This window comes from Centroberyx affinis, unplaced genomic scaffold (genome assembly GCF_046629955.1).
Source record: "Centroberyx affinis isolate AG114_WGS23_722 - 3 ecotype Tasmania unplaced genomic scaffold, CSIRO-AGI_Caff_v1 ptg000472l_1, whole genome shotgun sequence".
Lineage (NCBI taxonomy): Eukaryota > Metazoa > Chordata > Actinopteri > Beryciformes > Berycidae > Centroberyx > Centroberyx affinis.
The window spans coordinates 362,816-487,960 of NW_027279130.1; the positions used below are offsets into that span (position 1 = coordinate 362,816).

A 125,145-nucleotide genomic window follows, 5' to 3' on the forward strand; every position below is an offset into this window, starting at 1 on the left:
TTTTCCACACCGACAAGACGGAGCGGGAGGAGGAGGAGGAGGAGGAGACAGCGCGCATGCGTACTGTGGACCAGGTTATGAGTTGACAGCATATGGTTTTGACTGCTGACACCGACAACAGATAGGCTGCTTTGACTCTGCATGCGATAAATAATGAAATAAACGAATACCCGCTGTCACAGCATGTCGTTATGTGCGGCATCGCATCAGCGCATTTTCACACAGGTTGGCGCATATGAAGAATTCATCCGCACAATTCATCCTGTCAGTATTCCCAGATTAGCCTATTTATTGGCTTTGGTCACGAACAGGCCATCTACATCCATTTGTATTGCACACACCTGCAGCCATTATTTGTAATCTGTGATTTGGAGTTGAATTTAAAAATTGGGTACCAATCATCATCATGCAGCAAATATAGAATAGAATAGAATAGAATAGAATAGGCTACTTTATTATTCCACAGGGAAATTTGTTTGGCAATAGGCATTGGCATACACATACTATATATGTGCAAAAGGTCAGTACATGGACATACAAGACATGACATAGTCCTTATATCCACCATATGAAGGAAAAGCAATTATATTTTCAGATAAGCATCACTTATACTATATATGCCAGTCTACATATAGGCGTAGACAGTACACATCTCTCTAAAAATGAGATAAACTGGATAAAAAAAATTCATAAAATCATATACCCACATACAGTATATACCCCTCCATATATACCCATAGCCTATAGTAAAAATGTTATACAATTTACAATTCACAATATAGTTATAGTCAGTGATGTAGTGGTAAATAAAAAGGTTGGTAAATGCTGATCTCCAGTCATTGATAACCATAAGGCAAACATTATAAACAAAAATCAGTTATATTTCCCTATCCTCTTATATCCTAAATCAGTTCGATTCTACTTACTATAATAACTAGGCTACACTATGAATTTATCTCATAAGGATTTATGTCATGCGGAAAAACTGGAAAACTTACTATTATTACTATTTCTGACCCATCCTTTTGGGTAACATCCCTATTTGCACTGAGTCTATCTATCTATCTATGGACACAAATACATCAAGGTTCATTAATGAATGCTTAAGTGCTAAGTAAGTACCTACTTATTAACTCTGCTTGTTTCATTATCAGCTGATATATAACTTAAGTGTTAATCAATATGTGGTTCCCACTAGTAGTTCCTCATTAACTCTGCTGCATTCATGACTAACCCACATGCTTCCAAATGCCTTGTTAAGGAACAAAGAGAGAACTGAAACAATATGCTGATAATAAAAATATGCAGTTTGAAGCTTTTATAAAACAAATTAGACACTTAGATTTGTGGACACTTTGATTTTTTTCTACCCAAATATCCCATCAAGTACAGTGTCAATTGTTATTTGGGTCCTGATTAATACATAAAGAAAAGTCTGTGATGGTGAGGTATCACTCACTCAGTGGTTCTCAATGTGGGTCCGGGGACTACCAGGGGGTCCTTGAGGAGCTTCCAGGGGGTCCCAGCAAATTGATGAATTGTTAAACTTCAGCATTATTTCATTTACAAGAAGTTAACACAATTAGAGAATGTAGAAGAATGACTGTTTTGATCACAGTTTCACTGTTATCTCTCTACCTACAATACAGATAGTCATGGGATTCTGGACAAAATCATATCTAATAATGAAAATATTCTCAGATTTGGGTCCGAGAGACGAAATCTCATCAAATGGGAGTCCGTGACCCTAATGTGTGCTAAATTAGGGGTATGATATGAAAAAGATTGAGAATCACTGCACAAACTACTAATTTATACCATATTGGTTACAGTTAGGGTGGAATGATTGTTTACTTTGAGTGTTTTAACGATTAATACTTCACTATTACTGAGAGTAAAAGATTACTGTATTGGTCAGTTTACACAAGGTGTGCAGAACTTGTCTTTCTGCATACCCCTTCAACACACACACACACACACACATACGCATATAGAGGTCAAAGGTCAGGGTTCAGTGCTTTCTTAAAGATCACTTTAAAGAGCACTATATGTGTACTGAACAGTGTCATAAAGAGGATTCACCCTGTAGCAGCCAATAATGTAATAACTACCGTTAATGTAATAACTGCCAATACCGTAATCATTTTTCAGTTCTGAATGTAATAAAAGTCGATAATGTAATAACTGGCCAATAATGTAATACATTTTCTGAACCAATAACGTAATAACTTTTTGCACATAACGTAATAAGTTATTACATTATTGGCTGGTTATTACGTTATTAGCTGAGTTAAAAAAAAAAAAAATCATGAAAATGTAATAACTGGAGCCGATAATGTAATAATATACTTCTATCACTTTATTTAAGTTTTATTTATTGGCTATAAAGTGTCACACTTACCCTTACTGTTGCCTCTTTCAAATAGCTGCTCAAAAACCTGACCCCACACACACACACCCACCGTGTGTGTGTGTGTGTGTGTGTGTTTGCGTTCTTGCCAATGTATGAATGAATCTTTTGAATGAATGAATTTTTTTTATTTACTTAGGTGGCCCATCCCACATGGGATTACAAGAAACCGATAAAATAAACAAAATGTCAGTTTGCAATATTACAGCTGTACGCAATACTCAATTCATTACAGTAAGCACATTAAGTGCATTCCGGTTCTGAATGAATGAATGAATGAATGAATGAAATTTTATTTTGGTGTCATGCCAAATTAATGGCCCATCCTACATGAGATTACATGACACAGTGTTTTGCAAACCAAAAAAATTGCCATATAGGGCAAGGCTCAGATGGAGAGGGAGCCCTGGGTGACCCAGTCACCAGCCCCCCACCCCCTCACCCCCAGCACAAACCCCAGTCTATTTTCTTCGACTGTACCAACAAAGCGCCCAGTTTCAACATGAAGAGGTAATATACCTGATCTATGAACAAAAATATAAACGCAACACTACACAAATATAAACTGCAGTGGCCTTTTATTGTGACCAGCCCAAGGCACACCTGTGCAATAATCATGCTGTTTAATCAGCATCTTGATATGCCACACCTGTCAGGTGGATGGATTATCTTGGCAAAGGAGAAGTGCTCACTAACATGGATTTAAACAAATTTGTGAACAAAATTTGAGAGAAATAAGCCTTTTGTGTGCATAGAAAAAGTCTTAGATCTTTTATTTCAACTCGTAAAAAATGGGAGCAAAAACAAATGTGTTGCATTTATATTTTTGTTCAGTAGAAGGAATTTAGGAATCATCCTACATGTGAAGGGGTCGATAACAGAGCAATGAGATACTTTCTTGGAGTACACAAATTTGCACCAACCAATGCCACTGCTGGGGACATGGGGTGGGAGACATGTGAATTACGTTGGAAGGCAGGTGTGATGGTTATGGAGCAGACTGTTAAACATGGAGGAGAGCCGGTTAGCCAGGAGACTATTTCAGTTTTTTTTGGCTATGGAAGATCCTGAAAAATTTAGTTGGGTTTTCCTCTCTGGGAACCTCTTTACACGCTCCTCAATGCAGACCAGTAGCTATTGGACGCTTGATGAGCGTGTTTGGAGACTTTCTCTTTAGTTTTATTTTTTTTCTAGTTAATTTCTATAGTTTGGACCAGGTGGCGTGGCGGCTAGTGAACGCGGTTCGTTGATCAGCTGGTGGTTGGTACGAATAGGCGCCGTTCGCGTCCCGCTGAAGCCAAGCTGCCAGCCGCTCCAAAGGTGCGGTCTGGCGGTTAGCGATGGCGGTTCATTGAAGAGCCGGTGGTGGGTACCAAGAGACTTGGTTCAAGAGACGCAAACCTGCCACCCAGTCCAAATTAGCAAAATTAACAAAAAAAAAAAAAATTAACAAAAAACCCCCCCAGCGTTGTAGCCTTGTCAAAGTCCACAGTAAGAGCTTTACCAGGGGCTCCAGGGAATGCGGTGGGTGCCGCTGCTGCAGCAGTACTTTTAAGCCGCGTGGTTTTAGTCAGTAGTGGCAAACACTGCTGCTGCTGCTGCTACTACAGCTGCTGCAGCATTAGCATTTAAAATATCTCTCATTACATTATGACCTGTCAAAATGCTAATTTAAGATATCTTTTTTTATATTATGACTAGTCAAAATGCTAATTTAAGATATCGTTTATTACATTATAACTAGTCAAAATGCTAATTTAAGATATCTTTTTTTACATTATGACTAGTCAAAATGCTAGAGGTATCAAACACAAGGCAGATGTCCAATAGACAGAGAAGGGAATACAGCTCATCTCTAGTGGCTGGGATGGCTGATCCTCCAAAAAAATTCCAAGGCACACTTCTTCGCTGAAAAAGTTAAAAAGCCTTTATTGTATGGGCTGCGCCAACGCATTTCAACTACACAGTCTTCATCAGGGCATATAGAGCCAAGTAGAAGGGCTTGCTTATATAGAGCTACCTAGTGATAACAAAATTGGCACCAGGTGAGCCACAGCTCAATCAGCAGCAGAAAAGTGGGTGGATATTCACTGACACTCATCTGTTAAAAAGTATAAAGCAAATAGAGTTGTAGTTCACAAAAAACATCTCACAACCGTTATTCAAAATATCTGAAAAATCCTTAGGGAAAATTCCATCTAAACTGGAGAAAATTCTTTATAATACACTCTAAACTTTCAAAATTTGAATAGGCGCCTAACCAAAACACAATGTTTATTACAGATTTATTACTAGAAAAACTTGACACACAGTTCTGAGCTGCATCTCAAATTAATCTTCAACCCTGGTCCTTCAGAGCTTGTGTCGAAGACTTAGTTCTCACCAACCGATTAATGTACCACAAACAAATAAATAGTCATAATTCCTAGTGTGTGTGTGTGAGTGTGTGTGAGTGTGTGTGTGTGTGTGTGTGTGTGTGTGTGTGTGTGTGTGTGTGTGGTCAGGTTTTTGAGCAGCTATTTGAAAGAGGCAACAGTAAGGATAAGTGTCATGGAAGTGTGACACTTTATAGCCAATAAATAAAACTTAAATAAAGTGATATAAGTATATTATTACATTATCAGCTCCAGTTATTACATTTTCATGATTTAAAAAAAAAAAATTTTATTAACCCAGCCAATAATGTAATAACTTATTACATTATGCACAAAAAGTTATTACGTTATTGGTTCAGAAAATGTATTACATTCTTGGCCAGTTATTAAATTATCGACTTTTATTACATTAAGAACGGAAAAATTATTACGTTATTGGCAGTTATTACATTAATGGTAGTTATTACATTATTGGCTGCTACACACCCTCTCTTTGATTTTTTTAACGCACATTTTTCACATTGAATTTGGTCAGATGTTTTCTTTGTAGGCTGTAGTATTTGATAGAGGAAGTTTGCTTCCCTGGTTCACCTCTATGGAATTTATTTCAGTGACAGTGAGGAAGTGATAAACTAAGCATAACATCAGATAGCCTTGGTTGTCAAAATTTCAGTAATAATAATGATGATAATAATGATAATAATAAGTTGTATTTGTATAGCGCTTTTCAAGGTATTCAAAGATGCTTCCCAAGATAGAAAAAGAAAGAAAAAGAAAAAAGAAAGATAAAATGATGCATAGCAATATAGAAACAACAATAAGAACCATGAGGTCAAAAAAAAAAAACAAATGAAAAAATATTTCGGTAACACTTTCTATGAAGCCAGTGTCTATAATACATTATAATCATACCTGTAACACATTATAATGCCATCATAATGCATTATAAGTGTAGTTATAATCATGCTTAGACAGTGATGTTTTATAACATTATTAATGCATTACTTACAATCTGTTATAAAGTTTTTTCATTAGCACTTAAATGAAAAAGATTTATAACAGATTATAAGTAATGTTATAAAACATTATAACTGTCTATGCATGATTATAACTATACTTATGTGTTATAAGTATGATTATAATGTATTATAGACACGGGCTTAAAGGATGCTGTATATTCATCATATTCTAGTTAATCAGTTTAGGATAGTTCTTTGTGAGCACAGTCATGGATACAGTTAATGAAGCATTATATTAATATGCTAATACATTTAATCTGAATCACCTTGATCAGTTTTACTATAAATATGCCTTTTGATTGATTACATATGTATTGTAGAATTGATTAATGCTACACTGGTTGTCTATGGGACGTCTTTAACCTGAATTCTAATGAGACATTTTCATTGGATTTCACACAAGTATGCAAGAATATGTTTATTATTTTTTATTATTTCAGTGACCCATGATGGTCTAAATGCTGTTTCACCCTCATAAGAATAACAGTCTGGGAAACTTGTAATTTTTTGGCATGAAAATGGTCAAACTTACAAATAATATCAGCTATCATCAGTTTCAACACAAACAGCAGCAGCACCAGCTGTCAAAAAACATATGGCTGAACCCTAATTAATATTATTCAACCGTCAATGTTTCAGTGTTGTGATTTGACACAAGCTGTTATCACACAGCCTGTAGTGTCACATCTCAGATTTGACACATTAGCCGATTGCCAAAGTTCCTCTCCCACTAGTATATCTGACTGTGTGACTGCTGGCCTGGTAAACGGACACCAGCCTGCATAGCAAGTCAGTGTGTCTGAATAGGACTCTTGTTACTGGCTGGAACCATGGCTAATGCTGCCTTCAGGGTCCCGTAATAAGCTGCTGCTTCTGAAACCTCAAGTCATAAAGACGACTTGTTGCACGTTCAAGTTCTTTTGGTCAAAAATTGACAAAATTTCATTTTTCAGTGGCTGTTATTTTATTTTAGAAATTAAGCTGTGTAGAGCTACTTTGTGCTGCAGCAGCAGAATGAAAAGGGGATGATGCACTTGAGGCATGTAATTAATGTTTTAATGAACTGGTGAATAGTTGTATAAAAATGTGTGATAACTAGAAGTTGAACAAAGAGTGAACACAGAAAGACGCAATAATACAAATTGTTTCTATAGAATGCCAAACAATAACATAAAATAATAAAATACATCACTTTTACCATCAGGTGTTGACACAGTTTACATGCTCTTCGCTCCCTAAATTTCACATAGTAACTTGAGTTTCATAGAAAATTCACAATTTCTCAGTCATATTTAACACTTTGCTGTAGAGCTACCCCAGGCATAATGGGGGCTCCAAGCAGAATTTGATTTTGCATAATGTAGCCTATACATATGCAAAATAAAAAAAAAAATAATACAATAAAATAAATAAAATCACCCAAATCAATCATCAATATTGAGGTAATGCAGATGTATTGACTGCAAAGAAAGCTTAAAAAACAAATCACTTGAACTAAAAATAAAACCAAATCTTGCTTTCTTCACCTCTCAGTCCTGGTATTTCCGACAACACTTGAAGGCAGCATTAACCTCAGCCCCAGCAGAGACCGACCTGAGCCGCGCATGCGCCCTGGCAGCGGAGCCCCCATGCACCACCAAGGCTTCAATAGGCTAATTAAGACATAGCGAAGATGCGGAAAAGTGCGGAGAAATGCGCGTGAACCTACCGCAACCGACCAAAACGGAAGATTTAATAGCTAACGGCACCGGTTAGTGTTGTTGGCAGAGTGGTTAAACCGGTGCATGTTGTTGTTTTCTCCCGCTGAGACTCCAGAGAGGCTGCCGAGAAACTCCTGGAGCTGTCCAAGGTAGGAGGCACTCTCCCCGGCTGTCCTTCAGCTCTTTACCGGCTGGGTTTCAACAACACGCCGGTTGTAGAGCCCCGTCACAACTAGGAAATACAGCAATGCACCACAGCCAGCACTTAGCCCCAACGTTACAGCCTATCACACACAGTGTAGAGGTAAAGAAAGAGGTAGGCAAACTATTGAACGTCGTCCAGTTGGTGGCAAACAACCACCAATAGAAACCAAAACATTAGCATTCATTGTTGCTTTTCCCCCCTATCCTCATATAACTTACGTCAGTCTGGTACTACTTACTTTGCATACTAGAAATTTACCTCCTAACGATGATTTCAGGCTAAAAAGATGGTCAACTTTATTCCACAAATTTAATAAAGTGGGTAAACTCAGTCTAGATGGGTTTACCCTCGACTGCAACCCTGGTTATACAGTCAATAAACAGACAACATTCAAAAAGTTGTTTGTCCAGTTGGAAGTTTGTTGTAGGCAGTTGGTTGTCATGATGCAAGTCACAGTGAATGTGAATAAACTGAATGTACTACTGGTTTAGGTAGGTGTTTTTGGAATTTTTTAACATGCAAATGGTCAAATTTAAAGATGTTGTTATTGGTGGCTTTAAAGTTTTTTAATTGGTAGCCTATGTGGCACAGTTTACCTGCCTTCAGTTAGTTGTTGAATGGATTCAACCAATCAAAAGTGGGAGCCCCGCTTTGGTACTTAACTTCGAGTGCAAGGGAGATGCTTTAATTTTTGATATTGTGGAGAGATGAAACTGGAGTGGAAACATTGTTGACAAGTTTTTCCGTGAGCTTTTCCTTCTTCTCTTGTGTTGGGAGCTTGCTGACAACTCTCTGAAGCGGAAGCTCTCCTCCTACGGGGACGGAAAGGATAGGAGTGCAGTTCCGGCCTGGGTTCTGGTTACATATACTGCCAAGTGGAGGTTGGTTAGGTCTGCGTGTCCCTGTTTGGATCGAATCATCCAGAGTGAAAATCCGAATCAAATGTCGGTTTGTTACTAATGATGTGTAGGCTATGTTTTGTAGTATAATATTTTGTTTTTGACGACATGGCTCGAGTTTGAGTCCTGTTTCCCTCTAAGCCAGGTGGATTAGTGACTCTAAATTGCCCATAGGAATGAATGTGAGTGTCTGTCTATCTGTGTTAGCCTTGTGATGAACTAGCAAGCTGTCCAGGGTCTTCTTAGGTACACTCGCCCGTCTCCACAGGGAGGTCAGAGGTCAGGGTCAGCCAAAGATCATTGACCCCCTGGAGCTGGTAGCGATTCAGTGTCTTCCTACCTCAAAGACACAGCCATGGGGTAGACGCTTTGGGTCATGGAGGATCAAACCTGGAATCTTTTGGTTACAGGATGGCCTTTGTCTTTGGAGACTGCTCCATTGGTCAACTTACTCTATGAAGTGATGAAAACAGAGACACCAAAATCATCCATATGTCCCTGGTAGATTGTTGGCTGTGGTGCTCCATGCTAACATGTAAGCTCATCCCATGTTGAATAATAGTATGCCGCTAGCATTAGCCTATGTTAAAATGAGAAAATGAGAACTTGGAGCAGCTCTAAAGCTAAATGGTCAGTAATTTTAAATGATAAGCAGCCAAGTCTGGCAGTAGGAGATTGGTAAAATCTAGGGCTGCAACTAACGATTATTTTCATTGTCGATTAATCTGTCGATTATTTTCTCGATTACTCGATTAGTTGTTTGGTCTATAAAATGTCAGAAAATGGTGAAAAATGTGGATCAGTGTTTCCCAAAGCCCAAGATGACGTCCTCAAATGTCTTGTTTTGTCCACAACCCAAAGATATTCAGTTTACTGTCATAGAGGAGGAAAGAAACCAGAAAATATTCACATTTAAGAAGCTGGAATCAGAGAATTTTGACTTATTTTTCTTAAAAAATTACTCAAACCGATTAATCGATTATCAAAATAGTTGGCGATTAATTTAATAGTTGACAATTAATCGATTAATTGTTGCAGCTCTAGTAAAATCTACAGGAAATATGATAGGAAATCAATTTGTTTTGAACTAGCAGGGACTACTTTCCATAGGAAGTGAAGGTGGTAGAAGTAGTTTGTCGGCAATATCACAGATTTACAAAAAACTACTTGTGTTAGCCTGGAGCACAGGACCCAATGATGTACAAGGGAAATATGGATGACTTTGATGTTCATATTCCCATAACTTGCATGGTAAGTTGACCAACGGGCCAGCCTCCCAAAACTTGGTGTAGCCTATTCCTTTAAGCAGGCTTTTAATAATCGGCTCCTGTTCGGCCCACGGGCGTACAGTAGCACGCAACTTAACACCACCTCCCTGTATTCCTCCTTACTTTAACTGAAGGGGAGTTCTTCCCCTGCTGAGCTACAGGAGCTGATGCTGCATTGTGTGTTCCCGGCCCCCTGCAGTGCTGCTTCGCCCGTGTCCTCAATATAATGAAGGAGAAACAACGGCAGCACATCCCGGAGATAATAAGAGAGAGAGAAAGAGAGTGTTGAAACCTTGCCAACTCTTTACAGTCTGATATATCTGCTAGCAGATGTGGTGGGTTGGTGGTTGAATGAATGGATTCCACCAGTGTGAGAGCAGAAGCTAAATCACAGTGGATTAGGGTTAGGCCGATATGGGTTCTTTAAGCCCTACACCGATACCAACGTATTTGGAGTGAAGCTGCCGATAGCTGATATTCAGTAGCTTTACATTTTACCATTTTAATGCTGAAAATAAATGGAAGCAGTTATTGTTTCCCCTCAAATGTATTTCTTGGCAGGGTGGAAAAGCCTCAGGAAGATCATTTAGACCACCGTGTGACACTAAAACCCCTATAAGAATAAGAATAAGATCGGTCTAACCCTCATAGACCTTTAGTTAAACAGTAGAGATTGTACTTTGAACTGAAACTGTGGTAAAAGCTGGCAGTGGACCTGCTAAGACAGGAACAAGTTAAGTCTAATTTACAGTCTTGCATCTCTGCCAGTCTTTCATCATAGTGCTCCGGGTCATACAGAATATGTACTTTAGAAATTATGGCATCATGAAGTCCAAGATCTCAAAATAATGTAGAATAGAGAAAAATGTGAAACAGATTCAGTACAGTCCCACAGTGATGGTTGTGGGTGTTTGCAGCTGAGTTGTGATAATAATACAATAATACAATTTTTACTTCCTTTTATTTAGTAGATAGTGCTCAATAAAGAACAGGCATGATTGCCTGATGTGCTCTACATCAGTGATTCTCAACCTTTTCCATATCAAGCACCCCTAATTTAGTCCACATTAGAGCCACGGACCCCCCAATTTGATTCGATTTTGTCTCTGACCCAAATCTTAGAATAATTTTACTATTAGATATGATTTTGTCAAGAATTTCATGACTACCTCTATTGCAGGTAGAGAAATAACAGTGAATCTATGATCAAAACAGTCATTCTTCTACATTCTCTAATTGTGTTAACTTCTTGTAAATGAAGTAACAGAGTTTAAGTTTAACACCTCATCATTTTGCTGGGGACCCCCTGGAACCCCCTCAAGGACCCCTGGTGGTCCCCGTACCCCACGTTGAGAACCACTGCTCTACATCATGATGTAGCCTAGTTTGATAGTGTAAAAATAAGGAGGCTTTGCAGTAGCATCACAAATCGCCCACCAACCATGGCTGGTGCTATCATGGAGGTCCACTGGAGAATTGGTGTAATAATGTCTAAATATATACCAGTCAGGCTTGAAAGAGAGAGATATTTGAAAAAGATTGTTGCAGCGTGGGTGCAGATCCATTCAGTAGCTGAGATTTGTTTCCAAATTTAGGTGACTGTGACACAGTAAAGTGTCTTGTTTTTAACCCTCTTCTTCAATGCACTACAGTTGTAGCTTTAAAAGAATCAGCTTAGTTGTCCTGAAGAATTGTTTTATAGCTTTGTTAGCAGCAAACTAGCCAGCAAGCTAATCATTTAGCAAAGTAACCAATGTTAATGTTAACATGCAACTACTAGCCACTAATGCCAGCTTCTACTAGATACATTAGCTAGTGTGCAAATCAGATTTGTTTACGAGACAGTGATAGCTAGCTAACAAGCTGACATTATCTAAACACAAATTCATCAGTGGTGAAATGATCAGTTCCCAGTCAAAAACAGCACAGAACTCCAACTCCAACTCAACTTTATTTATATAGCACTTTTCATACATGCATGCAGCCCAAAGTGCTTCACATAGCAAAATTGCAACAATAAAACATTAAAATGTAAAAAAAACCCCAAAACAAACAATAAATAAGAGTCAATTAAATACAATAAAATAAACACCAGGGATAACAGTAAAAAACAATGATTAGAACTTAAAAACTAAGGCTATAACCCTACCCTAAAAGCCAGATTAAAAAGATAGGTCTTTAATTTCCTTTTAAAAATACAGAGAGAGCTTGCCATTCTAATATCCAGAGGCAGTGAGTTCCACAGTTTAGGGGCATGAAAACAGAAGGCGCTCTCACCGGTGCTTTTATGGGACACATAAGGAACATTTAAAAGAAAAGCGGTGGAGGACCTTAGTGATCCGGCTGGAACATAAAATGAAAGAACATCTCTGATGTAGGGAGGAGCAAGGTCATTTAAAGCTTTATAAACAAGTAGAAGAACTTTAAAATCAATTCTAAAAGATACAGGTAGCCAGTGCAGTGTCTTAAGCAGTGGGGTAATGTGATCCATTTTCTTTGTCTTGGTTAAATGATAATTGTTATAATCAGAGCATGATATAATAAACATAATGTGCTAAAAATGTAGGGGGGTTGAACAGCCTGCTTTATGCAACTGTATAGTTATTGACTTGTATTAAATTGAATATAATTTCCTGATGTTTGGCAGATGATTATTCTTGGAAAGATTTATCTATGCATCTAATGGGCTTATAATCTGTTTGTAATGTGCCGCAATGCTCTTCAAGTAAAGTGTTTCCATAAATCTTATTATCTGAGGCTGGACTGGACTGGTCAGAAATGAGCAGTAATGAATATTTGTCTGAGTGTCATTCTTGTTTTGAAATCTGGTCTGCGTGTTCTAGATGCAACACAGGTCCATGTACAACAGCTCTTATGGAAAAGGGCCAATGACTTAACCAGCTGCTTTTTGTCACATGGTACGTTGTCAGGCTGTCCTCTGAGGGTTTTACATTGGCAGCGTTTGAGTAAATACAAATGAATACCAGCAAAATCTTGTGGCTGTTTGAGTTAAGGCTAAACAAGAGGTTTCTCAATGCCAAGATGAGAACAAAACCCTAACCCACGTCAATAACATCCGCCGTCGCATAATTACGTAGCCTGGTGTAAGTGCGGTCGGATTCTCTTAGCACCGCGGTTGTCTTTTCCTAAGCCCTTATGAATTCTCCTTCACATCTTTCCTTGACCTCATGACGTTTTCCAACGAGGTCAAGGAAAAGCGGTTAGGAATAGGAGTTAGGACGTATTTTTTTGACTATTCGACCGCAGCCCTGGTCCTCAGGAGTCAGAGCCTTGTTGGCTTTCTACTCTACCTGTTAGTTAATTACATTCACCTGCTGTAATCGGGGGCTGAATGAAGCCTGTGACACCAGGTGAATGTAATCAACTAACGGGTAAAATAGAAACCCAGGCTCCTGAAGTCTACGATTGAGAACCACTGCTATTCATAGTATTCTGTTACATTCACCACACGGCCATCTTGGTAGGAAAGTAACAGACGATTGTAATAAATTAACAGGTGATTACAATCAAATGACAAACACAGCCAATGAGCTGTGTGTATTGTAAGGCACCATATTGGTAGGAAATGCATGCGACATCATGGGAATACTATGAATAGACCATAAAATCCACATTATACTAATAGATCAGGGTTCTTCATTTCCAGTCCTCGTGGGCTGGTGTTTTTGGCATACCTGGTCTCAGGTCGCAGGTCTCAGGTCTCAGGTCTCAGGTCACAGACCAGCTATGGCCTATACTACAGACTGCACTATGGACTATGAACTTCTACACTATAGAGTAGACTATAGACTATATAGACTAAACCATAGGCATATTATAGACTGTGCTATACACTATAGCCCACTATACTATAGACTGTACTGTTTGGATGCGATGCCTCGTTCTCACAATGAATCTTGGGGCTTCCCATTCGTTGTCATCAGCCAAGTCACCAGCCAGTGCATTTCCGGCTGCATCGGCCTCAAACTTTATCTGTTATCAGTTTCCCATCCTTGGCATTGTTTTCTTTTGGAATTGTACTCCATCCGTTAGATATTAATGTCAAACATATTGAGAAAGACCCAAGGCCAAATCAGAAAAGACAGAGTATGCCAACATTTTTGTTTAGGGATTTTCAGCTACCCCATCTCTTCCACCCCTCCTTGGCATACACACACACACACACACTGGATATGGATGAAGGTGTGAAAGCCCAAGACACAATCCAAATTGTTATTCTCTCCTTGATATCTGTTCTCTGGGAAAGCAGACAGATGGAATCTGAGCAGAATGCATAATAACCTCTTCTTATGTGACCTTCCTTGCCTACCTTCAATACATGAGCAGTACAGATTAGTATTTGATACCTGGGCCTACCCTTAACCACAGCACGTTGTATTGTGTAGCGTAGGGTAGCACTGAGATCAGCGTAGAGCGAGCAAAACAACAGAGTCAGATCACGTAGTGAGGCTGTTATGTGACCCTGAACCTGCCCTATGAAACAAAAGGCAGTATAACAAAACTCTGTCTAGTAATCCATGAAAACCCTCAAGAGAGAAAGTTAGGGGTTGGATAAATGTTTCGGCTCTTAAACTGAAGGACCGACAGCAATGGTGGAGTGTTTTCCCAAAATGAGTTGTCCTCCAAGGATGATTCCTGTGTTTTTCATGTGATTGATGGTTCTTTTGCTTTAGAGCAGGTGGATGGGTGGTTGGTGTTTTGCTTAGGGTAACCGAAAGGTCCGGGGTTCGATCCTTCATGACCTGTCGGAGTGTCTTTGATCAACATTCAAGGTGTTCTGTAGCTGACCGTGACCTATGCCATTCATTAATGGAGTTTTGTACCAACATTCAGTATCTTTAAATTTGACTGATTTGTCTGTATTCCTCTATGGGAAACTTACATGACAATTTTCTCTGAAGACTGTTTGCTGACCTTCTCATTGCTTAAACCGGGGCTTCTCAAACATTTTCATTTCACGGACCCCCCCCCCCAAGAGTCACACAGACCACAGACCCTCATTTGATCAGACTTATTCCCAGGGACCCATATGTGAAGATTTTAGTTGTTCTTGATTTAGTAACTTAGTATTGAGTTGTAGAACTGTCTACACTGTACATAGAGAGATACTAGTGTTAAGAGGGAAACTTGGGGTCATCCTTATACATTCTCTAATGTGAAATTGAACCATTCCTCATTGTGCTGGGGACCCCCCCTACCTTAAGGACCGCAGGAGGTCCCTAGACTTCACTTTGAGTACAACTGGCTTAAACGATAAGGCACGATAGCCATTTTAAGTGACGGGATATAGCTGTTGACCTTAAGCCGGTGTTGTATCCCTAAGCGATCGTCAGGCACGCCTGTACGCAGATCTCACCCCCAAGACGGGTTACAAAGCCACAAAGTCTTGCGGCTTTTGAAAGGCTTGCAGAAGTCGGGTTCCCATATGGAGGCGGATAGATGTTTAAAACATGAGACGCTGTTTGACAAGAGTAACATATTCACAGATTCTCCCGGAATAGGCTGAATCTCAATGATTTGCCGTGGCGCTGTGTAATGAGAGCCGGCAGACTCTGCTGCTCAGCTTGATAAAGGTCGCCAGAGTTCAAGCTGAGGATACACGCAGCGCTTGTCTGTAGATATGTGTGTATTTGTGTGCGTGTGCTTGTATTTGTGTGTGTGAGTGTGGTACATTTAAGACCTTTAAAAGTATTAAAACGTCTTAAATACATATTGTTAGAGGTCTGTTTCCATTTTTCCGCTATGTAATGAAAATTTTCTTTCTCATTAAGGATAGCCTAATTATTGTACTATTTTTAAATTCAGAATTCAACATTTAAATTTCCCTATACATTTCCTGGTGTCCTTTCGCTTACAGTACGATTTAATATTTTTGGAACTTTCATAAGCGCTGCAAATAGGCAGTTCTAAGCAGCATTAAATTTGGCTTTCTAAAGCAGATACCCATTCTCCATTCTATCAGCCATTGCAGTGCTTTTGTTATCTTACATGCTGCTGGTTTGATGTTGTCGCTTACCATATATTCAATTTACTTCAAACATATTTTTACAGTATGTGGTGCCCCATAATTATGAGACAAACTAAATTAAACTAAAATCTAAATTTTCCCACATTGGCACATCAGGCCTGCTATCTGATATCTATTAATGACACCCAGTGGGTATAGAGGAGACTGCAGTGCATAATCTACAGTACATTCTGTCAAGGCCGGTTTGTATCACAGAGAGGACTGAGCTATTAGGGATGCGATTTGACATTATCATTTGATGTCCTGCAGTGTTGCACAGTCCAATCAATGTCTGTGAGCTTCAACAAGTGACAATCTGCGGTGTGCAGTAGACCAATATATCAGGATGGTATTGGACTTTTAATAAATATCAGGTACCGTCATGTCGTTCACCTCCAATATGATGAAGATGATGAAGAACAGACTATAAAACCTGCAATTAAGTTTGACTTTCTTTGCACATTTTATGTAGGCTATTCAGTGTTCAGTATTGCTTTTTGTAAATTAGTAGCCTAATTCATTTAAAGGCAGTCATGTATGCCTATCATTGAGTTTCCCTACAATTGAATAGGTGAGATGGGTCACCCTGACAAGAATACAAATCTGGGGGGAACACTGAATACTATGCTGAATACGTTTTGGCATGAAAACAGAAAAATGTAGAGATATTGAATTTTGGCATCAAATATTGGCAGCTATATTGGTAGCTTAAATACAAAGATACTGGTATCTATATCATCCTTCAAAACCTATATCAGTCTAACCTTTGAGCGCATTAATAGTGTACAATCTCAAGCTGCTTCACAGTCAGTGAATGGGAGACTGATTTTGTGGATGCTCAGATGGTTTGTTGGGTTAACCTCTCTGAACCAGTAAATGTCCCCCAAGCCCCAGAGAATACCCCTAGGTAATCTACCCAGTCACCTTTACCATCTCTCACAGTTCACTGTCTATGGAGCCGCTCCAGATTTTGCATCATCATGACATCACCGGTTCCAATTTTAAGTTCTCTGGTCTCTCGCTTTGGGAGAGAGTTGTTTGCTTTTGATTGGATTGTCCTTAGACCAAAGGGATAAAATTGATTTTCTATGAATTCTCTTAAATTAAATGCTATTCCCCTTAAAGACACAGTAAGGGTGTTATATAACCTCCCCTGGTGCTTGCATACTCCAAAAATTGTATTTTGTCTCCATCTAGTGGCTTTAGTTTAGAGTCAAATTGATCAGATATCTGTGCCATATACTGTAAACCAGGGGTTTCCAACCGTACGCCATGGAGTGCCAAGAGTCTGCAGGTTTTTATTCCAACCAACTGACTACACCAGGTTCACTGATTAGTTATTCCTCTCTGGTTGAAGGTGTGCACATCATTGAAATCAGCTGCTGTAGTGTTTGGTTGGACTGGGTCACAATGGCACATGGTTGAGCACCAGAGCTGTAAACTTTCTGGCTTAACCCCAATCTAATTTAGCTTGTCCGTTCCTTCTCCTTTGCAGTTAATGCTACCAAGAAGAGCGAGCAAACATGCCTCCGAAACGGCTCAGTCGCAAAGATCGACGGAAACTCTACATCGCGCTGGCAGGGGAGGTAAGATGTCAGACAGTTGTCCTGGTTGTACAAGTGTTGTGACCATTTATTTGTTGCATAGTCATTTTACTATAGGATGGGTTTTATTATGGTGCCTGTGAATTCACTTCAATTAAGTGCTATTCCCCTTAAAGACCAGCTAAACCCTGTGGGTACAGTATAAAGCCACTTGATGCTTTCATAGTCCAAAAATTGTATTCTGTCACCATCTAGTGGCTACAGTTCACAGTCAAATTGATCAGATATCTCTGCCATATACTTTAAACCAGGGATTCAGTCACATTCACATTCAGTTAAATTTAACAAATGACACTGTATGCAGTGTAATTGGCTTTTGAATGTTTTGAAAAACACTTTAGAAGTTATTCTTGCGCCTCTGATGCTTTTACCATTTACAGATGCTTTTAAAAAGTTGCTTTTTTCATGTGACCATTCATCAGGGATAGGGACTGGAGTTTGGAACTTGCCTCCGTGTCACTCTTAAGTCACATACAAATTGATTTCACTCTCAACTTGAACTTTACGTACTTACTACTACTCTACTCTAATTACTACTGAAGACTCAACTCACACTCGACTTAGTGACTCACGAACGTCTGAAAGAATGGCATTGTTTCACTGTATGGAAAGATTTAAGTGATTATTTTTCGGTTTTTAGGTGTCACTCTGATGCATGGACTAACACAACAGCAGTATGGCATCAGCTGCAGTGCCTTTTGTAATGACACTTGGCTACAAATGGCTGGATCGACAATGTCAAACATTATCAGACACCTGAGAACACACAGGTCTGACGATAGGTCAGTGTTAGCACAATAACTTTGTTATTGTAGGCAGTGTTTACATGTGTCATCACTGATTGAGAGCTAGCTGAGTAAGAGCACTTTGACTATGCACCAGAGAATTCTTCAGAAATGACTATGTTGTGGTTTAAGCAGACCAAAGACTTGAGACATGACTGGGACTTGCATTAAGTGACGTGTGACAATCTCTGCCATTTCTATTGCTTGGTAACTTTTTGTTACTTTATCAAATGTAAGGAGACATGTATAAGCCAACCTACAGTGAACTCTATATACTTCAAATGAATGGTTAGTGTACTGATGGAAGCAGGGCAACCAGGTTGACCTCTCCTCTCTGTAGCAGTCAGTGTGTTGATCTCTTAATGGACACATTTCAGTCAGTTACTAGAGTACACACAACTATACTGTGTGACCTCATCTATTGCCAGATTAAGCTTTGTTAAAAAAAGTACTATTTTGAAAACAAAGGTATAAAGGTAGATAGGAACTTAAATACTTCAGTGTGAGTTTGATTTTAGGAATCATTTTGTAATGCCAGTTGAAATGCTAACCCTTTCAAAAATTTGTTTTGTTAGAGGGATTTTTAAGTCAAGCAGTTTCAAGTGATATTTTGCTTTAGTGGAATATGTTCATATGTTCTATAGGAGTTCATGAATGGTCAAGCACTGTAGAAAGCAGCAGCTAGTCTTAGAAATTGCAGTTCCAACACATCTAAAACCAAGGCAACATCGATTCAGGCAACATCATTTCATTCCATGTTCCAAATTCCAAAGTAGGTTTGCCTACTTCTCTAAGTATTGACATAGCGAGCTGGGGGAAATAAACCCGAATGTTGGCGGTGACAGCAGCAGATCCTCAGGACGGCTAATGTTGAAGCTAGACTGCTCCTCAACTTCAACTGAAAAGTATAAAATGTTCCAGCAAAAGTGAAACGCTGCTTCCATTGAACTGTGACTCATACTTTGTGTTGTTTCTTTGGGAATGTTACAGTGCTCTTTATGAAGTGTATGCATTGCACTTTATAAGAACTTTATGAAAATGCGAAAAAAAAATCGTCCTTTTAGGCCCCCCCCCGCCCCCCGCTTTGTGTCGCTTCCTGCTTTTAAACACATCTCATTATTAATGCATAGTACCCAAGACATGAACTTGTCAGTAACTAGGAAAAGGCTGAGTTAGACAGCAGGAACAGGAGAGAGAGAGAGAGAAAGTCAGAGACAGAAAAGTATAGGAACTGAGACTGAAAGGCCATAGAACAAGTAGCAAAGTCACAGTGAATTGAATCAAACTGTGGTGGCGTCTCGTCTATTAACTGGATCCAGGCTGTGCAAATCAGCACTCCATTATCTCCACAGCACTCTGCAAAGGACGTCATCGCCCTAATTGTCCATAATTGTCGGCTGAAAATCCAAAAGTCAGTCTTATAGCCTTGTGAGAGGTGTTAACATCGCTCCCTTTCAGTATGGAAGCAGTGCTTTAACTGCAGCATGTAAATGTCCATGCAGCTAGATGGCTATTGGAATTGATTAGAGCCCACTTTGAACTGCTTTTCCAATGACGTAAATCCATTACATAGAGTGCAGTGTTAACTGTGTGCTAATCAATACCAGTCTGCCATGAGGAACATGGGTGGAGAGGACATTTGTGTAAAGCAAATAAGGAATTTTTTGAGCAAAGCTCAAAGACTAGCTAGTATTTCATTACTAGGGTTTGACCGATATATCAGTACCGATATTTTTGGGGTGAAGTTGATATTTTGTGCTGATATTTGGTGCTTTGGTGGTATTCAACTACTTTGACCATTTTCACGCTAAAAAAAGTCAAAGAATTACATGTCAGGGTGGAAAAGCCTCTGAAACCAACATGGGGCACTAAAACTGAGGATACCATGCAATGAGAATACAATTATATTACATATTATACTATTATACTTTCTTCCTTCCCTCCCTGCTTGCTTTCTTCCTTCCTTCCTTCATCCTTTTCCTCCTTCCTTGCTTCTTTCCTTCTTTCTTCCTCCCTTCCTTCCTTCATTCATTCCTTGGTGTCTGGCTTGCCTCCGTCCTCCCTTCCTTCCTTGCCCTTTGCTTTCTTCCTTCCTTCCCTCCTTGCTTTCTTTCTCCCTTCCTTCCTTTCCTCCTTGCTGCTTTCTTTCTACCTTCCTTGCCCTTTCCTTCCTTCCTTGCTTTCTTCCTTCCATCCTGTCTTCTTTCCATCCCTCCTTCGTTCTTTTATTCCTTCATAACTACCTCGGCCTCGCCTTGTATCAGAATGGCGTTCAGAATGAGTGTAGTCTTTGAGGTTTCCACCGAGCCAGACGGCTGCTTGTTTGGATGCACAGATCTGTCTGAGTAGGTGGACTGTACAGTGTAGAGACACTAGGGACTCGAGAGAGAGAAAACAGTGTGGGCGCATTATCCTGCATCTATACTTGGTCTACCCTGTGTTACAAATGAGCTGGATATACTCTAGAAAGTTCTTGGTTGAATGTTAAACAGCAGAACAACGTGGATTCTGGGAAAACAAAACTCGCAAACCATTCTTTGCTCCTTACGGATGGTTGAGCAGATGGTATACTGTGAACATGGTATCTGTGGGTTTTTAAAATGTCTAGTATTAAAATGCCTTAAATCCAGTTTAAAGTGATGTTGAACCTCGGTAGTACCTTGGGTTGTGTAGCTTCCCGGTCATGATATAACCCCAAAATCAGTGATTCTCTGTTATCTGTTGCTCCGGTAGAGGAGATTGGGGGAATTGTGTTTTTTTTCTCTCTCCATTCACTGCCATTATATGGAGGAACAAGTCTCAAAATCCCACTTCTAGCACAGAAACGAATGCAAACAAAGCAGATTCTGCCAATACATAAAAAAACTATGTGCTTATGTTAACTTATGTTATTAAACGTTTCAGTTTGAACATGTCTAACACTGAAATCCAGTCAGAGGAAACGTATGCTGACTAAATCGGTATCAGTATCGTCCTTCAAAAAAACATATCGGTCTAACCTTAATATAAACACCTCAGTTTATCCAATTTAGCATGACGTTCCTTTGTGATAGAAAAGTGTTGATTAATTCACTCCAATCCTAATAAAGCAGAGTGAATCATAACAAGCAAGTACATTACGGTACACTTTTATTTTCTCTCCCTAATGAAGAACCAACCACCCCCTCCTGCTCTCCTCTTGCTTTCTCTCTCCATCCTCTTGATCTCTGTCTTTATCCTTCTCTCTGTCTCTCTCTTTCCTTTCTTTCTCTCTCTACTCGCTCATCCATCCGCGGAGAGATGGATAGTTTTTAACTAGAATGACGCAGCTGTTTAGAAAACCGCCGCATCAAGGAGAGGGAGCATCATTTTTATGTATTAGCAAGCTGGCTGACCTATCTGTCTTTCACACACACACGCACACACACACACACACACAGGCCATCCATCGGCAGTCATCATCATTCAGTGCATGTCATTTGTAAACTAATTTGATGCTTCTACTGGGATTATATATGACCAACAGAGGGCTTGAGGGGAAATAATTTTGTTGGTCAATGTCTGTCATTTGTTATCACAGACAGTCTTGGCCTTGTCACAAGTCTGACAAAAGAGTATTTGGAATACAGATTGGATTCCCAGTTGGAATTAAAAAGGATTTCTGCTCCCTCATATTCATTTCACAGATACTTGTATATGTTTATGCAGTGTGTATGTTGTTTAGAGGTCTTTTTAAATGAGTGATGTAAGGGCAGTGGGACTGTTGTGGTTCAGGGATTCACCACTGGAGGGTGCAGCCTTTACACTGAGCTGAGGGTTGAAGGCAGGAATAGAATGGAGGAGAAGGATACCTAGGCTCAGTTCACTCACCTTTTTGTTTGTTAAATACTGTTTAGCTGCCTTTTTTTTTTTTTTTTTTTTTTTTTTAGCTCATACAAACCTGTAGTATAGTGTACTATAATACTATACTACAATACTATACAATCTATCATAACAATAAAGTGAAGTATACTATTAGGCTACATGCTATATTATATTATACTATAATATGCTATTTTATGCAATATACTTTTATACGATACTATATTACTTACTGCACAATTCTGTACTGAACTATACATTATATTATACTACACAGTACTGCAGTATACTATACTATACTATACTATATACTATACTGCACAATTCTATACTGAACTTATACTACATTATATTATACTACACAGTACTGCACTATACTATACTGCACTATACTATACTATACTATACTATACCGAACTAAAGTATACTAGTTTGTTCTGAACTATGGTATACTATACTACATATTATGCACAGTACTGCACTATACTATACTATATTATACTATACTATACTATACTAGCCTATACTATTCTGAACTATACTACATTATATTGTACTACACATCTATCCATCTATCTATCTATCTATCTATCTATACAATTCAATTTGATTTATTGGCATGAAAGTTGTTGCCAAAGATCAACAAGAAAAACAATGTTGCCAAAGCATGAAGGTACAGAGTGTGTGTGTGTGTGTGTGGGCGTGTGTGTGTGTGTGTGCGCATATGTGTGTGTGCGTGTGTGATTGTGTGTGTGCTGGGTTAGCACTCCATCATATAATGACTATCAATAGTCATAACAGTTCAACAATAAAAAATACATTCAATAAAACAAGAATTAAAAACACAACACGTTGGTCAACTTGTGTGTGTGTGTGTGCATGTGTGTGTGTGTGCGCACGTGCGCACATGTGTATGTGCGTATGTGTTGGTCACTCACTGTTCCTCAGGTTGTGGCAGGTTAACACATATTGTGCAGTCAGATCTGCTGTGTTTCCTTCTCCCAGGACAATTCCTAGTCTGGACTTGTCATCCAGCACTTTGGGAGCTGAGTTTGTTAAAGAACATTTCTCTTGCTGGTTTGAATTTTTCACATTTTAGGAGGAAGTGCATCTCTGTCTCGACCTTATCTATCTATCTATCTATCTATCTATCTATCTATCTATCTATCTATCTATCTATCTATCTATCTATCTATCTATCTGTCTATCTATCTGTCTATCTATCTATCTATCTGTCTGTCTGTCTGTCTCACTCTTTATGTCTTTATATATGTACATTTATAAAGAGAGAGGGAGAGATAGACAGAGTGAGAGAGAGTTTATCTTGGTTGTCTCGCCTTTTGGAGTTCACTGGGTGGGGGTGACAAGGTGATTAATCTTCATTTCTGTATAAATCATGTATGCACAGCCAATTCTCCCCAAAACCACCTCAGTGTTTCTTTGTACTTTCCATTTCACACCTTAAGCAGCTCTCGAACATCATTTGGATGCAGCTCTCATTCAGCAACAGATTTCTCGCAAAGGAAATATATCCCAAAATACGAACTGAAAAGTCTTCACTTGTGTGACTGGAGTATAGCGAGTGGCAGGCACGCTTTGACTTTGACGTCCCCCTCCCCCCTCCCCCTCCCCCCTCCCAGCTCATTTCCTGTGGGGGTTGTTGGATCTAGTGAATGTGAAACTGTACAGATTGACTTAGTTATTAACAAATGGCTCTGTTTTTCCCTGAGCGGAGCGAGGAATCAATTAGTTTGGATTAGAAAGCGGATGCTTTGATCACAGGATAGAGGCCAGAACATGTGTAGGCCTGCTGCCACCTTCTCTCTAGGAAATACATAGAGCAGACAGCCTACAGATGCGTGTCGTCTCATTAGCTCGGGTGTAATGTTGAGATCTAATAGAGATGTTGGAATACGTCAAGCAGACGTTAAGTTGCTGCCGAGGGGTACACCGATATATGAGCTTGCTGATATGTCAGGCCGATATTGGCCTTTCATTAAAAATCAGACATCAGGGGCTCAGTCCTTCCCGCAGTGACCCGGGTTCAACTCCAGCCTGCGGTCATTTGCTGCATGTCCTCCCCTCTCTCTCTCCCATACCTTCCTGTCTATCCCTCACACTGTCTCTAATAAAAAAAGTTCAGATATCAGATGTCGTCCACTTCTGATATGACATTGGGTCTGTACAGACTTGTTGTATGTTGTTAGCCTGGCAAGCCAGTTGATTACACTACTAGACCTGCCTGGCTTCCTCTGCCTGAGTGCCATTTCAAAACAATCAGAACTAGAAAATGTGCTCAGTAGAGCACAGACCCCCGCCATGTCTGACAACACCCCGCAAGGAAGTTATGCACTTTTTGGTGATATGCCACATCTACCACCATGCCCCCTTTTGGCCAATCAACATGAAAACGTAATCATTTCTCCCTCGGCTCATAACCGACCTTCATACCAAGTTTTGTGCAAGTCCGCGCCCAACTTTTTGAGAGTCCTGCTAACAGACAGACGGACGGACAAACACACAGGTGCAGGTGAAAACATTACAATGCATCATATGACATAGGCACAGTCAGCAACCAGGATACCAGGCTACTGAAAACAACGTCCGAGAGTCATTATTAACACCAAGCTGCATGGCAGTGATACCCAATTTTGCGGATTTGGTCCACCATGACTGCAACCAAGGGAGACACAATAATGAGTATTTGGTTCTGCCTCATGTTTTTTACTTCCCCGCCAACGGAGCTGTCCGACAGATCAAACTTTTGCCGAATCTGGTAGAAAGAAGAGTGAAAACACCGATAAAAAACTATGCCTTCAGTGTAGTTATTTGTTCTTTTAATGCATTTATGCCCTCAAATTCTTATAACAGAGGATAAGGCTTCATCAAGACAGCCAACACTACCATACACCATCACCGCCACTGTTTCTCTCATTCAACAAAGGAACCAAATTTGAAGCGACGCATTCGGTTTTAGGTACTGAAGATTTTCCAATTGTAGTCAGATAAAACTCCGTCTTCCGGGTCCTATGCGAGCAGATAAGTTTCTGGTTTGGAAACATGGATATTGGTATTGATTGACTAATCTGCCAGACGGACAAAGTGCACCGATCCCAATCAGAAAAGTCTGAGCTGCAGTCAAGATCGAAGCAAGGACTGTGGGCATCTAAGCCTGAACTGTTTATTTCAGAAAGTGCAGCGGGATAAGCCATACAGTCATCTTTTTCTTTCTTTTATAAGTGACATGTGTGAAGAGCAATCTCCGTTGTCAAATGAATACCTTGTAACTCTAATAATAGTGTTTCGTTTCTTTTTAAATGCCGTTAAACCTTTATGTGGTCCATTATTGTTCCATGAGCAAGTCCTCCAGGACCCACGAAACCCAAGCAGAACCCAGTGTATGATCTCACACAGCGGTCACTCTGGGCATTGATCTGTTTTTCTCAGTTTCTGAAAAACTGTCCTTTTTTTGAAGTGTGAGATTTTCATCCCAACAACTGCAATGCGTTGTTGACCTATAGCAACTTCTGTCGCAGGGGAGATTGTGGCACACACTGAGATGTCGCAGAACTTTTTTTTAGCCATCTTTGGAGGTACGGTCCAGCAAAATCTCCCAAACCTGAGCCATTTGACTGTAAGTGATCCTTATTGGGTGCAAAAAGCAGTGTGGATTTGAGAGGCGACATGGCGGGGGGGAGATAAACAGCAAGGCAGAGGAGGGGCCTAGCGAGCCTGAAGGCTTTATTTGGATGTTTCATTAATTGAAACACTAACAACCCTGGGGAGAGTCTTGATCTACTTTGTAATTATCTGCTCATCAGTCACCAGGAAAGAACATCCTCGAGAGAGAGAGAGAGAGAGAGAGAGAGAGAGGGAGAGGGAGAGGAGAGAGAGAGAGAGAGAGAGAGAGAGAGAGAGAGAGAGGGAGAGGGAGAGGGAGAGGGAGAGGGAGAGGGAGAGGGAGAGGGAGAGGGAAAAACCTGGTGTGCCCTACACCAACACTAATGTACATGCATGAACAGGCGTGGATTCACACACACACACACACACACACATTTGACCTCATTTCCCTTTGAGACTCGCCCGTGCAGTCAGAGTAGTTGGAGGTATGACTAAAGGAGATCGCCATTCATGAATCTAGTGTGCTCCACAATCACTTTAAAGGGATCCACCCAGTTTCAGGGAGATTGTACATTTGGTCAGCTGACCTGTATAGTGATGAGAACACAGACACCAAAATCATCTGTGTGTCCCCAGTAGATAATTGATCCCGGTGCTCCATGCGAACACCGCTAACACATACACTATGTTGAGTGATAGCAGGCCTCTGGGATTACCCAAATTTAGAAAACGGACCTTTTAGAAATAAAAAGTTGCTTGTGGTTTTTATTACACGGCCTGTAGATTCGTACATTTTTAAAATGGAATACCATTAACTCAGTGTAGCCGATGCAGCCAGCTTTATCTTTGGAACTATTTCTGGTGAGCAGCCATGTATTCATCTCCTGCACAGGGATTTTTTTTTTTTTTTGTTGTGCACCGTCTCCTGGGGAAAGTTGTTAGAATATTTTATTTTTGTATCATATTTTGTGTAAGTTCTCATTTTCTCACTTTTATGATAATGCTAGTGACCTACTATCATTCGACACAGTGTATGGTAAAGTGTTAGCATGGAGCCAACGACGATATTGATCGAACCCTAGATTAGTATACCAGTGAAAAAAAGAGAATCTTAATTCAGTCAATGCATTTTTATCCAAATTGATATATACAGTATGATGTCATATAGCCGCCACTGTACTACTGCATTAATGCAACCTTTGCATAGATTTGATGACCAAAATGTGTGCACATAACTGGTTTTGGGTGAAAACGTCCAAAATGTCAAATTTTCAGGAGTCTTGTTTTCAGCTTTACCACCATGTATTTTTGAGTTTATCCCATGCGTACTGAAACGGTTTCATAAGACCAAGGGTTATAGAATTTTGTCAACCCATAGACGAGCATCGAATCCTTCAACTTAAGTGAAAACTTGAAAAAAGTCACCAAAATTGCAGTTACAAATTTTTCACAGGACAAGAGCGATATCCTGGAATAGTCTCAGGAACTAGCATATAACGTAATATTTTGTTTATAACACATTTATGGAATCTGACCGAGAGCTTCATAACTGTTACATGGTACATTCGTGAATACTGATTCAGTCTTTATGTCAGCTGTCATCAGTTGTTAATGTACAGCAATTCTTGGAATGGTCTATTTATTGAGTAAAATGTTCACAATAAAAGTCCTGGTATTTGCCATTTTTATCTTAAAAACATACCTTGTGTTTAGCTTTGAAAATTTGTATTGTGACGTTTTTGAGACACTGTATTGTACACTTCTTCTTGTTAACACCTTTCCACGTGCTTCTCATTCTCTTGGACTTGTGCTTACAATCTAAATTCAACTGATTAATAAACTGCCGCATTGGTTCAACCAATCAATAAAGTGACACACTTTTCCACTGCTATTTCACAAATGAAGTATTACGTTAACATTTGATGTAAGACTGACTCAGTATTCTGTATGTCACGTAGCTGTAATGAAGCTCTTACTCAGGCATTTTGAATGTGTTATAACTTAGGGAAGTTCATGTAATAGTTTAGTTCAGTTTAGTTTAGTTTTTTTTTTATTTCTGTGTCATGCCAAACATCTGGCCCATCCCACATGGGATTACAGGACACCACCATTTTACAAAACATACATCTTCCGGTGATACATATAAGAGCAAAAAAATAAAAAATAAAATAAGTTACCACATTATAAAGTACTACTATATTCTTTCAAATAACATATTTGAAATGATAGGTTTCAAATGAACAATACACTGAAAAGAACTGCTACAAACTTACAGTTTATCTTAGGGCTGGGCGATAATTTGATATTATCGTTATCGTCTTTCAGTGGAATCATATCGTGATGATATGAAGATATAATATCGTGACACACATTTCTGCTGTCTACATTGATGATGACAAGCAAAGTTTACTTAAAAACTCTCACAATATGAGGTATGGTAGGAATATTATTTGAAAATTTCAGTTTTGTTTGACATCACACCTAACATCACCATTCAGTTCAATGAGATGAACATTAATTTGATTATTTAACGTGATTTTGCATACATAAACCATGTCGTGATATATATTGATATCGAGAAAAATTCTCATGATTATCATGGTATTGATTTCAACCATATCGCCCAGCCCTAGTTTATCTTGATAAAGAGCTTTTTTTCTCATCTCCCAGGCTTTCTCCAGGTAACTAGCTAATCTAAATGTTTCATAAGCGAACAGCCAACTCAATCTTTGTGCATCATCCATATTTACAAAATCAATATCTGTTTTTATCTTACTAAAAGCATTGCGCAGTTCCCAGTAAAAAGGGCAATACAAAACAAAGTCGAACTCCTTTTCTATATCAGTCAAACAGCACATTGAACAAATTTATAAGTGTTACATTGAACAAAGTAATAAGTGTTATCACATGACACAGTGAGGAAATTTCAAAACTCTATTCATAATGGTCCACATCTCCAGTGTAGGTATAAGCAACAACACTGATGCCCTCATTCAAAATGTAAAAAGAGACCATAGCTCTGCTGGAAATGCAGTGCTGGTTGCCTTTCTCCCAAACTGCCCCAGCCTTCGATCTCTCCTTCCCCCCCATGCCTGCCACAATTGTTTTCATTCAAGAATACGGGGCCTGCAGGAACCGCCTTCACATCAGGCGGGTCACAAGAAAGACACTGCATGAATTTCTTATGAAGTGTGACATGCCAGATAAGCCTCAGCTGCTTGAAGCATGCTACTTTGAAGTTTTCTCCTCCACCGCTCTGCCTTTTTTTTTTAATAAGAGCTGTTTATTCACACGTGATGATGAAATCAAATCTCATGCGCTACACTTAACTCGCCCGCGGAAATCGGAAAGCCGTACATTTTGGCCCGTATTTGTGATAATCAACATTTACTTTGCTAATCCCAGTCATGTTCCTCTCGTGGGTTGTTGCTCGATTCTGTGTGAAAACCTCTCAGTGTTAATTTGTGCGGACCAAGGGAGAGATTGATATGCATTTCAAAGTGATGGGTGTGCCTGTTAGCTAAGGTATTTTTGCATGCCTAGTTCTGTGATGTATTTACTGTATCTGGGTCGCAGTGCTGCCTTTGGCATAATGGTGTAATAAAACACAATGTAAGCATTTCTCATATCTCAGCCACAACAGGCCTATTTATAGAGTCTCAGTCAACATGATGTGATGTTGCCTTGGTAGAATATCAGTTCATTTTCAGTGGCTTAATGTCATTTGAATGTGTCACAAGGGGAAATTTAGGGGTGGAAACAGTGGCAGTACTTTTACAAATTTTACTTTTTTAGCCCCTACGTGTAGAATATGTATCTCAATATATCATTCTCAGATTAACTTTGATAGCATAGTATAATGGCTGTAGGAAAATGAGCCCCTCGTGGTGAAAATTGGTCTATTATATGTGTTGCTTTCTATGTTCACTCTGTGTGTCCTGAGGTATAAGTAGCATGAAATGTGCTTTGCTAGCTCAATCTAGTTGTAACTAAAATACTGCCAGCAAAAATAATAATTTTATAATTTTGTCACACATCGATTAGCCACCACTGTTACGGCCTCGCCAACTAGGGTTGTCGTGGTGGGCGGTGTTACCGGTGGCATACGGTCTTGGAGTCCACACCGGTGTTATTAGCCCCACACCGGGAATACTGTTATTTTGTATTTTGTAAAATAAAAGCACATATTCAGAGCTTCCATGTTCAAGTTAGGCTACTAAATGATAAATGGACATACTAAAAACATACTGATCATTAATATCTGATCACTAATATGACAGATTCAGATGAATAGGATTAATTAATTGTCCTTACCTAGTGACAGCAATGTGTCCAGTACAATCCAATGGGAGCCTAAAGAAGGGCAATATGCCAGAATCTGCACTGCACTCACATTAAGTGTTGAGCAGTGTTATAAATCTCTGATTAAAAACTGTTACGTTTACAAATGCCGTTAATACAGTTTGGAGAGGAATTTTAAGTTTCACTTTCATTGTAGTGACAGTGACTTTGCTAGCGCTTAGATCCCCTAGTGGCAACAGGCGGTATAACCGGTATGGCCGGTGTTGAGGAGGGAAACAACACCGGTGTCAAAATGGCACCACTGTGACAACTCACCTCTACAAAATTCTCTACAAAAAACCCTCAAAGTTACAAGTCACAAAAAAAATGAAGAAGACAAGGCCCAGCCAAACAGAGCAAAACACAGAGAAATTTTGATTCACATGACAAAGCAGTGAAAATGTAAATGTTTTAATTGCATGATCAAGCAATTTGTTACGCTCCATATCAAATTACACAGACTTCTAAGACAGCGTAATTTTATTAGCATTGGGCAAACATTGGGCAACTGTTACGCAAAAAACTGTGTTGCTAGCTCAATCTAGTTGTAACTAAAAAATGATCCACCGCAGTTGTTTGACTGGCTGATCGACACACCCTTAGGCATGTCCTACTTTTATATTATGTGGCATATAAAGGAGAAAAACTATACCTACCATGTTGAAGCTTTTGTACCTGAGTACTGTACGTTTGCATGATGTTAATGCTATTGAGGGGTGATATCATTACCCGGTACAACTATGGTATACCATATACTATAGTTAAACTATAGTTTACCATGCTAATTTCTTATTGTTAATTAATACATTGGTGATCTTAACACTGGTAGTTCCAGTCTTAGCTCACAGGGAATAAATGGGCCTTTGTTGTTTACCGTGTAGACACACTGTTAGTAGCAAATGTTCCAGTTAGTAGTGTCAGTGATCAAAATCTTGCTTTGGTCTGAGTTTAACTACTTATTGCAAACTGTCTGTGACTGCATACAGGTGTGTGACTGTGCTTTCATTTTCCCTTCCAATCTATCCGTCAGTTTCCTAGCCTTTTCATGTTGTAATATCGCCACTTTGCAGTGGGACACCTGTATTCACCAGACAACAAAGCTCATTAGTTGCTCCCCGGGGAGGCGACAGAACACTCCTCTGCTCCTTAAGGGGAGAATATGACAAAGAAAATATGCCCGGGGCTCTGCCATACTTTGATATCTAATTTACTGTGGCAGCTTTTTATCAGCCCAGATAGTTTCTTTTTTTGGGCAGTCAGAGGAAGCTACTAGTACCGGTATCCTGAGATGCTAGATGCAAAGTTGCCTCCCTGCTGCTTTCATGCAGGATTCATGAAAAGCCAGCAGAATGTCAGATCCTTTGTTGTATTCCTTTGTTTTTTTTGTTTTGTTTTTTCACCTTGGATTATATTTTTTCTTCCAAAACTTCAACTGAAATTTGGCTCCTGCTTGGTTTTGAAAGTGATTTACTTTGGCTTTTTAACCTAGACTTAACCTGGCAAGTCAGCATGCTTCCTATTTACAATGATGGCTGGGAGTGCATTGTGAGGCATCATAAAGACACTATAAGCATGTTATGAACCACTGTGTTATTAGATTGCTCAGCTGTATAGTTGGCGGTATTTAACCTTCAGAGTTGTTGTATATTGTGTGCATCATTGCATATTCTATCCATATGGTCTGATGATGATAATAATCGTAATGCGCTTATCATATTCCTTATGAGCAACACTTCAAGTAAAGTGTTTCCCCTAAAGATTGGAATGAAAATGTTAATAAACCTTTTCTTTTGTTGGCTTAAGTAGATTCATATTATGAATTTGATATATATTATGATGTGAGAATTTGACTTCCACCACACAGTTGTGAAACACTACAAATCAAGATCCATTTCGTCATCATTTACGGATTTAGAGCAACTGATCCTCAAAATTGACTACTACTAACACGTTATTTTGCATATCTCCTTGAGAAACGTCCACTAAGTGTAACTCTTAGGTCTGTTTGTCCAGAGGAGTCAGGCCGTTTGTCATCTCGTTCAAGGACAGTTTGACGGGGACGGACAGCGGCCATCATTGTGATTGAATATGTGATCTTTTGGTTTCGAGACAGTCTCCGTAACCGCCGGGCCGCCCTGTCCTTAGAGATGTGACCTCATCCTCATTATCCCAACGTGCTGTCATAAAAAGTCGTGAAATTAGCACAAACAGACTTACGCGCTGTGGACACGAATTGTGTGAAAATTACGAAAGCTAACCCTAACCCACGAAATTGGATTCTATGACAATAACACAGATTGGAATCTGTCCCGATAACACAAATTGGACTCTGTGGACACGCCATTTTTGGCTAAAAGTTAGCTAACGGTTAAGTTTGGGCAAGTAAAACAACTTGGTTAAGGTTAGAGGAAGGCTTTGGTCATCATTAAATAAGAAAAACTTTCGCTAAAAACTAAAATTTGACTCACAGTAGAAATTTCCCTGATACAGGCTGGGAATTGAACCCCGGTTGTCAGGGCAAACTCATCTGCCCATCCAGCACCCCGACCACAACACCTTTACTTTTCCATCGCACTACTTCAATGTGACACTACTTCCATTATAGTCGTGCCTCCTTCGCATAAGTGTTCCGTGCTGGGAGCATGGAATTTTATCACTTTACGTGCCACCAACACGTAATTTGGTGTTAACAAGTCATGTTCATTTCACGTATTTGTGTGAGATCCGGTTGCATCATCCCTTCAGTTCCATCAAACCCCCTGTCCATAGATGAGTACTGTCTATAGATGGTGCCGTTGCACCAAAACATCAGGTTTAATGAAATGGCAGCTGCCATTTCAGGTTTAGACTTGAAACAGATGTTAACAGTGAGGGTAGAGAGTAGGGTTAGACCAATATATCAGTTGGCCAATGTATCAATGTATCTTTTACTAGTTATGGGTCCACCTCAAATATGATGGAGGTACAGCTACAGAAAAACAGTCTGGAAAACCTGACATGATATTGTATGTATTTTGCACATTTGATTTATTCATTTATTTAACCAACATATCTTTTTCTGTAAACTCTTCATTTAAAGGTAGTAATGTATCCCAGAGTTTCCCCTACCATCGAATGGGTGCAGCGGGTCACCCTGCTATTAAGAGCTGTTGACCTAAATGATTTTCATAAGTCTGGGTTTCAGTGGAGAGTTTTAGTGTCCCATGATGGTCTACATGCTGTTTCGGAGGCTTTCCCACCCTGACAAGAATACAATTCTGGGATGAAACACTGAATACTTGTCTTTTTTTTTTTTTGGCATGAAAATGGAAAATATAAAGATTCAATACAAAAATATCAGTGTCGGCCTTCAAAAACCCGTTTCGGTTGTCACCTATAATTCAAACAGCTGGATCTATGAGGGTGCGAGGGTGGGGAGAGAGAGGGAGACAAAAAAAATAGCAGGATGTCACAAGCTTTTACAATACGTCCCTTTGCTGGAATTACCCTCCAATCATCTGATTTGACCCTGCCTATTAAAAGCTTGATTTAGTGTGTGTGCGCCCTTAGCTGTGCCTCAGCAGTAGAAACATGAACATGTCACTCCGTATAGGCTGAACAGGACAGTGACAGATGGAGCTATAGGTCTTCAGAGGCCTCAACTGTGTTAACACAGTCACTGCTGCTCACATGTACTGCTTTCTAATTGGTTGGAATTGGAGCCTCCCTTCTGCATGATTGGACTTGTGTGTGTGTGTGTGTGTGTATGAGTCACACATGGCACACTCACTGCATGTATCTTTTTTAATTTGTACATGTATGTATGAACTTGCCTATGTGTCTATTATTATAATTATTAAAATAAGAACATACAATAATATACACATACTTAAAATACATAATACATAAAAAATAAAATATATATAGCCATTACCTCATTTCATTATTTCATTTTGGGTGGGAAATTATTAACACTTTACTTTTAAGTGTTGCTCATAAGATTATAAGGCATCATAATCATATCAGAAGAACATTATGCGGACATTATAATTATAATTAGATATAATTGGCAATGAGAGAATCCTGCTGATAATATAATAACACAATCATACTTGATTCATAATGTATGCATGCTATAATGAAACATATTCTGATTTTATTATAATTTAAGAATAGCATGCTTGAATAACACGCTTATGATGTCATTAAGATGTTCTTTTTTTACTTGTGCCTGGATCCAGCAGCCTATAGATTTGACCTAGTTGTTATTAAAATGGATAGTGAGTTCATTCAGCAATAGACAAACCCAGTCAGCGGTGACAGAGTGACACACTAATGGCAGCCATTACTCAGGAGCTGTCACAGTGCACCCCACCTGACTCCATACACCCCTCTCCATCTCCATCTCTGTCCGTCTCTCTCCACCCGTCTCTCTTTCTCTCTCTCCTGACAGCCTTCACTTACGGATTTCAACGTGTCCGTAAATGAAATGGATGCGTTTCCGGTTATGCAAGAGAGAGAGAGAGAGAGAGAGACAGTATGGAGTAGGAAATAAGATGAAACTTTAATGATCCATGTATAAATAAGAATAGAGCCAGTGGGGGGTATTGAACACAACGCCACTGACAGTTCCAACACGTCAAGAACATTTTTTAAGTGGAAATGTATGAATAGGTACAGCATTATGAGGGTTTGCAAAATAACAGCAGTAGAACATGCTGAGAAGAAAGCAATGTAAGTATGTACAATTTCAAAATATACCAAACAAATGAAGATGAAAAGTATATGTAGCATAGAATAAGTAAGTCCCTAGCAACTGCTGGGCTGTTCTGGTGTATGATTAATTTAATAGGTTTTTACTTATTCTTACAGCAGACATAGTTTAGCTAATGCACTTAGGTAGGGGGAAAAGCTACACAGAACACTTGAAATCAGTGGGAGCAAAATGAGATTGCAAAGGAAAAAGGACAACATTTTTTATATTGTACTGTAATTTATTGGCATTATTTGGCAGAGCAGTGTTCATGCATACACACATTATAGATTATGTTTATGACATGTAATATTGTTTGCAAGTAGACTAGAAGTAAGAAGTTGGTGTCTTTTTAGATTAAAGATGATGATGATTTGAGACAAAAAGTAAACTTGTTACGTTAAAATGTCAGCATTGTTGGCAGTATCGATCTAGAACTACGCAAAACAAAGAATGACGAGCATGCCTAATGGCAGAATTGACACTTTTGACACTAGAAGTAAAAAAAAAACACTTGCTGGGTCAACTTTTCTCTGCATTAGCTAATGCTAACAAGCTGCATTAAAATGATTCAAACAGAGAGTACAAGCTCTTGACTTGACATGGACAGTACTAAACATTGAACAAAAAGTTCGGAAATTTGTGTTTGGTAGATTATTTCTCTGTTGTAACAATGCTTCTTGGCAATACATTTTATACCGTTGGAAAGCCTGTTTATTTCCCTTTTAAATGGTGCTTCATTTGTAAGGAACATGCATTTGTGGGATGAGCAGTACAGCTGAGTATGTGGGTTGCGCTCATGTAAAATTTGCCAGATCTTCTCTGCCAATGCCAAACAGCTTATTCTGCTGTTGCTATTGACTCTTGTTTGGTGTTGTTTGGTGGATTGGATGATTGAAGTCTATCAGTAACAAGGAAGAAACAAGACATATTAGCAATTTTACAATTTATTCATTTAACAAACAGTCAGGAGCCTCAGTAGCGTGTGGAAGAACCATACACAGCCACAACAGCCTGGCACCTCCTCCTCATGCTGGTCACCAGCCTGGTCACACACTGCTGTGGGATGGCATTCCACTCCTCAACCAGGATTTGTCGCAAGTCAGCCGACGTGGTTGTGTCGGTCACTCTAGCACGAACAGCACGCCCAAGCTGATCCCATAAGTGTTCAATTAGGTTGAGGTCAGGACTGTTGGCAGGCCATTCCATTCTCTCTACTCCCAAATTCTGGAGGTAGTCTCTGATAAACCCCGCTCTGTGGGGGCGAGCGTTGTCATCTTGGAGGATGGAGTTCGGTCCCAGACTGTGGAGATATGGGATCGCCACCGGTTGCGGAATCCCATCTCGATATCTCTCTGCATTGAGATCGCCTCCAATGATGACAAGCCTCGTTTTTCCAGTGATGGAGATGCCGCCCCACACCATCACACTGCCTCCACCAAAAGGTGTTACTCTATCGGTGCAGCGATCAGCATAGCGTTCTCCCCGTCTTCTCCACACTTTGACCCTACGATCCAACTTCCGTAGGCAGAATCTGGACTCATCGCTGAACATAACGTTCCTCCACATGTTCATATTCCAGTGCAGGTGTTGCCGACACCAGCGCAAACGGGCCTGACGGTGAAGGGCAGTCATGGCAGGCCTCCTGGCAGCCCCATGAGCCCGGAGATCGGCTGCGTGCAGTCTGTTCCGGATCGTCTGGGCCGAGAGCCGTGTGCCATATCGTCCTGCAAACCTTGACTGCAAATCTGTAGAAGACAGCCTACGGTTCCTAAGTGCTGAAAGGGTGAGGAACCGGTCTTCTTGGGGTGTCGTCTTCTTGGGACGCCCACTTCGCGGTCTGTCTCTGACATCCCCCGTTTCATGGAACTTGGCCTTCAGTTTGGAGATGGTACTATGGCTCACTCCAAATAATGCCGCAACTTGCTTTTGTGGAACACCAGCTTGAAGTTGCCCTATCGCACAGGCCTTATCGAGATCAAACAAACGTGGCATGCCGATTCTTGGAGCAGACACCAATTGACCACTGTAGCAGGGCCCATGCTCACAGGTGCTGCCAATCAGGTGCCAATCAGGTACCTGATTGTCAGCACCTGGGGGTACCGGAAGCTCAAAACAAGAGTCAATAGCAACAGCAGAATAAGCTGTTTGGCATTGGCAGAGAAGATTTGGCAAATTTTTCATGAGCGCAACCCACATACTCAGCTGTGCTGCTCATCCCACAAATGCATGTTCCTTACAAATGGGGCACCATTTAAAAGGGAAATGAACAGGCTTTCCAACGGTATAAAATGTATTGCCAAGAAGCATTGTTACAACAGAGAAATAATCTACCAAACATAAATTTCCGAACTTTTTGTTCGATGTTTATTTAAAAACGTGGAAACGGCAAATCACTGTTTATACATATCAGCATTATTGGCAATATCGATTTAATCAAAATACACAAACAGAACCACCATACTTTTTCCTGCTGCAGCGACCCACCATACTAAGTGTTAACTAGCATGATTATCTATCACACTCAGTTTTTTATTTGTTCCCCACCAAAGGGGGGGGACTATGGATCGGTCTCCGTCCGTTAGTTTGTTCATTAGTTAGTCACACTGTAATATTGACTTTGTGCCGCTAGGGGGTGGCATTGACAATGAATGGGGACTCAGTGGTAAAGCAAGTCATACAGTTAAAGTTATACAATGTGGGGGACAATGAATGGGGACTCAGTGGTAAAGCAGGTCATACAGTTAAAGTTATCATACAATGTGGGGGACAATGAATGGGGACTCAGTGGTAAAGCAGGTCATACAGTTAAAGTTATCATAGGTAACATAATAGTCTACACACGCTACACACTTGGAGACATCAGACTGGGTTGATGTGTTGAAGTGAGAGTCAATGGAGAATTTTTGGGCAAACCTCTAACCACAAGACACTGTAGTTATTGTACAGTTGTTGGACTGTTGTACTGTTATTGCACTCATCACTGCACTACCACTGTGCCTCAGTGTTGACTACTTACATTACCACCTACCTACTCTGCAATACCATATCACTTATCATTTAGCATTTATATTATTCATAACACTCATGCTCCTGGTGTTGTATGTTATATTGTATATTGTGTTATAAATTGTATTGTAGTGTACATTGTGTAATGTACGGATTGTATTTATTGCGTATTGTAGTTGTTATATTTTGTACTGTATTGAATAAAAACAGGACAATTACAGTTACTACATTTCAAGATATAACTTGTAAGCCTAATTCTGAGGAGAGTAGGCGACAGAAATATATGGTCAATCTGTCCTTTCATTGTCCCATACAAAAATGCTTATACAATTTCACTCATATTTCAAGTTCACTCAGCAATCACTGACTGACCCAAGGGTGGAACTACATCACTGGTGCGGGACAACATGTTTACTGTTTGCTTGTTTCTCTATACTTTTCAAACCATTCCATCAGAGATGCTAACCGACATGGACAATATCATATGACGAATCCCATGTATATGTCACTTACTATTTGTTATAAATGGAGGCATTGTTTGGCATATTGATTTAGTAATCAAACAGAGCAAGCAACCATACTTCTAGTATCTACTTCTACTTCCTTCCTACTGAAAGGCAATTAGATGTAGGGCGACATTGTCAGGTTCTTGGGCAAACACAATAATGTTAGCTTCTGTTTATGTGAAGCAAAATTGGCAGGTGAAGTATCTCTCTTCAAATATCTCCAAATGCAATGTGACTTCGAAGGCAAAGAACAAACGCCACAAATGTAACTTGTGGGTCTTCTAATGCAGAATCTAACAAAAACACAACTTTGACAAGTGTTGCAGTCAAAGATATCTAGTAACAAATAGTACCAAAAAGAAAGAAGCATTGGCACACTTATTTTCTGTAGGCTGCACACTCAAAATATTACACCTGGGGGTATTGTATGGTGCTGGGCCTACTGCACATGATGCAATGTGTTGTATTCACAATACAATACATATAATAATACGTAAAGACATATAATACATACATATGTGCAGAATGTGTTTAGGTGTATAACTAGCTGTTCACCTTATGAGTAACTCCAGTACACTACAGGAAAGTGACAATGTGCAAGGCTGCATGTGCCTTGTGGTCTGTTCTCATTGTCAGAACATGGAAACTAGTGAGAAAGAGAGAGTCTCGATTCAAGTCAGTCACAGGTTTTTTTTTGTTTTGTTTTTTTGTTTTTGTTATCCCAATCGATAAATGTGACGCCATGCAGCCTCTGCTCATTCACTTTCACTTGTTGACGTCATCTGTCTGTCTGATGTCTGATGAAATTTAGAACGGAGCGCTCCGCTCTCTCCGAGTGACGCGCATAGACGTGGACGTTTGATTTCTGATGACTTGGAAACGGGATGACAGTGATACCAGATGCTGCTGACGCCTACACTCTCTCTCTCTCTCTCTCTCTCTCTCTCTCTCTCTCTCTCTCTCTCTCTCTCACTCTTTCTGTGTAGCATGGCAATGCATGTGTCTCGGTTCTATGTCCATAATTAGCTGCACTTCAATAGTGTTACACATACAAACTGTAACACATACAATCTCTCTCTCTCTCTCTCTCTCTCTCTTTCTCTTTCTCTCTCTCTCACACACACACACACCCCTCTCTCTCTATTTTCTCTCCATTTCTGAATGGATGAAGCAATGCATGTCTCTTTATTGTCCCTTAGCTATACTTCAAATCTCTCTCTCTCTCTCTCACACACACACACTCTCACACAGTCTCTCACCCCCCCCACCCTCTCTCTTTCTCACACACACACACACACACACAGAGGGAGGGAGCAGTCAAGCCTCCCCGTCTCCTATACGCTTACACACCCTCACATACCCTGCTAATCTCTCTCCCTCCCTCCCTCTCTCTCTCTCTCGCTCGCTCTCTTTCTCAACATACACACACACACACACACACTCTAGAGTCGCGGCAGCAGCGAGCAGAGGAAGCGAGGGGCGAGCGAGCCTTTCCAGCCGCGGAGAGAGCAAAAAAAAAAAAACCCACCCTCCAGACCGCGGCTCCCTCGCGCACCGCCGAGCCGTCATGCGCCGGTCACCGGGAGTCGGTGCCGTCAGGGAGGAGGAGGAGGCTGGCTAGGAGGGAAGAGAGAGGAGAGAGAGAGAGAGAGAAAGGTTTTTTTTTTTTTGCGTGGTTGAATTAAATGTCTCTCGCTCTCCATCTCCATCATGCTGTACTTCCAGCTGGTGATCATGGCCGGGACCGTCATGCTGGCGTATTACTTCGAGTACACCGACACGTTCACGGTGCACCTCCAGGGCTTCTTCTGCTACGACACCGCCTACACCAAGCCCTACCTGGGACCGGAGGACCGGAGCGCCGTCCCGCCCGTCCTGCTGTACGCCGTGGTGGCCGGGCTGCCCACGCTGCTGGTGAGTCGAAACCCCCCCCCCCCACTGACAGCTCGGCTCAGCTGCTAGATACCGCCTTCCCCCCTGCATCTGATTCCATGCATTAATACCAGCAAAACTTCTCCAAAAACCTGTTTGTGCAAATAGACTCAGTTGCTAAGATGTTGTTACTATCTGGTCAATTGTGCGATCAATTAGCCTATCAGATGTAGGAACTGACAAGATGCTATTATTTGCTTGATGTGATCAATTATTAGACCTATATCATCGAACTAGCTTCATATTCCTATTTGGTTGATGTGATGAATTTTTAGATGTAGGAACTGCCTGAGATATTAGTATTTGATCAATTTGATTAATTATTACCTCTATGTTGTTATTTGGTCAATGTGGTCAATTATTAGTCCTAGGTCACCAAACTACATATATATTATTATTTGGTCAGTATGATCAAAAAAGCGATTTGGCTGTATTTGACCCCGGAGCATAGCACAAGAAAGTGTTCCTGTACCTGAAACGCGTATTTATGATTATTATATTTCCACAGTGTGGTTAGACATCCAATAAGGACTGGCAGAATATTAGAATCTGGTCAGGGTGATCAATTATTAGACGTAGGTCACCAGCGTATCAGCTTTAAGGGAACATCTGTCCTGAATTTGGGGTTTCTTAGGCGAAGGTGTGGCATAACCTCTGCATCTAATGTCATTTGCAACCAAAACGTACCAAAACTACCTTAAATAAATCAACTGCATTTCTTCAAAGTGGACCAATGACTGATGACTGAGCAGATAATTATGATTTGGTCAATGTGGTAAATCATTAGATATATTCCCTCTAAGCAAACTGTCAGCTTCGAAGGAACATTGGTGATTTTCTGTATGGCTTCCAAGTAGATTCCTGCTGATTTTTGCTTGATCCTTCCCCTCCGTTCTCATGCTAAAAACTACCAGATCCAACTTGAACTTGGGTACAGCGAGTGCCAAACCAGGCACCCAGCCTGACGCCCACGGAGCGAACGAAGCTTGTGCGACGGCTTCACTTATGTTTCACTGTTCTTTCATTAGCTCTGCCAATTACCGGCTGATTGGGGGAATGAACTTATAAAATGCAGCCGACAGTGCGCCTTGAATGTTAAGTGCAGGGATTGTTGCTGCGGTTGCCGGACTTCAGCTGACACTGCAAGCCGAGCGGTTACACACACACTTCTCTGGCAACATTTCAGGATATAGAACTGTCTATTCACCTGTTTCAATATGCGCATATATTAGGCTATGTACAGTATGTGTGTAATTGAACACAGCCCAAGCGTCCTGGCACGTCCGACAGGCGGCGGTCTCAAAGCAGCAATATTACATTTAACCAGATTTAGCAGCATAAGTTGCTCTCTATCTCCTCTGCTGCCGCGGGAGTTGCTCTTTGATGGCGGCCTTCATTACATGGCATAGCACTTTTTGATGTAATTAAGTCGGGGATGTTCTCATTCAAGCTGCCAACGCCTGCTGCATGCGCTGTAGCAGTGTGGAGCTTCAGTGTCAGGCAGGCATAGATTTGGACAGAACAGAGCGTGAGAGATTAAAGGACAACAGGATAGAAGAGACGGCGTGTTCACCTTCATTCATGTATTCTTCAGTCAGAATAGTGTAGGACTACTACTTTTCAACTTGTAGACCGAAATGATATTTGTCTAATTCCCTTACCGACACTGGCTGTTGCATTGATCAGCTATAGTGGCCAACTGCATTAAAGGGGTAATCTGCAAGATCCTGTTTTGTATTTTTTGGTAAAATGTTGTCTCCATGTTTGCTTGCAGTGGTGTTTCTGCACTGCACTTCCCAGAGATCACCTGTCAATCAAGCGGTGTGACGTCTTAATGAAGTTTGAGTGTCTGTAGGTGGCGCTCTTTTCTTTTATCTGTTCAGCCATGGCGGCTATCACTGCTCATGCGAACTACCTAGTCCTTCTTTAGCTTATTCCAACAAACGCATCACTTCTTGTGCGCCAGAGGATTTTTCCCAGGAAAGTCCTACCAGACACCGGGTGTTCAGCACAGCAGATGTAAAAGCTTTCATGCGCTGGCTCTAGGTCACATCACTATTATGTTATATCAGTCAGCCTTAGAGTGAAGCAAGATGCACATTTATTCATATGAAAATGTTGCATTAAGGTGCTGTGAGAAGGATTTAATCCTCAGGGCATGACATCAAGTCAACCTGCTGCTGGCTCAGCGCATAATTTGATGGCACAAATAGTTTGGTTCTAAAGTTATGTCACACAGTAATAAACACCATATGTTGCTTAATCATGCATACTAAGCTCTTACTGTAATAGGAATGTATCTTGTTGCTGTATTTGCTATAGTTATTCATTCCAGGTGAGGGATTTAGTCTTTTTCAGCAACACCCTGCTCGACAGCTCAGACAGCTCCCTCATAATTACTGCTGCTAGTCAAACTTGACAGTTGAAGAACTGAGGAATATTATATTAAATTGAATTTACACAGTACAACCCCCAGTGCAAGCAAAGCAGTAGCTGCTAGATGTTGGAATTACCGGAATTACACAGTAAAATGCAGTAATGGCTTAAAATATTCAGACTTCGAGGAGAGAATCCAACACAGGCAATGCAAACAAACCCCAACACAATAAGACAAGCCTATGTGTATCTGCCTCTCTCCAATTAGACAACGAGCAGTGCCTGCACACACACACACACGATAGCATCTACCCACTCAGCACAGCTGTCACAACGTAGTACCTGATACAGAGGATAAAGAAGTCAGTTATGGATGAGAAGCTAAGCTACAACATGGACCCATTTTCTTTGCACCGCAGCTTTTCCAGCCTGTAAGTTTGCACGCCGTTTTTTTTTCTTCAAAATGGAGCGCGGCGGGCCTGTCAAGCCCGACGAGACCTCACATCCGCTTCTGCAGAAATCGAATCCAACCACCCAGCAAAGCAAAGTTACTCCCAACTACGCATCTGCGGATTTCGCCAACTTTCCCACCGACTTTACTCTCAGCACGGATCATACATTTTTTTTTTTTTCCCCAGCGTCTTTTCAAACTTTTTTTCTCGACACGATCCCCCCCCCCCCCCTTCAGTAGTCGGCGTACGAGCGTTCGCCTTCCCGAATCCGCACGCAGATGAGGGACGCGCGTGATTGGCAGCTCGAAAAATAATAGAATATTCTCTCTAGCCAATAGCGGTCCCAGCTGGGGTCAGAGGAGGAGGAGGAGGAGGTTAGCGGCGCTTCGGGGGCGCGACATGAAAGGCGCTGACACGTCCTGTAGATCGGGAAAGGGAAATCCAGCCGACTCGTTAGAAGTCGCTTGTCAGGAATCCCGGCGGAGCGCGGCGGATTAAATGTTTGCGGTTAAAAGTCGTGCCAATCAGTCTTGCGTGTAAGCGGAGTCAACTTGAACGGATGTTTTTTTTTTTTTTTTCTTCTCCAAGAGAGAATACGACACCTTTGATGTTTATCAGAGATCTGCTCGACGGCGTTTTAGGAAGTGATTTTTTTTCCCCCCCTGATGGACTCAAACAGAGAATGTGTCTCTACAGCTGTATTCACACAGGACTGATATTACCTCGGGACGGGAGAGTTGTTGGTTATTCTAATCCCGTGTGATTTGTAAAGTAAAACTTCTGGCGCCGATTACCTCCCGTACGTTGATGAAGACAGAGGTCCTCCTCATAACCTGTGTGAATTTAACTCTTGGTCATTTCAGCCATAGTTTGTTTTTTGGCCGTTTTCTTCTTCTAGATCAGTGGTTCTCAACGTGGGGTCCGGGGAGCCCCAGGGGTCCTTGAGGGAGTTCCAGGGGGTCCCCAGCAAATTGATGAATTGTTAAACTTCAGCATTTCATTTGCAAGAAGTTAGAGAATGTAGAAGAATGACTGTTTTGATCATAGTTTCACTATTATCTCTCTACCTACATTACAGATAGTCATGGAATTCTGGACAAAATCATATCTAACAGTAAAAATATTCTCAGATTTGGGTCCGAGAGACAAAATCTCATCAAAAAGGGGTCCGTGGCTCTAATGTGGACTAAACTAGGGGTCCTTGAGATGTGTGATTTCTGTCTTCTGGAGGCAGTAGTGGAGGTTTTGATACACAAAAAATGCACGTTTTGCTTTGCTAAAGTTGGAACTGACGAACTGTAAAATCTTGACCTTATTAAAGTGTATCCAGGACACTGGCGATTGCAGGATGCGTTCCATGAAATGCAGTGGTTGGGGGGGTAATTCATTAATTACATGAGTTCCCCACATAACACTGGTCCTGTGTGAATAGGACTTAGCTTGGATATTACAGGTCTAGTCAACAATTTTGATATCGCCGTGATATTTCATCCCTACCCTGATTTTGATTGACGGCCAAATCTGAGCGCTGAGAAGGGCAAGGAGTAAAACCGAGTGCAAAATCACATAACCGAGCAGCGGCACACCCACATGCTACAGCCCTCTCCGACGGAAATCCACAGGCGACCAGTAGACTTTCTGAACAAATCAGCGGGGGCCGCGCAAATGCCGAGGCGCAAAGAAAGAAAGGCATGACCCGCTCTCTGTGGAAAGACGCACCTCCGATTGCTGTAGCAGTCACACACATTGTCACGCACACTGTCACCAAAGTCAACAAGCCTTTTAGATGTAATGAAATGGTCAAAACCTGCAACTTTCTTTTGGTTTCCACATATATCTGATAAACACGAGTCAGACTTATTTCTGAATACAGATTTTTACAGGAAGATGAGTGCATGTTTTCAGGTCAAATTGTCTCTGGGCCATTGTGGTCCTGTTTAGACATACTGCATGTAATATTGCCATGGTAGCCAATGACACTAGACATTATAAACTGAACATGGTAGGGTACCAATTGGAAAATAAGCCTAGACTAAACCAACCATGGACCAACTAATGACAACATTTAAGATGAATTGTGTTGGAGACAGACGTCTTCATTTCTGGAAATTAGAATGTCATAGAGAGATAGATAGATAGATAGATAGATAACTATTTTGATCCCAGGAGGGAAATCGAATTGTCATAGCAGCCAAGATACATTAAAACAGATAAGAACACAAGAGGCTATGATGACTAAGACGAAGAGTGACTAAATGAATAAAGATATAAATACTTGACTGCTAGTGAGGTTCATAAATAAGATGCAGCAGTGTATACCATAAAAGTACATATTAATAGTGCATAATAAACGTGTATATTAAAAGATGAATGAAGTCCAAAGTAGTAGCAGCAGATATTTTTCAGGTGTGCAAAGTGCAAAATGGTTTAAAATAACAAAGGTTAGTCCACAGACAGATGGATAGACAGATAGATTTACATAAGAACAAAATTCCATAACTAAGATAAAACACTGCAGGAGATTAATTGCTACAGTGCTTGCCTTCGGTTAGTGATGTAGAAGACAGTGTGGTGCCCTTGTAGAGTATTTCAACTCCGCTCTATGAAGGAAATCAACTGACAAATATTGAACTCTGTCACAGCAGATTTGCCACCGCTGTTCTCAGTGAGGTATTTCCCTTCTGTAGTGTGTCTCTATCGCATGTACCTTGAAATGCTGGGTCCATTTGATTGTTTGGTGGTGTATTCTTTTTATTCCTGTGGCTCCGATGGAGTTTGATAGCAGAAAATAATGAATCCATCTAAAACATCAGCGGTAAACGTCAGGTTCTGGCGTCAGTCCCTCAGAATCAAAGAGCGAGGGCTTCTTTCTAGAGCCGCCATTTTGCACCAACGTTCAAAAATCATACAGGGAGAAATCCAACTGTAGAAGAGGAGAGAGACCAATTTCTCCACCCACAGGAGCAGGAGAGAGACCAGAATGCAATGCAGCATCAAGACAATGTTGAGTTTTGAATAAGACACACTCAACCCGACATTCTGGGAAATCTAGGAAGTCACTTGCTGAAGCAGAAGGAGACGAGGCAGGTTGAAGCAAAGTGGGTACACCAAAACTTCATCACAAAATAACTCCCGGAATACAACTGAACATCAGAGATCGATGATATACAACAGTGCATAAAAGAGTATCTGAGGGTGGGATTTTCCTTTTTAAATGGAGATGTACCAGCAGATAGCTGTCAGTCTGGCTGTAACACGCTGACTCCTTATCGACGAAAACACCAGAGATAAGCACAACAGTTCTCGCTGCGAAGCACAAAGGAACAGCAATGTATGACTGTGTGCAATTGCTCTACAGTGCAATTAAAGACACTGAACTAACCGAACTGGCACAGTGTACTTTACAGCATAATGAGGTTTAGTTTGCTGAATTGATCTTAAAGTGTTTGAGATGAATATTTGTTGAGTAAATAGGCACATTCATACAGCATGTAATACTCCTTGTGCTGAAAAACGACGCACTGTTACTGCTGATAATAATATCGCTCACTTGATTACAGGGAAGGTGGCATGAAATATCTCTGATTTATTTACTGCCAATGGATTATGTGTACTTAATGGGATTTCTAGTGTATCCACACGAGGAGCTCATCGCAGCGTATGCGATAGTAGAAACCAATAGTGGAAAGAATGAGTGTAAGACCCGCAGACTGAAGAGGCACAGGGTCGGCCTCATGAAAAAAAAAAAAAGAATATGAAAGAGATGAGATCTGTGTCCCTCAGCACAGCTAGGGTTTGTTGCTCTTCTGTGCCGTGCCTTGCAACTGGCACAATTGTGTCAAATGCCTTGATGAATTTTACCATTTCATCAGAGATTTCAAAACAGAGGTCTCCATAGGATGGTAACATGAATATTGCAACCTGGGAAATATGGAAAACGATCATTTCCTAAGAGTAGCTGTAGATTATAGAACATATTATAGAAGATTTCTTCAGTAATGATCGTTTCTCAAGCGTGGCTGTAGATTATAGAACATATTATAGATTGTCTCAGCAGTGGTTGCCAAATGAGAATACAACAACTGTAGCCTAGGGGCCAAGAAAATGCAATTTGAATATCATCATAAACAACATTGTTAGGGGAATCAATTCTGTAATGCAATGGCAAGTCTAAGCCTTACTGCGTTACTCCTTTAATTCTACGATCAGATTCCAGTATTTTATACACGTCATTTAGTGCAGTGGTTCTCAACGTGGGGTCCGGGGACCACCAGGGGTCCTTGAGGGGGTTCCAGGGGGTCCCCATGCAAAATTGATGAATTGTTAAACTTCAATATTATTTCATTTACAAGAAGTTAACACAATTGGAGAATGTAGAAGAATGACTGTTTTGGTCATAATTTTACTGTTATCTCTCTACCTACAATACAGTTAGTCATGGAATTCTGGACAAAATCATATCTGACAAGAAAGGTATACTCAGATTTGTGTCCAAGAGACAAAATCAAAACAAATGGGGGTCCGTGGCTCTAATGTGTGCTAAATTAGGGGTCCTTGATATGAAAAAGGTTGAGAATCACTGATTTAGTGTCTAGCAGTGACATGACTTAGACCACCAATCCCGGAGACTGAAGCCAAACTCTGTGGCTGATCTAACATGGCACATTTGAAATAAAAAAAAAATATCATAATTTAGGAATATTAGGCATTCTTGTTATGACCTCCCATCTGCCCGGAGGTACAGTTTGTGGTCAAGTCCCCGACCCCTCAGTTTCAGACGACATTATTAATGTATGACCTCGCGTATGCAAATCCCCCCTCCCCCCCCCATATCTCTGATTGCCACTGTAATTAGCATTCCAGTCCACACATTGGCTTTAGGGGCTTCTGAAATATTACTGCATGATGCTGCACTTAAAAAAGTCATGAGAGGAAGAGTGGGAGGGAGGGAGAGGAAGGCAGAACGAGAGAGAGAGAGAGAGAGAGCGAGAGCGAGACAGAGAGTAAGAGAGCCGGCGGCTTAGCTGCGAGCCAAGAGAGACGCGCAACACTCTAACCTCCGCAGGATAATAACTCAGTAAAGGATTATCGTGCTCATTTGCAACAGTCCAGTGAACCTCTCTGAAGAATCCAGGCATGGATCTCAATATGGAGCGGCAGATAGTGGGGAAAATGGTAATTCACTTTGCCTCACATGACAGGTCGGGGCGCTTCGGTCCGTGAAACATGGACGACATGACTTTTTTTGAGGCAAGCGTCCAATGCTGCAGCAGAGTTTGGAAGCGGCACCACTGACAAATCAGTGTGGAGAGCACAGTGGGTTTTGAGGACCATAAACATAAGGCCACATAGGGCATTTTTTGGAACTATCGGACTCTATCTAGGCGGAGCTCCTGGACGAGATGATAAAGCTCTCGGTGCTCCGTTCTATCCAGGAGGATGTCATGTACCCACATCCTCTGCTCATCCTCTTCTTTAAAGAGTAACTAAACTCCAAACCCAAATCTTTGGTGAAGCCTGACGCCTAATGGTGAAAAGTAGGGTACTGCACTGCTCATCTGTTATTGGCTGGTCTTTGTGCCAGGTGATGTCACCACCTGTTGTACTCTATGGAAGGTGACATCACCTGGCACAAACACCAGCCAATAGCAGACGGCCAGTGCAGTACCCTACTTTTCACCATTAGGTGTCAGGCTTCACTAAAGATTTGGGTGGGGTTTAGTTACTTTTTAAAGACCCAATATGTAACTTTTCTGCATTAAAATGTCTAAAAACGACTAGACCTATGTTATATATTTTGTTGAGTTGCGTACTTACATTATCACAAATGTTTCCAACAATTTTCAAACCTAGAGAAACCCGTAATTTTAATCAAGGTAACGGTCCGTTTCATTTGGTCGCCTGTCAATGGCGTCAAATCCCCTTTACAAGATGATGATCATCTTGTGCGCATGTAAATTGTTGTCAAATTTACGTGGCATCGCAACAAGAACGATGTACCACTCCTTCTCCCATTTGACTTCAATGCTCTCTCTGTTACCAGCGACATTCACAGACCAAAAAAAAAAAAGCCTCCGATCTGATCGCAGAGGACAAAAGGAGAGCAGGAGTATTTCATTTTCACCCACTGCCGCTTGAAACCTCTGGCCTGAGCGGTCCAAAGGCTGTGATACATCTTCTTCTGAGCAGGCTTCTGAAAGAACTGTCACAGCTATTTGCAAAATTAACCATCAGCCTTGTCCACAGATGTCGTCCATTTATCACCGCCTTTGGACTGCTGAGGCCGGAGGTTTGATTCATGCCTCCGCAGCTGAAAACGACACACTCCGCTCTCCCTCTGTCCTCTCGCTCCCTTTGGATCGGCGTGGCTGAAAGGCCTCGTCTATTGTTCGCTGACAGACACTGCCTCGGCATCCCTTTCAAACCTGTTGCCGCCGCAAGCCCAATTAACTTGTAGATGGAGACATATCGAGACATAGCCCTTTATTGTCAAAACCTTGAGGTGGAAAGGAGGCATGCACACTGACCAAGGAAAGCCTTGCCCAAATATTGGTCCAATGTCAATGCCTTTTTGTTCCCGTTGGCTGCACTCTGCCTCGCCGCGCTGATGAAGACAGACGAGCGGCTTGACATCGACGACTATGAAGTCAAATGAGCGCGAGAGGGAGGAAGAAAGGCGACGAACGGGAGAGAGAGAGAGAGAGAGAGAGAGAGAGAGAGTAACAGAAATTGAACGAGAGAAAGAGAGAGGAGCGAAAGAGCTCGGCCCTTACCGGAAGAATAGTTGAGTAAATAAGCAGCACCAGTCATCCTGGCACTGTCATCTTGACTTAGCCGGCAGGGAACTGCTCTGCACCGAGGGAGACGGAGAGAGAGAGGGAGAGACAGAGAGGGCAGGAAGGTAGTTAAGGGACTAAACAAGCAGCACATTGTCACTGTGGCCCTGTCAGTTTGTATTATTGCCGATGAGAAAGTGGGACAAATGGCCTGTGGCTGTTACAGTGTTGCTAAGGCTTTTGGGAAATCAGCCGGCCCTTTGGCCAGTTCTTGCCATTCTCAATGATATAAGTTGCAATAAGTTGCCGCTTGTAAAATAACAGTGCATGACCAACACTAGTATGCTATAATAGTGCAAGTGCTATAATAATGATAAACTGTATTTATATAGCAGCTATCTAAAAGCAGAGTTTGCACAGTGCTTAACGAGAAGGCAGAAAAACAGGAATAGTAAAATACACGAGAGAAAATAGCTTGAAAGAAGAATATATAAATATGTAAAATGAATGGGAAAAAGGAATACTGACCTATACATTAATTTTAGTTAAATTCTAACTGTACACCAAAATAAAATGCTTGTAACGGTCACCAGAAATCACCCTACCACACTCTGGCAGAGTGGAAAGTCACAACCTGGGAGTACGCTGTTGCAACATAATGCTCGTAATGTCCTGTTATTACAGGGACACAACACAAACAAGGCGGTAGTAAATATGTTGTCTCCCAGAAATGGTGCAGTCCCCCTCTGGGCCAATCAGTAACAAATATGTCACCTTTGTTTGACCTATAATTGTAGCGCCTCCCCTCGGGCCAAACGGTGTAATTTTGAAAAATCGGTGCGATGCATCATAGCATAAACAAAGGAACGAACCGATGCAGACTGATCCATACCCCCCCCCGCCCCGCCCCGCCCCGCCCCTCTCTCTCTCTCTCTCTCTCCCTCTCTCTCTCTCTCCCATAAAAGTGTCGAGAAGTGAATGGGCCGCTGAGCCGAGCAGCTGGCTGGACGCTAGCGGGCCATCAGTGTTGCTTGGCGAGCGGTGTCACACCACCTCGTCATGGCAACGCGGCTTCGTCACGGCGGTGCCAGGACACATTCGGTTGCCACGCCGAACATTCATCGGTCGCTGCCGAGCGCCAGCAACCCTTTTGTGTGTGTGTGTGCGTGTGTGTGCGCGCGCCATCAACCTCCATCTGCTTCGGAGCATGGCCTATTACTGTATGTCATCCAGTATCTCGGTGTGCGAGGGTTCTGCCCGGCCAGTGAGGTCTAGTGCAGTGATTCTCAACCGTCTTCATATCAAGGACCCTTACTTTAGTCCACATTAGAGCCACGGACCCCCATTTGAGATGAGATTTTGTATCTCGTACCTAAATCGGAGAATATTTGTATTGCTACATATGACTTTGTCCAGAATACCAAGACTCTCTGTACTGTAGAGAGGTAACAGAGAAACTATGATCAAAACAGTCATTCTTCTACATTCTCTAACTGAGTTAACTTCTTATAAATGAAATAATGCTGAAGTTTAACAATTCATCAATTTTTCTGGGGACCCCCTGGAACTCCCTCATGGACCCCTGGTGGTCCTCCGACCCCATGTTTGAGAACCACTGGTCTAGTGTGTTTGCCCTCTCATGGTGTTCAAAAGAAAGAGACCTAGAAAGATCAGGTTCAGGTGTAATTGCGTATCTACGGTCTTGTTTATACCTGGCATTAGCATGCATCTCATGTCCACACTGTCTAGTTATGGATTATAATTTTACCTGCCAGTAACGAGCATCTCCACCGAGGTCAAATTGCTCTTTCTCTTGCAGAGCGCAGCTTGCTGTGCACATCACTTCCACTCCAAATCTATACTTCCATTAGAAAGATGCCAAGTGTTGGGGAAATCGCATTATTTTATGCACTTACTTTTCAAAACGCAGGATGAAGTTGTCATCGTCAACTGAGGAAACAGCTGAGGAGAAGGCAGTTTTGTACAGCGGCTGTCATTACTATAAAGTTTGTCAGACTGAATTGTCAGCAGACACTTGATTTCGCTCGTTTCCCGCGCATGAGTATGCCGACTATTCATTTTGATGAGTTCCCATTCAAAACTCCTTGCTAGTTTTAAAGCTGTTCTAGGCAAGATTTTTATGTAAGAATACACCCGTCTTATCGGCTTAAATCACAAAGCGGGGCTGCAACAGAGAAGAGCCTCTCATCATCAGCATCAATTGCAATGTCGTAGATTCACCCTATTTGCCCAAATGAAATTATGGTTTTGGGTATGGTCAGTGGCGGGAAATCTTCTCCACACAGGGAATGATGAATCGAAACAAGTGAAAAGAGTGAGACACAAGCTGTCTCCTCAACAGCAGTGAGTCTCTGTCCAGAGAAAGCTGGACCCACCAACGTTAGATCTTTTTCCTCTCTGGTCTCTTTGGTATCTTTTGGTATGAAGCAGCACAGACCGGCCGGGTTGGTAAATGTCACATGTAACATTTGTGACATGTCCAAATGTGACAACATGAGTGTGCTGTGTGTTTTTTACTGACATCACCTTACAGGTTTTCTAGCTTTGATGCCCTTAAAAAGACTGAGGGACAGTCAGAATCAATCACCGTTTGTCGTGAGTCTAGACTGAGGAACGGTCAGTTTCAATCACCTTTAGTCGCAAGTCTAGACTGAGGGGCAGTCAGAGGTTCTCGAGCCTAGGTACTCAATTCTGGTCCTCGAGGCTCGAGGGAGGAACAAAAACCTGCAGGACCGGAATTGAGTACTTTGGCTCTAGAGGATTTCGGGCTCATGTCCAATAGGGAACTAAGAGGGAACGAGTGTAGCTAGGGGCCTAGTCATGACTGAGCCATAATTTATAACCAGAGATGGTAAAATCTGGGGTTATATATCTCTTCATTTGGCACCAGTTGAAATCCTAGCTGCTGTTTTCTGAACAAGCTGGAAACATGAGAGACTTTTGACTGAAGGATGAATAGAAGGAGCTGCAGTGGTTTTAACACCGGAAGGGCCAAGCCGCCATCAACTGACTGGTGAATTTCAATTGACACTTTGTTGGCCCTCTTAGACTCTCCATTGACCTTTCTAGTTAAACCAGCTGAGATAAAACAATATGAAACACCTAGGATACATGTTAACGCTAATTGTACAAGGGATCAGAGTGTCTTCCACTCAGTAACTTCCGAAAGCAAAAATGTATGCCCATCTGGCCGAGAGCTTCACCCACTGGAGGGCGTTGCTCTTGAACGGAGATTGCTCAATTGCCAAAAAGAGTTCTACTGTGAGTGTTTTCATTGTAGTGAAAGTTTTACATATTTAACCATGACCAAAACCATACCCTGACCTTAACCAAATTGTTTTAGTTGTCTAACTTTAAAGGAATAGTTCACCCAAAAATGAAAATTCTGCCATCATCTACTCACCCACATGCCAAATGAAACACAGGTGAAATTTGTTAGTCCATATAACACACAGGGAGGTTTCCAGCACAACTTGGTAGCAGCCTTCTCCAAAACAACTGAAGTCAATGGGGACCTGTTCTTTAGAGTTCCAAAACAAAAACAGCCAAACAATCACACTGTGAATAGAAAGACCTATACACCATTATTTGTTGCAAATCAATCAGCTGTAGTTAAGATTTGCACTAAATGATGGTGTAAATATACTGTAGGTCTTTTTGGAACTCTGAAGAACTGGTCCCCACTGACTTCAGTTGTTTTGGAGAAGGCTGCTATGGAGTTGTGCTGGAAACCTCCCTGTGTGTTATATGGACAAACTTCACCTGTGTTTCAACTGGCATGAGGGGGAGGAGATGATGACAGAATTTTCATTTTTGGGTGAACTATTCCTTTAACCAAAGTTTTAGTTGCTTAAACCTAACCAAAGTTGTTTACTTCCCTAAACTTAACCGTTAGCTAGATGAAAAGGCGAAAATGGCATGTCCAGTTTGTGCTGTTGTCACATAATCGAATTTGCGGTGGAGGAACAAAGTGTCGACATCATTTGTGAACACAACATGCACGCGTTTCAGAGTTTGTGCTCATTTCACCAGATTTGATGAGACTGCGTCGATCAGTATGGGCGGGTTGTGTCCGGCCAACTAGCTCTACTATTAGCCTGTTTGCTTTCTCATGGAGTCTGACTTTTATGGATTTGTTGCCAGGCTACCAAGCAGAACATAAATCCATTCATTTACCATTAGCAGAGGAGAGAATGGTGGAGCCGGAGGAGCAGAAAGCCATAAATAGAGTGTAATAATGTCACTGGAAGCAGTTAGATACAAGCCCCATCGCCATTCAGACAAGACTGCAACCTCAATGGAATCTTTTTATGTGCTCTACCTGTAGTTCCTCTTTCTTTCTTTCTTTCTTTCAGCCCTTCCCTCATCCCTCCTTTATGTTCCTTTTGAAAAGTCTCTAACCTGGCATAATAGGGTCGGTGACAGCAGTGGGGGACGACTGTCTCAAAGAAGGGAGAAGCAAAAGCCGTATTTGAGTTGTCACAAGAGTGGCATTTGACATTTTCCTTTTCCTTGTAGGATGTCCTCTACTGGCCGCAGACATCTAAAAAGGGAAATGCGGGAAAAAGGAATAGACTACAATACAAAAACATTCAATACAAATAGTAGTAATGTAATCCACTGGAGTACTCAAACTTTGTTGGCCTTTTTTGTTGTCATTGTTGTTCCTTTCTGCAGACTGAGAGTGTGTCACTCTACAGTTTGCCATCAATTCTCTCAGGCCCCAAAATCCTAATTCCAAAAGTCCATATAATATTTAATTAAAGTACTCATTCTTATTTGCAGACATGAACTGTGTTACTGTAGTCTACAAGCAGTATCAATCTTTGTTCCAAGTATTTGTAATTTGTCATTACTATTTTTAGTAACTGCAATGGACCATTGCTTTGCTATTAGATTACTGTAATCAAGTGCACATGTAATCTGTTAGTCTCCAACCCTGTAAATGAGGTTAAATCCTACCAGAGGAACAGGGTAGATGTATCATTACTGACTGGAACCAGACTTTGTGTTGCTGTGGAGTTCTGCTGCATTCAGCAGCCACAAACACTTTAACACCAGCAGCCTCTAGAGACTCTGTTCCTCACCCATCCTTCAGCCAGAGTTATACGACATAGATCATAAACCGATGATGCCGTAAAGGGAGGGAGAGAGCACTTTGGTGATGGGGTGTTGACTCTTGGAGAGAAGAGCTACATGAGTTTGATCTCAATCTCTGGGTTTTTTCCTTCCAATTAACTGCTCGGTGGTTCATCTTTTACTGCAATATGGCCTGCGAATGAAATCCACATTTCTTCTTTGCTTTGACCTTCTGAATGCAGCCCAGTAAAGTGTAATGTTTGCTCCTGAAGGCAATCTTAAATGGTCTTCAACCCCCATTTCTGTACAAAACCCACCAAACTGGTCATGCTACCCCGTAAGCCTCTTTAAAACCCTGGGAAAAGTGTCTATCTATAGCAGAAGGCTCTCTGTGTACTGAGACCCATTAAGATGTAATCAGCAGAGCAATGGAGGCTATCAGTGCCCTAAATATGATAGACTATGTGTCATTATGCAGTGTGTTTTGAGTGTCTGAAATGGATGCTTAACAATAATCTGTGCCTAATCCCCCCTTTCACACATCACTCTTGACCCCCTTCTATTGATTGCTCTTGTGAGGAAACCTAAATACAGAATCATCTGCAAAAATTAGGATTTTTTGGTTTTAAATGTCATTTTATTACATTAAAGCTTTGTTTGTTTTAGTTAAATTAAAGGATAAGGCCAGTGTTTTTTAATGCATTGCTTACCGTCAACAAATCCTATGAAAATAACAAAATCAGCAATGATTTTGTTTTGCCAACAAGTCTCGTCCATGTAGCCGGTGCCCAATGCAGCCATGTCCCAGCAGCCATAGAACTCCATTATATTAAAAAAAACGATTAAAAACACGTCAAAGAGCCATGCTGCATATTTCATCATCACGATGCACCGGGCCAGCCGACTTTTTCCTCAAACAACTTAATAAGCCGGCTGTAAAGACATTTGCGATCTCAGGAAAGTAGTTCCGTAGCACCGAAAATAGTCCCCGGCGTAATGAAGAATTTGTTCCCATTTGAATTTGATTTGGTAATAACTACTGACTTTAACGCCTGACTTTTTGCAGCGATTTTTAGCTTACAATTGGAGCTAATTACTTCCGGGTTGAAGGCTAAAAACGGTACATGGGAAGTCAGACAGTAACGGGAGTAGAACAAACGCATTGTTGATTTTCTTATTTTCATAGGATTTGTTGACGGTAAGCAATGCATTAAAAAACACCGGCCTTATCCTTTAAGTATAAAATGATGCCATGGAGTTTTCCCAAGAAAGGACACAAATTTGTTTACGTTCTAATTGTAATTTTGACCCAAAAATACGGTTGTGTGTGTTATTGTTGCTTGAACCACAAGCCACTTACCTCATAAAATAGCTGCAAAGTTAGTTTTATGAATCTTTCAAAAGGACATTGTTCACATCCTTTTTCTGACTTATTTCCCTTTTCACTTTTTCCAATGTATCATCTACCGAGATTGTCTCATACACAGTCCCTCCTTTTGTACCAAGCCCAATTGTGCATAAGCACACCCTTATGATAATCCACCTCTTTTGCTGTAAAAATGTTTTCATCATGCTGAGAAAAAACACATTTTCCCCCCAACAGGCTGTTCAAATCCTGTCATTATCCCTCTGTATTTGCATGACCCATAGAAAACATTCACAGCCAGCAGTCAGCCAACGGTCAAAGGATTACACAGGCGGGTCGCATGAGGCTAATCCATACCCTGATCACTGTTGTTTTTAATGCAGTAAAACATAGACCATGGCATTTAATCTGCTGCTGCTAATGCCATTGGCCATGGTAATGGGATAGAGCACAGACTGATCTCGCAAAGTACAATGAATTCATTTTTTACAGACTGTTTTTCCATGGTATTTCCACTTTGTGAGATAGGAGACGGTGGAAAGAGAGAGAGATAGGGAGGGCTTACATGCAAAAAAAGGTCACCGGCAAGAATCCATGACATTATAAATACCTTCGACCTTTGAGCCGCTAAGATGCTTCAGACATGATTTCCTTTTGAAGCACAAACTAGTTTTAGAGGCTCGTAGCAACTGATAATGTTGGATGATGAAAAAACTTGTCAAAATGTAATAAAACCTAAAACCAGATTATATTATACCTTCTTCAGACTGAAATTGTAATAATTAAAAAAGTTGCATCCCTTGTAATGTAGTAATGGCTGGAATAGCTGTAATAATGTTTTACAATGTAATGGGTTAGGGTTACATCATATTATATTTTGACAAGTTATTACATCATCAGTTGCTACAAGACTGATGCTGTTTTACATTTTGTAATGCTCAAATTTTGTTGATGTCAAGTTAAAACCTTGTAATTCCAGTTTTGGTGATTTTCATGTTTTACCTTCAGCATTTGGTATCAAACAGATAAAATCCCAGAGCCGTTTTAGTCAAAGTGCATTGATTGTAGCCAGCCAAGACACAGGTAGTAAAACTTGAGTGCACCCAAATGATGCAAGCCTTAGGTATTCATCAACAACCTTCCTCTCTTCCTCTGCCTCTGCTTTATCGCCCCATTAGCCACGCTTCCACTTTCTAGCCCGGGAAGCTCTTTTTAGAAGCGCGAGGAGTCGAGCGCGGAGGCCGGCTCGGCCCGGACCAGACCAGTGGTGTCTGTAACCTAGATTCCGAGGCCTCGTGGGCTCCGGCGAGGCCCGGGGGCCTCTTATCCGGGCCCTTCCTCTGAAAAAAAAAGAGGAGGCGGGAAAAGATCGATGTGGAGCGGCAGGAGAGAGGGAGGGAGGAGGCGGGAGATTTCCATGCGCTTGTGTGTGGCCTCAATCCTCCGCCTTCCCCTGTTCTAGTACTCTCTCTCTCTCACACGTTTTTTTTTCTCTCTCTTCCCCATTCCAGCTGTAGCCTAACTCACCTGTCCTCGTAGTCTCTATTAGGATCAGGCTGATATATGGCTTTGCTGATACATGGGGTCGATACTGGCTGTCGGCCAGTCAGTGAGCTTCCTCCCTGACCCCAGCTAGTGAATATTGTGATTATTTTTATATCAGATGTCCGACCACATAAATCATTCCGGCGTGGTGTGAATTTTTAGGCATGAACATTGTCAAATTTAAAGATATCCGCTATCAGTTGCTTCAATGACAAAAATCCCAGTATCCGCCCTCAAAGACCCATATCGGTTTAACCCTAATGTTTACTATAAATTGACCTCATGCAGGTGGGTAAACTTTTAGGTTTTTAGGTTTCAAGTGGAGAGTTTTAGTGTCCTATAATGGTCTCCATGCTGTCTCCGAGGCTTTTAGAATAGACTTCTGGGTGAAACATTGAATCCTTGGAAATTTCGGGGCATGAAATTGCTCAAATTGAAAGGCATTTGCACAAAATATTAGCAGGTTGAATCCAAAAAAAAAAAAAAAAACCCATCTCGGTCTCGGCCTTCAAAACCCATTTCAAGCTATCTCTAATCTCCTTGTCTTCCTCCCTCCTCTCCTCCTCTCCTCCTCCTCCTCCACCTGCCCCCCTCCCTCCCCCCCTCTCCGCTAGTCAACTTGAATAAATCACCACGAGCAGCACGAGCGCACCTGAGCGCAGGGCAATGCTTCTGCTAAGGCTTCCTCCTCAGGCCTCAGTGGGCTTATCCTGACCGCAAACACACACACACACACACACACACACACTCTTGGGCATGCTCCTCTGGTGTATGCACTGACAGAACTCGGCGCGTCCGGGTGTCCGGCCAGGCGGAAAACGCTAGACTGTAAGACCGGGGACGAGGTCAGGAGGTCGTCGGGCGCAAGTCCCGGCTGAGGGGGTAGGGGGGCGTGGGGGGGGGGGGGGACCTGCGGACCCTGCGAGTTAAAGATTAATCCCTCCGTTCGCTCCGGGCCGCAGCGCTGGAAAGCACAAGTCCTTACCGAGAACACAATGAGCTTTACCCAGCAGCGCCAGTCCAACCCTCCAGCCTGGCCTCCTCCCTCTGAAACAGCCCCATGCGGCTCTCTCTCTCTCTCTCTCTCTCTCTCCCCTGCAGAGAGCTGTTAGAAAATGGCCCGCTGACACAACAACCGCGGGGTGAGGTGGGGGGGGTGGTTGTTATCGACTCCACTATACCGTACAGGTCTTTATTTCCAGAGGTTTGGTAAATCTGCCTCCACCGTACCTGCAATCCGCCGTTTAAAAAAAAATACAGTTGTTTTTGCCACTCGGCCGGTTTCCATTGGCAACTGCAAATCAGATTCTAATTCTGGCTCGACACCTGAGTAAATGTTAACGGTTTCAGGTGGGGATGGGAGCGCTTTCCTTTACAGATATAGCCACTTAACACTCCACCGTCTCGCCAAGGGAATTGAGATGCTTTCTTCCACTAGTCATATATTACTTTGCTTCTGTATATATACAGTGCTGTGCTAAAGACTTAGGCACCCTAGATTTTTTTTTATAGACATTTCTTAGAAGTCTTAGATGTTTATTTGTTTTCTGCATTAGTGTGTCAGTAGACTGCTGTTTATTGTACATTTTTTGATATTCAGAAACTTTTCATTTCATTCGTTTTGAAAGCATCTTCGCTTTATGGATATCTTTGACATATGCCTAAGACTTTTGCACAGTACTGTATGTGTATATATTCTGCAGGCTCTGGTTCAATCTGATTTAAAGGGATACTGGAACACTAATGATTGATTGATTACATATTTATTGTAAAATTGATCAATACTACACCGATTGTCTATGGGAAGCTGAACCTGAACTGACTCTGATACATTTTGATCGCATTCAACACAAGCATGCATGATTATTATGTGCTATTATTACTATCATGCTGGATTTCAATAGAGAGTTTTAGTGTCCCATGATGGGCTAAATGCTTTTCCATCCTGTCTAGAATAAAATTCTGGGGGAAACACTGAATTTTGCATTTTTTTTGGCATTTAAATGGTCAAATTTAATGATATCAGCTCAAAATATCGGCAAACCCATATCGGTCAAACCCTAACGCTCATATGATTAATTTGCTGTCTGTCAAAAAAAACACACGTTGCTCCTTTTATTTGAAGTGCTGATGAGGTCGCATCTATCATAATGAATCTTCCTCTCTCGAAAAATTTAATATGGAGACAGTCTGTGCAGGTTTGTTTCCCTGCAAAAGCACAACACACACACACACACACACACACACACACCCTCCCGCACACTACCACATTCTCACTTCATTTCATTTCCCTAACTTGTTATTCAAAGAGTCGCCTATGTTGTTTTTATAAACTTCTCCTTGTCGAGTCTTAGATGTTGTTTGTGTCGGTGTTTGTTATCTCAATTTTCCCCCGCAATCTCTTCTGGAGTGAGACATTTTCATCATCTCCTCAGTGTTGAACTAAACTATACTTATGTATTAAATATAATGCAGCCAACAATTCCAATGTTTCAAGAACTCGTTAAGTAGAAATGAATGGAAAAATGTGACTCACATCATTATAAGGTTAAAGCAATTACAACAACCCGTACTGAGACAAAGAAAAATGAATTAAAATATGTACAATATGGAAATATACTAAAAAAAAATGAAATGTATGCAGTATCCAGTAAGTGAGAAATTATAAAAAATATCAAGATATATGCAATTGATCACAAATGAGAAAGATAATGAGAATATGGAGAAAACAAATATGTGAATTTATGTCTTATATGCATATTATGCAAATTATGTGTGTATAGTATTCACATTCAGAGGTCTACAGAGGGCCGTACATATGCACAGAAAGCACCATAGTTACACATTAAGGCTTTTATGTAATTGGATTTCGCCCATTGCGCTCCTGTTTAGCCTTTATTTTGTTTTCCTCTTATATAACCTTGCACTAATTCAAGTCTGGCATAAGAAAACGTTATATAAATGAAGACGTTATTATTAAGTTTTATCATTTGACCCCGGCAAGGGAAGCAAAAAAGCCCAGCAGACAGTCCGCCATGATGATAGCCTGGGGAAGATGTCGAGGGAATGAACTCAGACCTTTTTCATTATTATTTGTTGATTCAAAGTTTTTTTTTTTTTTTTTTTTGCCCCCGCCGCCTCAGTCTCGCCCTATTTCAGCAGAGTGCAGAATAAAGACGGGAAAACAAAGCGGCTTTATTTTGTCTTTCCCGTCAGTTTATAGGGTTTCATTTAGTTTGAAATAAGGTTGTCTGCGAGGTGCAGGAGCTGTGAATATTGAACCGTTTTTCTCAGCATGCGGTGCAATCCCCATTTCCTCTAGATGTGATGCATCACGCAGTCGGAGTAAGTCAGCATACCAGGGTTCCCTGTGGTTATGGAATTCCTTGAAAATCAAACTAATCAAGCATTAGTTGTGTTTGGAAACCAGACCATTCACCCCTTTAGAAAAACAACATTAAAGAGTAACTAAACCTCAAACCCAAATTTGTGGTGAAACCTGAGATCTAATGGTGAAAAGTAGGGTACTGAAATGGCCATCTTCTATTGGCTGGTCTTTGGTGCCAGGTGATGTCACTCTATAGAGTACAACAGGTGGTGACATCAGCTGGCACCAGAGATCAGGAAAAAACATTTTAGTGCTCCAACTTAGTTATGAAAAGTCATGGAATTTCACCTAGGGGCCATGGTACAAACCCTTGTGTCGTTTATATCTTATGCACTTAAGCTACATCCCCTCCTGCAAGGCTATTTCAGAGGCTGAGTTGTGTATATCATTACTGACAACTGCTAAGGGCCTTGATACATTGCCCAGGTTTCAGTCGCTGGCTAGGTTGACATTCACACACACAGCAGTGTTGGGGAAACACCGCTGTGAACAGTTTAGTTCGACAAGCTACAGTTCGTTCACACTGGAAGAAGCTGAACTACAGCACAGTTTCCCTCTAGAGAAATATCGTGTTGTTAACCAAAGTTACTTAGGAAGTAAAACATGATGTGCATCTGCAATGTCATATAATGCAAAATCACATGACTGCACAAAATGCCACTGATTAGGTAACAAAAATTGTCCTTCATTACAAAATAGAATTTTGTGTCTGCCAGAAACTAGAGTCTAAACCAAACTGCGCTATCTGGCTTCATCAATGTTAATTTTCTGTTGGATGTAATGTCCCTCACTCCTACACTTACACCCAGTCTGGACCTAAACCCAATCCAAACCGCATCTGAATGACACAACCTTGACAATTAAAGGAGAAAATAAAAAAAGTAAACTCGTTTTTCCTCAACTTCAAACCCTTTTAAGACCTTTTAGGTTAAGATCAGCCAGGCTCTTCTCTCCTGCTCTGTCTACCAGCGATTCCAGTGTCTCCGGTCCATTTGTCGGCCATCTGTCTGACCAAAGCCATTCATTTGCACGGTTAAATATTCTCTCGTGTTTAGCTTTAACGTTTCGTGGCAGATTACAAGCGGCGGCCCCGGCCAAAAGCCACCGGCAAATCCTTACTGTTTTTCACGGTCTGGAGAAAACCAGTGTGATTGCGGTTGCATTTTCCTCTCCGCTGAACCCTCCTTATTACCATATTCACAGAGAAAAAAAAAAAAAAAAAGAAAGAAATAAAAAAGTAATACTGAAATAAATACACAAATAAATAACTGAACAGGTCAAATAAATGAGATATGAATAATTCAATCTGCATTTTGATCAATTATTTAACATGTACTGTGCAGGCTCAGAGTTCATGGGGGGGGGGGGGCGGGGGGGGAGGGAGGGAAGTTGTTTCGAGGGAGACTTGAATGATGCAACCAGCCCATTTTGGAAAAATGATGTTCAAAATCAATAAAGATATGTGATACAAAAAAAACAAAACATGTACTGTGCAGATATGCGGAGAAGGCCGCTTCAATCAATAATTTATTTCGTTTCTCGCACATTTTCACCTGTTCTCCTAAAAGTTCATCAACCACCATCTCTAATATCTAGAGGGATAAATAGTGTTATCATTTTGACAACCAAGAATTTTAATTGCCTTTTAGCCCTTAAAGAGTACCACCATTTGTTTTCATCGGAAGCTTCAAAGTGACACTTGCTCACTTTTTTCAATTTGGCACACAAACGCCTCGCTTCATGTAACGACGGATCCGCGGTCTAAGACGATAATTCACGTCTAAATATCGCGCGCTGTCATAATCCCGATGACAGCGGACGTGCGGGACGCCGATGCGGGGCAAGAGCCGCGGCTTGACTGCTGGTGGCCGCCGTCCCAGCGCTAAACCGTTCGCCCTCGGGGTCCAGATAAGTCGGTGCGCCGCAGTTGGCCCGCCGACGGGCCTTTTGGCAACCGAGCGGGCTTTTGATCTCGGAGCCGCCGGCGCCTTGTTAAAGCGGCTGTATGTCGGCAGGCTCGGGGGTCGCCGGTGGCCGCGGTCCGATGGAGAACAGGAGCCGGTGTAATGTGGTTGGCGAGCTGTGGTGCTGCTGGCAGGAAAGTATGTTAGCTGTCACTTATTGACAGTGCGCCGATATTGGTAACACACACACACACACACTACACATAACTTGCTAATACAGACTGATACAAACTAGGGTTCAAACTGTGTCCTAAACTGCAGGGAGTTAGCGCTCCGTCCAGAGGAAGCTGCACTCAACAACATTAGATCTTTATCCTCTCTTGTCTCTTTGGTTTCCTATGGTATAAAGCAGTGATTCTCAACCTTTTTCATATCAAGAACCCCTAATTTAGTCCGTATTAGGGCGACAAACTCCCATTTGATGAGGTTTTGTCTCTCAAGACCCAAATCTGAGAATATTTTTATTGTCAGATATGATTTTGTCCAGAATTCCATGACTATCTGTATTGTAGGTAGAGAGATAACAGAGAAACTATGATCAAAATAGACATTCTTCTACATTCTCTAATTGTGTTCACTTCTTGTAAATGAAATAATGCTGAAGTTTAACAATTCATCAGTTTGCTGGGGACCCCCTGCAACCCCCTCAAGGACCCCTGGTGGTCCCCGGACCCCACGTTGAGACCCACTGCTCTCCCTGACCTAACCCTAACCCTTTGCTATAAAACACCTTGCACCCTGCTAGTATTTAAGTCAGTCACTACTTGGCATCTAACCAGTGTCATTACTAAAATGAAGTCATCCTCCAACTAGACTTTCTTCCAACTCACTTCTTTAAAGAAATATTTCATTCACTTTTAAATCCGCTACAGTTCGACCACTTGTCAGAAAGCCATCTCTTGATTCGTCCGTTTTAAATAATTTCCGCCCAATATCTAAACTTCCCTTCCTGGCTAAGGTCCTGGAAAAAATAGTCGCTGGTCAGCTCATCGATCATATGAGTGGCAACGGGCTCTTTGATAAATTTCAGGTCATGTCAGGTTTTAGGGCGGGTCATAGCACTGAGTCAGCACTTCTTAGAGTCCTCAATGATATTCTTTTAGCAGCTGACAATGGCCTAACATCTGTTTTATTGCTTTTAGATCTTGCTGCAGCTTTTGATACAGTTGACCATGTGATTTTAACTGAACGTCTTAAGCATTGGGTTGGCTTATCAGGTGCAGTTTTAGATTGGTTTTGTTCCTATCTTTCTAATAGGAAATTCTGTGTGGCCATTGGTAACTTTAAATCCTCCTCCTCCCAATTTTCCTATGGAGTGCCTCAAGGCTCAGTCCTTGGTCCTTTATTATTCTCCATTTATATGTTACGGCTAGGTCAAATCTTTCATAAGTACAACATCAGTTTCCATTTTTATGCGGACGTCTCCCAGATCTATTTCTCGTTTGACTCCAACAACACAACACAACTGGTCAAAATACAATCCTGTCTTACAGATGTTAAAAACTGGCTCTCTCAAAACCTTCTTCAGCTAAACTCAGATAAATCAGAAGCCATTATCATAGGTCCTGACCCCTCCAGAGCATTTCTCCTCTCACTTAGGTTCTCTATCCTGTTGCATCAAACCCCAGTGCAGAAATCTGGGTGTTATCTTTGATAGCAAACTTAACTTTGACCAGCAGGTGAAGTCAGTCGTTAAATTGTGCTTTCTGCAACTTCGCAACTATCTCGAAAATTAGAACTTTTTTATCTGCTAAGAATCTAGAAACTGTTATCCACGCATTCATTTCATCCCACTTAGACTATTGTATTCCTGTCTCTCTCAATACAACCTCTCCAAACTCCAACTAGTTCAAAATGCTGCAGCAAGACTACTCACAAATTCCAATAGAAGAGTCCACATAACGCCTATTTTAGCATCTCTACACTGGTTACCTCTGCGTTTTAGAATTGATTTTAAAATTTTAATGATTACTTTTAAAGCACGTTTGGGGTTGGCCCCGGATTATATCTCTGATTTACTAACCCCTTACGAGCCTAAATGCAGCCTGAGATCCTCCGGCAGAGGTCTGTTAGTAATCCCTAGGTCAAGGCTAAAAACCAGAGGAGACCGAGCCTTTGGAATCACGGCCCCACAACTCTGGAATGCCCTGCGGGAGGAGATCAGGCAGGCTAGCTCTGTTTCTTCTTTCAAATCTCTCTCAAAAACACACTTTTTCAGAATTTTATTTTATTTGTTTTATTGTGTTTTTGTAATCCATACCTCGCTTTTCATGATTACTGTATCAATTCTACTTTTTATCTGGTAATTTCCCTTGTTTTTATGTCTTTGTAAAGCACTTTGTAACTTCTTTTTGAAAAGTGCTATATAAATAAATCATACTTACTTCTCCAAAACAACTGAAGTCAGTGGGGACCAGTTCTTCAGAGTTCCAAAAAGACCTACAGTATATTTACACCATAATTCAGTGCAAATCTAACTACAGCTGATTGATTTGCAACAAATAATGGTGTATAGATCTTTCTATTCACAGTGTGATTGTTTGGCTGTTTTTGTTTTGGAACTCTAAAGAACAGGTCCCCATTGACTTCAGTTGTTTTGGAGAAGGCTGCTACCAAGTTGTGCTGGCAGCCTCCCTGTGTGTTATATGGACAAATTTCACCTGTGTTTCATTTGGCATGAGGGTGAGTAGATGATGACAGAATTTTCATTTTTGGGTGAACTATTCCTTTAAAGTTAGACAACTAAAACAATTTGGTTAAGGTCAGGGTATGGTTTTGGTCATGGCTATTCCTTTAATGTCTTCCCATAGACAAACAGTGTAGTATGAATCAATTCTACAATAAACATGTAATCAATCAAACTTCATCGTGTCAGAGGTGGATGACACTGACTGAACCAGATCTGTTTTTTTCAACGAAAAGCCAACATCAGCCTCATAAATCGGTCTAACCCTAGCGCACACACACACACACACACACACCTGCATACACACACCTGGCCGTCTCGTCTCGCGCTAATGTGAACCGACTTCCTCTCTCCAATATGTTCCCATGTACGCCACAGCTGCGGCGGTACAGATGGCGCCCGCAGAGAAAACAATTAGACAAGCTCCGGGCCGTGTGACAGACTGACAGTATAGAAAATGGCTTTCGCCCGCGACGCCAACTCCGATTCTCACAGATCAACAGTCACCTCGGCTCATCTGCATTCTCTTTTCCCCTTCTCCCCTCTCTCTGTCTTTCTCTCTTCCCCCCCTCCCCCCCCTCGCAGATCACGGTGACGGAGACGGTGCTGTTCTTGGTCCAGTACACGTCCAAAGAGTTTGACCGGTCGGAGAAGACGGTGGCCACCGGGGACTGCTGTTACCTCAACCCGCTGGTTCGCAGGACCTTCCGCTTCCTAGGTAGGTCATGGGTATAAGGGGGGTTGTGGGGGGGGACATGGACCCTCTCAATATTAGGTGAAGAATGAACTGTCACCCCCAAAAGCAAAACAGAGCCCTTCCCTACTTCTTTAAATCTCCTTTTATTGCCTTTAAGGGCATTTTGCCAACAAATTAGACTGCCGTATTTCATATTTTCATTAATATTTGCCCTTCAGATCAGGGGTTGAGTTTAGCACTGTCTTGCTATATTTCACACTGACCAATAATTCTCCTCGCTCTCTTTCATACCTGCACACTTTTCTTGTGTAAATGTGTATCTTTTGGTTCAATCTTGCTGATGAATCGAGGGGAAAGCAGAGTTTCATTTTGGCTGCCACCATGCCCATAGAATGTCAGTGTGATTTGCTGGCTCCAGTTAGATCCAGAGCGTGTCCCTCCTCCCTCCCCCCTCCCCCAAAGTTCAAATGAAACCTACGCCGATGCTTTTAGTAAGCCTGGACCCATGTAAACACCACACTCTGATTATATTTAAATGATTGTGCTCTTGGAGTGAGCATGATGGCAAGAACATATGTGGAGCACGATTTTGTTCACATTACCAGACAAGAGTTAGGGCATGTGCATCGCTCATGGTGTGATATGGAGGCTGGAGGGAAGTGTAGTCTGTGCTGGGCTAGACCAGTACGGCCTACAAGCACCATAATGGTGACATTTTTAGATGAGTGCCATAAAAACTAATGGAGGGGTGATTTGTGAGAACAACCGAACAAGTTTGTGTCCGCTGGAAAAGCACTGAAGGCTTCGGACTACTGAGCTTCTGATTCCCTCACTTAGTTGTCGTACTTATTATGGAGAGTGTGGAATAATGTAAGCAGCTGAATTGGACGATTACCTCACTCGCAGTGTTGACAATAGTGGCATTATTGTGCGCATGTAAACATAATTGATGGAGTGAGTCTGGGAGAAAATTATTCAGAGAAATGAAATTGTTCCTATAAATTTTGCCATGTTGCTCAGAAATATGCAGATTGAACACTTATTAAGACCTTTGCAATGCTGCCTGGCACTGAATTTAAGAGGAATTTAACAACCAAAATAAAGAAACAAAACTGGCATTATTCGCCTATTTCTGATTGAACATAGCTAATGAAAGTCCAGAAACTATAAATGGGCAGAATGAGAAAGACACCTGGAAATTAATAGCTAAGGGACATGAAGTCCAATTATGTTAAGTAAAGCAGATAAGATGCAAATTATACCACTAACCCTGTTGTGGATTAATCTAAGAGTGGACAAAGAAACCTGCCATTGCATGGTGAAAAAAATAAAGGCCTCTAATAACTGGATTTCAGATACTTAAATGCTTTCTAAAGCCTTAAATTTAGGTAATTTATTTTAAGATTTTTTCAGACTTTTGAAGACCCTTGAATACCCCGTCAAAGCAAGATACTTTTATTCAGGTATTACTTTTTTCCTCTTATTTATTCGGGATTAATTGCTCTGCCGACATTTGCAACACGAGGATTTGTTTGCCAATTTCATACCTGAATGTCCTTGGCTGTCTTTTATTCTTACTTTAATTTCTTGTCTCACTCACGGCATTAATGTCAAACACACATTTACGCCCAAACGCACACGGATACAGATACACACCCCCTCCATACACACCAAAAGAAACTGATACACACAAACACACACTCACACAGTCATGCATGCCTGCAGATACACCCATAAATGGCAAAAGACGCCAATAAACTCTGGCTGATTCGAGCACACTCGCACACCCTCGCACACCCTCGCACGTGCACGCACAATCTGTCAAACACGCACTTTGCAGTTAAATGTTCGCCTCTCCTCCTCCTCTCTCTCACGCTTAAGTGAGAGGACGAGATAAGGCTGCAGAAGAGGATTATTACCTAGATCCCTGAGGGGGAATCCACTTGGCGGCCCGGCTTTACCCTCGCATTTACACATCCCGCATGCCATTCACCCTGCTCGTTAACGTTAACAGGCCTCCCGTTCCAAGCCAAAGCTCCGCTCATCCCTACGCACCTCGTCTGAATTGGTTATCAGGCATAATACTGTAGTCCAGTGCTGGGGTGACTGTCTTGGTGTTAATTGGTGTGATCTCAAAGTGCGCTTTGCAATTACTTTTTTTGTTATAATCGTCTTTCGGAGGATAAATGGCTTCAACTATTGTGTTTTCTTTGTATTTGCTCAGCAGCGACGGATCGCCACAGCAGGAATACCACCACCGTCACTGCTCGAGGAAATATTCATTAAATTAAAGAAATATAATATGCTAATTTAGTCCGGTTTCCTCCTGGAACACAAACAGGAACGGGTTCATTCCGAGACAGCGGTTTCTACCGCATGCTCTGGATGAAAGGAGGCAAATGTCCTATGATTTTTATTGGGAGGGAGAGGCTGAAGAGGGCCTTTGCCCTTTAACGAAATGCTTACTGCTCACTGATGCGAGCTGCAGAGGAGGTGAGGCGTTTGCTTCTCTTTACCAACATCAGCTAATGGGTCTGCGGTGTGCTGTCGCTGCTTCTTTACAGCAGCATTACCAGCAGCAGTTCTCCTAAACGTACAACTGCTATTCAACACAGACGATCTGGAAATCACATTACATGGGTTCGCGTCTGTATATTGCAGCACATTTGCATCGTGGCTGTTGATAATGTGTTATGGCAGTGTTGCTGGCACAGTGGGCGACCACAGCCGAATGCGTACCGCGGAAACACCGCTGCACGGAGACGGGTGAGTCGGGTCTCTCGCTACCGCTGAGCTCCCTGCACCGTCGCTAGCCTGCCTCTCCCTGAGCCTTTTGGCCCTCCTGAGTTGTTTTGAGTTATATGTGGAGGGATTTGTTGCGTGAGGGATCAGAGGGCATTAGTCTAAAGGTTTTAGAGCTCGAGGATACAGTGGCTCGACTGTCCGGCCGGGCTCACGCTGCACCTGCTGGCAAAGCAGCAGTGGAGCTGCGTGCCTCCCTTGTTCAAGTAGCCGGATTGATAGAGAGAGCCTGTGATGCGAATGTCTGTCCAGAAATTCACTGTGGATGTGTCGTTTCCTCTGTGCCACTCTCTGAAAGCTGCGGAGAGTTACAGGTGCAATAAGTACGATTTTTACTGCCCCAAAGCACTAAATGACCATAATACTGTATATCTGCAGGGGTTAATAGGGTTGTTAATCAATACCAATGACTCAACGATTACGTTTCCAGGTGCTGAGATTGCTGGCTTTTAAAAGTCGCTTTCTGGTCTTTACACTGTTTTGGAACAAAACACCCCACCCATTGGATTGCCCCTCTGCCAAGTCACCATCCAATGCGTGCAGAAGTTTAGTTATTAAAGTTTTTATTTATTTAAATATACACAAACAGACAGTATTATTACCTTTAGTTATAAAACATCCAAAGGCCCATGGTAAATGCACATATTTAGAACAACCAAAATAAACACTTAGCAATTATAGCAATACAACCAGATCATCATTGCTGAGACATCACATGATTGTCTCAGCAATGCTATGAACGAAAAAGCGGTCTCATGACCTCTTAAAGTTCTCATCTTCATCTGCGTCCAGAAGTTTATGAAACCAGAAGTTTACTTACCAACCGAGGATGTATCAGATGGTGGATTGGCCGACAAGAATGGATGGGAAGCCACAAGATTCGTTGCGAGATTGACGCATATCAAGCACACCGTCCATCTCAAACTATAAGGATGCTTCTTTGAGCTCGCCAAGAAAACATGGGAAGAACATTTTCCACAAGGCCACACTTGTTGACTTGACATGCTTGGATTTGATATTCCTTAATGCCTAGTGTCTGAGCTGCAGGTTGATGGTGAGGAAGCACGTCGTAGAGATACCGCGTATAGCTGCAGGCTGCGGCACCTCATGTTTATTCAAATTAACTCTTACGGTAGCTAGCTTGTCATGTACAATGCGAGCATACCTTACAACAGGGCTATTCAACCATGTCCCATGGGGGGTGAGTGTATGCAGGTTTTCATTCCAACCACAGACTGCACCAGGTGATTTCACTGATTAGTTCTTCCTCACTGGTTCAAGGTGTGCTAATCAGTGAAATCAGCTGCTGTAGTCTAGAGGTCTACACGGGTCTACCCGGACCCTAGGATCCAAGACCCGACCCGGGACCCGTACGGGTTCGGGTCCACGTTTTATTATGGTCAATCGGGTCCGGGTCGGGTCCCATTCTATTACCGCGGGTCCCGGGTCTGTTTATCATTATGTGTAATACCCGAGTGGATCCGAGAAGACCCGTGATCAGCGCCGATCACGTGACGAGACGAGAAACGCACGGAAGCGCTGTGTAACTTGCGTGATGATTAGGCTGACCTAGGATCAGATTACAAGAGCGAAACTAAGGTGAAAAAAACGTTGAGCGGATTCCATTATGGAGTCTCACTGTCATCTACTGGACAAACTGTAGAACGGCACAACTTGGCAAGTCGGAAACTTGATCTCCTTTTATTAGGCTACCATATGTTGTATCCGACATGATAAACGTTTTTAGCAGCAGAACGGCATTTAGCAATTTTAATTACCGGGTTTGTCGGGTCCATAAAACGGACGGGTCTCGGGTCTCTCTCTTCTCGGACATGCACCGGGTCGGGTCTGTAATATCTCGGGCAAAAAAGGGGTCGGTATATATATATTTTTAAAAATGATCAGGTCCAATCAGATCTCGGAACGAATTTCCCGGGTCCATTAGTGTTCGGGTCCATCATTTTGGACCCGTGAAGACCTCTACTGTAGTCTTTGGTTGGAACGAAAACCTGCAGACTCTTGGCCCTCCATGGCACACGGTTTAATAGCCCTGCCTTACAGTGTATGTGCTTTCTCATGAGTAGATGATCAACATCAGCGAGAAGCTCTTTCTCTCTCACCCATAATGCATTGCCTTTAGGTCTGCTGTGTCCCACAGCTATCACGCAGAAGCCGAATTCTTTCAGCATAGCTGCTCCCAGATTCTCTCTTTTGTATTTTTCTTTTCTTCTGTGGCTCGCTTTGATAATGTCAGCGTGTGCCAGTGTTCACACGAGCATGTGCATGCATGGATGTGCGTAGTTATGTGTAGGTGCTCACGTGTGTGTGTGTGTCTGAGTGTGTGTACTCATGTGCATCAGTATGTATGCTTGCACATGCTTGTTGCCAGCGTTTGCATCTGCTGGAGAGCAACACAACATCACGTGAGCCCGGCCGTCTCACAGCACCACAGCCCACCCTTTTCACTTCTGCTTAGCATTGCTTTGCATAATGACTCACAGGGCCGTGCTGTTTGGGAAAGATTAAATTTAGAACACAGCCGAGGGTCGTGGCGCTCGCACACACTCAACTTCACCAATGTGTCTTTACCCTCCTGCATTTTAAGACTCTGCCTCTCTCCTCCCTTGCGTTGTTGAACTTTGATTTGGGAGGCTTGCAAGTTCATCCACAGCCTCTTCCGTCAGTGGCAGTACGCAGACGAGTCCACATAACATAAATTTAACACAATTTAAGTTTAAAGCACACTATCACTCTTGTCAAAAACCCTCTTTCGTCAAGACCTGCTCCTCAGGGGAAAAATAAAATCATCTTATCCTCACATCCTCACAAATAGAAGGTTTCACTCTCAAGCCTTCAGAAAGCTAGAGAATTTGATTAGATTTTTCCATTACCATGTTATTGTATTTTAGCCTGCGATTATTCTATCTGGAAGTCTTTTTTTTTCTATCTGACGTTTTCACTAGGAAGAACCAGGGATGTAGTCAGCACCACCTTACTCGCGTCCAAGTCAATTCCAGGACCAGGTCCAGTACACTTTGAGTGAAGACCAGGCCCAAAGGGGGTCGAAAACAAGTCAAGACTGAGACCAGAACAATTGAGTCCTATTCAAGACAAAGGCCAAAATAGGCAACAAACCAAGTACATTTCTTTCCAAATTTAAAATAGTGATGGAGTTTCTTAAGGATCATCAGACATGTAGATCTATCTGCAGGAGCTTTGCACTACTATATTCCCCACAATATCCAACCAATCAATGTGTAGGTACTGACTAATCAATTCATAGAACTTTGAGAACCATTACATACAAGTTGTATTCCCTTAAATTGTTTGTAGTGCTGGGGAAATATAAACCAACCATGAGTAAAATTACCAGTTTTTTAACTTTTAGATAGGCAGGAAAAAGTAGACGCACCATCCAGTATAGTGGTTGCCTGATATCAGACAGAATTGTCAACTTGTTCCACTCCATTTCCATCTTCAGTCTGACATTGCCTCCACTCTAACCGATTTCCGTGGGGGAGGGGGATTCGATTTTTCCTAACCAATCACTAGAGACCAACGTATCCGCCTGAATCTAACATAATTTTAAGTCGACGCTGATGCGTAGCCATGACAACACCAGAGATGGTCCAGAAAGTATAGAGCATCTTTGACAACACGGAGCCAAGTAAAAACAAAGTATGATGTTGAGAAGACATGCCGTCTATGTAAACAGCCTCGATAGCAGTGTCTGTCTTGTCTATAGCGGCCGCCATTGTTGTTATTACTCCTCCTTGGTTCCGGCGCACAGCTTGACAACAGCTTGACAACGGCGTTAGTCCCGCCCGTGGCGCTGATTGGCTAATCGTTAGTCCCCCCCGGCGCTCATTGGACTGATCATTTTTCAACCGAGAAACTGCTGTTTCATGTCACGATGCAAGAGCAGAATCAGTCAACTCGGTGGAGTGGGCGGATTCAAAGGTCTGGACCCAGGCATGTATAGTGGCCAAGACCCAAGAAGTAGAAATAGACATGAGACCGAGACAAGTCCAAGTTACAAAAAAGTGTTCTTGACACCAGACTCAAGAACTACAGTCCAGGGAAGGGCAATGGATTTTGGGGGTCCAAGAGAGAACCAACAGACACAAATTCTAATGAGGTTTTCTTGGGAGTTTTTCCTTGTCTTCACTGAGAGTCTAAGGTCGAACAGAAGGCAGGGACCACCCTGAGATGACCCTATCCACTGAGTGAGCGGGACGGCCCAGGACAGCGCTTCTCTCCAAGAACTTTCCTCCTTAATCAACACTCAGCAACACCACAAAAAATTCTCTCTCTCCCTCGACGGCATCATTGTTTCATGATCTGTCGTACAACTTCGTCAAGCAAGGAACGGAGTCTCCAGAGGCTGCAGTGTCGGTGCCGTTGAAGTGTTTGTGGCTGCTGAATCGCAGCAGAACTCCACAGCGAGATAAAGTCTGATTCTGATTCTGATTCCATTCCCTGTTCCTCCGGTAGGATTCGACCTCCTTTCCAGGGTTGTACTGCAGTTTCAGAAAGCTCTAAAACACTGTCTCACAAAGTGGTAATCCAACAACTTCCTCACTTTTTCATTTAGTCTCCATCTTTGGTGCTCAACGCTCATTGCCGTGGTGTTTCTGCACTGTACTTCCCAGAGATCACCTGTCAGTCAAACAGTGTGTCCAGTCCTGTGACGTCTTTTACCTTGGATTTTCTGTTGATGCAGTTTGAGTTTCTCTTTTCTTTGTCTGTTCAGCCATGGTGGCTATCCCTGCTCATGCTAACTACCCAGTTCTTCTTCTGCCAAACTGGCATCTGTTGTGGTAACCCACTGTCTCAGGTCATTTATTTAGGGTGTCAACAACTTGGCTGCATACACAGCAAATTTTCCAGTGTTAGTGTTATCTAATTATCTAAAGGTTAAATTAAATGTTAAATGGGTTTGGACTTATATAAACACTGGCATAGTGTTAATGTTTATATCAGAGAAAGACCAACACTGAGAGTTTTGCTGTGCAGTGCTGAGAAATCAGACTTTTTTTTTTTGCTTTGCAATGGTAGAGGGTGAGTTATTCTCTCAGTTTGCACCACTGTGGAGCTGAATGATGAAGCAGACTCTATCTTAATGTGCAATGGGTGGCATCTCTATTTGCCGCTTGTTCCTTGCTAGAGCAAAAGAATTCTACTGTGATTCATTTCATATCAATACTGGAAGACTAATTGCCGTAATGATGCCCATTGGCTATGCTCATCAGCAGTTTGAGCAGTTTGAGGGGTAAGGAGGCTGTTCTCACAATAGCACAACTGCAGAAATACATATATTGTCACGCTACCGAAAGCAACAGCGCTGAAAATAAAAAAAGCCCCACATCCTTAGAAAGAGTTCAGACTGTTTTTTCAATTTCATTTTGAATACAGTAAAAGGAGGACAAAACAGTGATCATAAGCCTATGCAACTGAAATTAAAAAAGGATTTGATGATAGCGCCAACTAGATACAAATAAAGTAAATTAAAATAGTCATTAACTAACATTTTAATAATTTTAGGGGATATTAATGAAATGGCTGGGCATGAATTCTGTTGTGTTGATCACATATAAATAAAAGAACAGTTTCTGTCTCCTGCCTCATGCCTGTGACTGCAGCACAGCGGTGCTAGTATCTCACAGAATAGCACTCCCTCTCATGTATTAGGGCTTAAATATTCCATGTCACATCGCCTATGTTTATTGCCTACAGCATAAGACAAAATAAATTGGTGTCGCCATAATAATGAGTGAGATGCATGATGCTACTGAGTCCTAGTCCATGTGAATGACCTCTCAAAGTGTGCTATCAATTGGTGAAAGGGGCTAAATTTGTAATTGCGATTGCTGTTTTGTTGCATGATTTAGCAATTATACCAACCAAGGAAAAGTCATGGAGGGACAGAGATGCACATATTGTATTTTGAAAGCTGAGATATTTAAATTCTAAACAGATATCAATTGTTGGGCTTTCTGGTGTTAACACTAAAGTTGGTACAATGTAACACCATGCAATCACAAAATACACACATTATGAACTGTAACTAGGAGCAGCTGGGAAAGGTAGTAGCAGGGTAGTTATAGTACCAGACTCAATAATTCAATAATTCAATAATTTAATAATCAAACAATTCAATGTGGATGATGCAATCTTAAACCAAAATTTCATTCCACTACATGCAAAACATCCAAACATGTTCTGACCATGTTGGTAGATGGAAATGTTTTTAGTGTGCAATAAGTTTTGACTTGTGTTTGGTTACGCTGAGCTGACACTGGCAAGAAGTTTTTGCATTTTCATTTAGTTGTGGCCACAATCACATACCATCCCATCTATGAATGCACTCATGAGAAAAGCAGCTGTCTGGAGGACCGCCGTCATCTCTGACTGTGGAAACAACCAACATGCTACACCACCACACCGCTTATTGAAACATTGGTCAGTGTGATACCGAGAGCTAGCCTCTATATGACTGTTGCTGAGACGACTGAGATGGTACACCAGTGCCATAATTCCCTTCAGCAAGGCACTTGAAGTTATACCTGGGCCTGCACACCAAATTTTAATGTGCACGTAAATGTGCCTGTTAGGGGGCGATCACACCTAGAGCTCATTATCTTTGGTCTGACCCATAGGGGAAAGTTGACTTTGTTGCATTTTTGTATTTGGTTCACACATGCAGAAACAGCTGAACATGTGCATCAGTCCAGACTTCATTTAGTTATGCTAGGCTTTCCAAGCATGAGGAACTGCTGCTATCGGATGTCTCCTTCTACCCATAAGCCCTTGTGTTTCCTGTAGTTGGTTCTGATTGCGTTCTCACTCCTAATGAACTGCATGACAGTTCTCTTGGAAGAGGACCAAGACTCACATTTTCTGGCGTCTTGGTGCCGTTATTTGGTTGTTTAGTTAGTTATAGAGTTCCCATAAACCGCTCCAAACATGTTTGGCGTGAACGCACCCTTAACAGCTCAGGGTTGTGAGTCAGCTGAGCAGCCAGTGTAACGATTTCTGCTGTCCTGATTACAGTTAATGCCTCTTCTTTTGCTCTGTCAGAGCCAATGATTCCACACCAAGCAGCCTGTCCTATTTTGACCTTCTGAAAGCTTATACTTCTTTGAGTTTTTCTCTTGCAAATAAATTAACTCATTTAACAGTTCACACAACCACAAATGTTAGCTACAACGCGCTTCTCCACCCATACTAATTATACACTACTAACTATTGATTGATTCTGTTTCAGTGCTCAAAGAGAAAATTTAACTCCGAATTTAATAGCTTTCCCCAATGACTGAATGTCAATGAAATATAAATGCACGCTCTAATAATGTGTCTAGTTCTGGGGTGTAGAGCTTATTCGCATCCTCGTTTTCAACACACATATGTGTGCGTGAGTGTGTATATGTGCATGTGTCTGTGTGTGTGTGTGTGTGTGTGTGTGTGTGTGTGTGTGTGTTTCCATGGCTGTGTGTGTGTGTGTATGTACTGGGGTAGTCTGGGAAACTGTGATAACTTTGAGACTGACTGGGTTGTGCATCAGACTGCAGCATTGGAGGGACGCTGGCATTGGATCAAAGAATAGGTGCATTGCCCCCCCCCCCCCCCACACACACACACACACACGCACAAACACACCCACGTACAGATACACAAAGACCAGACAAAAACACAATGGGATCACTCGTATACCCAACAAGCATGCCTGTGTACTTCTACTCCTAAACACGACTAAACACACACATATACACACCCACGCATAATATCAAAATATCATGGCACTTTTTGAACCGGGTAAAACCGAATAAGATTCATGCCCCAATAAGCAATTTCCGTCATCCCTCTCCTCCCCGTTTCCCACGGCCCGGCCCGGGATGTGGGGTTTTTTTTTTGTTAGCGACTGTAACTCGGGCCGGAAAAAAGTGGGCCAACGTCGGAACGCCGAGTCCCGAGTCCACGTGGCGAAACGCTCAACTCGTCGAGTCACGCCGACAGTTGATGAAATCTACTTGATGGCTGTTAAAAAAAAAAAAAAAAACGGACCCGTCAGCGTCTCTCGGCGCACACCACTCCTCACGCGGGTGACGATAAACAAGAGAGGAAAGGCAGTGACTTCGACGGTGACATTTAAAACAAGGACTTTGCGAGAAAGAGGTGGTGGTGGGGGGGGGGGGAGGAGAGAAAGACTCGCCACGCTCAACAGCCACGATGACTTGCCGCCTATTTTCTCGGATGTCTTCCAGCTAAACGCGCTTCAAAGGCCGAGTTGAATTAGCGCGCAAACGGCACAAACACTTGACAGCGATTGCAAAAAGCTCCTATTGTTGCCCCAGCAAATAATACATCCTGGAATAGTGTCTTTGTCTGTGCGTGTATGTGTTTGCTTCTGTTCGAGCACCTCTGCCAGTGTATGTGCGTGTGTGTGTGTGTGTGTGAGAGAGTTGTCTGACTAAGCGCTTGTTTGGTAATTTAGTGTGACAGAAGGCAGGGCTCTCCTAGGAGGAAAAGCAATCATTTCTGTTAAAGCCCCTCAATCACCGAGACGTAAAGCCCGGCTGTGTTGGTTAAGAGCAATAGGAATGGACGCCGGTGCATGGGGGACTCTTAACGGGGCCTTGTGTGTTCGGTATTGGCGAGCGCGGCGGCGGGGGGGGCGGGGGCGGAATATGTTCCCGGCGCCGAGATCTCCCCGTAGAGAGCGTGGCGTTAGAGTCGGGCCTGCTTTATGTGGCGTCACACGTCGCGGGGAACAGCGGGGGGCCTCTGCCGGGGGGTGGGGGTGGGGGTGGGGTGGGGGGGGTGAGCGTCGGTTCCGCCGGCGTTGGAGGGAATCCATTCACACTGAAAACACAAGGCGGTTGAATGATTTATGCCCCCCGTCCTTGTTGCTTCAAGAAGCACTTTGCCGAAGTCAAGAAACACGGTGTCTCCTTTTTAGACGTTTAGGGAGAGAGGGGACGGCAAGCGGGAGCTACCGTCAGCAGGAATGATGCCACTGCAGAATGAACCCAGAATGACAATGCTAATACTGATCTTGCAATAAAAGGCCGGTACCTGACCTAACCCTGAAGACGAGAAGAGAAAACGCATATCTAGTAGTGTCACCTCACCATGACCCATAGATTGCTGATGTTAGCTCCCACCTTCCATCTGTCCTCTCTCAGTGTCTTCTCCGCCCCTTCCTTCCTCCGTCGTACCTCCGCGGTTTGACCAATATGGGTTTTTGAAGGCCGATGCCAATTCCAACACTGTTGGATTAAAGCTGCCAGCAGGCGATATTTTGTACCAATATCCAGTATTTTAAAATTTGACAATTTTGATGCCAAACGATTCCAGTTTTCACAAGTATTCAGTGCTTCCTCCAGAATTTAATTCTTGTTACGGCGGGCAAATTCTCTGAAACAGCATTTAGACCTTCATGGGACACTAAAACTCTCCATTGAAAGCTACGATAGCAATACTAATACTACTAATAATAAACATAGCCAAGCTTACTTGTGTGGAGTCCGATCAAAATGTTGCATTGGAATCATTTCTGGATCAGCATTTTGCTTAGAGTGTACTATAGACCATTATCATACAATAAAAACTCTCCATCATATCAGAGGTGGACGGCACTGACTGGCCAATATCCGATCTTTAATAAAAGGCCAATGTCGGCTTGATATGTCAGTAAACCAATATATCTAAATCGAATCATAATAAGGAAGAGAAATTGCGTATCTAGTGGCACCCACTTTCCCCATCTGTCCTCACCCCTAAACATCTCCCCCATGTCTCCCCAGGAGTCTACACCTTCGGCCTCTTCACCGTCGACATCTTCGTCAACGCCGGCCAGGTGGTGACGGGGAACCTGGCGCCCTACTTCCTGACGGTCTGTAAGCCAAACTACACGGCGCTCGGCTGCCAGCAGGCCCTGCGCTACATCAGCAACTCGGAGCCCTGCACGGGGAACCCGGACGACGTCCTGCGCGCCCGCAAAACCTTCCCGTCCAAGGAGGCGGCCCTCAGCGTCTACGGCGCGCTCTACCTGGCGGTGAGTTCATCTGCTCTTTCCTTTTCACATTGTTCTGTGCTTTCATACAGTGCCTCAGGGTAAGAATGATGTTCTTCACGATGTTTCGCGAATATACGTAGTTTAGTTAAGGGTATGTATTGAATGAACTTGAAGACAAAGTCCTCTAGATGCTGCACCCACACTGACCACAGCTGCTCTAATTCAAATGAGGTAAACCTGCTGAGTGGAGGCATGATAGTAGGGGGTGCCAGTTTAAATACTGCAAACTTTGTATGAATTGTATGAAGAAGGGAGCCAATCAAGACCAAGAGGGGAGCCAATCAAGACCAAGTCCAATCGTGATGCGTGGAATGCAGTTAGTCTGAAATTGCCTGAAAAAAGGATGGATTTTTTTTTAAAGTGCAATTACTTTAGATTTATCCAGTCAAACAAAATGTCTCCAATTTTGATGAAATATGTATGGAGGAAAATTTGAAGTACTTAGTAATAGGGTCCCTTTAAATGTACCCACATGACCAGGCTGAAAATGAGAGCCTGTACCAGTGTATCAGCTCTGTTAAAGAAAGACTGAAGGAATGATGGAATGAATGAATGATCTGGAAGCCAACTTTGCCTGAGTGGGAGGAGGTTAGTGCTCAGAACAACAGCAGCAGAAGAACAGGAGAATGTGCATAGGGTTCATAGGTGTTGAATGTCACTGACATAATACAGGCAGAGCTGAGTATAATAATCTTAAATCTGATTTATTCTGTTTTCACGTTATTGTTTTGGTTGCCCAGTCAGGCTATGTGAGTTTATTTTTGAATTTTCCAATCCCAAGATTCCCTTCTCCGATGTGTGTTGTTTCTATAAGTTGGAAAGGTGTGAGCGATGTATTTATGCAAATCAGATTCATCCCAGAGCACTTTTGGATAAAGCATGCTGCTCAGTCAGTTTAAAAGTGGCTGGTTCAGCTACTGAACAACAGCTAGAACTAGAGCAACAGGTATTCAGTCATAGGAAGGAGGTGAAAACCCCAAATGCTCACTGACAATGATCAAACGTAAGATTTATTTGCTCCAAAAGACCACTTACAATAGCACCAGTGCTGATACGCCATGTATTAAATGCAACACATTAACTTCTCGTTTCAACATGCAAAATGGAGTCATCTTTGTCAGTGTTTTGTTGTGCCTCTGCATGCAAACTTAATACATGGCTAGAGAGCGGTCCAAGCCGTCATGCATGTATTTTGGATAGGCTCCTCATTTGGCTAGCTAGGCGTTGAGGTGGAAGCCTGCAAGGAGCAGATATGCAGGCAGGCGAACCAGGTTACATCACCAGCAGCCACAGTGGAGATGCAGGATTTGCATGCAGTCCATCAGGTTTCATCAAGCCAACGCTCCGGCGCGGCGGCCAAGAACCGCCATGAGCCTGCAATGCACACGCCGTATCAGAAACCGTTAAGGGACAGATTAGTGAAGCGGCAGCCTCACGATGGAGCGCCACAGGGACGCATCGCAACACGTCGTTTTCACTGTTGAGGGACTCGCGCGAGGAAAATCTGGAAGAGTCTCGTGGAGGGGCTCCAGTTATCTGTCTGGTCTCAGCCCAAGAAACGGATCGTTCCAACTGGGCGAGATGAAGCCGAAACCTGGGAACAAGAAAACTAATGCGACTGAAAAACAGTGAATTTTCAGTATATTCATAGATCTCACGCTGCTCTCCGTAGCAGGGGGTGATTTGAGTTTGCAGCACAGAGCAGTTTCAGAGAAAAAGAGGTACTTATAAAAAGATATCTTGATTTCAAGGGCATTTTTGCACACATTGTCATAATCCTTCTTGGTTCGCGCACGGTATAATCCACCATCTTTGCTTGGCACACACAACAGAATGCTGCTACAGTATCTCCCATTGGATTTTCTACTTACGACCAGTCTCTCTGTAATATTGCACACTGGCTCTGGGCCCCCTCTCATGTATTCAACACTGTTGGTTTTACCATACCCTTATTTAAACACCATTGGCAGATCAGGATTTCTGCTTTGGCTAGTATCATACCTCTAGAGCTGACGCCACGTTAATCTAGGGGTGGATTGGACTATGTAGGTTAATATTGTTGCAATGATAAGCCTCCCCCACCAAGCTGAATAAGCCTGTTAGTTTATTTTAAGATTATCCCTGTGATTCTTGCACAGTCCAGCCCTTAAAGCCAGGCTACTGAATGATTCAATGGTCAGATATTAGGCTTATGGAAGATGTTGCTAGCTCTGGTGGTGATGATTTCAAATGCTCAGACGCAAATATGCATGCAGTCAATATAGATTTTTAGTAATTAGCTGATATAATAAAATTGTTTAATTTTAGACCCCGATGTCTCGGCCACTCCAAAGGCAGTTCTCATTCCATTTCACATACATACACATATATTATCTAAAGTAAAGTGACATCAAATGATCTGTTGTAAGAGATTGACATGTAATAAGCATTTACATTTACTGTGAGCTGTGACTGTCTTGTCAGTATGGTAATTAGACCTTTTCATAAACTCATCATATTGCTTTAGTAAAGTAAAGATGTAAAGATGAACTACATTTATAAGATAGGCATGGCACATAATATTGATCTAATTTTATCAAAAGTTGTACAGTAATTGTTGCATGGCATAATATATTGTCTCATAACCTGCTCATGATGCATGATTCATGATGCATTATAGTGTATTGTGGCACTTTTTGATGCGGCTCTAATTTAATTCTAACACGCTAACAATGTGCATATGATGACTGTTAATGTGCTATAGCCAACAATTCAAGTAAAGAGTTACCCAGTAGACATAAACTATGGTTTCATCCAACTGTCAAATGAATTTTAAGCAAACTTTTGAATTGTTGTACAAATTAAAATGCAAAATGGGTGCGTTCCCTCCGTTGGGTTGAAGCAAATAAAAAGGCTTCCTGAGCACAAAACTAGGTCAGTGAGAAAAATGGGATCGTTCAAGAATTGATTAATATTGGGCAAATGTTTTTGTTCTTTAGTTTCGTCTAATGTTCGCCATATTTCATGCTTTCATCCGAAGACAAAAAAAGAAATTAACTTTGGAATATTATAATATTCATAGTGTACAGTCATAATGGGCACCTTATACATAGAAATGTGTATGCATTTCTGGGAGGCTGTAGTGGAGATATTTTGCTGACAATTCAAGATGTCCAGAGCCCCTTTTTGAATCATTTGGAATGAGTTTGACCCATTCATTGAGCCGATCATGCCAAGCCAACATCATTATTTATTCAACAAATGTGTTTTCATCTGCGTTTATTGCATCTTTAATCTGCAAAAAAACTTTTCCATCTCCAGCAAGCATAAAAACATTGGACAAGGAACAAGATTACTTTAGTATTAATGATCAACTATATTCGCTGTCTTTTGTGATTTCTGACCAATGCTAACTTTCCACTTCAAACATAGTTCCTTGGTGAATAGTTTTACATTTATACACCTAGTGTAGATGCATGCAGTGCTTAAATACATGCAAGTGTTTGTCATTGGCTTAAAGAGGAATACCTCTCAATGCAACCATTCAAATATTCCTCCTTTGCCCCAGAAGAGCTTAGTTAATGTTAGTGAACTTTCATTACCGTCCCTCAGAGCAAGCAACAGTAGGGAACACATAGTCCCACCCCTCATACTGTCATGTCACACCAGTGTTCTGCACAACCTGAGCTGGAATAAAATGGGTTGACTATGAAAGAATCCAGGAGAATATTTTGGGATATAGACTTACTTTCCAGTCGAGAACTGGTAGCACTGCTAAAAATAAAGTTCGCTCAGATGTAAAGAGCTCAAACAAGAATTCTAGAGGAATGCAGAGTGTGTCAAAAAATTCCAGGTTTTACAGCTTGATGTTTAGAGTCTTGGTTATCTGTTGCTCATATTCACAAATACTCATTAGAGGCTCCAAGGCCAGAGGAATAACACAGGACTGTTTAACTTGCGCGGTGTCTCCCTTGAACCACCTTATGTCAAAGTGTTTATTATCTATTATCGCAGCGTCTGAGCACTGAGCAATTAAACTGCAGGCTCTAGTGTGCGTGACCTCACATCTAATCTTCCTGACGTCTAATGTGATTATCACACTTAACTCTCAGATTAATTTCTCACTTAATTGTCTTATTAGACAAAAAGGGAATCAGAGCACAGTTGTAGATTACAGATACTGTCACTGGAAAGCAGTTTCTCAGAATTAGTTGCTGTCTCCCTTCCCATTTCTCTCAAGTTCAATTTTCCTGCTTAGACAGCATGAGTTTAGAGATGTTCCAGAGCACAATAGCTTGGTAATAGCCTTAAAGAATTACATCAACTTTTTTGGAGTTTGGAGGATTGGCACCAACATCTGTTTCTCTGGTAGATTGTTCTGTTTGGTCATCACATATTGGGTAAAGTGACCAATGGGCCAAACTCCTTAAAAGTCAAATTCTAATCTTAAAGGTGCATTAAAGCTACAATCTGCAAAATTGTGCTCTCGCAGCTGTGCAAGAAGAATTACAAACATATATGACCCAGAATGTAAACAGTTTGTTTTTAGCAAAAGCTAACCTTGCTGGCTAGCAAGCATGCTAGCAATAATCAGCATGCTAAAGACATCAAAAGTTCACTTACTAGTGTAGCAAGACCGTAGCTATAGCTCTTTGTCACTGGAAAACCCTTGTTCCAATGCCGAGAATGGGCATTCACAAGTTTCCTTTCTGTGCACCATTTCTTAGTTGTAGATGGAGGATCAGATGTAGAGTCTGACATCATTACTGCTAATGTTAGCGTTTTTGATCGGTCAGTTGCCAACTTCAACTTATCTAGTCTCATCTTATCTGTCTCACCTCTCCTTCCCCTTGAGCTACGGTGGCCTGTAATTGATAAAAACAATAAAGTTGCATTTTCCCAAGTAAGGTAGCTAATTAGAGCACAGATGCAACAGAAACCTCTACTGCTGAGGTAATATATCACCATGCAAAATACTGCAATTGTTATTTGCTTTTTTTGGCTTGAGAAAGAGGCTTTTTAGCCTTTGTTGCAGTTAAAAAATAATCCTCACTTTCTATCCTTGTGAGCACATTTGGTCCTCATAAGTATAGAAATACAACAACACGTTCGTAGAGCGTAGTCTTTCGACAAGGACATTCAAAAAAGGGAGTGTGAACGTCCCAAAACCTCCTGTCAGAAACACAGAAACACAACAAATGACACGTTTCCAGAATGGTTGTGATTCTCGGTGATGGCTCTGTTCTTCTGTGTCAGAGTGCCAGCGTCTGCCTGAGTGCCCATGAGCGATGGATGTATGGCTTTGGGCCGCCGATGACTCCCCTGCGCCACGGGGAAAGCAGATTGGGTTTGTTATCTAGGTCATTTAGCAAAGGCCATTGTGTCTGTACAGCTCGGTGCATAGGACACACGCGCGCTTCCACACACAGACAGTTATACACACAGAGCAAGAGCACACGCACAGATACAGACACAAACCCTAAGCAAGAGATAAAGCACACGCATAACAACTTGATGCTAAAACGCCCTTAGGCACAAACATTCACACACATGCACACACACACAATCCTGAAGCGCTGTGGAGATGATGATTACCCCTCTTCAGCCGCTCATTGTCTCGTTCATTCCAGCCATGCCAGGACAAAACACACCCATCCAGCATCCGCTGTACCCAAGGATTTTTCCAAATTAGGCTGTAATTGCCCCATTCAAATGATAATGTTAAAGCTGGGAATTATTTATTTTAATGTTGTGGCCTGAAGCTATTCTATATGGCTGGGTAATTTCTGAGATGTCAAAGATTCTCCAAGACACATCGGATATGATGTGAAATTCACGGATACAAGACAGGGTTGAAGCCTGTTTTCCACCCAGCTTGTGTTTTCTTGTACATGAATAAAGCTCAACAAGTGAAAACTAGCTTGGTGCTAGTTACATGCTTGTCAGCTGTGTGTCTTGGCAAATGAAAAGCTATCATGAACTGGATATAGGTTGAATCATTATTGTGTTATGTCAATTGGTGACAGAGAGTAGCAAAATGAAAATGTATTTATGTGTATACACTTAGCACGGCCTACTATGCTAATGTTACATCCTCAACAAAAGATTAAGCACACTTACAGCAAAGAAGCCCCACAAAAAATATGCAAAACCTAATAAATCAATCTAATGTTGTAAAATGACACAACTTACCTTATCAGGAAACCAGGGAACGTGAAATGTATCTTCTACTAGCTAGCTAAATACTTCCACAAGCTATTTGAATTGTAGAGAATGTGAAATGGAAAAATCAATCCTCCAATGCAACTGCAGTGAAAACTAGTGTCAGCAGGAGCATCAGCTAGTCTATAAAGGTTACTAACAGGCATGTCAGACATGGCAGTTCAACAAGGACCTAATGAAAATACTACAGGCTCTTAGACTCAGCACATGGAGATGCAACGTACTGGCAAGCATAAAAACTTCATCTGACAGTCACGGTTCAACAAACTGACTTCACATTCACTGCCTTGTAAGTAGTTTCACCTTGGCTGAACATTTTGACTTTCCATCAGGTTTCGGAGTTGAGGAGCAGTCACCTTCCAACATTAGCTGTCCTGGGAATCTGCTGTCATTACTGACTTTCAGGCTGCTTCTCCCAGCTCTCAATATCGATACCTGCAACAAGGCAAACACACTTATTGGTGCTTACTAAAGCTCCCCGGTGTATAGAGCTTAAGTTTGATCGACATGAGTTTTGAAGGCTGATATGGACCGCAGTATTTTTTAGAATGAAGATAATATTTAAATGATGATGTTTAATCTTTAAAACAGACTACTTTCATGACAAAAAAACCAAAACCAAAAAACAATTCTGCAGTGTTTCCCCAAGAATTGTATTGTTGTTAGGGTGGAAACAGCATTTAGACCATAAAACACTAAGACCACTAATAACCACCACTACCACCACTGCTACTACTACTACTACTACTACTGCTGCTGCTACTGCAACTGCTACTGCTACTACTACTACTACTACCCCCACCACCACCACCACCACTACTACTACTACTACTACTACTACTACTCTGCAACTGTTACTGCTACTGCTACTACTACCACCACCACTAGTACTACTACTACTACTCTGCTACTGCTACACTGCTACTACTACTACTGCTACCACTACTAATACTATGCTACTGCTATACTGCTGCTACTACTACTGCTACTACCACCACCACTACTGCTACAACTACCACTGCTGCTAATAATACTGCTTCTACTACTGCTACAACTACTACTACTACTACTACTACTGCTGCTGCTACAACAACTACTACTACTGCTGCTATTACTACTGCTACTACTACTACTGCTAATAATAATGATAATCATAACATTCATTCATACTTGCGTAAAATCTGATCAAAATGTCTCATTAGAATCAATTCAGGTTAAGGGCTTCCCATAGACAACCAGTGTAGTATTGATCAATTCTACAATAAATATGTAATCAATGGAACTGCATTATATCCATCACATCAGAGGTGGACAACACTGACTGGACCTTATCCCATTTTTAATAAAAGGCTAATATCGGTCTAACTCTAATAGAGGTCTGGGCCATAAAATTGAGAATGTCCTACCAGAGTAAAATATCCGGCTGAAATGTCCCTTTAAATCAGTCTAAAAGCTGAATATATTAATACAGCAGTGCAGCCTCTGCCTCCATAGATCCCCCCTTCAATAATACCAGAGGACGCCGTTTGAACTTTGCGGCGCGGAGAGATTGATGTCTGAAACATCGCCGAGCGGAGGACGAGTCGCTCGGGCTCGTCTCCCCAGGTTGAATTTATCATGTCGCAATCCCCATTTAGCTGACAAGCCTCTGATATACGGAGGGTGCCAACGGCTGCTAATGTCTGACATTAAATGGAAAATATAGGTTGGAGCGCGCACCCATCTGTAAAACGCTCGCAAAGGCTATTAAGACGACTCTGAATCAAGTTGACCTGAGGAGTTTTTGGTCGAATGGAGCCCCTGCGGAGAAATATTAAAATATATATGTGTGTGTGTGTGTAGAGTGTTGTTTTTTTTGGGGGGGTTTTTCAGAGAGGGCCACTAGCACGTTGTCATGTGCATCTGGGTGTAAAATTGATAATTTTTTGACAGCTCACACAAGCCACAGAGAAAGACAGGGAGGAATCACCTTGACCCGGTTGGGGACAGCCACACACACACACACAACATGCACCACTAGCAGACTAGTACAACCAGTCCGCCCTAATAACAGCTGTAAGGGTAACATGAATCATGACTGCAGAGCCCACTTGACAAAAGGGAAGCTTGATCAGTGGGCTGGTTAAGTGGGGTAAAGCCCTTGGTATGGTTGATGTTCACTGGCAATAGGTTTGATTTTCCCTGTACACACTGCAAGTAATTTTTTATTTCCCCCCCAAATAATGTGGGGTTGAAGGCTGACCTTCCATAGCACAATTACCTTCACATTGTAGGCATTTAGTTGACACTCTTATGACTTTAAATGGATGGACAGGTTGAAGTTCATTGTCAAGTCAGGGATCAAATCTGCGACTGTGGGGCCAATATTGGTTTTTTTTTGTGTCATCCCCCTCTGATATGATGGATATGATGCAGTTTGATTACATATTTATTGGAGAATTGATCAGTACTACACTGGTTGTCTATGGGAAGACCTTAACCTGAACTGATTCTAAAGAGACCACAGAAGTATGCATGAATATGTTTGATTTTATTATTATCATTATTAGTAGTAGTAGTACAGTTTATTATTAGTATTTTAGTGTCTCATAGTCCAAGTGCTGTTTCAGAGGCTTTTCCAACACAATCCTGCGCAAAACAGTGATTTTTTTATTTTTATTTTTTGGCATGAAAATGGTCATATTTAAAAGTATGGAGTAGCAGTGCAAAATATTACCATCAGCTTCAACCTAAAAATATCCGTGTTGTCGACCTTGAAAATCCCATATCGGTCGAGCCCTACCAGTTGCCTTTCAGTTACAGAACGGTCTCTGGAACCGCCACCCAGCCATTTAGCATTGCAGTTTGTAAAATGTTATATTTATGTAAGTCTTGAAAAAACAAAAAGAAAAGAGAGGAAGAATAAATGAATTACAGGGAGAGAAACGGAAACATTGTGATCTGCCCTTGGAGGAGATTGCTCACTCTAATGAAAAATACAATTAGCCCCTTAGAGGCTGTCTGCTGCCTCAACACAACGTATTTGTGATTAGAGCCAAACATAGCTTAGTTTCTTCTCCTCTATGTCTGTCTGTCTGTCTCTCACTCTCTCTCTTTCTCCACCTCTCTCCAAGAGAAATCAATGGATATCACGGCGCTAAGATGAGATCAGATGGGCTTTCAGGCTTTTAGTGGCAGTTTTTGTTCTTTTTCTGTCTGTCGTTTTGTATTTTCTACTCTTCAGCGAAAAGCACCATCGACACATAACACAGAAAAGGTGAAAGAAAACAGAAAAAAAGGCAGTCCAAAAGATCCTAATGCACCCTCATGGGACCGGGCCTCCGGATTCTCAAGTGCTTGTGTTGATGTTCAAATGCTCAGCAAATATTAAGAATCCATATCCATCCATACACAACTCAGAAAGGATACAGAAAAGACTCAAAACTATATCACAATGGCAGACAACAGAAAAAAGGCAGTCCAAAAGACCCATTCATCTTTGCCCACACCATTAAAAGCCACTACTGACACTCAAATGAAAAACTTTTCAACTTTTCTCAAGATGATGAGAAAGATGATATGAAAATTCGATATATTGCAACACAAAAATGTTACAATACATATCGTGGGGCAGAAAAATGAATTGTGATATTAGCTCCATTTTATTCTGCTGTAGTAATCACAAATGAGACACTTGACCATCACAATTTCACAAACTCTCCATCCAAATTCTATTATTTGCTCTTAGTAATGACATTTTTAAATTGTTGTTTACATTCTAGCAAGCTAACACCTAGAAAGATTTGTGACTCAAAAATAAACATAATTCTGCACAGTCAGACTTTGTGGTCACTGAACTTTTATTTATTACATTGTATTGTGGTTGTATGGAATCGTGAACCCCATATTGCGTATCGAATCGTATCATGAGATAAGCATATCGTCCCATCCGTAATATAAAACTATTGAAAAGTCTGTCCATGCCAGGTTTTGTTCTATATCCCCCTGGTGTTAAAATATTTTTTAGTTGGCACACTTTTGTAAAGCTTAACCCAAATCTTTGGAAAGCTTGACATTTAATGGTAAACAACATGTTACTGAAATGGCCATCTGCTATTGGCTGATCTTTGGTACCAGGTGATGTCAGCTTCTATAGAGTACAACAGGTGGTGATCTTTATGTAGATTGGGATTTGGGGTGTAGTTACTCTTTAATATGAGGACAACACGCAAAAACATATTTCTTTGCTATGAAAGACAGTTTCCTCTTTCCGTTTCAAGGTATTGCTGCAATAACATAATGCAAAGTCTGCAAAACATCAGCCCTTTATAAGACATAACTTTACCAGTTTTATTGGCTTGGTCCCTTACAACTCTTGTCCCTAGTTGGGCTTTTACATGTACAGTGTAATTAAAATACACAGCTTTCAGTATCATAAAACCACAATACACTACAGATATGGAAATACAATAAAATACACATACCACAATACACCAATACACATACACCAATAGTAATAGTACAATTAGCTAAAAATGAGTTCAGCTCTGGTTTGCTTTTAGCCAGCACTTAACCAATCGAGATATTTGACTTTAGCCAAATAGCTTTTTTCAATGTCCCCTTTCTGTTTGATGTCATCTGTTCCATCACTGTTTGAAAGCAGCGATGGAAAAACCTCTGACTCTGGTTGTTAATTTAAACGGCTTGGGTCTGCAAAAGTGTGTTTTAGTATTTCTTTCTGGGATTGGACCCTGAAGTTTGTGATTGATTACTAGCCTTGTTTAAATCTTGGCCCAAGTTTTTCCAATTATTTTTGTACCTAAGATCTAATTCCAAATAATATATGTATCGAGATGCAATGGAATCGGCCGTGTGTAGAATTTCTACCATTTTTCCATTTTCTAGCAGTCAGGTTTAAAATGGGGAAGGCTGTGGCTGCAGAAAGAAATCATATCCGACATATTTTCATTTATTCTTCTTTGTCTCAGCATGTTCCAACAGGTGTTTTGCTCATATTTTTCATACCTTTTTATTTATACATTTCCTGTTCTCGAAACATCGGAATTGTCGGTCGTGTTATGTTTAATCCCCCCCCATTCGCTATACCCATGTTTACAGTCTTTTTTGTTTTGTGGTATCCTATTAGTATTTTGCTGGAGCGATGACCCAATTTCCCCACACGGATTGTTTAATTTTCCTGGGTGCCTGCAGGTCCCAAATCATATTGTCTGAACTCGAGGCCTTGAAAGGTCTCGCATGCGGTTAAAAATAGCAGTTCAAGAAAATGTTGTGCTTTCTTGGTGTGCTGTTTTTCCAATGAGAAATCAGCCCAGTCATGCAGAGATGCATACTCATAGGTCTGCAGTTGTTTTCATTTTCACCTTTCTGTTTTTTCCCAGTTGAGAAATCGGTCTTATATTTCATTCTAACCGGCATTCAACGGGAGTCATCTTTTTTTGCTTTTCTTTCAATTTTATATCATTACGTTGAGTTTAGGAAATAAGCATGTTAAGTTTGTGAAAATTATAAATATTTGTATTAATTTATTCTCTAGCGCCTCTCTCCTACCTACCAAGGTTATTATAGTTTTGCATTTTTCATTAGTTTTTATTTTTATTTCATTTTGACTTTTTTTCAAGTTCAGTTTAGTTTTAATTCGTTTTTAAAGCGGGTTTGCTAGTTTAGTTTAGTTTTTATTTTTTGAAAATGCTTAGTTTTAGTTTAGTTTTTATTAGTTTCAGTGTTAGTTTTAGTCTTTGTTTGTACTCAGGGGCGAGATTCAAAAATTCTAAATACTAGGCTTATATATGAAATAAATTGACAAAGACGAAAACTAGAGACATTTTCTCCATAATTTGAGTTTATTTTAGCTCGTTTTGTAAACACACAATACAGTTTCAGTTAGTTATCGTTTTTTGTAAAGCCTCGTTTTTATTTTTATTTCAGTTAACGAAAATGTTTTTTCACACCTAGTTTTCTTTATTTCGTTAGTTTTCGTTCACGATAATAACCTCACTACCTACATAGCTACAGGGCATTTCGGGGGCGTGTCTGGCAGCCAGAAAGAGCTGCGTAAGATGATTGGTCGACTCCAGCGAAGTCAGCTTTCTACATCACAACCCGACCATGTTGTGACATGTTGTACATACCGTTACAAAAAAGTCACATGTGAAAACCCACATGTGAATTCAAAGCATATGTGCTTTTTGCACACATGTTGGTTTCCATATGTGAACATGTGAAATTTCCCATTGACATTTTCACCTGTGAATTGTCTCTTTGCATGTGAAATTAAGTTTTCACATGTGAAATGACAGATTGACAGATCTAGTGGCAGGTGAAAATGTGAAAAAAGTTCACATGTGGAAAAATACGAAAATACTACTCATCTAGGAATCGAACTTTTTACATCTGAAGTAAAAACTGTCACATGACGTCAGAATGCAATGTGAGAAAGCACATGTGCTTTGAATTCACATGTGGGCTTTCACGTGTGACTTTTTTGTAAGGGATACAACATAGGCAAAACAACAAATTTTATTTTTATTTTTTTTTTTACTGTAAACAAACATCCAAGAATGCAAAACCTTATGTTAGAGGAACCCTGACTGATGCTCGACCGTTCTCTGGTTGTGTAGAATTCACTGTAACTCTGTGTGGCCCGGCCTTATGATAATGATGTATTATTTAAGGCAGTGCATCTGAGCCCCAGATGGCCAGAAGAGGAGAAAAGAAGAGGAGGAGGAGAGGAGGATGATGCTTCAGGCTCCCTCTCTTCTCTCCACTTGACTCATTCGCTCTTCATTAGTGGCTAGACGAAGCCAGATGTGGACTTCCTACTCCAGTTGTGTCCTCGTCTCCTCTCCTCTCCCCTTTCTCTGCCTCTCCTCTTCTCTCTCTCATTGTCTTTTGTCATTTTCTTTTCCTCCGGTCTCCTTTTTCCTCCTCTCCTCGTCTCCTCTTTTATTCTCTTTTCCCTTCTCCTCTCTTCTTTCTTTTCCTCTGCCTTTTCTTCTTCTGTCCTCTCTTTTCCTTTCCTCTCCTCCTCCCCTTTATTCTTCTTTCCTCCTCTCACCTCTTCTTTGCCCTTCCGCTCCTCTCTCCTCTTACCACCTCCTCTCCTTTTCACCTTCTCCCCTCTCCTCCTTTCTTTTTCTCCCGTCCCCTTCGCTCTTCTTCCCTCTCCTGTTCTCACCTCGCCTCTCCTTTCCCCTTCTCTCTTTCACCTCTGTCCTCCTCTCCTCTTTTCCTTTCCTCACCACTTCTCCTCCTCTCCTCTTTTCCTCCCCTCCTCTCCTCACCTCCTCTTTGCCCCCCTTTCTCTCTCCTCCTCTACTCTTCCCCTCTATTTTCCTTTCATCCTCTGCCCTTCTCTCCTCTCCTTTCCTCATCTACTCTTCCTCTTTTGTCCTTTCCTCCACTCTCCGCTTCTCTTTATTCATCTCCTCCCTCCTCTTTCCTCCTCTTCTCTTTCCTCCTCTATCTTCTCCTCCCCTATCCCTTTTCTTCCCCTCTCTCCCCTCTGCATCCCCGTTCTTTCCTTTCTCCTCCCCAGCATTGTCTCTCCGTCTGTCTTTCCTGCCTGTTTCTATCCATCTATTATTCTCCATCTGCTTCTTCCTCCATATATTGTCTTTCCTCACTTCCTTTTTGTCTCTTTCTCAGTTTTTCATTCTGTTGTTCCAGTGGTAGATGCGCCATCACTTCTCTAAATACAGGGGAGAAAATGGAAGAGAAAGATGCCTTGAACAAAGCCGTACATTTACACATAGTCACAGCTTTCTGGTGGTATTCCCCCCCATATTTTTAATAAAACATTAGTAGTGCAGAAAAGGAATTTTGAATTTTTAAGGAATTGTGAAACTCAAAACAGAATAAAATAAAGTAGCAGCTTTTCAGCATTTTCACCTCAGGAGATTTTTTTCCTCCCACCGAAAAAGTTTTCACCCTTACAAAAAAAGTAATGTGGAAAAAAAAACAATACACATGTGAATTTAAAGCACTTCTTTAGACAAATGTTCATGTTGTTTTCCAATATCACGTGACTTTTTAACTTTAGTTTCAATTCACGTGGGTTTTTTTCACGTTTTCACCTGCCATATGCGACAACGGGCCTCATGCAGAAAGCGATATACGAACAAATTTTCTCTTATTTTTGTTCGTATCCACGATTTGTTCTTATTTTGTTGGTACCCACTGATTTCTGGGATTCACCAATGTTTTCTTATTTTTGCTCTTCTCTTAGGTAAGAGAAAATGTTACGAGTGGTCGAGAGCACTCTTACCAAGATAAGAAAAAAACATCTTGTTTTCACAGTCCACAAATTGTTTGTCCAAGGCAAGGAAACATAAGTTTTAAATTTGAGGAACATAAAAAAACGCATGAATATTATATAATCAAATTTAGATTATTATATGTTTTAGAGTAATTATAATGATTGGATCATTAAATTTGTGGGGTAAAGAAATACTATTGGTCCATTGATCCCAATTAAGACTATAAAAACCCTTGAATGATATTACGTGTGTTCAGCTTCTGAATGGCTTACACGCTGCTCTGAGATGCTTTGGCCATCCAGGCCTTACAGAGAACGCGTTTTTAGAGATGGCACAGATCTATTTGATGAGACAGATGAATGGCTGCTGAGCTGTTTCAGATTGCCAAGAGCACCTCTCCAGTTCTTGGCCATGTGCCAGAGTATTTGCACACGGCACAACACCCGCCCTTATATGTTGTTTAGGGGGCGTTACCTATGCTAATAACAAACAATCGGCCACGCGCCTCCAATTTATGATCAAGTGGGTAAGAGCAGATTTTGATGGTTAAGAACGTTTGGTGCATCTGGAGTTGACTTCTCTTATTTTTTCTCTTAACAAAAAATTAAGAGAAAATATAAGAGAAATTTAAGAGAATGTTGCTGCATGAGGCCCATTATTTGTTTCACATGCGAAAACGTAATTACACATGGGAAATGGGAAATTTCACGTGACGTTTTTCTAAGCGTACGTTGCACCAAAGCTTACGTCATGAAAGCTCCCATCCGGTGATATTCGGACAGCTTCAGTTGTGACACCGATCCAACTCCCGAGTGAAAATACTATCATTGGACCTCTAACTCACTTCTTTACATGTGAGAACAGCTCAGTAGACGTAGCATTTCATTTGCTACAGCAGCTAGAAAAGACAGAGTCTCTTCTCCAGTGCTGGATGCTGCGTGCGAGAGGTTGTGTCCTCGCAGACGTCCTGGAGTTCCACAACCTGTTCAGTAGCTCCATATGCTGTAGCTTGTCCTTCTCATGGTTAGATGGTGTAAATGGTGCTGATAATATTGACGGTTTTGCGAGGAGATGTTGCAGACCGAGGTTGAAGATGCCATTCTCCTGACCAGCCACTGTCTCACGATTTACATCCAGAACCAAGATCTAGGGTTTGACTGAAACTTGGACTAAACTATAAAATAATTTCATGAATCAATTAAAATTGAATGTAAATACAAATATTTACATTTGTCCATTTTCATGGCAAAAAATAAAAGAAGAAAGAAATGCAAGTATTCAGTGTTTCCTCCATAATGTTAATCTTGTCAGGGTGGAAAAGAAGATCATGGGACACTAAAACTCCCCATTGAAACCCAGGATAATGGTAATAAAACATTCATGCAGTGTAGTATTGACCACTTATAGGGCTGGGCGATATGGTTGAAATCAATATCACGATAATCATAAGGATTTTTCTCGATATCAATATATATCACGATATGGTTCATGTATGCAAAATCACGTTAAATAATCGAATGAATGTTCATCTCATTGAACCGAATGGTAATGTTAGGCGTGATGTCAAACAAAACAGAAATATTCAAATAATATTCCTACCATACCTCATTTTATGAGTTTTTAAGTAAAATTTGCTTGTCATCATCAATTCAGACAGCAGAAATGTGTGTCACGATATTGAAATATCTTCATATCATCACGATATGATTCCACTGAAAGGCGATAAACGATAATACTGAATTATCGCCCAGCCCTAATCAATCATATGATGCATATGTAATCAAATTCCATCCAACATATCAGAGGTGGATGACACTGTCTGGACTAATAAAAATCCAATATTGGCTCAATATATCGATCTAACCCTACTACAATTGCCCGTTATTCCCACTCATTGCTTTTTCGCTTTTGCAAAAACCTTCCCACCAAGCTGGCAGATCAGTATTACGGCACTTACAACCTCCGAAATGTATTCTATCACTGTAAACTTCACATGATTGTTTTTTTGTTCCTACCTAAAGCCACACACAAAGAAGCGATTACTGCTTGTGATTGCTGCTGTATCGGCTAATCCCGTGCGTCCGCCTCCCCTTCCAGATGTACGTGACGTGCACGGTGCAGGCCAAGGGCACCCGCCTGGCCAAGCCGGTGCTGTCGCTCGGCCTCATGTGCCTGGCCTTCCTGACCGGCCTGAACCGCGTGGCCGAGTACCGCAACCACTGGTCGGACGTCATCGCCGGCTTCATCATCGGCATCGCCATCGCCACCTTCCTGGTGAGACTTCAGGAGGAGGAGGAGTGTGTATGTGTGTGTGTGAGAAAGCGAGATTGTGGGGTTCTTGGGGGGGGGGGGATGATAGGTGTCTTAACTAGATAGATACAGATATACTTTATTAATCCCCAGAGGGAGACTGGAGAGCGTATGCGTCGTATACTAATACGTATCTCCACTGCACGATTAGGATCCTCTTCAATCTCCCCATCCACTGAAGCTGTGTTCATTAACACATAACGACCGCATTCACCTCTAGAGAGATCAAGCAGCGGGGGGGGGGGGGGGGGCTGGTAATTGAGTGATACATGTAATAGCCACATTCCCATAACTGCCTCCAATAACTACCCGCAATTCCACTCCAGCTTGATATGTTTGATTGAATGTATTATTGAGGGAACGGGGTGTGCGTGATCTTTAAGTGGCTGCTACACCTTCCTCGTTCGATTCCCACCAGCCATGCAAGCAGGTCAGGAAACATGGCACATGTGCGCTCACACACACACACAGACACACACAGACACACACACACACACACAATCTCTAGCAGGGTATCTGTGGGTCCTTAAAAAGTCTGAAAAAATCTTAAATAACCTAAACATAAGTGCCTTCAAAAGTATTAAAATGTCAAATAAGAAAATAGAGGTCTTCATTTCCCCCCCATGGAATGCAGGTTTAGTTTTTTAATTAAGTTTTATTGTGATACAGCTATAAAAGTAGATATTTGTGGATATATTGGCAGATTCTTTACCCTTGGTGGTATTTAGTCCAGGCAGAGTTGGAAAGAGAGGCAAACAAAGTAAGACAAATGTCACAAACTGTGTAGTTTCACCAAAGATGTGAATGGGACCAGCACTGTCAGTTTTATTTTCTCATGTTTTATTATATTACTTTCACTTCTGGTTGGTCACATTATGCATGTCCCCTCTTTGATTAATACAGAGCAGTGCTAATACAGTGTGCCAAACATTCAGAACTTTCATTAGCTATGTTCAGTCCAAAATAGTCTGTTTAATCAGCTTTTTTGTTTCTTTATTCTGGTCTTGAATCCAATTCCAGGTAGCATTGAAAGGTATTAAAAAGTGTTATATTTGGGTTTCTGAAACCTGCAGATACCCTGCCTACAATCCAGGCGAGAAATTCAAATGTCAACAAAGTGCAGAATTCTGAAAGGGAGAATGTGTAGGAACCCACTATTCATAACATGCAGCCAGCAGCAAATCCAAAAAGTGCTTCTCGGGCAGAGAAAGCAGCACCTTCTCCACACTGTGACTGCCAATAATATGACACTCAGTAGACAGCCACGCACACACGCACACACATTCACAATCCTATTCCCTCAGAGACAGATTTTCTGTGACCGACTCTCAAACTTACTCTCGGGCCCCTTTCAGTTCAACTCCTCAACTCTTCATCTCATTCTCATCCCCGGGCCATGTTCCAGCACTTCTCCTCCATATCCTCATATTCGCCATTCTTGCCAACTGTCCATCCTGCTTAGTTAAAATGACTCTCCCTGTAGCCTGATCCTGGGGAATCCCAGCAAAACTAGTTGTCTGTCTGTCTGTCTGTGGTGCTGGATAAATGCCGTCCATCGCTGGTGAGAGGAGGGAGGAGATAAAGATAGAGGGGATTGTCACGGATCGGAGAGTGGCTTGGCTTAAACTAGATGGAAACAAGGCAGAGATGGAATTGCACACACATACACACACCCACACATGCACATTTCCCTCACAGTTCAGTGTCAAATGAGAAGTAACTGTGCCTGAGTGTGGATGTCCTCTCTATCCGTCATGTTGGACAAAGTTTTCAATGCCGTTCAACACCACACTTTTCCCACCGCCTTAAACTTGTCTTGAAGGAGGCAGGCCAGGATTCTTGTCCCTCATTTCAACCTGGTATCAAAATGCGATCTGCATCTGGATATGCTGTTGGATAATGACAAATCCAATCAGGCCCTTGCATTTACACCTGGTATGTAAATGCTTTTTTAATGTCTGCATTCTGTCCACATTGTGATCGGATCTAATTTTTGACAAAGCAGGTGAATAGGTGGGGAGGTGGTGACAGGTGACAGGTGTTATAGTACAGCCTGCACTTTTTCTTTTCTGTGGATGTGATGACATTTGGCGATGGTGACAATGTTTCTATCTGCCGTGATGTTTCTACCCATGGTGATGACATTTCTACCCATGGTGATGACATTTCTACCCACGGTGATGACATTTCTACTCGCAGCTATGATGTTTCTACCCATAGTGATGATATTTCTACCCGCAGCAATAACTTTCCAGCCCACAGTGATGACATTCCTTCCCATAGCGATGATATTTCTAACCCTTGTGATGACATTTCTAACCGCAGTGATGACGTTTCTACCCATCGTGATGACATTTCTACCCAAGGTTATGACGTTTCTACCTACGATGATGATGTTTCTACCCATGGTGATGACATTTCTACCCATGGTGATAACGTTTCTACCCAAGGTGATGACGTTTCTACCTACGATGATGACGTTTCTACCCATGGTGATGACATTTCTACCCATGGTGATGACGTTTCTACCCATGGTGATGACATTTCTACCCATGGTGATGACATTTCTACCCATGGTGATAACGTTTCTACCCAAGGTGATGATGTTTCAACCTGCGATGATGACGTTTCAACCTGCGATGATGACGTTTCCACCTGCGATAATGACATTTCTACCTGTGGTGATGACGTTTCTACCTGTGGTGATGACATTTCTACCCATGGTGATGACATTTCTACCCATGGTGATGACATTTCTACCCATGGCAATGACGTTTCCACCCAAGATGATGATGTTTCTACCTGCGATGATGACGTTTCTACCCATGGTGATGACATTTCTACCCATGGTGATGACATTTCTACCCATGGTGATAACGTTTCTACCCAAGGTGATGATGTTTCAACCTGCGATGATGACGTTTCAACCTGCGATGATGACGTTTCAACCTGCGATGATGACGTTTCTACCCGTGGTGATGACGTTTCTACCCATGGTGATGACATTTCTACCTACGGTGATGACATTTCTACCCACGGTGATGACATTTCTACCCACGGTGATGACATTTCTACCCATGGCAATGACGTTTCCACCCAAGATGATGATGTTTCTACCTGTGATGATGACATTTCTACCCATGTTGATGACATTTCTACCCATGGTAATGACATTGCTGCCCCAATATTACCCAAAATCAGTTGCCACACCTTGTGCGCTCGCATCGTACGTCTTTGACTGCACTTTGCGCTGTGCGCCATTGATTGGCGAAAATAGAACCCATAGACTTGAGTATGAGTGCTACTGTGCACTTGTGACCAGGATTTGAAAGTAACTAGCCACCAGTCAAATGCTGTTCAAATTTGGCCATAGCAGGTAGAAAGGTTGTCAGAATTAGGCTACTCTGCACTTGTCACTATGGCCAGTTGAGGAAATAGTTTCATGCCCTCCATGTAACCTCCTCGTCTGTATATATTATCACATATCTGGGGGCAAGTCACAGGAACAAAGTGTCCGTGATTTAGACACAAACCCGCCAACATGCTCCAGCTGTGCCCTGATCCTTTCGGTGAAGTGTATATGCATGGAGGGCTTTACACTGCATGTAATATGGCCATCTGGCATGCAAAACTAAGGAAACAAAGTCACTGCTTATCAACAACTCATGCACTGTATATAGCCTAGCCTAAGTCATACACTTCTGTCATTCAGTTCAATCAAGAATTGCTTTATTTTTGCCTGGAACAAAGAGTTTGACATGGTGTAAGGTGTAGCTCCATCAACTTTGAAATAGTTACCCATACTTACTGAAACACTGCTGTCCCTTTAACTCTTACATTTTAGATGTACACTATATGTTTAGATCTGCACTATACAGCTGGATCATAGAGTTTGGATGCACACTATACAGCAGGATCATAGAGTTTAGATCTACACTATAAAGCAGGATCATAGAGTTTAGATCTGCACTAAAAAGCAGGTTCATAGAGTTTAGATCTACACTATAAAGCAAGATCATAGTTTAGATGTACACAACAGAAGCGTAGTACCCAATTGCTGTCTTTCTATATTCCCAGTACGATTGCACACACGTTTCATATAGTCTATGTTCTTTCATGATATGATGTATATGCAGGCTTGTTTTCCCCTCACAGCTGTGCTGAATGGTATCATTAAACACATGCACAGGCACACACACTCTTACAGATACTGACGATGACTGGGCTTCAGATATGGCATGTTTTCCAGCAGCACTTGAAAGAAAAGGAGGCAAGAAGATAGAGCTGTCAGAGGGCCTCTCTCGCCTCTAATCTCTCTCTCTTTCTTCCTCTCTCTCCCCCTTTCTTTCGACGAAGAGAGAGTGCGAGGCCAATACTTTCTTTGCCGTGGCTGGAGGGCTTGGAGAGAGTGGATCTGTGATAAGGCCTTGCTCAGCCTCTTTACAGGGAGCTCCATTAACGTTGGACCCGGTTAAAAACACTACAGTGCCATTAGTGATGGAGACAGATAGGAAAGACACAAAGAAGCCACTCTTTCTATCCTGTATCATCCCTGCACCCTAAGAAGTACTTCTCGAACCGACTTCCAGGAGTGCCACCGACAGCAACGAGTGCGTTTATGTCAATGCATTTCTTGAACTAATACGTACGCCAGAGCGATGAACTGCAGATTTTCATGTTTCGCCGTTGGGTGGCTCATGTCGAGGTCATTCTTGCATCAAGAAGCTCTGTTGATTTGATTCGGGGGAGATGGACTACAGTGTACTTCCTGAATTTCAATGCGTTTTAAAGAAATGCTTTACATCTCATGGGCTTGAGGGTGTATTAAAACCCCAAAGTGGTATTGGGGGAAGATAAAACCAATGCTGTATACCAAGGCATGAATTTACGAAGGGTAGGACAAGATAGGGCAGCTGGAACAGAGCCTTCTCCTAGGACACTATAGGACACTATAGGACACTGTCATTACACACGCACACTATCATACTCTTTTCTCGGGCTTGACTAATAATTTGGAAAATCAAATCAATTCTGGAAATGAACACACATTTTTGAAGGGTAGGACAAGATAGGGCAGCTCAAGCAATGCTCCTATATGGCCCCCTCCCTTCTAGAGTTCAATCAATATTGTTTTAAAGGCCGATACCACTATTATGGATTGTCAATATTCAATATCTTGAATAACTTTGACCATTGTCCTGCCAAAAAATCCCCCAAAAATTACAAGTCCTAAGTGTGTCTCCCCGAATTTTATTCTTGGCAGGGTGGAAAAGCCTCTGAAATTCAATCAATTCAGGTTAAGGGCTTTCCATAAACAGCCAGTGTTTTATTGATCAATTCTACAATAAATATGTAATGATGCAATCATCCAATATGTCATCCATCATATTAGAGGTGGACAACACTGACTGGCCAAACATTTATTTTTTAATAAAAGGCCAGTATCTGCCCAATATATCAGCAAACGGATGGATCAGTCGACCTCTACTCTCCTATCCACTCCATTATTCTCCTCTCCTGTCTTCTCCCTGTTCTTTTCTCACCCCACGTCACCCCACCATAGTATAACGGGGATGCCTCAAACAAATGGCTCTCATTATCACTGAGCAAACAGTATGAAAGAACAGATTGGCCCACTCTTGGCTTTGCAAGGATGCTTTTTTTCTATGTACCAATTATTTCCAGAAGAGCCAGCTAATATATCGGGAGCGATAAAGCGTAGTATTAGGGCCTTTTAAATGGCCTCCAGATGGGTTGTGATGCATAACAGAATGGTTTAGGCTCTTGGAAATTAAACTGATAAAAGGAAGCCTCCTAATTTACAGCAAAGAGGAAAGGAGCGCTCAGAAATGTGGTAGAGTAGGGTTAGACTCGTAAGAGTTTTTAAAGGCCAATACAAATTTGAACATTTTTATGCCAAAAAATTTGAAATATTCAGCGTTTCCTCCACAATGTTGTTGTTTTGGGTGTAGAAAAGCTTCTGAAAAAGCATTTAGACCATCATGGGACACCAAAACTTGAACTTCTAGTAGGTGGGTGATGATCACCAGTTCATGTACCCTTCCATACCACATGTGTTTATATAACAAACATGGGTGCTATCTGTAGCCAGAGATGCAGGTTATTCCTGTAAAATTTCCAATAATGATCAGGGGCCTGTATTTACTTCAACACTGAAGACTCGACTTGGTTGGGAGGAAGATCCATCATCAGAGTTAGACATGACTGATTCCAATTTTTTGTGAAACACCAATATCAGCCTGATATATCGGCAAACAAACATGTGGTATTTGATATTGCCTTTCATAACATTGTTTTGATGAGTTAACATAGCTATATAGCAAATGCTAATTAGGTCGCATTAATTGAAAATCAACAGAAAAAAACTAAATTACTTCAGAGCTTATCATTGAACCCAACGATGGATGCAACCGTTCCGCAAGCATCGTTTGTGAAACGTTTATTCCTTTAATCTTTCATTTGCCAGGCAGAACTATTGTTCATGAAGCAAAATCACAACACACGTCATACTTCACACACTACTTCAAGAGTTCTTCAGATTTTCCTAAAGTTCTTGAAATTTTCATATGCGTTTCCCAAAGGATATTGTGAGGACAGATTTTCAAGAACTACTTCATTTACAAGAAGTTAACACAATTAGAGAATGTAGAAGAATGACTGTTTTGATCATAGTTTCACTGTTATCTCTCTACCTACAATACAGACAGTCATGAAATTCTGGACAAAATCATATCTAACAATACAAATATTCTCAAATTTGGGTTCGAGAGACATCATCTCATCAAATGGGGGTCCGTGGCTCTAATGTGGACTAAATTAGGGGTCCTTGATATGAAAAATGTTGAGAATCACTGGATTAAAGGAATCAATATCCTGAGCTGAAAGCATAACAAGTCAATCGAAGAATCATCAAGCTGCCTTGTGGCTGTAGGCTGGTGTGTAATGTAGACCCAGCTGACCATTATAGGTCAATAGTTTTCATCTATTGAGAGAAAATATTTATTTTTAGGGTATTACTGTAAGACAGCGGCCTCTGTCTCCAGTGTAAGTTCTTACCTTCACTGCACCACTGCAAAGAGATACTTGAAATCTCAAGCCACACGAAATGTGAGCACTACGGGAAATGAATGGACTTCTGGTGACTTGTGTTGCTCACAGTGTGAACACGCGGTTACACTTGACTTAACTTGAAATCGATTACTTCAATTTGAACCTCAAAGCCACGTTTAGCTCCTTATTAGAGGAGCCCCGCAACGCCAGCATCCATCATAGCTTGTCCCTCCCAGGAAAACGTCATCACACATGCACATGCACATACACACACGTACACACATGACCTACATACTTGTGTTACAGCAACTTTCTCACACCAAACCAAGCCACTCGTGAATCCGCGTCAGGCCTGGAAATGTGTCTGTGTGTGTAAATTGTGTATGGGATTTGGAGTGAGAGTCTTTGTGTGCCTGTGTTAGTATGTATGAGTGTGTGTGTGTCTCCTCTTTTTTTTCGTTTGTTCATTTGTTTGTCTGTGTGTACGTATGTGTGTTTGCACACGGCTGTGGGTCCATTTTCATTCGTTTTTGCATCATCTTTCCTCTCTTTTGTCCCCTGCTGTGTGCGCGTGCGTGTGTGTGTGTGTGTGTGTGTGTGTGTGTCCTATAGGTGGTGTGTGTGGTGCATAACTTCAAAGGCAAGTTACTGCTGAGCGAAGAGTTGCCAGCGGAGCAGCTGCCCAACACCGCCATGATGAACATGGGTCGAGTGGAGAGTCCTCTGGAGAAATACATCGCCTCACAGGTCGGTGCCTAAACTCAGGTCACACACCTTTTTATTCGCTGAGTAGAGTTTACTCACGTTTTTTAGCCTGACATACACCTTCATGAGGTCAGTTTATAGTATACTTTAGGGTTAGACCAATACAGGTTTTTGAGAGCCAATATTGAAATATTTGGATTGAAGCTGTCGGTAGCCAATATGTTGTGCCAGTATTCAGTATCTGTAAATTGGACCATTTTTCATGTCAAAAACCTGGCCTCTGAAACAGCATTTAGACCATTATGGGACACTAAAACTCTCCACTGAAAGCCATACTAATTAGTGGCTTGGCAGCTCCTTAAAAGAAAACACACATTTTTGGGCGATTGTACCATTGGTCAACTGACCTGTGAAGTAATGAGTCACCTACGACCACTCAACAATGTAGGAAGGATGATTTTTGGTGTCAGTGTTCTCATCACAGGTTAGTTAACCATCTGACCAATCTCCCAAAAACTTCTATCGCATTAAGGCAGGGTGAGGCAGGTTTCATTGCAAGTTTTAATGCCTGACACCGCTAAAGCTGCTGAGTAGAATCATATCCTTACCTCCATCATGTCAGAGGTGGACGACATGACTGGCCAATATGAGAATTCTTTTAAAAGGTCATATTTGCCTGATATATCAGCAAACCGATATAGGTCTAACCCTGGTATAAATCATAGTAACTAGTATCAAACTGATATAAGTTATAGGAGGATATGTCTGTAAAGAAAAAAATGATAAATGATTTGTTTATTTTGTTTGTTCCTTATGATAAGGGTTAGGGTATTTTATTTGTGGTATTTGCTTCTATCTTATGTCTTACCTTGTGTTTTATGTGTTTTAAGTGTTTTACGTCTTGTGGTTCATTTTAACCATTCTTTGCCCCTAACTATGAACTATGAACTAGAACTATGATCACCGACTGGAGTTCATAGTTTACCCAACTCCTTATTTACTACTACATCACTGACAGCAATGCCCCGCCACGTTCATCTGTCTGTTCAGTCATGGTGGCTATTGCTGCAACTACCCAGTTCTTCTTCTGTTTATTCCAAACAAACTGTAAAACGTAAAAGCATCACCGCCTGTGTGCCAGAGGATTTTTTCCCAGGAATGAGCTACCAGACACCAGGTGTTTAGAACAGCAAATGGAAAAGCTTTCATGAACTGGATATAGGTTCAGTCACTATTGCGTTTTAGCATTCAGTGATAGAGAATAGCAAAACTGACATTTATTGATATTAAAATGTCGCAAATTATTACTTTAAGTCTGCTGTAAGACTTCACTACTGCTATCCTCCACTTATCTGTTCACCACACACACACACACACACACACACACACGCTGCTCCTGTAGGAGACGGATGATGAGGATGAAGAGTCTTTCTACATTAAAGAGCGCCTGCAGGACTTCCTCCAGTGGCTCCGGGGCCTCAGCTGGTTCCAGCGCCTGACAAACAAAAGGCAACACACACATGAACTGGTGTGAAGTCTCAGCTCTGCCAAATCTCTGGACCCAACTCTAGCTCTCTCTTTTACTCTCCGGGTTAGACCAATATACCAGGCCTGGTTGTCTATGAGAAGCCTTTAACGTGAACTGATTCTAATGAGACATATTTAATATGTTTTATCGTTGTTATTATTAAAGTTATCATACTGGCTATCAATGGAAGTTTTTGTTCAAATTCTGGGCAAAACGCTAAATATTTTTTTGTATGGAAATTGTCAAATTTAAAAATACTGAATATTGGCTCAATATTAGCTGTTGGCAGCTTTGATCTAAAAATATCGCTATCGGCCTTCAAAAGCCCATATTGATGGAACCCTACTCCACATTTCTCTCTCTCTCTCTCTCTCACTGGCCCACTGACTAGCCATCTGTTGGGCTTGTAGCCACCGCAGTTACCAAAACTGTTTGTATCCAAACGAAGCCAAAGAGAGGATGAGGCTAATGCAGCCAGTCCTACCGCCGTCCAGAGTATTTGGCGTGAGTGGTTGAAGTGCTCTTCTTCCCTTCTCTTTCCATCTCGTCAGTTTCAACTCTTCCCATCTTCGGCGCTCAGTGCCTTATTTTAACAGTGGTGTGTTCATCTTCCCGTAGCCCGCTGCAGTATTCTTCCTCTTTCTCTAACAAGTCGCACATTTAGCAGCAGAAACTTAAAACACGGCTTCCACAGTATCCGATGATTCAATTCGCGACTTCCCGCTGAGCTCCTGTGTTCAATTGTCTGGCAAAGAGCAGAAAATCTCACCTCGGCTACGACAGGCACGGCGGAAAATTGCCTGCTCTAAAAATAGCGCAGCCTAAAGATGCCTGGAAGCTGAACAAGCCACGGTGCACAAAATGCCAGGGCAGGAAGAAACCTTTTAGCCGTGAAAAAATGAATCCCATGCATTTTTTTTTTTTTTTTTTTTGGCAGAGCAGAGCGATGTCAATTTAATTCTCATTCACGTCTCGCCACCGCGCGCTGAACTCGCCTGGAAGAAGCCGTCGTCACAAACCTATTACCGGCTAAGTATGATTTCCCCGAAAGATAAATGAGCGAAACAAGTAACTAGTTTAATCTCAGATTGTTGTAGCCAAATCTGCTTTGTGGAAGATTGAATAGTTTACTTGTTGGCTTCAATAAGACACCCAGGAGGAAATAATGCTTCCAGAGTTTGGACTGTGGATTACTGCCTGCGTTATTATAGATGGATGATAGGGAAAATTGTCACATGTTGGTGAGAGAACTTTCCCACCAATATAAATGCTAATAGCTCTCCTTAGTCAAGTTTTCACTTGACGAGATGAAGAGATCCTTATCTCCTGCATTTATCTTCCTACTCCCCACAAGTCTCAAGCACAGAAGCATGTGCTCATTTATATGTATGACTGGCTTTGAATGGGTGTCATATGTCGCTTTAGTTCGCAAGAGAAATGGAGACTTAACATACATGAGCACCGCAAGGACTCGGTGCCAATTAAGATGTCCTTGTCGATAATAAACAGAGCCATGCATCATAGAGTCCTTCACTATAATATACAGATACTTCTTCTATCTGGGCGGACAAACAAAAAAGAGGTGCTGTTTCTGGAGGCTTGTGCAACAATCCTATTTCAAATTCAGAGCCAATCAATGACAAGGATTTGTCCAGACCTCCATTGAACTGAAGGTGTGGCTACACATGATTTAAAGGATAAGTTTGGTGATTTTGGACCTATATATAATTTGTCTCTTACATACCTGTAGTACTTGGCTCCAGAGTCAGTTGTCGGTTGAAATGGCTGGGGTTTGTCAAAACACCCCATCAAAAAGTCAGTCTGTGACAACAATATGGTGACTGACGTATTTATATTCATGGTCCAGGAAGCAGCAGCACCGCTCCGTTTCCAGTGAATAGTCTTCTCCCAAACTCTACTGTTTACAATCTGACCTGACCGTCCAAAACTAGATCACACCGCCAGTAACGCACTTTCACCCCACAGCAGAGAAAAATAGTTCCATGATTTTCTGATTAGTGAAAGTGTGTGTAATGGAGGAATTGTCTCATGTTTACTCTCATTTTTGGAGATATTTTGACAAACCAAACCAACAGCTGACTCTGGAGTCAATATTCTCTGAGGGTCCAAGTACTACAGGTATGTAAGAAACAAATCATATATAGGTCCAAAACTTATCCTTTAACTGTAACTCATAATGTTTTAACAATACTTTTCATAAGAGTAGGTGTAAATTCTATAAAGCTCTTCAATAGTTTTAATAATTATAAAACCTAGTAAGCGCATGTCCATGGTAAAATTTGAAATTAAATAAGTAGAATTTAAAAGGTTTTCTCACAGCGGTCTACATTTATTGTAAATGGGGAGAAACTAAAATAACAAAGACAAAAGTCTGCTTTTCAAACAAACCTTTTATGTTTCTGCATTTGTATTATTACAGTCATAGCAAGTGACACTGTACTGTCTCTCTCTATTGTTTTCCTCTCTATAGTGCATTTTCCACTTGCCAGAATTGTATTACTGACCCGTGACTGTGTGTTGGAGTGTGTACTCAAAACCATTTGTCTAACCATGGCATGGTCAAAATGATTGACGCCTGATACTTCAAAACAACTTCATGCACCTCAAATACACAGGGTGTGTTCATGATGAATAATGTGTCATGAAATATCCCATCATAGCACCAAAACCCCTTGTTTCTGCTCATACAAATTCTGCGTACTAAATTTGAAATCTTAGTATCGATCAATCATGAACCCTTACCCCGTTTTCACCTCTGAGGCTTCTCAAACACCCGAGGAGCTAAATTATTGGTTTGAATGAATTGGTTTCAAATACGAGTGGTTTCATTTTGCAAAATCGTTATCAAATTACAATTCTGTCCACATCTGGACCACATCAGAGATAGTGGGAGCTGAGCACAGGTAGCTGAAGGCAACCTCAGCAGTCGGGAGTCACTTCCCTTTTAAAATGGAAAATCCGCAAGTTTTAATCGCGTGAAATAACAGTCAGTCGATCTGGATGCGATTAAAATGACCCCATGATATTAGAGTTAAAGGAGTAATTCATGACTTTTATTAACCTGTGTACCAAATTGCAACAACATCGACAGTTCTCAGCTTACAGTGGCTTGTGAAGGACAGAAATTTAAAAGTCACATTATGATAGAGAGGAGTAAGCTAGCTAATTAGAGCAGAGATCCAACAGAAGCTTCCAGTGAAGAGCTAATATATCACCACGCTAAATACTGGAGTAATGATGCTGCTTTGTCATTTGCTTTATTGGCTTAAGAACCAGGCTGTTTGGCCCTCATAGCTGCAATGTGTTGTGACGCTGCTCGCTGGTAGCTCGTACCATCATCCATCACACAGCAGTTGGAGCGGTACGAGCCAGTGAGTTCTGAAAGCCAGAAATCTCAGCACCTGGCAAAGTAATGGTCGAGGTATTGGTAATGATCAACAACTTCATCAAATCGTACTTATTGTCCCTTTAACTCAAAACACAGCAAGTCAGAACTTTTAGATTAGATAGGCTTTACATGATATAGGCTGTTTAGACTCTTTTCTGTCAGTAGAGGTATTTGGTTCATCAGGCACTATCTGACCCAGGTCTGCTTTGGTTGCAGATCTGGGGAGCTGACAGGGGCTATATGGCAGTGGAAGCCGATTACCAAGGTACTGTAGCGAGCCCATGCTACAGTTGAACTCTCCCTGCCTACTCCCCGCCCGCAAACCGCCCCCTCCCCCCTACCCCACCCCACCCCACCCCCCAATAACTCTGCATGGCCGCTTCCAGCTACCGGGGCAGCACTTGGTAGCGGATGGCTCCACCGGCACCACCCCGCCGACCGATGCTAAAAGTGGATTGGCTCTGTCATTCATCTTCAGGCGCCGCGTTCAGTACGGAGCCCGGGAGTGGCCGCAGCAAAAGAAAATAATATTTTGAGGTCACGGTTTGCCACATGGAAGGCACGGGATGCTATTGTGCGCGCAGAAGATAGATTCGGGGCTCTCGTTTTTGCACAAGATACATATCGTTCCCACAATTTGGTTGTCTTGCACTCTCATTTTTTATTTTTTTGCGCACACAATTCCATAATTCGTACAAGCAAATTACTTAACACGTACAGTCTATGTAATGCACTTACCATAATTACTTGAATGTAGTTGATTGCATTGGTATACTTAGTTTAATTATCCTGGTATTTTGTTGAATGAAGATTTATTCAGTTGAATCAGGCTTTTGATAAAGTACAATGGACCTGAAGTCATGTCTGACTAAAAGTAAAACACACAGGAGATGAATTACCAAGGCACTGCCCGCTTTGTGATGCAAGCTGTTATTGTTCGTAAGAAACTACTGACAAGGATATTGAGAACTAATGGGCTCCGCTGTCATTAACATGCAGGCTGGAGGGATGTTAGCCTTCGTAGAGGATTTGTATCGGCCCGTGCTTAAGGCGGCGCTGCATACAAATGTGTGTCCACACTCAAGAGTGGCTTTGTTTTTATCATTCACTGACACTTCGCGCCAGCGGGAGGGCATGGAGACTGAAGAGGTATTGGCACAGAAATGTAAACAATGGCGATGGACCAGAAAAGGGAAACGGAGACTGCTTTCCCACGAGGCAACACAACAAATCGTGATAACTTAGACCGATTGCAAGGCGGTCACACAGTCGGTGGTAGCTTCTGACTTGTGATACTAGTGCATCCAGCAAGCCCGCAATCACTGTGAAGGCAGGATCTTTGTTTCCTCCACAGACAAGTCTTTCATATGAACCCGGCGAATTTAGTTTCTGCAGCAAGTGTAGCGCCAGCCTTAGAGCTCTCCAGCATCTCATGAAATGGCTTGGATCAGTTGGCTCGATGTATTCGTTTAGCCCAACTCGAGTGTTTTATAGTGCTCGCAGGTTAATACTTTGCTATCAAGAAATACATTTGTTCCCCTATAGGACAGCCACTCCTGGGCTCAGTAGTTAAGCCACTCGAGAAAGCCGAGGGAAAAGCACTCTCAAAGCCCTCCACCTTTACTACCTCCGTCGCCCATAAGCCTTTCTCTCGCTCCACTGCCAAACACTGAGGTCACCGAGTTCAGATTAGAAAATCACAGCTTCCAGCATCCATGAACAACCCTGCACTGCCCGCTTCTTTCTATACGATCTAAAAGCTGTGGAGGTTGCTAGTCGTGGAAGTCCGTCGTCGGTTCCAACGCACCAGGCATGTTTTCATCCATCCCACCCGACTGTTAAGATGTGTTTTTTTTAGGTGCAAGTGTGCCGACCCAGGCCTGTAAACGCAGCGCACCGGCATTCCATGGAGGATTTCCCTGGTCCTGAGCTGACATGTTGTTGCCTTTACATGCATGATGGGTAAACATGATCGTTTTTCAGTTTGATGCAGAACTGAAGGCTCAACCCTCCCCAGGTTCTAACCCTCTTCCTTTGTAGCTTTCTGCTTCTTTTTTCTGCTGCAAAAAACCACCTCAGTTGGTTCTTTTATTTGGAGACTCCCCTCGTAGATGTTTTTGTAGCGGAACTGAACTCAAACTATAGGGGTCAACAATGGTCCTTAGCTCTATTTGATACGTTGTTGATAGCTGAACCCATCTTAAAGCTGGACTAGGCAAATTCCCACTTTGGCAGCTCCCAAGAGGTAGCAGGAGATCACTTTGAATTTCTGAAAGTTTGAAGGAAATCATGTAACGTGATGCCGGTAAACTGCACACTCTTTTGACCTAAATTTCTTCTTCTTCTTCTTAGCGTCTAGTGGATTGGAGGTGCTTAAGAGGTTCAGCCATTGTTGGCAAGTCCAGCTTTCTCTGGTGTTTAGGAAAACGTTCTGGATTTCACTCCTTTGCAGAGAGGATTTCCCACCAGTTGCGATTTATGATTATAAGACAGTTTTTTTACATACAATTCTTGCCAAGTGCAACTTTAAGATCATTTAGAGGGGCTCATCCAAATAAAAGTGTCCTGATCGACCGCACGTAATTTCTCTTGCCACTGTTCTCACTCTGCTCTTTGTCGTCTCCCTCCCTCTTTTGCAGAATCACATCGCCTTCGCTGAGGTCACATGACGTGGAGTCGGCCGTGTGGCAGACCCATTGGACGTCCACACTCTTCACCGTCCAATCCGATTAGCCGGAGTGCAGCGCTAAAAAAGAAAAAAAAGAAAAAACCCATTCTCTGTATCTTGTCTGGTCTGCCGTATGTTGTTCTATGTCGTCTTTTCAGGCCCCCCCCCTGTGTCATTTGCAGCTTCTTGCATTCGAGGGGAAAAAAAAAAATAAAAAGAGAAGAATCGATTACTCGGCAGGACAGGTTGCTTCTGCTTTCTCCATCTATGCACTTATTCGGAATTGTTTTTTTTGGACGCTCGCCTCCCAAACGAAGCTCACGTCGTTGCACACAGCGGGAGGCGGTTTAGGAACGCCAGAGGAACGAGCGAAGAAGCAGACTGCGCCATTTCAGCTCTCTGCACAGGTGAAATATTTTCTCACGGGTTATTCGATTATTTTGCGTGCGAAAACACCCCTTTTTCGCTTCCGAACGGCCCTCCGGCAAAGACGGCCGCAGGGAAGATGGTCGAGTTCAGCGAGATCAATGAGACTGAACAGAGAGGAAGATGGAAAACACTCTCTCTTCATGTCGATAAAGCCGATTTCTTTGTTCGAAACGTCGGTCATTCCCATAATCCCAGCTAACCTTCATCACATGTAGAGGAGCTCTTTTGAAATGACATCGAATGCCGGAGAGATTGAGGCCTGCCGGTCAAACTAAATGTTGGGAAAATTGGAAAACGTAATGTATCTCCAGTATTCATGTGTGTGTGAGCATGTGTGTGTGTAGGTGTCTGGGTAGATTCAGTCCACTTGAGCCAACCAATGAAACTCCATTCGCTCCTACTGTGTTTTAACAAAACCGTAAAGGGTTTGTAAGCCGCACCAGACAATCACTACCACTCTCTCTCTCTCTTTCTCTTTCTCTGTCCGTCTCTGTCTTGGAGCTAAAATGAAAGGGTATTTGTTAGCAGGCACTGTAGTCTTAACACTGTAGATGATGGAATTGACGTGGAGAAAAGAGCACAACAGTCTCTGACATCCGTCGTCGAAAGAGCGGAATCTGCTTGCTTTTTTCTTTATGATGTGAAAAAAAACAAAAACAATGGTCAATCTGACTCACAGGCCAAAATTGAGATTCTTGTTGTAGGCGTTTATCGGTCAGATATAGCTAGTTCTGTTGTTGTCCCACGTCTGATGTTTCCCTCCACTTTGCTACGTCAAATCAGGTTAAACTGTGTTCCAGTGTTGTTTGAAGAAAATCAACGGCGGAGATTGAGCGTGGAAAGTTTTTTTCTGCCTTTTTTTTTTCTTTTTTTTCCCAAACGTACCACGTCCGCCTCGACGCTCAGAGACAACGGAGTATTTATTCATGATCCGTGTCTTGAAGTATCAAAGACGCGCTCAGAAGAATAGAGACACGCTGTGCTGGGAGAGCGCTCGGGGAAAGGCAGGCTCTGTAGTTGCGTCCCGTCACGGCCAATCGGGACACGAGCGCTTTTGATCATTGGGAAGATTACAAGTTCTCTTGTTGCACTCTATTTCACAGAAGAAGAAAATAGTCATGTAGCTGTTTGAGGAATACTCACATGCTGAAATAGTCATCGCTAGAATCCGGTTGGTAGTACATGATTAATATTCACATTAGGGTTAGACCGATATATATCAGGTTTCGGCTCTTCGTTAAAAATCAGACATCGGCCATTCAGCATCATGATGCAGTGTGTTTTACTGTGTAAATTTATTGTACAATTGATCAATACTATATTAGTTGTCTACTATTATTATTATTATCCTGCAGTTCAATGGAGAGTTTTAGTGTCCTGTGGTCTATATGTCTAAAAGAATTACATTAGTGTGAGTTTCAATGGAGAGTTTTAGTGTCCCATGATGGTCTAACTGCTGTTTCAGAGGCTTTTCCACCCAGATACGAATAATATTCTGAATAGTTGTAATTTTTTGGCAAGAAAATTTAAAGATACACAATATCGGTACAAAATATCAGCTATCAGCAGCTTAAATCCGAAACAATTGGCATCAGCCTTCAAAAACCATATCGGTCTAACCCTAAGTCACACCCTCCCCTCAAATTAGGATACCAAGCGGTGATAAAAGCCATTTTAAATAAGGTGGGCAAAATAGATCAAATATACCATTAATTAAAAATTCTAATATACAACAAAAGTCAATATGTCACCTTGTAGAAACATTTTGGAGACAGCATTCTGTAGCCCCGGCCATCAAAACATCTACATCACATTTCTCACTTTTTTGTAAAAAAACAAAACAAAGAGATCGTTTATGTTTGCGTTTCTGTGATTGTGTCCGAGCCGGCCAAATATTTCTATCAATGATGGGTGTAAAAGTTGCTAATCTAAAGTCGCTAAGCAGCTGTGTCTCCGATCTCCGTCTCGATTTTGCAGTGAACACATACACGCATTTGTAGTGTGCAAGAACAAGTAAAAGTGCCAACCCTTGTTCATGTGAAAGCGTTCTCTTTAGTAGCAATAACATGTAGGACTTTCTTTCCCATCAGGAGAGAGGATTAGAACGAATTGAAAGTCTAATTCTGTTGCCCCTTAAAATCTCTATTTTTGTAATGATCACTGAAGCACTTATAAAAAAAAATAAAGGACTCTAAGGCAGGAACATGCAAAATGGCAGCACTTTAAATCCAGCTACAACTCTTATCATCGCTAACAAAATGGCCGCCCGTGTCGCTGCTGCTTGAAAACACACATTACACAGAATATTCAGGACTCCGAAAAAAAAAAAAAGAAATCTGCTCAAATGTGCATCACGAGACCTGTTAAAGTATCCTAGTATATTCAAATGAAAACAGAAGTGTATAAAATGTATACGTTTAAAAGTATGAAGATATATCCTTTTGGTCATATTATACATTACTGCTGTCTATTTTCTTATGACTGTGCACTGTAAGTGTGTGAGTGTTCACGATAAGAAATGTACATGTTAAATGTTTCTTTTATTCCCCGGATAACTATTATTGCTCTTCTTCTTCATGTCATTTTACTAACATGAGATATATTTCATGTTATTGTTGAAAATTATGGTTACATTTTTTTATACTATGTTTTGTGAATAGTGTTGATATTCATGTTAGTTATGTTAATATTTCTTATGTTCCATATCCTGCTGTGTATTCCACACCTTTCTGTCAATTGAGCTTGTTCTAAAATCTTTGGACATAACTCGCAAACTACAGATCTTTTTCTAACCATGTGGTTTTTATCTCTTTTCTCAGACTATCACGTGATTTGTTTGCCTCTAGTGAATCATTTTGTATGGATGTTGTTGCTATCCTGGTAACCCAGTTGTTTTTACTTTATTCATATTTCTTTAGAACTTCTTCCCTTCTTTTCAACTTACATTCAAATTGTGACCTTTTACACTGTATAAAATATGAAATTTACAGCCTTTGAATAAAAAACGCTAAAAATGAATCAAACATTTGTCTCCTATAAATATTCTCACCTGGTATTGAATATAGTGTTAATTCATTTACCATCAATAAATAATACATTGACAATGCACCGTAACGTTTTTTAAGGCTTGTGCTAGTTTTGAATGTTACTGAGGAAGTTTTCAAAAGTTATTTTTTCAAACTATGACATGAAGAATAGTTCTTTGTAGAGTTTACCATAGACCATCATATGCAGAGGAGGAAGGAGATACACTCAACAGCATAAACATATTTGGAAAAGCCACCTTCACTTCATGATCGAACATAAAAGACAATGCAACTTGAAAATACTGACTTGACCGTAGGATACTTTGTCCTGTGAAAGGACAAACTAACAAACCACCTGTCACTTGTGATGGATCGGCTCTTTTAATATCCATTTGTATCTGTCACTCTTTGGCATAGAGAGAGGGGCACTGAAAAACAAAATCCCTTTGCGACATCTTTCCTTTCTGTCACTCTATGCAGATGATACACCACTTTCCCCAGCGGGGTTGAGCTGGAGTTCACCAGCGTTTCCCCAAGAGAAGCCCTTTGTGTTGGAGCATCTCCGAGCGCATAGAGACCTTTGCTGAGACTTTCTGAATGCATTCAAATCCATATTTGAAAAAGGCATCCTAGTTTCTTTAATATAGCCTATGTGTTGGTATAGAGCGCCCAATAGCAGACTGAACATCTAAGAGCTAAGAGCATCAACAGGCAGAGGATGGTAGTTTTCCTAAAATTGGTTGTGGAAAGAAAGGAAAGTCCCTCTTCTTTTTAAGACATGAATTACAGAAGACATAAAGCTAAAAGGTAGACCACAGTAAACATGATTCTGATGATAGAAAACATTCCCAAATAGCTGGTTCTATACACTCCATCCTCTTTCATATAAATTACATATCTATTTCTCTGCATCTGTTTCTTCAAAGCATTTACAGCACACTCCTCATGAAACCCTTCTCCACTATAAATGGCTATCATGGATATTAATTATCTATAAATGACTATAAAGTGGATCCCCATTTTTCAGAGGATTAAATTGTGCCATTGTGACACCATCACCATTATCTCCACAAAGACCTCCTCAGCTCATAACCATTCTGTGGCGCGCTGACTTCTTTTCAAAGCCGCCGCACTATAAATACACACACACACACACACAATGCCCTTGTGAGTTTTGTTCCTCACTGAAAGCACTTGTTTCAAACTGGGAAAGAACACAGGTTTCGAAACAGGTGAGAGTCTTCTCTGTGAACGCATTGTGAATCGTAAGGCTCTATAAAAAGCTTGTTACGGCAGTGTACCGCAATGATTTATTCTCGGCAGTGTACAAAGTGCTTTACCTTCAGCCCAATGACAAACTGACAAATTGTGCGTTCCATATTCATTAAATAGTTTTGAGAATAGCCGGGACGCCCTGTAGCTTAAGCAAATGTCACAGAGTGAAGGTGCGGCAGTACATGCTGTAATTGAGGAACTGAAGTGAATGTTACTTCTGGCGCTTGCGTTTCTACAAATACGACAAAGTGCCACGTTAATCTCAGGGCGGCATTGTTGTGTACTGAAATAGATTGTGAAAAAACGACTGATTTGAAAGAAAAACATCTATATGTTTTTGAAGGCGCAGTGTTGGAGCGCTGCAAAAAAAGAAGTCTTTGTTGTGCGAACATCAAACAGGTGCTTGACAAAATGGGAATTCAGAGATGCTTTGTGGCCTGTGAAGAAAGAAATGTCACAAGTAACTTGTTGATGCCGTTTTAATATCCAACCGCAGTCTTTTTCAGCACTGTTTCCTCAGATTGTTTTTATGTCTTTTTTTTTCCAGAGCTGGCTTTGCGCCTTTCACATATGACATCAAAGGGTACTGAAGCCTGTCTAGTCCTTGAACTAGGTCTTTACCATACTGTACTTGGCTGTGTCTTCAAGGGAGAACGCAATCTGCATTGGGTATTCTCTTCAAAACGGGGAAAAGGAAAAGCAGACAGATTGACATTAGGGGGGGCATTAAATATAGAACAAATACCAGCTGGGAATGGCGCAACTTCATACTGTATATGAACTCAGAAGTTGGTTTCTGACAGACATGATCCATACCAGTCATTATCACAATCATCATTAGAGCGGGAGCTAGTACCAGTAGTCGTGAAATGACAGCAGTTAACGCAATTACTCTATTTATGAGTTTACATAGCAGTACTCCTCACTTGAGAAAATACCCATCATCGACGCCTAACCTTATGAAAATGTTAATTTAGAGGCAGCAATACAAGCTCTTGTAACTGATTTGAAGTTGGACTCTTGAGTCTTTGAACATTTCCTGAGTCTAATAACCTGACATCTTCCTGATGAACAGCCAATCAGATTTCCATGCTTGCTTGTTTCCCTACTGATGTGATTTTGTTTCATGAACAACAGTTCCGCCTGGCAAGAGCAAAATGGACGAGAAGTTGATTCCAGCCGCTCAAAGCTTCCCAATTCTCTGCAACTTTTATTTGAAAGACTACAGAAATAAAGTAATGCTTGGAGAACTGTTGCATCCATCGATTCATTAGTCATTACTATTGACTACCTCTACAGGGGTTCTAAAAAAACCCACCTTTTTTCACAAATCTAATATTAATTTTTTGCTGTAATGACTAACTGTTTAGAAATTGTTATTGTGTTTACTTGTGTGGGCAACAAGGTGCGACTGGTCTGTGAAAATGCAAATGCTTATTTACAACGGCCTGCACATAAGAGCGTGATCATAACATCTGTTCCTTTCAAAATCCTCCTTTTACTGGATTCTCTCTTATTATTGGCATTGTTAAGGTGGAACTATCGAGAGCCAGACTGGCGTTCTGTCTATTCCAATCCCTCTTCTCCTTCTTATAACTATTCCAGTCCATGTCCCATGCACACGTTTATGCCCCCCCCCCTGCTTGGCGAAATTACTGAACATTTTGAAAGTGCAATATTGAATTCAGTCTTCGCAGCAGTGTGGAAGTAGCATGAGAATCACATTGAATATGGAGGAGAATGTTTCATCGCCTGCTAAGGGCCTTAAGCAGGTAAATATTTCTGGATTGGAATGCAGGGATAGTCACCCTTGGCAGATGTATATATATGAGAGAGAGAGAGAGAGAGAGAGAGACCCATTGAGGTCAAGTGGTGGCAAAGCTCCAGTCTTTTGCCCGAGGCGCTTTGCCGTCGATCTGTCGAGCTGGAAAAGAGCCTCGGTTCAGCCGCTGATCCCTCGGAGCGTCGCGGGCTGTCGCCGGGCCGCCCGCTTCATCATCCTCATCTGCATCTGCATCCGCGGAGATTTCGAGCGACTTCTAAACGGGATTGGTCGGGGGGGGGGGGGGGGGGGGGGGGGGGGGCACGTGTTGGCAGAGGCGGCGGACTTTTGAGCTCGGCGAAGCCTCTGAAAACAGGGGAAAAAAACGGAGGGGCGTGCTTGGGCCGGCGCCTCAGCTCAGCTGGGGGGTGGACACGTTAAATTGCTCCCAGCAGGGGCTGACGGAGGGGGACCTGGCAGGCGGCTTCGGACTGACAAGCCAGATAGATGAAACTGAAATGTGCTTTTCTCTCCCCCTCCCCCACACACTTCTCCAGCGTAGCCACCACAACGGTCCACACATTCAAAACATCCGCATTTGAGATTTTTTTTTTTTTTTGATCCCGTCTCGCCCTCTGGCTCGCGCGGAACTCATTATCATGATCTGCGAGAAGATCGGGAGCGAGAGAGCGGGAGAGAGAGAGAAAGAGAGAGAGAGAGAATGCATTCTTGTCGAGAGTGTGAAACGAATGGGCTTTAATCTGGTCCTGCTACTTACGTGTGGGCGTGAGCGCTGGATCGCGGCGGATGAAATCAGACCATCGCGTATCCAACGGCACCGAAGATGAAGTGGATCATTTACACAAAGAAAATGTCATCATTATGAAGTTAACGACTTGGGAGGGTACGCCATACCACTCATAACTACAGTATATGGAAGCGGCATTGTGCTATAATTTATATTAGTATACGTATATGCGCCCACTGGCCCACATTTATCAAGCGCTCAGTGCAGGAATGTTAATCTGTGATCGGTTTTGCCTTTGAAGTATAATTAATGAGGCTGTGGTGCCGTGGCCCGCTGATCAGCATGCACACACCGAGAGCCTCGGTTAATGAGACTCATTATAGTGTATTTTGAGTCAAAATGATGTCACTTTACATCTTCAACACCGCTATGATCGCTTTCAAGAGTACAGTGTGTATCCAGAGAATACATCCTCAGTGGTACCATGCGTGACAAAAGAAGGGTGAAATCACCGAATCAAGCAGCATTTGAATCATTTTGTTGCATGTAATTAGATTTTTTTTTTTTTTCTCCATCATTTTTAAATTTAAAAAAAAAACTTTATGGGGTTAAACTTAGCTTGGAAGTAACTGCTGTCCCGGATAACGAAGACACAGAGACAATAAGGTTTTAGAGAGTAGCGTAATATGAAAACAATGAACAATGACATAAGGAGAAAACAGAAAGTTTGACAAAAGCGAATGAAGGCTTCATGTTTACGGTGATGGATTATGTCGCTCTGTGGAAGTTGTTTTTCATACTGTATAAGAATGAATGGCAGCACATGGCTTCTTCTGAAGAGAGGAAAACCAGCCTTGATATCTCCAACTATGCTGACTGTGTGCAGAAACCAGCAGGAGGAATGGAAAAGAGAGGGGAACCTAGACTAATTGCAGAAGGGCCACATGTGAAAAAGTTATTTGAGTTCTGAGATTAATCTCAGAATTCTGACAATGAACTCATGCACAGCCATGTGCTGACATTCATTCTTAAAGAGTAACTAAACCTCAAACCCAATTCTGTGGTGAAGCCTGACATCTAATGGTGAACTGGCCTTTTGCTATTGGCTGGTCTCTGGTGCCAGGTGATGTCACCTTCTGTAGAGTACAACAGGTGGTGACATCACCTGGCACCAAAGATCAGCCAATAGCAGAAGGCCAGTTCAGTACCCTACTTTTCACCATTAGATGTCAGGCTTCACCACAGGTTTGGATTTAGGTTTAGTTACTTTTTAAGAATGAATGTCAGCACATGGCTTCCGAGTCTGAGAATTCTGGCTTTAAACTCAGAATTCTGACTTTTGAATTTTTTTATAATCTCAAAATTATGACTGTATTCTCAGAACTCGTATACATTTTTCACATGTGGCCATAATCTTCTTCCGTAACGAATGGCAAAAAACCCCCCAAAAAACAGTTGTCTATGTTATTAAAAAAAACCTCCTTTAATTCAATATTATTTGTCCTTGCCCAAGAATAAAGTGCATCTCAAACTATACAGTGTGTCTATAGGGAACCATTCCAAATCAGAACAACTGGACTTAGCTTCCCCTCTCACGCCTGTTCAATTCCCCACTTCCTCCTTCACTCTCCTCATCAGCGGAGGGGAGGCAGAAGGTCACATCCATAACCAGACATCTTTCTGGAATTGGCTGGGTTATGGGCTCAGTCTGTTCCTCACACACACACACACACACACACACACACACACCTCGCTCCCCAAAGACACACACGTCTTCCACGCCTCCTCCCCCTCCACTCAAAAGCATGCGAGCTGTCCCGCCATATTTCTCATGTAGATAAGCTTGTCTGTGAGCCGAGGCTCCTGTTGCAGCGGTGAGAGGCAGAGGCTCTCCATCACAGTTGGGCTTGGGTCCTGATGAATCACAGGCTGGGACTATAAACATCAGCACAGAGTCTACCTTGACCCAGACCCTGACGGATGACTGTACCGAGCCTCTCGTCTGAAACCGTGGGCGGCTTGGTGCAGCACTTCCCGAGGTGTTTTAAAAATAAACGTGCAGCAACTAGAGTTAGACCAATGTACTGGTTTTCCGATATTGGTCTTGTATTAAAAAGCAGCTATCTGTGAGTCAGTGTCATCCACCTCTGATATGATGGATATGATGCAGTTTGATTAATTACATATTTATTGTAGAATTGATCAATCCTGGTTGTCTATGGGAAAACCTTAAAGGAAAAACTGAACCCTTACACTGTTCGATATTATCAATCTCTGATGTTCAGTGCATTCCAGGAGTTATTTTGTGATGAAGTGTTGTCATTTACCTTTTTGTTGTACCCACTTTCCCTCCACCTGCCTCCTCTACTTCTACTTCCGTTAGCGATTTCCTACATTTCCCAGAATGCCTTTCGAGAACCTCCAGAGAAGGGGTGTGAACTTGTCGCATTCGGGTTGTGTAGATGGGAAGAACAATAGCAGTTTCCAGTCAAGAAAAGAGAGAGTCACCCCTTACTCAAAACGCAACATGTCTTAAAGCTGCATTGCATTCTGGTCTATTGAGGCTGCTGTCATGGAGAAATTGGTCTCTCTCCTCCTCTACGATGGATTTCTCCCTGTGTGATTGTTGAACGATGCGAAATAGCGGCTCTAGAAAGAAGCCCTTGCTTGATTGGGAGGGACTGACTGGAGGACTGATTTAGTTGATATTTTAGATCACTGAAACTTTTTCTGCTATTTTCTGCTCAATTGTTACTGCGCTGGAAATATCTCAACGTGACATCAAGTCGGCTACATTTGGCCAGTTATCCATGGGAATATGAAAAATACACCAACAAAAAACAAAATGGACCCATTTGCATTGATTCTAATGCAATATTTTGCATTCCTGAATAGGTTAGTAGTAGTAGTAGCAGCAGTGGTAGTAATAGTATTACCAGTGGTGGAAGAAGTACTGAGATCTTTTACTTAAGTAAAAGTAGCAATACAACAATGTAAAAATACTCCATTACAAGTAAAAGTCCTGCATTCAAAATCTTACTTAAGTAAAAGTACATAAGTATGGGCAGCAAAATGTACTTAGAGTATTGAGGTAAACATACTCATTATGTAAACTGTCCCCATTTAGAGAGTTATATTTTTCATAAATAATTGGAATATTAATACTGATTTATTGACATACATGTACATGTAAGCAGCATTTTAAAGTTGTCAACGTGAAGCTAATCTTAACAATTTAGCTATACTTTTGGGTAGTCTAATCTATAACAATGCTATTTTATAGTTATTTTATAAAGATGATCAAATGTTTTAAATATAAAATATTGATCTGAAAAGTAACTAGTAACTATAGCTGTGAAATAAATGTAATGGAGTAAAAAGTACAATATTTCCCTCAAATGTAGTGGAGTATAAGTACAAAGTAGCATAAAATGGAAATACTCAAGTAAAGTACAAGTATCTCAAAATTGTACTTAAGTACAGTACTTGAGTAAATGTACTTAGTTACTTTCCACCACTGAGTATTACTGGGTTTCAGTGGAGAGTTTTAGTGTCCTATGATGATCTGAATGCAAATATCAGCAAATATCACAACATATCGGCTATCATGAGTTCCTATACAAAAACATCAGTACTACTATCAGTCAAACCCAACAGGAACCCCCCATTTGCAGGAACAGCTCTGCTTCCTTGCAATAATAAACCGCAGCTGAATGACTGTCATTGTGCCTGCAGCAAAAGTCCAATTGATACAGTCTTATTTTAACAGCCATATTTTATGAAATAGCTTGTGTGCCAACATAGCAAAACCGAGAACAAATGCAAGCACAAGATTAGAAATCATCACAATCCTAAACCTTCTGTGTGTTTGTAATATGCAAATATTCTTGGCAAGCACGAAAATGCCTCAATTACTAAAATGTGTTTTTGTGAACAAAATCAATACATCCTTTTTCAACACGGAAATCAGATTTAAGGCCTTGGTTGTCCTCACACCTAACATGCATACAAATATGGTTGTGTGCCATTTAGGACATGACACCCTCCTAAACCCTTTAACATGGCATTTTATGCTACAGATTACTAAGTGTTCCTTCCTGGAAGATGTAGACAAGTCAGGAGGTGTCTCGAGTTTTAAGAAATCCGGGACAAATATTGTAGGTTACGGTATGGATTAAAAGAGCATCTTCATGCATCATATGCTTGACAATTCCCTGTATGAAAAGGCAGCAATACTGGAACAACCTGATGTCACACAAATATGTGAAATGAGCACGACTTGTTAACACCAAATTACATCTTGGTGGCACGTAAAGTGTTAAAATTCCATGTTCCCAGAACAAAGCGGTTACGTGAAATATAGACACAAATATAAACAGGACTGAAGTTTTTCTTATTTAGCCATGAAGCCTTTCCCTAACCTTAACCAAGTTGATTTAGTTGCCTAAACTTTACCATAACCTTAACCAAAGTTGTTTTACTTGCCTAGCTGAAAATGCCTTGTCCAATTCGTGCTGTTGCCAGAGAATCCAGTTCATGGTAGAGGAATGTAATTTTTACATAATTTGTGTTCACAGTACACAAATCTATGTTCCTTTTTGTGAGATCATGTTGAACTGGAAATTAATGGTGTAAGGCCAGGAAATACAGTATATACACTGTGTACCACCTTTCTAATATTGACCTTCTTTTACATAACTGACAATCCATGTCGCAAAGTTTAAAAATCCTTTCATCTGTGTCCTTCATGTTACTGTGACACAGTAAACTGTCTTGTCTTTAGCTCTAGTCTCTACTCCAAAACACTCTGAGTTGTAGCTTGAGAAGAGTCAGCTCAGTTAACCTGAACAAACTGTTAGCTAGCTAACTATAAGCTAATTTAGCAAAGCAAATAATTTCAGCATTAACACGTAACCGCTAGCCACTACTAATCCTAGCTTCTACTGAATACGTTAGCTAGTGTGCAGATAAGATGTATGAACAAGACCGTGATGACTAACCAGATATTGTTAGCTAGCTAACAAGCTGAACTTATCGAAAAACACTCTGCACCTCCAATATGGCCGCCAAAGGGTGCATTACGTCACCTGAAAGCCCTCCATACACCTTCCAAATATATTCATTCACTTGTACTTGTACAGACGTGCAGACTCTGTGCATTACTAGATGTGCAGTAAACGAATGTGCAACACTCAAAATCAGAAGATACCGGAAAGTGACCAGACACATTCAGATAAGAATTGTGTCAAGCCCTTTTCTGTGATTCTGCCCTTTATCCAGGCTATAGGCCTAGTGCAGCACCAGCTGTGTCTGTCAAATGGCAACATGCCAGTAGAGGAGTCTGTTGTCTCATCTGTCCTCCCAGCTCACATAATGGAAGGCCTCCTGATCCCATCATTTAGCCCAGCAGCAGCCCTCAGTCTCGCTGTACAATTACACCCTGTCCTGCTGTGGCTGGACGCGGATCAACACACATGTGGACACACACACACACACATAAGCAAACACACAAACACTTCCTTGAATTCTTTCATGTCTTTTTAAAATCATATGCTATGAAGTCAGTAGTGCAAACATAGATGATTTGCAGCTTGCAGGGACTACATGACACTGTATGGAACTGAGGCACACACACACACACACACACACACACACACACACACACACACACAGACACACACACACACACACACGCACACACACACACACTTGAAGCACGACTTCATTCAACATTTCCTGCAAGTAAGGTTAGAGTACTGAGATTTGTCAGTGTGTGCTGGACCAATTAGCTACAGCCTTCATGATTCATTTTTGTCATACTTACCAAAATCAGTTATCTTTTAAAATGCCCCAGCTCACTGTCACTGACTTTACTTGCATATAAGCTGTACTGCAGACTGTTGGCTTCACACTCACTCCATTACTGTCCACTAGGATCATCACTTTCAAACTGATGGAGCACTGATAGTCAAGCCCAGAATACTGTTTCCACAGGTATTATTAGTCCAATCACTAAATGTATTTGGTAACACTTTACATGAAGTGTTCATTAACTAATGTTAACAAATGCATTTACTAACATGAATAACGACATTAACAAAGATTAGGTAATGTTAAATGCACATGAACAATGTTAATGTTAATGTGTTTACTAACATGAATTAAGCATGAACAGTGACATTAACAAAGATGAGTTCATAATAAATGCAGAATAAACAACTGCATTAAGTAATGGTGTTATAAATGTTTGTGAA

General features: G+C 41.6%; 1 protein-coding gene across 1 annotated transcript; it reads left to right on the forward strand.

Annotated features, from left to right (window-relative positions):
- Window positions 1-40,028: 40,028 nt before the first annotated feature.
- Window positions 40,029-111,652, forward strand: LOC139642382 (phospholipid phosphatase-related protein type 5-like). The gene is made up of 6 exons (XM_071517197.1): window positions 40,029-40,256; window positions 66,513-66,645; window positions 79,233-79,483; window positions 96,058-96,234; window positions 103,954-104,088; window positions 111,623-111,652. Exons 1-6 carry the CDS (start codon window positions 40,053-40,055, stop codon window positions 111,650-111,652), a joined length of 930 nt encoding a protein of 309 aa, XP_071373298.1. The 5' UTR covers window positions 40,029-40,052.
- The last annotated feature ends 13,493 nt before the right edge of the window (window positions 111,653-125,145 follow it).

Coding starts and splice junctions, on each gene's coding strand:
- LOC139642382 (XM_071517197.1), top strand. CDS start 40,053: ATGCTGTACTTCCAGCTGGTGATCATGGCCGGGACCGTCATGCTGGCG. Junction 40,257..66,512: donor CCGGGCTGCCCACGCTGCTG/GTGAGTCGAAAC, acceptor CCCCCCTCGCAG/ATCACGGTGACGGAGACGGT. Junction 104,089..111,622: donor AGAAATACATCGCCTCACAG/GTCGGTGCCTAA, acceptor CCTCTTTTGCAG/AATCACATCGCCTTCGCTGA.